Source organism: the organism of the source record quoted next, unplaced genomic scaffold (assembly GCF_019419815.1).
Source record: "Pyrus x bretschneideri cultivar Hongxiangsu unplaced genomic scaffold, Pyrus_bretschneideri_v1 Contig28, whole genome shotgun sequence".
In the NCBI taxonomy this organism is placed as follows: domain Eukaryota; kingdom Viridiplantae; phylum Streptophyta; class Magnoliopsida; order Rosales; family Rosaceae; genus Pyrus; species Pyrus x bretschneideri.
This window is the reverse complement of record NW_025999590.1, coordinates 5,560,379-5,672,500: the sequence shown is the minus strand read 5'-3', so window position 1 is coordinate 5,672,500 and position 112,122 is coordinate 5,560,379. Positions and strand designations below refer to the sequence as shown.

The window sequence follows — 112,122 nt, the reverse complement described above, 5'->3', positions numbered from 1 at the left end:
GATATGAAAAGCAAAATACACGACTTAGTAAATGACTCTTGGTGAAGGGGTTTATTTACTCTCACTCCTAACAAGGCATTGCATTTTGAACTCTTAGGACGATTATTGAACCCGATAAGTCGTGGAGATAGCCACTAATGGGTTCGTAAAGCAATTAAAGATACGAAAAACAAAATACACGACTTAGTAGAAGACTCTTATGAAGGGGTTTATTTACTCTCACTACTAACAAGGCATTGCGTTCTCAACTCTTAGGACGATTACTGAACCTAATAAATCTATTATTCATGCACCCAATCGTTATTTACTCTCACTCCTAACAAGGCATTGCGTTTTCAACTCTTAGGATGATTACTGAACCTGATAATTACTTAGTAGAAGGCACCCGACCTGAATGAAGTAGACGAAAGATGAAGAACAACCGACGAAAGAAGAAAGACGAAAGACGAGCGACAACCCTAAACACGTGTACCGCAACCTTAAACCTAAGGCGTTGGATTTTTACGACGAGTTACAGCTTTATGCGACAGGTTAAAGCTCTACGCGACGGGTTGAAGATGTACGCAACGGGTTAAAAAAATACGCGTCGGGTTAAAGCAATTCGCAACAAGTTAGCCCAACGACATGAAAATCAATGAGGGCAAACAACATGGAAATCGAGAAGGCCCAAAAGGACTTGAAAACGATGGACGCTAGCGACACGCAAATCGAGGCAACCCTAAACCCTAAACCCCTAAACCCTTAACCCTCAACCCTGAACCTTAAACTCTAAACCCTATATTCTTTGAGATTCCTACAATTTAAGGATTGGCACACTTCTAAAAGAACACAATATCTAATCCTAGATATCCTCTTTGATTCTCACGAGTTAATACGGATTATGTCTAATCCTAAAAAGTCTATCTCTGCTAGTATAAATACCCTCGTATAGGGCATAACTCTAGCAATGCTTCCATAATGCATACATTATTCTTTTGCCCGCTGCTTGAGTCTCAATATTTCTTACTAACTTGATCATCGAAGACACTTTGGTTGGTACCCAACCAATACCAAGGTCTAACTTCGGTTGTTTGTTTTTTTACAAGTAGCCAAACTCGCACACCTTCTCCATCCGGGGCGGTGTGCAGATTTGGTTCCAACACCTAAACCCTTAACCCCTAATTCGTATAAATGGTGGCGTGTATTACCCTTGGTCAAGCAAATGATTTCTTATGTTGTGTTTGGTTAAGTGTCGCATTCTGAAACGAAAGTGATTCCTTACATTGCATTTAGTCATGCAAAGGAAAGTACTAATAATGTTTGACAATTAATGTTTGAGATGTTATTTGCTATATTGATGAGAGAAACATTAATAATTGATCACCACTTGACTTGGCAAGGGCAGCATAAGGCAAATCTGGGGTGCCGAAGGGAAAACTTGGTGTGCCGAAGGCAAAGCAAGGCACCAATTTCCAACGAAAGGCACAACTTGCCTTGCCAGAGAAAATACATGGTTCCAATTACATGACAAGCTTGGAATAAGGCAACACAAGGCACAATTTTTACTTACAAAGCTGAGGTGATGCATGACTTGCACAGAAAATGGCAATGTGAGGCACAACTTGCATGGTAAGGGTGCCTTGAATTCCCTTGGCGAGGCAAGCGGTCCCGTACATTGCCCTTGATCAGGTAGTTGGTCCTTTGCGTTGCCATTTAAAAAGGAAGTCATGCACTTCTTGCCTTTAAAACCAAGAAGTCATTCATTGTCTTCCGACGAATAGCTAGTGTCTTTCATTACCCTTGTCTCAGGAAGTTGTGTTTTGTATTGACCTTATTATCGTTGTCGCCAACATCTTATAAGACTATATTGTCATAACCATAATCAATGTTTCAAATAAATGAGAGTTTAAAAATAGCAATGTTTATTAATCCATTTAAAAGTCTATTTAAATTCATAAAATTCCATAAAAGGTCCCTAACAATCCATAAAGTTTTATTTAAATTCATGATAAAACTTTTACAAACTACATTAAAATCCATGTAAAATTCAATCAAAATCCACATAGAATTTATGAAGGTCAAAACTGACTTGAAACCCATTTTCGGACAGTTTGGTATTGTTGTACTTTTTAAACAATCGTAACACCTCTCCTCGTAAGTTTTGCAAAACTAGAAATATCAAATTTTCTCAAACTAATCTATAAGCTGGAAAATTAGAAGGCATTGAAGAATTTTGAATACGCCTAATGAGAAAAGAAAAAAAAACACCACTATTAACTACAAATTACATTGCCAAGAGTGTTGAATGAATACAAAACCTAATAAACACATTCTTTTACCTCAAAATATACATTAGTAGATAACAAAAAGAATGGCAAAAATTGACCCATTTCCCACACTCTAATGTACTTGTTAACAAGCTACCATAAGTGACGATTTGGCTTGAGCATAACAGCTTAATCTTCATGTCATTCTATTTCGCAAAAATGTATTAGCCAGTCGCACCTTCAGAAAGTCAACTCTTGCTAAGAGATGGTAAGATCATCAGACATTACTGAGGGTATTCGATGGCACTTCAAAATCCTTGAAGTTGCAACTTTTGCTAAGCGACGGTTTAACACAATAACCCTATCATCATCCAAATCAAAGCGCACACTCTCTTCGCTGCAGTTTTCGACAAGTCGGCATAAATGTTTCAAATTGTCAACTTCAACTCCGTTAACCTTCTTAACCTGCCACCACATGTTTAAAAAAAATTCACAACATAGTAAACAAGTACATGCGTACGATTGTCAAGTTCTATCCTGCCGACTTCCTATCAAATCAGTAACGTGGGGAAACAATAACCTAACATCAATGACAGCTCAAATATAAGTGATACAGATGTGTCACAGTAATAAAAGTAGGAAATTGTCACACCTGTAACTCTGCAAGACGTTCATATCCTGCATTGATATCGTCCATTAGGACCTGAACACATTAAACAATTGTCACGAAAATATTCAATGACCTGCTCAATCAAAAGAAAATTCCTAAAAGTGGCTCTCCCGGTAAAAACTAACAGAGTACCATTTTAAAGTTAAAAAAGAAATGTACGAAATTTATCAACACTGAAAGTTAAGAGCTACACATTCTTGGACGGATTCTTATAAAACAATGTGGAGGAGATAATAAATTTGGCGGGGTTGACAACATCATGACATAAATTATAAAAACTAGAAAATAACAAAACAAAACTTTTTTGTCAGTATGATTATATTAACTGATTTTGACTAACATAAAAAGGACATCATTGACAGAATTTTATCTCAACTAAATGAAATTCACAGCTTTATATTCTTTCATCATTCTACTTTGCAAAATTCTTTTCTTAGTGGCATATACAACGAACAACAAACTAATGCAGATATATGACTTATGTCACTTAAATAATGTATCAATACCTGAGAAAGGATGACAAGCTGTTGACCAGGCCGTTTTGGTGGTTCCCTCATTGCGCTTTCACACAATCGTCGAGGTGAAGTATTGTACCAGTCTTCTCCATACTCGTGAAGGTATGGCTGAGTGAGTGGAACAAAGACCAAACCAGCAAAAATGTAATAACTAGGAAGCTTATCGAACTGATGAACTGGAACTAATGGCTGTAACTGCATAATTGAACAACTAATGAATCAATTGAATAAAGAAAACAAAAGTATATATTGCACGGCAAAGCAAATCGTACATCACTGATTAAACCATCCTATGAATTTCAATTCACATCTTACTATGGAAGTTAAAATTTGCAGTTAAGACGTAGAACCAATCTAATTATCACTGCAATAGGTTTCCTAGTGTCAGCTACCAAAATTCTTCCTATGCCAATCTACGAGGTGAATATCACAAAGGTCACAAATATCTTAAAAAGATAGTAAAAGAATAGTGATATAAGTAACATCATTTGGTTCTGCCAAAAAAATCCCCACAACCTTACACCAGACTTCCCTTCCTTGTATATCTCTCCCAACCATCACAAAGTTCAACCGGAACCCCATAGCGTATAACATGCCCACAAACATCTTCAATATCCGTTCTAACCATGTGCAGTCTAACCTTAGCCAAAGCCGAGCCAGATCTTAATAAACTCAATGGAACCTAATCAAAAAATTATAAGACAACCAAAAAATGATATTCTACATAAATTTCTTAACTTTTTTTTCCTTTCAAAAGAATGTTCCAAGAAACCAGCTATTTTTTCCACTTTGAATTACTCGAAACAAAAAGAGAAATAAAAGTTTGTGAGTTTAAGAGACATCTTATCTTATGCTTGTGATTCTTCTATGGAGAAACCACTAAACTAAACAGACATACAAAATAGTACCATACTTACAGGTTGAAGGGCGATACTGAATTCATACTCTTCACCGTCCCTCAGAACTCTAACTATGGCTGTTTCATTGGGTTTCTTCATAGAAACCAAATGGTCAAATGTTATCCGCTCTCTGTTTCGAAAATGAACTGCATCGTGCATCGTGCTAAAAATAAGAAAGCATGGGGAAAACAAATATGTGCAAAGTAAAAAAACCTTCCATTCTGCCTAAAGATCTTCACTGTTACCCAAGCCAACTGTCAGCTTCTAGTTACACTACGAATACATGCATGTGAAGCAATTGGAATGTATGATAGGGCTATTGCAACAAAATTTTCGCTTGCTCCCAACTCCATGAACCACAACCGCATTGGTGTTATTAAAGTTAGGGAATAACGAATGACTACCTGTTCCATCATTCGCTACAGACACTCCATCAAAAACAAGGATAATATCATCTTTCTTCAAGACTTTATAGGCATCCGAGAGAGGGTTAATTTTGCTCACTAGTACCCCCGTCATTTCAGGGCGCATCCGAAAGTGGTTCCTCAGTTGAACATTTTCAATGGGTTGGCATGACAAACCCAGAGAGCAGAATCCAACATACTTGCCACTTTCTTCCACTCCAGCAATAAAATGCTTTATTACTGGGACAGGAATTATATAACTGAAAATTCCAACAGACGAAGAAAACAAAATTTAGCAAAAGAACAACAATGCTCTCAGACGCCATTAAGGGTTAAGGAAGTAGTTTCTCAAACTCAACCAAGAGACTCTTGGTGACTTTGTCTGCCTGTAGACTGGACTTGCACTATTGAGTGTCAAATCACACCTTTGTTCCTTTACAACATGTCCAACAAAAAGAAAATGAATACTACAGATCGTGTCTTACCGAACAAAATGAACAATGGCCATCTGAACTAAAATAAGACTCACCCAATATTCTCTGCACCAGAAAGGTTCTGGAAAGCCACACCAGCAACTTTATTGCCCATGATTGCTGGACCGCCACTATTCCCTGGATTTATTGCAGCATCAATTTGTATTGCCATGAGCTGGGTTGCCCCATGTACATATTGAGTGGGTTCAACCCTAGAAACAACACCTTTGGTAACTGAAATGTTATCACCACCTGGGACCAAAAGCATTGCATTAATTAAGTTATGCACATTCTCTGTGCACCATGCTTTCAACCTTTCACTATTAATTCATAAAGAGAAAAACAGTACAGGTAGAACACGAGTCCATTGGTATAAGTCCCTTCAGTACAAAAATAAACTAAAGAAGCTATAGGTTAAAAGAGAAAGATATCAGGGACTCATCCAAGCAAAATGAACTATGAAGAGTGAAGAAAAGCATCTTCGGGATCAATCAAAAGAAATCAATCCTCTATGTCCATTATTTTTACGCAAAAAGGAACTAAGAAGAAAGGTTTCTGCTCAAGTAGCTGCACCAAAGATTCTCATTTCATATTTCCTTAAATTTCAATCGTCAGAAATATTATACTGGTTTAATTTCTTTTCAAGTCAAAAGTATTCTAGTGATTTCAAGATTTTCTGGAATTTGCTCTTTCAGTGCTCCATGAGTCTAATTTTACATCTTGGAGACATTTTCTCTTATGCTTTAGAAGTTCATACTCAGTTCAGTTTTTTCTTTTACTGGTTTATGGGAGAACCCTAGTCCCTGTTGGAAGAGCAGGGGACATAGCAGGCCTCTATGTAACCTCTCAACAAAGCAGAGATTATGCCTTCTCTTCCTAGGTTTATTTCTTTCTTCTATTCAATGTTCATTTTTTTCAGAAATTTCTGCAACCTTAAGATTTGATTTCAGCATCACAGCATCAATTAAGATCCAATTTCCATCATGCATAACCAGGCTAGAACACCGTTGCTTTAAATGCAAAACAATGATATCAATGAACCATCATGCTAGCTAACTATAAAGCTCAAGTGTTTAGGATCCTGCATAAGATTTGGTATCGCACCCACAACAGCTCTTCATCCTATTCAGAGTAGTACTCTTTTCACAAATTACATGTGAATATAGGTATTATGCAATGAGGTATTGTTTCTGACTGATAATGATTTGGGTCTACTTACCCTAGATATTGAAAACAATTATGTGTTTTATCTTGTTTTTCTATCTTCAGCTTCAGGATGATATAATATTACTTAGATCACATTAAAGATAAAAAGTGTGGTAAAAGAGTAAAGTTGATTGTTACCTTGAGGATATCCAACAACAGCCACGGCTTGTTGCAAAAAAGGAATGTCCCCTAGATCGAGGGAAGTCATACCCTCCCAGAAGTCTTGACTTTCAACAGTCAAAATGGCTAAATCACATTCATGACCAACAGCGTTAACTTGCGCTCTGTACTTGGTAGGAGAACCATGCTTTCTTACAAGTACAAAGGTATGATCAGCCACTACATGAGCATTTGTCAGAATTTTCTTCCCACGGATTACGAACCCTATGTCATAAATTACGAACAGAATATTTTAAAGTTAGAAGGAAACTAATGCAGGCAAACGAAGTGGAATGTTAAAATCAAAGATAAATAAAATTCGAAATCAAGTAATGCAGATGGTGACAATTGGAGCTTTGAAAATGCAATAATATGGCAATGCAACCTAATTGAGCCTTTTTTATGTGTTAGTGTTCCATTACCTTGCCTTATCAAGCTGCTATTAGCCTATTTCAATTTTATTTAAAGATAAAACTCCCTCTAAGACTTGAGAAAGAATAAATGAGAGAATGTTACCGGAGCCCATGGTTTCTCGCTGGGACTTGTTCTGCCAAGGAAGGAAGTAGTTAGGGCTGCTCGTCACAGTGAAGATCTTCACCACTGAATCCAATGCTAGCTCTATTGCATCCGTATCCGTCGTGCTCCTCCTCTGGATGTTCCTCCCATCACCTAGACCTAAACGTGGTCGTGGGCGTCGTCGTTGCACGTGCGCTGCAGCTGATGAGGGGTAGGGGAAAGGCCCATTAGAGTTAAGTGGCTCGGAGGAACAAGAAGAAGACGCGGCGGCGGCGGCGGCCGCAACTTCTTCAACAGTAGCTGCGGCTTTCCTGGTAACGGTAGAAGTACAAGTACTAGTCCCTCTTGCGGTTGCGGTTGCCTTACTAGCTATTAACCTTATAGAGGAAACAGAGAGCCTGGTGAGTCTATGGACGGACGTTCCCAGCATGTCTTTTTCTATTTTACACGGCAGTCGCTCTGATTTCTGAAACAAGACTAGTTAGGGTGGTGAGATGATGAAACGGCCATGTTTGATGGCGTGTTATTTTATTTATTTAGGATAATATTATGTAATTAATTTTTTTTTTTTTTTTTTTTTTTTAACAATAAACGATGGCGTAGTATTTCATTAATCAGCACAAACAAATACAAGTGTGCCATTGGGTACATAGCTCTAGTGACCAATAAATTGATCTGAAGTGAATTTGCACAAATAAACAAATAAAAGTAAACCCCTAGTAGGCCACCACAAGCACAAACACCCAAGCACACAATTGCCACCAGTACAAACCTATCACAATAACCGATAGACGCAACAGAGAAATACAGGCAGCCACATTGGTTATCATTGAATAGCGAGGCCACATAAAGTCATCCCGTTAGAGCGAGACAACATCAAGTCATCATTGACAGACGAGATTACATAATCTTCGCCCAAAGGCGAAGACCAATCTAGCCAAAACAACAGTACCACCACGATGCACGTAAGGCGAGTGAAACACAACTACACTACTTCAAGAAGAGATCCAGTAATCAACTCATCACAGTGGGGGATGAGGCACTTAAGCCTTGGCCACCTACAAATTCACCAAACAGTGAGATACCGGCATCCACACATCGAACACCATAAAAGCTAGCCGCAACAGGCAACGGAGCTGTCAAGTTCGAGACGCACAAGTCGAACCGTCATATCTGAGTGCACATGTCAGTGTAGCCACAAAAAAAACCAGGTGAAGAATGTGACACCAGCATGAAAATGAGCTAACGAATGTGGATCTAACCCACCTGGAGCCACGAATCCAACCCCACACCAAGAAACCGAGCGCCAAATCAAAGAAGAAATCTTGAAAGGGCATGGATGGATCAGGTATACCTTAAATCCATGGAAAACTGCACACAAAAGGGTGGGAAAGAAGCACGGGATGGGAGATGAGGGAAGTAAAGACTGGGAATGAGTTGTCGGCGTGAGGTCAGTGGGGAGAGAAGGTCGTGGATGGCGAGGGAGGAGAAGGCTGAAATGGAGAAGAGAGGGAAAGAGGAAGGGAGGAAGGGCTATGAGGAGAAAGGAAGAAGTTGTCACCGACCCCCAGCCATAGCTAGAGGCTAGCGATGATGGATGTAGCGGGCTAGGATTTTGTTGAAAGAGAAGAGCTTTTGGAGAGAGAAAGGGAGTTCAATGTATTTAATTATTAGTTTCATTGTAATTATCTAAACTACCTAACAAAAAAATTTGTCAACTAAAAAAAGAGTGAAAAGACAGTTTGTCACCTAAATAAAACTATGAGCAGTAATATAAATTTGTAAAAACTAAATTTTTATGTTATTTTTCTAATTTTAAAAAAATAAAGATATAAGTTTACCAAAAAAAAAAATCACTTTTCTATCTTTCACTCCCTCTCTCTTTCACATCTCTCTAACTTTTTTCTCTCTTATATGTTTTCTAGAAAAATATAAATAAATAAAAAAACAAAAAAACTGTTTCACATACAAAATGTGTGAACTTAGGCGAATATTATGCTAATTGGCTTATTTATTTATTATTTTTATACATTAGTATTAGTTTTATTAAAAAACCTGACTTAATATTTAGTTGTGACAAGGTGATCAAGTAAACTACCTAAGTAGTGTGTACTTTATTTGAGAAACTTCAAAATGATATAGTTTTACCATTTTACCTTTTGATATTTAGAGAAGATGATTGTATTGTTGCCCCAGATCCGTGCAATACTTGTAGAGAACTCTTGTAATCCCTATATAATGCTAAAGGATCACATTTTTGTACCACATTTATGTATCATTTTATGTGGCAAATAATGTGTACTTGTCACATTAACCAAATAATATATTTTATTAGATGTTGATTATAAACATTACTTGCCACATAAGATGGTATCCTAATGTGGTAAAATATGTGGTCTCCTTAGTACTACTCGGATGGTTTCTAAAATTCTCCAAATATTGTTCAACCTGGTATCAGAGCAATATTATCTCAGTAACATGTGTTTTCTGCGTGCGCTTCATGTCCCAAACAATTTATATGTTTTGTGATTTTATGTCGTGCTCTCCACTACCCTTGTCACATCCCTCCTCGTGTCCTTGTTGTGGATGCAAATTTCCACCTTCTTCTTCTTGGACAAAATTGCACCTACAAAACAATTAACACCTTAGGTCAAGGCCAAGAGCCTCACGCGCTCACGATGAATTTGGGGGGGGGGGGCGCTTTGGCCGAAGAACCTCCGATGCCAAAGTTAGAATTTAGAGAGAAAAGTGTTTAGAGAGTTTTTGGGAGTTTTGCAAGAGTGTGGAACTAGCTTTTTAGAGAAAATAGGGTCATATATATAGGGAATGGAGGTGGCCGGCCCTTAGAGGTTTTTTGTGTGAAAATGGGTGATTTAATGGGTGATTAATGGATTAATTAGGAATTAATCCATTAATTAGCCAATTAATCTCCATTTATATGGAATAATTTGTAGGTTATGAAGTAATTACCTAAGATGAGGATGGATGAGATAATTTGGAATTTGTTACCTATTTTGGACACTCTTGGCTGATTGTCCACTACTCGTGCATAGGACAACCGGTGTGTCTCAGGGGTGACATTGTCATTTTTACCAAAAATCCACATGTCGCCTTGTGATTATTTTTGGCTCCACAAATGCCCCCACACCTGCTGGACTGCTCGTAGGAAAGGGCAGCAGGTATAGAGATATTCTTACTCTAGGAAACTTAGGATTGCTTCCTGTTTTGATGTAGATTCTCTCTTTAATATGAAATTAGATCCTTCTAGGAAAGGGAAATAAATTTCTCTCAAAGCCAATTTAAGTCCACCTTAAGTGGGTTATTAAATCAACTTTGGAGAGTAATTTATTCTACCTTACTAGAGAGAGAGAGCTTAAAGGATATTTGTTCCCCCTCCTCTAGCAATCTTTTACATCTTGCCCGTGCAAAGGACCGTCTTTCGTTGATTTCTTCATCTTTTCCATGCCGCACCAATGTAATAAAAACTTAATTTCTTCTTGTCTTCTTCTTGGATGATGTTGTAGTGGGGCAGCCGTTGAGGTGGTGCGACATATCGGCTGGCAGGGGCCAAGAGTCGGCTCGGCATAGGCCGAGGAGGTGTTATGGCAGGGACCACTGCTTTAGGCTACTCGGCTTGGCTAGAGCAAAGGGCAGCTTGTGCGGCTGTGGTCGCGGATTGTGGTGATGGGGCGCAGTGCTAGGCGAGTCGCATGGCTCATGTCCTTTGGGCTCTTAGACCTAACACAGGCCAGGCCGGCGATTGAGAGAGATGAGGAGGTCGAGGGCTTCATAGGCTGCTGAAATGTTGGGCATGCAGGCCTTATGCCTGCTGGTCGGAGAGAAAAAATAAGGAAAAAGCCAGTATGGGTTGAGTTCCCCTGCTAAGTGCCGTGAATATTGTTAGCTGCTTAGTTCTCTTCACCGAGAGAAATGTGGGTTGCTCTCGAGAGAGAGTAGGTAAAGAGGATCAAAGCGGATACTTAGGCTCGTCTGATCATCATCGTGAAGCCTACTATGAATGAAGGTGGAAAGAAGAGATATTCCCCGTCTGCTCAAGAGATGCTGGTTAACAAAAAACTGAAGACTTCCTCCGTTGCTCGTGAGGATCCACCTGCTGTTGAGAAGTCTGTGATTGACATGACTTTTTCCAATAGAAAGAAAAATGAGGCTGCTAGATCTAAGCCTGTGGCGCCTGCTATGTCGAGAATGGCTAATTCGATCGTTGATAGTATTGCTCAGTGTAGAGGTCTTGTCATGCCCCTAGTGCTGAGGTCTATGCCAAGACGTCCGTTAGGAGCTAAGTTCGGTTCTCATTCGGAAAGGCTTGCTATTATGAAGAGCAATAAGGTGGACTCTGCTGCTAAAGTGGCGCTAAGGCCCACTCCTTCTGCTGTTGAGACTGATTCACCTGCTAAGAAGGAGGAGACTGCTCACGTGGGCAACTGTGAAAAATCCACTAAGCCTGCTTCTAAGGAAGCTGCTGAGATATGCGTGCTCTTGAAACCAGATCTGCTTGAAAACATGGACACTTATGCCAAGTTTATTGATGGCGTTAGAAAGGTTTGTTTGCCTAAGTTCCTTTGTAAAGAATATGACCCAATATAGAACTGCTTTGCTTGCTATGATGCATATATAACAAAGTTACCAAGAAGGTGGTGAAGACTATGGCAGCTGAAGCTTATTCCTTGTCCGAGGAGAACAAGAGGTTGGACACTAAGTTCGTTGCTTTGCTTTGAAGGGGTCTAATATTTCTACCCCCACTTCTCTGCAGCTTAAGACTGCTCGCCAAGAGATCGTTGTCTTGAAGACTAGGCTTGATGCGATCCAAGTTAAGTATGAAATTGTAGAGAAGAAGATTGGATGTTACATACCTCAGATTCAAGATCTTGAGTTTGCAGTTTCTGAGCTTCATTTCGCTGGTTATGCAAAGGATGAAGAGTTAATTGCTGCTTATAATCAAGTGATCCACTTCAAGAGAATCGTCGATAAACTTGAACCCTAAGTGTTGGAACTTCAAGGTGTACTAAAGATAAATGAAAGTTTGAAGAAGGAAGTGGATGAGCTGCAACGCGTCCGTGTTGGTCTGCTCAAAGAGAATGAGCAGCTGAAGGGTGAGAATGATGGGCTCGAGATTTCGAGACCTTCTATATTTCTCTAGAAGACTTGTTTGCTTTTACTTTTGAGGCTTCCATTGGTGAAGTAGTTGAAGAAGTTGATGCCCAGGCTAGGGCAGCCGGGGGATGAAGCGCTGGATGATGCCACTGTTAAGAGCATCGCTGCTGTTGAAGGTATGGTGACCGAGTAGTCGTGGGATGTCCAAGCTGTTGGAGTGAAGTCTTTTAGGTAGCCTTTAGGATTTTCTTTGTTTTTCCTTTTAGCTTTTGTTTTTCTTGAACTCCTTTGGCCTTTTCAAGTTGTTTATAAACATCCTTCATTCACTTTCTTCATCTTCGCTTCTTTTGTTCATACCCTAACCTTTAGACTTTATACACCAGTGGCAAACGTGCTACTTTTCTATAAGTAGACAGGCCTGCGTAATCTATGCAGCCGTAGATGTTGGTATAGAACTTTGCAAAGTTGTTAGCCGTAGGGTTGGCAGTTGGATGCCTTACTTACAGAAACAGACAAATCCGCGTAACCACTAGGCTGTTAACCTTGGCTTTCTCCAATTCCGTAGGTTGCATAGCAAGTATCACAACACTTTAAGACTTGGTGTAAATTGTTTCATGCTTGGCAAAGGTGAAGCTTATCGACTACATAGCATGTCGGCAATGGATAAAGCTTCGTATATGCATGCTAGCTTGTTTAACTTTTCACAAAAATGTGCGGTTGTATAAGTCTAGCATGGCTTTACTGCTCAAAGGGCAAGCCGTAAGCAGCCTTTTGGAAACCGTAAGCTACCTTAGTGCATATGGTAGTAGCTTTAGGGTTCCAGGGCAGCCGTCCATCGAATGTGCTGCGTAATATGCCCCCTCTGTCTCTAGGGCCCGATTCCCCACGGATTAGGCCAAGAGACCCAAAATCATTCAGTTAGCTAAGCCTTGAAAAAGACCATTGTGGCTACTTCTAGGAATTCAGGCGCAAGCCATCGTGCATTTAGTTATACTAGGGTAACTAGGCTCAACCACGTCTGGATATTTGGAGTGTAGAGTTTATCCTCCCGTCTTCGAAAGGTAACCTATGTAAGTGTCGGGGAATTAGTTTACCCTCTCACACTAAAGAGCATGGTTGGTCCCTTGAAGGGCGCAATTCTTGCGATGAGTCCCTAAGAATGGTGCGATCTTCTTTTGAAGTGCAAGAGTGACCATTTATTGTAAGCATGCAACCGAGCCAAGTTATGATTACTTCTGAATTCCTCATTGAAAAATAAGTGAAACGAACAAGAACTTAGCTATAAGGTAGGAACTGCATAACAACTGGATAGTCTTCGGCTTGTGAGGTGGTCCTTGTCGAGCTGCTTAAGTCTTCGGGCTTTGATGTAGTGGGAGGTCACACATGGTACTTCCTCAGATTGTAGGCGTTCCATTGCTTTTCAATTTTTTTGTCGTTTCATGGTGGCGAGGGTATAATTACTCTTGCCGCCTACTCTGCTGATCTTATACGGACTTTCCTAGATGATATCCATCTTTTTGGAGCCTTCTCTGTGAGCAATGATGAAGGCTTTTCTTAGGACTAGATCTTCGGGCTGGAACTGCCGGATCTTGGCCCTTTTGTTGTAGTTGGAGAGGAGTTACTGTTGTTAGGTTGCGATGCCGGTGATGGTATGGTCGCGCTTCTCCTCTGCCAGATCTAAGCTTGTAGCCATCTCCTTACTGTTCTGCTCAATGCTTGGTAGTAGAACGGTGATACTTGACTTGATGACATTGGGATAAATGATTGCTTCTGAGCCAAATGCCAAAGAGAAAGAAGTCTTACCGGTTGCTCGTCTTTTGGTGGTGCGTTATGCCCATAGACATCCGGGGAGTTTGTCTGGCCATTTTTCCTTCTTGTTGGTGATGGATTTCTTGAGGTAGTCGAGGATCATCTTGTTGGATGCTTCGGCCCGCCTATTACCTTGAGGATATCTCAACATCGACATGTGCTGCTTGATACCATACTTTTGGAAGAACTTCGCCATACCTTTGCCCACGAATTGCCGACCGTTGCCAGTGACGATGGAATGTGGGATGCCAAATTGGCAAATGATGTTCCTCCATATGAAGTGCTCTATGTCCGTTTGAGTCGTGGTCATCCTGGGCTCTACTTCTACCCATTTGGTGAAGTAGTCGGTTGCCACGATCATCATGTCTCTGCCCCCAGAAGTAGGCGGCATAAGTCCTACTAGGTCGATGACCCACTACATGAATGGCCAAGGACTCGTATACGAGTGTAGTTCGCTGGCAAGCAGTGCTGGTATCGGCTTGTAGTGCTAGCAACAGTCGCATTTTTTGTACTAACTTCTTAACATCTTGGTGCATAGTAGGGAGTCGTGGAGTTGGGGCCATGTTACACGTAACAAAAGATGCTCAACTGTCGGTATTGGACCATTCTAGAGTTAAGTTATGGAGCAACGGTTGGCTAGGGCCGTGTGACACGTAATATGAGGTAATGCTCAACTGTCAGTACATGGTGCTCCTATGTAGAATCTTTTGGGGCGACGAGGACAAAACTTGCTTCCGAGTGTGTCCTTCCAATGTTCGTCTGCCCTTGGCGTGTCTTTTAGGTCGAGTTGTTGCATTCGTCAGAAAACTTTGCATCCGCTAGGGTCTACGCCTTTTATCGTCACGCGTTTGGATTGAGCAGAATAATGCGTCATGAAGATGACTGCGTGCGTTTAAAGGTAAAACTTAACCTTTCGGGTTGCAATAACTATCGCCAAAGTTAGCTTTGGAATTTCTGATAGCATCGAGGATAGTTTTTGAACTGTGGAATACAGGTATTCGGGCCCTCAGCTATTCTCGTATAATGGTAGAGCTTATTACTGCTTCAGATACCGTTAAACATGTGAATCAGTCATCCTCTGCTTCTAGTTTGGATAGTAGGGAGGTGATGTCGAGTACTTCTTCAAGTCTTTGAATGTGCATTAGCGTGCCTCGTCCCAAAGTGCATGCTTCTCTGCTAGAGCAAAAGAGTCTGCTAGAGTAGATCTTCTTTCATGATCAATTTTCTGAATAGAGGATGGTCTGCTAGAAGTCCTTTTTGGAAGGCTGCTCTAGCTATCAAGTCGTTGCATCCGACTATCCTTGCCTTCTCTGCTTTGAACCTCTTCACATAGTCACGAAACGACTCTTTTGGGTTCTTCTTAACGTTAAACAAATGGTCGAACTTCTTTTTGATCGAGTGATAGGATGAATATTCTTTAGTAAAAACCAAAGAAAGTTTGTTGAAACTTCGGATAGATTGTGGTGGCAGGGTGTAGAACCAATCTTGCGCCTCGCCTTGTAGAGTGATGGTGAATATCTTGTACATAAGATTGTCGTTGTTTCGATAGAAGATCATTGCGCTTTGGTAGTGCTTTAAGTGTCTTTCCAGGTCTTCATCCCCTTTGAAAGATGTGAAATGTGGCATGCTGAACTCATGTGAAGGCTCGATCTCGTCCGTGAAGGGTGACATGTTTATGTTAGTCATGTCCAGTCGTAGAGCCTCGTCGGCCACTTCGTTGCATTGAAAATCACGTGATCGCTTATTTATGAGCCTCTCTACTTCTTCCTGAATTTGCCTTTGTTGCTGTAGTGGAGCTCTCGGCTGCCCCCAGTCTTGACCTGTTGGTTTAGGCTGCTCTTCTACGTGCTCGGCTTGTCTATGCCGTGACAGCAGTGCATGTAGTGGATTCTTAGCAGGCGAGGGATTTCGCAGGCTGCTGGTTGAACTTGAGCCAGATTGAGTGACTGCTTCTCTCCGTCCGTCATGTTGCCTACTCCGATGTGATTTGGAGGATGCTTCTTGCGGGCCTAGCAGCGAATGAACACTTCGCTTGGAAGGCTGCTCATGTTGATTATCAGAGTGTGGCCTCAACCATGAGTGTATGCTCATCTGTGGCCCTAGTCGAGAGTGCACGATCCTCCACGCACTAAGACAAGAGTATACGCTATCTCGGAGGCCCAATCGGGAGTGTACTCTGCCCAAATGCTACGTTCGTGGCTGGTCGAGTGGCTGCTTGTCGGGACATTATTAGAAAGGTTCTTTGTCTGCCCTTGTCCTTCTTCAAGACACCTTGTTTGGAACACGTTGCATCTTAGTGCGCTGCAAGAGCTGGTTCACCAAGATCGTCTACTATGCTAGAGCGCTCGTTAACTCTATGACTTTGTCGAGACAAGTGTTGTTCACCATTTGGATTAGAAGAGCTTGGAAAGAATGTTTCTCCTTGAGCAGTGGAAGTGTGGTAGACTCCGAGCGCAAGATTTGAGCTAGGAAATGTCAAATCCGCAGAAAAATATGGTGAAAATGCTCCCGGTTTGATCATCGATCCGAAAATTTAGAGCTGGGACGGTTGAACTAGTCTTAGACCGATTTGGGCTGCTTGGAAGGCCATGAGAGCAGGCTGGGCCACAAGAGTAGGCTGTTCGGTGGGGAGCAGGCTGGACCACGGAAGTAGGCTGGGCCACAAGAGCAGATTGCTTAACAGAAGCAGGTTGGGCCACGAGAGCAGGCTGCTCGGTGGAAGCAGGTTGGGCCAGGGAGTGGGCTGCTCGGCGTGTGACACACGTGGATGCGAGGCTAGGGCTCGGCTTAGCAACACGTTGGGCTTGGATTGCACGACTCGAGCTGTGGTAGTGATGCCATGAACCTCGCCGCGGGTGGCCACCGCGATGGTTCCCATGGTGGAACCTTGTGATGGTGGTGCCGCTCCTCCTAGGATCACATTTAGTCTCGTGGATCGTTGCGGTCACATTTCTTGAATATTGGAATTTTCACTCATAGAGTTTTCTAAATTTCTAGCCATTGTATTTCTCTTTTTCGTTTTATCAAAGAATCTTTGCAAATAAAAAATTCTAATAATAAGAACGTACGAAAAATACAAGTGGACTAGAAAATAGAGAAAAAAACCTTTTTATGCGAGAGTCTTCTACGAGTTGAATTTCAACTCTCAATGAAAGCACCAATTTGTGGCTGCAAATTTCCGCTTTCTTCTTCTTGGACAAAATTGCACCTACAAAACACTTAACACCTTAGGTCAAAGCCAAGAACCTCCCGCGCCCACGTTGAATGGGGGGCTTTGGCCGAAGAACCTCCGATGCCAAAGTTAAAATTTAGAGAGAAAAGTGTTTGGAGAGTTTTTGGGAGTTTTGCAAGAGTGTGGAACTAGCTTTTTAGAGAAAATAGGGTCATATATATAGGGAATGGAGGTGGCTGGCCCTTAGAGGTTTTTTGTGTGAAAATGAGTGATTTAATTGGTGATTAATAGATTAATTAGGAATTAATCCATTAATTAGCCAATTAATCTCCATTTATATGGAATAATTTGTAGGTTATGAAGTAATTATCTAAGATGAGATAATTTGGAATTTGTTACCTATTTTGAACACTCTTGACTAATTGTCCATTGCTCGTGCATAGGACAACCGGTGTGTCTCAGGGTTGACTTTGTCCTTTTAACTAAAAATCCACGTGTCGCCTTGTGATTATTTTTGGCTCCACACTTGTCATGCTATAATTTTTCCCTTAAGCTACATATGTGGCTCGTTTAAGTAACTGTAATCAAAATAAGAGGAATTGAATTGTATAAATATACTACAATTAAATGCAATTAGAAAGTAAATTATTATAGGTATGTGATTGTATAAGATAGACGCACAGTCCTATAGGATCTAGAAGATCATTTTCTTGTATGGTTTGTATTACTTGGAGGGCAAATAAACTTCATCATGATTAGTGTGAGTAAAAGCATAGTATCAAGATAAATTAATCAAGCTAGATAGCTGAGCCCATTTCCTCCATCTCTTTGTCGTCCATTTCCTCTCTCTCTCTCTTAAATATTATTTACTATACAGTAGCTTTCAGCTTTTGGATTTCAACTTTCAATTTCTAAAAACTAAAAACAAGAAGTAGTTATCAAACAAGTTTTTAGTTTTCAAAAAGACTGAAAATTTAAAACAAAATGGTTTATCAAACATCTCCTAACTTAAATGACGACTGGTCTTGTTGTATTTTGTTCACTTGTAAACGTTTTAAACGTTGTGAAGTGAAGGGTCTTTAAGTTAAAATTTTGTAAATGTTGAAATTTGGTATCAATTTATTTTGTCATCATTTAATGTTAATATATTGTTGTGTTAAAGAAAACAAATTGAATTTGGAGACACAAATAAATTTTAAGGATGAAAATGCAAAAAATAGACTATTGAGGACAAAAGTAAGACCTCTATGTAAATAACAACAATTGGGGAAAAAGAAGTATTGGTTTCTGGTTTGTGTTTGGATCTGAACAACCGGGAGACCGCTCCACATAGAAAAGCGAAAATAGAGAGGAGAAGGAGAAGGAGAAGATGAAGGTCTCCTTTTTCTGAGTGGCGTGTTAACCAAAAAATTCGAGCGTTTTATTATAAAAATGACGTGTTTTCGTTGTCCTGGCGGTCGTCCTCCTCTTCCTCTTCCTGATTTGATTACATTAAGTTGTCCGTCCCGACTCCCAACCCAATTATGGTAATTAACCGCGCCCTGCTCCTTGCTCGTTTTCTTCGTATGATATGGGCATTTGGATGGTGTTTTATTTCTTCAGCGTATTGTGGATTATGTGCTCTTAGGGTTAGTACCCAACTATAGTATAGTAGTGTCACTCCGGATCTAGACTTGGATGTCAACTTTAACTCTAATTCCAACTTGTTCTTACATTTGCATTTGTTATTTGTTATTTCGTGTTTGGTTGATTGATGTTGCTGGGTATGTTAAGTTGATTGATTGATATAGCTTGGTATGTTAGGTTGAAATTTCTCTGCAACTGTTCGAATTAGCCCAATACGCATTAGAAAATGGTGTTTAGTCGAATTGCCAACATCATTTCTTCTGCATCAAGTCGTTGGTCTAACCCTCAGGGGGGTTCCAATCTATCTCCCCCCAAAATTGCCTTTGCCAACCCTGCACGGAGCAAGAACTATCTGCGTCTGTCATCATCTCTCCAGGATTTCTCGGCCTATCGCCAGATTGACCCTGAAGATCCCCATCCCAGCCTTGTCACTCATTCCAAACCCACTGATTCCTTACAGAGAGAAACTGCCACCTCCAGCTTCTCAAAGGAGAAAGCACTGCCAGGAGGAGGAACCCCATCTGCGTGCAACAAGTGGGTTCGAGCCCTCATGCTTCTGTGTTGTATCTTGTTGTTGGGTTTTCTAATTTATTTGGTTTCCATGTTCACTTATTCTTATTGGTCTAGAGGAGAGCCCAAGTTCTATATTGTGCTTGATTGTGGAAGTACTGGAACTCGTGTTTATGTATATCAAGCATCCTATGATACTGAGAAAGATGGCACTTTTCCTATTGTCATGAAGCCGTTAACACAAGGTCTTCAAAGAACATCTAATACACACAGAGGCCGTGCTTATGATCGCATGGAAACTGAGCCCGGGCTTGACAAGTTGGTGCACAATGTTTCCGGCTTGAAGGCTGCAATAAAACCACTTATTCGATGGGCAGAGAAGCAAATCCCACAAAAGGCACATAAGACAACCTCGGTTTTCCTTTATGCTACTGCCGGGGTTCGCAGACTTCCCACTGTTGATTCAACGTGGCTTCTGGACAATGCATGGTCTATACTCAAGAATTCACCTTTTTTGTGCCAAAGAGACTGGGTTAAGATTATCAGTGGCTTGGAAGAAGCTTATTTTGGCTGGATAGCCCTTAACCATCACACGGGTATTCTGGGGGCCAAACCAAGAAAGCCAACATATGGTGCACTTGACTTGGGTGGTTCATCACTGCAGGTTACATTTGAGAGTAATGAACAAGTGCATAAAGAGACCAGTTTAAACCTTAGAATTGGGGCCGTGAACCATCATCTCACTGCATATTCTCTCCCAAGCTATGGTTTAAATGACGCATTTGATAAGTCTGTAGTTCATCTTTTTGAGAGGCTTCCAGAAGCCAGTAAGGCAGAACTAGTAAATGGGAAGGGAAAACTTCAGCATCCCTGCTTGCAGTCCGGTTACAAGGAGCAATACGTTTGCTCTCAATGTGTTTCTAAATTCCAAGAAGGTGGAAGCCCTGTGATTGCTAAAAAGTGGTTGGATAAAGGAGGCAGGTCAGGGATTTTGTTGCGGCTTATTGGTGCTCCAAATTGGGATGAGTGCAGTAAACTTGCCAGAGTTGCCGTCAATTTGTCGGAATGGTCCAATATAAATCCAGGAATTGACTGTGACTTGCAACCTTGTTCTCTTCCCAATGGTGTACCCCGTCCTTATGGAAGATTCTTTGCGATTTCTGGATTTTTTGTGGTTTATCGGTTTTTCAATTTGACGTCAGAGGCATCACTTGATGATGTGTTGGAAAAGGGTCGGGAGTTTTGTGAAAGAACTTGGGAAGTTGCGAAGAACAGTGTCGCTCCTCAGCCCTTCATTGAACAGTACTGCTTTAGGGCACCATATATTGTATTCTTGTTGAGAGAGGGATTGCACATCATAGATAATCAAGTTATAATTGGGTCTGGAAGTATTACATGGACACTTGGGGTTGCTTTGTTGGAAGCTGGGAAGGCACTTTCAACCAGAATGGGGCTTCACAGTTACGAAATACTCCAGTTCAAGATTAACCCAATATTTCTTATTGCAGTTTTGTTTATCTCTTTAATTTTCCTCCTTTGTGCATTATCATGTGTTGGCAATTGGATGCCAAAATTTTTCTGGAGGCCATGTCTCCCACTGTTTAGGACTAATGGTGCATCTTCTGGATCTGTTCTGAGTATTCCGTCTCCTTTTCGGTTCCAGCGCTGGAGTCCTATTAGCTCTGGTAAGCTCTTCCACAAAACTTCTAAAACATGTGTAGTTCTGAAATGGTCCTCAGAGTTGTAGTTATTATAATTTTAACTTTATTTTTTCGAACCATCTGTCTATGATTATTCCTATTGAGGGATTTTCTTGTACAAGACTTAACTCATCATATTCATTGCCAGTGTCCATGGATTGTGAAGTCAATCCCTGAGTGTGATTGTTAGGTTAAGCCTAACATCTAGATAAAAGAGAGTACAGATTGATCAAGTCTTAAGAATCCTTGTCCGTATCTGTAGGTTGAATGCAGCACATGGTTATACAAACAATTAGGAGCAACTTATCCTTCATCAGTTCATATTTTCTTCTTTGTGTACAGTTATGTCATGGAAAATTAGGAGCAATTTATCTTGTGTAAAAGTATACTATGGATAAGTTGATGTTCTGAATGTAGAAGAGGGAATCAAATGGGGTTTAAGACCTCAACTGTTTTCCTGTTGAGTTGATATGATTCCATATATTAGTGTTAATGATATGTACAAGCAGTTCCGCAATAATAGTCAACGTCCAGTTCCAAGTTATTTATCAAAATGATCCAGGCTAGTAAAACTCCAAGAGAAAATGGTGATATTAGGCTATGACTCACACTATCAGTTTCTAAAAAGGGTAGTTAGGATATGTTTACCACATGTGGGGGTACTTAATTGAAAAGGAAAGGCAAATTTTGAAGAAGTTGAGATATTTGACTCCAACAGGAGGGAACAAAAGTTTAGAGCCTCCACAGTATTGTACTATTGATTGATTGAAGTTTATATCGACTATGGGTTTTCAGGGGATGGAAGAGCAAAGATGCCTCTGAGTCCAACAATTGCTGGTGATGCCCAAAGGAGACCATTTGGCTTAAGGCATAGTCTCAACAGCAGCAGTGACATCCAGTTAATGGAGTCTTCCTTATACCCATCAACTAGCAGTATGTCCCATAGTTATTCCTCTAATAATCTGGGCCAGATGCAACTTGACAACATTAGCATGGGTTCCTTCTGGTCTCCTCACAGATCTCAGATGCGTCTTCAAAGCAGGCGATCACAATCTCGGGAAGACCTGAATTCTTCGCTGGCTGAGGCACACATGGTGAAAATTTAAGGGATGTTCGTCTACATATTTCGGTATGCTCATTTGTTTCTTGTTCAAATTACATTTTCTTATTATAAAAAAAAGAAGATATAAAAATTGCCATGGAAGTTTAAGATAATTTTTATGAAACATGTAGCCCAGTAAAACTAAGGAATTTAGTGATGCATTCCCAAAATAAAATAGAAAATCATTGAGTTGCCAAACTAAAGTAATGACTCTGCACCTATTTCTCTCTTGAATGTAAAGCTTAAGTGCGAAGACATCTCTCTTTGCTTGGGTATTGCCTGTAAAAGTGATATTCAAATTCCAAATGAAATCACTTTCCAGTGAGAACAAGATTCCTATTTCAACTCTCGTCAGGGTTTGTGCCTTGTCCAATTTTTTGTTTGAATCCATTGCTACCATTGTATATTTGTTTGTTTATAATCCCAGGTGCCCAGAGCGATCAGTTTTAGTCAGTTGAAACTGTATTTTCTTTCACATGTTACTTGATCCTTAAATTGTGTTCTGTTGAATTCACCTCTTCGTTCATAAATCTTAAAGCTCTTTGGCGTGATAATTTCATTTCAACAAATGGTTTTGCAGGCACCATGTAACGATCTTGCATTTCTGTGTGGTCTCTCCTGTGATTGTGAAATTACTCCTTGTGCCTGGGTTGGTGAGATCCCCTGAGCATTATCACACGAGGCGTCTGCCTGATATGATCAGACATCCAACAATCATAAGTTTTCAACCCCACACATATAAAGTATCGGAGTCTCTTGTTGAATTTTGCGGCCAATTAACACAGAATTTTCCTCCTGCATGGGTTAGTAAATGTTGACATCAAATTGATGAAAGATGATTTACAATTTAGAGGCAGCAATTATAGTAACATATTCAGCCGTCTCTTATACATGCACTTGCTGCTTTTTTTTTCTCTCTTTTGCCTTATGGACTGTAGAAATGGGAAATGGAGTTATAGTGCACCGCACCAATAGCCAGTTAGTTACATCCATTTACTGTTTAAATATTTTCAAACCTAATTTTTGTTGGACCAAATTTCACATTGAAATGAAAGAGATGAACATATCCGCCACGGTAAGGTGTCTCGTACCCTACACGTTTTTCTTTCAATATTTTGAAGAGTTAAAATGATCTTGTCACTAAATTCATGTATATAGGTATTTTTAGAAGAGATAGGATCAAAAAATAAAGATTTTGACAAATGTTTTTACGCTTCTTTGTAGCCTTTAGATCTTTGTAGACATAGTCAATCATTAATTCCCAACTGGTTTTGATTAAGAATATTATGGAGACTTTCAAACATTGAATAACCTGGACGATGATGTGAATTATCAACACTAATTATTAGTAAAACTGTTTGTTTGCCAAAACTTTAGAAAATTATCTTTCTAATCCTTGCACCAAAATTGAACCAAAAAAAAAAAAAATATATATATATATATATATATGGACAATTTAGCGATTACATGTAACATATATTTTGTTGCTTTTACACCTGCACAGCCATGTGTTAAAAATTAAACAAAAAAAATTGAGGTCTTTTTAAACCCACGTCTCCCACTTCAACTCCCTCCCCAATTTCCACTCCTAATTTTTTTTTTTTTTTTTCAATAAAAAGTTTTCTTTTCCACCAAAAAAATAAAAAAATAAAAAAGTGGAAATATTTTTGTAACAAATAATATACAAATTTAGTTACATACGCATAGTTTGTGGGCATATGAGTATGACTTGTAACTACTAAGGAAAACAATAATTTAAATTAAAACGAAATATATATTATAATAAACTTGAAAAGAAAAATTAACCAAAGGTTGAACTGATAAAAAGACAAAAAATCCCTGGTGAAGAATGTCCAAAAAAGGCGAGGAGGCAGATCGTTGTTCTCGCGTCTTCAATACTCTATTACGGTTGATACGAAATTTTGATGCACACTACAATGAATCAAGCTATTAGTTTCCTGAATCTTCTCTGAACAAAACCCTAAGTCCTAAATTTTCATTGTTGACTTTTGGTTTTCATTTTTTTTAAACACGGTGCAAAATGAATGGTTGATGAATTTGTAGCTGTATACTCCTAAATCATGCTTGGCTCGATAGGGTTTTACTATGAGGTGACTAGGGGATTGAGTTGCTAGCCTAGAACTAGCGCGCTTAAACTCAAAACAAAGCCCCAAATTATTCTCAAAGCAAAACTCTCTCTACCTGGTATCATGTTTTTCTTTTTGTTATGAGAGGTTTCATTGTTTGATAAAAAGAAAGGAGTTTTCATCCAAGGCATTGAAGTTGCAGACCTCATTGGCAAAGGGAGATTGAGTTTTCATGTTTTTGTTTTTCTATTTTTCTATTTTTTACGTTGGATATTTCAAATTTTGATTTTGATTTTCAATTTTATTATTATGTGATTTTCTTTTTAATTTAAATTAGTTTTTCCCTATTAGTTATAATATAATCTACATCATCATTCAAGTTATTTATTGTACAAAAGTTTCCAAATCACTCTTAAAATCTTAATCAAGATCGTTGGATGTTATAAAATTTACTGGCTACAAAGGAGGATAAAAATGTTTGTCAAAATGTTTGTCCGTTGATCTTATCCCTTTTCTAAAAATAATTATGTCCTTTTTACGTTATACATGTAAATTAAATAATATATATTATGTAACTTTTAACATATTATTTAGTTGATTGCTTGGACCTTGGTGTGAACCAAATTTTTGGTTTCTGTCTAAGGATATGCAATCTAGTATGCAACTATATTGTTGCGCATGAGGCCTATCACCACCCAACATGTTACGTTATAGCTTCTTACAAGGTACAACCTGCAATTTTCGTACTTACGCATTTTGGTGTGCAGTTTATGTGCCAATTGCACCACAACATACCAATGTGGGTCCTCATAGAAGGATAAGAATCTTTATCGATTATGATTCTCCTTCCAACTAGCTCTTTAGAGCCCTTGCAAGCAATATCTTTATAGCTTATTGCAAAATTGTCACTTCCGTGAGACACTCTTCCTATCATTAGGGAGAGATAAAAATGTCAACGTTTCTAAAGAACAACATGAATTAGCGTGAACGTTACCCAATGTCTCATCTCAACTCCGTACCGCACAAAGTGATAAGCAAGAGTTATATACTCTAGCTTTCAGAAGGTTACCACAGACACAATTTTATGATCTAGTTAAAGTGACAGGATCATATATATCAGTTGTAAACATGCCTGTAAGGATAAACATACCTAATAGACACCGAGTTAACATCTCTACATGGATGTACCGCCCCTAAAGGATGGTTTGCCATCCCTGATAAGGCATGCCACCCCCTGTATGGATGACATAGTACAAGTGGAGACTAGCCAATCATTTGTCCTCAGCTAGAAGTGTGATAGGTCACTTGGTCGTAAAATTCACTTCCTTAGAAAAGGAAAGACATGTCACAAAACGAATACTTACTCGTTTGTTGTCTCAACCATTCCATCTCATGAGATTAATCTAGATTATCTCAAGACCTAAAATTCTTGGTCCAGTATACTAATTTAGGTGAGATATGGAGTTGGAATGAGATTATCATCGATGATGTTTCTTTTATATGTTAGCTACTGACATAAATTAAAAGCGACCATATACCGTGTTCCGTTAATTAGTGATAATGTAGCAATGGTTGGTCGAATTCCAATTTAGGTTGTATTTCTATCCTTATCAAAGTGTTTTTTAACATGTCGTTCCTATAGTGGTTAAGGTAACCATGTCGCGTTACAAGTAAGAAAGAAAGCGTTATAAGATGAATGAAATGGTGCAAAATAATGCATCCGTTGTTGTGGAAGACTTCTCTCTAAGGCCATATGATTAATTGAATGTAGTTATAATGTATCTCCATGAGGATCTTGATACAAATATTTACATGTAAGTTCTCAAAGAATTACATGCATTGGTTCAAATAGTTCTAAACCATAGAACACCCTCTTAATCCAAATGAGGCATTCACTTTACAAATTGAAACAATCCAGACGAATGTGGTATACCCGTCTAAGTGATTATTTGGTCAATTAAGGATATATGAATAAACTATGCCTCTTGCATGTTAATTAAGAAGTATTGCAGATTTGCTAGAGTTGCAGTTTAAGTTGATGAGATTACTCTCAGTAAGACTCTAGAAGAGCATAGGAAAACTGTCTCGTACCTCAGTCGGAATTTGAAATAAAGGATCTTGGGAAAACTTGTCCATGTCTCGGCATGAGTTCGGGCATTGTTTTGACAAGATTCTAATCGCCAGTTAAACTACTTATGATCATCCATACGCTATCCACAATTATGCCCTTTAAAAGGTTTTGGAACCTGAAGTTCCATATTTAAGTTCAACTTGCGTTTTATTGTACTTAACTCATTGCACAAGGTAGGACATCTTCTTTGTTGTTGATCTGTTGGTAAATATACAGTATTGCACCTACAAGTCGCCACTGAATTGGCATTAAAGACGTTTTCTCCTACCCTTAGAAGTACTACAGATTTGGGGTTATCACTACGCATCCAAAGCGAATCTAACCCCTTAATCTTCGGAATGATGTTTATCTTGTTTGCTATATTGATGTTGGTTACATATCAAACCCGCACAAAGACATGCTCCCAAATGGTTATGTCTTTAACGTTAGGAATACCACAGTATTTTGAAGTCCAAATAATAGACCTTAATTGCGATGTCTTTGAACCATGATTAGTTCATCTCCCTACACGACGCCACACGTGTATATGAGAGCCATTCAAAGCACTATCCCACATGTACCATTCATCGTTGATTTTCAGCAACTATTTATGAAGACTTGTCGCTTGTATCTGTTTGACTATCTAAGAAGTCAATACCAAAAGTATTGCGCTACCAAGTTCTACCTCACAACAACAAAGCATCAGAAATTTAAAGTCAAACAAATTTGATCCCAAGACTACCTCAACGAATCTTTACATGAAGTTGTTGTCGATGTCTACCTTCCAAAAGCATACCAAGGTATTAGATTGTGTGACCCATCTCATATGCAACGCTTGTAGTTTTTAGGGGGAGTTTTGTCGAACTTAGGGAGGATATATAAAGTATACTCACTTAACCTTAATGTACTCTTTTTTCCTTATATCGTAAGCATTTTTTCCATTGGGTTTTTGCTAACCTGACAAGGTTTTGATGATGTGTTTTCTACTACTTGATGCATATTAAAGATGTCAAGTATCGACATTAAATTAACTCACATTTTTCTCTTTAGACTACGGATTTGTTCCAATGGGTTTACTATAGTCAGGGTTGGGTGAGACTACCTCCTTATATGACCCCTTTAGTGACTCTTATATCCATTGCCTGTGCCAAATGAGAACTGATGATACAACCGCGATCTCCTAATCATGAAGACCTGATATGACTACTTCTTAAATTCTACACATTCAATGGGAAGTGTTGTAAATAGTGTTTTATAACTAGTGTGATTATGTAAACTTAATAGGAATCCTATAGGATATGTTGTACAACTTGCATTACTTGTAGGGTAGTATAAATAAAAGCACTAGACACAAAGAATTAGACACAAAATTCTCAAGCCTTTCTCTTTGCTGCACCTTTCTCTACATTCTCCCAAAGTATCAAGTTCACAACAAAATATATATTATAAACATATTTTATTGGTATATTTTACAAATGCTCTTTATCTAAGGGGATCCTATTTTTTGGTAAAAATGGGACAAGTTTTGGTGCCCACTCTACATCGAACTTCAGCGATCTGAACCTTTTTTTTTTTTTTTTTTCAAGTTGCAAGTTATAGATCATCATTGCAAAATATTAGCTTAATCAAAAATATTTGAGGCATCTAATTGAGTTTAAAGAAATTGACGAATATTATATTCTAAGAAACATTGAAATTTCATCATGACAATCAAATGAGTAAATGGTTTCGAATTAAATTGATTTTTGGCAAAGATAATCTATGAATGAAGACCTAAAAAATAAATTGTTCGGATCGTAGAAGTTCGATGTATAATGGACCTCACAACTAATCCTCGTTTAAAAAAAAAAAGAAAAAAAAAGAAAAAAAAAAGAAAAAAAAAGATACCTTCAGATAAAGTGACACACCCCGACTCGGAATATCCACTAGGACTTCGAATTGAGTTGTGCTGGGCGACACCTGGAAGGTGACAAAGCCATAAAGTATAGTGATGTGGAAAATGTGAATAAATTTAAACCTAAAAGTGCCTAAAGACAAGAGTGCGCTATGAGCGGGGATGAGCCCATTTCACACGCGACGTCAGAGCATAAGTAAAGTATAGTAGTGTGGGTAAGGATCATACCCTCGGAGGTAGCCACCTATATTGAGATTTGCCACGAATCCTCGTTGATACGAACTTTCAGCAGCTAAAACCTGGAATGGCGCAAAAACAAAGGTGAATGGGCCTGAAAATAAAGTTTTTAATAAAAACCTTTTGAAAACGTTATAACCCCTTGCCGTAAAACCCGTATAATTAAGCCAGGTGAAAATAATAATACATATTTATATAGAAATCATGCTCGAGAGTAGTGAAAACCGAGTATATGCCATGTCACTATCTCAGCAATAAAATAAGTAAGCCAAGTGAAATAAATCAATGTAAAATAATATGCCAGCCGGAGTCACCTAACGTGACTTGTACGGCTGAACCTATAACTCATTAACTAATTCCTGCACACGAGTTGGAACCACCTAATATGGTCTGTACGACAGGGCTAGGTATAAATAAATACGCTCAAGTGCTACGATCACGTGAAGGCTGTGCGAATAATCGCGGGTCACCCACGAGTTGGAACCACCTATTGTGGTCTATACAACAGGGCTGTGCACCAAACTTGGATCCAAGGTGAGTGTGCGGTGCGGGGGGGTTGAACATTACGTGAAGGACTGTGCCCTGGCTACGTGGGGGAGCACTAACACAGGGGTGCAGGATAATGAGCTCTACATGCCTCTACGTATAACCATAACCAATGCAACCACTAACATCATACAGTACTCACCTGAAACTTACCTAGGCGTCCGCAGCGTCATGCAATAATATGCATATCTATACTAATGCATATACTAAAATATAATGCAATTGACATGGCATTTAAAAACGTAATTCCATTTAAAACAATTTCTGGGAAAATGGAAAACATATATACGTATATATAGAAAACCAAAAAGCCTACCCACCTGGACTCCGCGCTATAAACATCAAGGAGTCACGAACGATCGGCGCCTAGAACGATTATCAAATCATGACTTAGAATTATTATCAATAGAACATATAACTTACATATCCTATTCGGGAAGATCCGTACGTCGGATTCCCGATCCGTAAGTTTCTAATATCCTCAAATATTACATATTATAATGTATCAAAGTTTAGTGACGATCCAACAGTCGGATCGTCGATTGCTATAATAATCAAGTGGCGGACCTTAATGGAACTAAGTTCAAATGACAGAAATTCACCAATGGAATCAGGGTATTCAAATTTAGCCTAGGAAGGTCAGGGGACGTCTCGGCCCATGCGCCGCCGTAGGTAGCGATTAGCCGCCCCGACTTGCCGGAAAATTCAACCATTTCTAAAAATTCTCAAACTTCATAGAAATGAAGATCTCAGTGAGTAGAACAACTTTCATACCTGTGACCAAGGTCAATTCGGTCGGGAAACATCTCAAATTCTCTTCGATCAATCGAAAACCCCATAAAGGGTGAACTCCGATTCATTGAATTAGCAACTCTGTCTCTCCCAACCTTGTTTGGGATTTGATCCAGACCTCAAGGGGAGTTAATTGATGGTGGTGGTCGATGGTGGTGCTTGCAGAAACGGCGAATTTCCGCAGATCTTCCCATGATGTCATCGATGTTATACCCACGAAACCAAGACTAAATTTCATCGATTAATGTATGAAAATAGAAGAGGTGAGGTCGTTAATTGGTTTACAGGGGGTGGAAGGAAGACATTCATCAGAAAATCGATGGAAAACTGTCGGAAACTAGTGGAAATCCGACTAAACCGGGTCAGGTTGCGCGGGTCAATGGAGGGTTCGGGTTTTCCCCTCCTTCTCTCTTCCCTCATTTCCCTCCTTTCTTCTCACCCCCATTCGTCACTCTCTTCTCTCTCCTCTCCCCACTGGTCCAGTTTCCCCCTCATTTCTCTCCTTTATCTTCCATCTGCACCGCCCATTTCTTCTTTCTTTAAATCTGGGCCACACACGTGGCTTTCTAAATTAAGCTCCAAAATTCTGGAGCTTTCTAGGAATTAATTAATTTACTAAAATGCCCCCAACTTTAAACGTTAATATCTCATTTGTTATAACTCCAAATTGCGTTCCATTTGCGCCCACGCGTTCGTAGCGACGATTACTAAGAGGATACGCCAAGAAAATGAATCTTACATAACTCGACAAGGAGGTCAACAAAAGTCAATGCATTTGCCTCGAATGCATTTTTGAAATTTCACATTTAAAAATCATAATAATTGGGGACGGGTCGTTACATAAAGGCTATGGTTTTTTTACTTATTATTAAAAAAATGAAAATAAAATAAATTTTTTAAATTAAAAATTAAAATTTTATTTAAATGTTTTAATGTATTTCTTGAGTTCTGCGATCTACATATTGGCTTTTACTTTCCACACACACCTCTTAATTTTTTTATTGTCGAATCAAATATATTGAAGAGAATAAAAAAAAACATAAATTAACAGAGTGTGTGGAAGGTTAAAATTGTGTGTAAAAAGCACAATCCTTTTTTTTTTTTAAGAAACTTGATAGACGTACATATGTTTCACTATTATACTTGTCTTGTATTTTGCTAACTATGATAATAACAAAATACCATAAAGTCAACATATTTATGATTTCTAATACACCTCCATACACATGTTGAGAGTTGAATATGTGTGGACAGTCTGTCCCACATCGACGAGGGACTAGGCTAGTTAAGAGCTTATATGGTCTTGGGTTACTCTTTATATTGCCAATTAGTTTCATGGTGGAACCCCAATTTCATCATGGTATAAGAGCATGTTGTCCCTCATGTGTAGGCCTGATAAATAGGTCATGTCTGTCGTGTTTGTGTCGTTTTCATGTAACACATGTTATCTTAACGGGTCGTGTCGTGTCACACCCGTTATCTTAACGGGTAAAGTGACCCAACCCGTTAAGAAAAATATATTTTTTTTCTTAAATTTGCACATACCACTCATTGCCACATAAATATTACTTCAAAACATTAAAACATATTTGTCGTTTAAGTACTACATTTACACTTGAAAATAAGAGCCTAATAAAAAAAATCCATACACTACTAGTCTATTACAAAATATTAAATGTGCAAGGATATGCAAAATGAAAGAGTTTTTGTTTTCAAAGTTGTGAAGCCTTAGTTTTAATTTTAACGAAAACCCCAAATCACTAGTTTTTGAAAAAAATACAAAATACCCAAAAATACAAAATTCATACCTTTAGTGTGTGCATGCCTGTGTGTGGTTTCTTGTGGCTGTTGGAGTCGAGTTGAAGGAAGTGAACAAAGGAGGATGTGAGAGAGATGCGGATTAAAGAGACGTCGCAGGAGTAAGTCTAGATTGGAGAGATCAGAGTGAATGAGAGAGATGAGAGGGATAGCCTCCAACCTAATGCACAATGGACGGCTGAGATTAAATCTCAGCCGATCCAATGGTCACCAATTTTTTAAATTTAATTTAATATATATAATTATTATAGTTTTTAGGGGTATAAAAATTGTTAAATTAATATATATAATTATTATAGTATTTTTTAGGGTTATAAAATTATAAAATTAATATTTTGCTTACCGTGTATTGTGTTACCCACGTGTATACCCAAATCAACCCATTATCTTAACAGGTGCTTATCAGGTTACCTGATAACGACTCGATTCGCTGTCGTGTCGACCCAAACACCTGTTAATTTTGTGTCGTGTCGTGTCAGGTTCTCGAGTCGTGTCAGAAATTGTCAGACCTACTCATGTAAAAGCCAAAAAGGCCACATGTGCTAACGCGTCACCCACTTGTTATCCAGATTGTAAGCTTGAAAATCTACCACATGTGAAGACGTGTTGAGAGTTGAATATGTGTGGACAGTCTTCCCTCACAACCATGGGCTTGACTAATGACCCTGCGTAAGCATGCTCCCATGCCAACACGAAGGCAAGCAATAGAAAACAAACATGCAAACGAGATGCCAACATAGTGGTCTCTCGATCTTATACGCAATGTCGTGTAAACAAGTCAAAACACAATGCGGTGCAGGACATGATATGCTTGGGATATGGCCACTTTGGATCCTGATGGCATGTAAATTTCTCCTGAAACTACGAGCCAACAAGAGGAGAAATTACTTTCCTCTTTGTAATTTGGTAGATAAGGAGTTATTGCCCCTTGTAGGAAAGGATGTCTAAAACTTGTCACTCCCTAAAAGCGCACAAAGCAACGCAAGGCCCTTTGATAAAAACAAGACTGAGAATTTAACATAGAGTAAAATCTAAGCAACGAAAGTTAACTTAAGTCGAATTTTCATGGTCAATAAATTGCAATGGTTTTATCAAAAGTGGCCATTCAGCCAAATTTCCGAAGAAAAAAAAAAAAAAAAAAGAGCAGAAGAAAATTGCTAGAAAATGAAAAAGGGAGAAAAGAAATAAAGAGAAAAAGGAAGGCGGGTCAAGGTGGGGAAGGGAAGGCAAGAGAGGAGATGACGGGTTGCGTTTGCAAGTCCTTTTTCATCCAAGGTAGCAGTACCCCACCTCTACCGCCTATTTACTTCCGTCATAGCAATTCTGGCGCGCCGCCGTCGTCTGCTCTAAATTTTACTTCACTTGGTCTCAAGGCATCACAATCTCACGCTCATGGGCTGCCTTGGAAACGATTCAATGCGCATAGTCTTCTGCCGGACAATGGCGGCTGGGACTCGGGAAACAAAAACGGCGGCGGCGGCGGCGGCGGCTGCCCATTTGAGTCATCCTCATGGTGGTGGCATGAGGATGGTGATAGTTCCTTGTCAGGTCCCTTGTTTTTCTCCTCCGTGTTGTTGTGCTCGGCGGTGTGTTGTTTCTGCCACCTCCGACTGGCCTGTGCGCTGGCATCATCATCGGAGGAGTGCGAGGCTGTGTGGGAAGTGAGGGGAGGCAAGTGGACCAAGCTTGTTCCTGATTTTGTCCAGGATGCCTTTGTTATCGCTCATCAAGTTGGTTCTGGTTCACTGAGCGCGGGGAATCTGTGGTTGCAATCGAAACATGTCTGTATGCGATTGATGCTCCCAGAAGGCTATCCCGACTCCGTTACCAGCGATTATTTGGAGTACTCTCTTTGGAGAGGAGTTCAGGGCGTCGCCAGCCAAATTAGCGGTGTCCTTGCCACTCAGGTACTTGCTTGCCTCTCCCCTCCTACCTACCTAAGTCCTCCTGACCAGCAACCATTATATTTTCACAGATTATGCTCTCTAACCTTTGCATTTGTAGGCCTTGCTCTACGCTGTTGGATTGGGAAAAGGAGCTATTCCTACTGCCGCCGCTGTCAATTGGGTCCTCAAGGATGGAATTGGATACCTCAGCAAAATCATGCTCTCTAAATATGGAAGGCATTTTGATGTCAATCCAAAAGGGTGGAGGTTGTTTGCTGATCTTCTCGAAAATGCCGCCTTTGGAATGGAAATGCTCACCCCTGCATTTCCTCATCTATTTCTTTTAATTGGTGCTGCTGCCGGTGCAGGGCGTTCAGCTGCTGCACTCATTCAGGTTATAGAATGTGACAACTTGCTTTCAACGTTTTCTCTGCCTTGTAAACTTTTTTATAAAAGTAGATGTTACGATGAATGAACCCAGTCTTATTAAAAATGTGAAAGTTGAAACCCATCATTTCACAGGCTGCTACCAGGAGCTGTTTCTATGCTGGTTTTGCTGCTCAAAGGAACTTTGCTGAGGTATTGCATTTGGAAATGTGGATCCACTTTAGCAAGCATGAAAGCCTTTTACTTCCGCGCATTTGGGTACAGTGTGCTTCAACCTTTGCGTACTACTGTTCATCACTAAAAGGAATACTTCAATGCAGGTGATTGCTAAGGGGGAAGCTCAAGGAATGGTGAGCAAGTCTTTCGGTATCATGCTTGGCATAGCATTGGCTAACCATATCGGCTCTTCTACGGCTCTTGGCCTTGCTTCTTTTAGCATGGTTACTTGGATCCACATGTTCTGCAACCTGAAATCCTATCAATCCATTCAAATAAGGACCTTAAATCCTTATCGTGCAAGTAACTCCTTCTCTTGAAACTTTTCTTAGTTGGAATGATGTTTGTGTGATATCCTTATTGCTTCTTATTTAAATTAAGTTTTATCTGCATGGAATAAGAGAGGTTTTTTTTTCATCATTGACCTTCCAATGAGAAAAGAGAAGGATTCACAATGATTCATCAGGCTGCATAAAGTTTTCTTTTGGATATTATGAAAGGAAGTTAACTTAGCCCCCCTTTTTACTATCTTAACTTATTTGATGAAGAGGTAATCATTACGTTGTGCATTGGAGCTGCAGAGCATGAAGCAGCACAAATATGGGAGTATTGTTCAAAATCTAAACATATGAAAATCAAAATTCTAAAAATATTGTCTCCCAACTCCATCAATCTTTTAGGCCTTTGCTCAATGTTTCTTTGGTTCTTCCCACTGAACATGGCAATCTCGCAGATGCTTGCTAGCTTATGTTTGACAATCTAGGATCAACATTAGTATGTTATCACTCGAAAGATTCTTTAAAGTCGTTTAGAAAAAATTGACGATGTGACTGAATAGCAGGCAGTAGTTAAACTGGTGATATTTTGGCTTTAATTACCTTACAGATCTTTATCTCCAGCATTAACATCATAAGTCACGAGAAAATTAAGTAATAACTACTTCTTGGAAATCCATTTTATAATAAGTCCAAACTTGGTTCTTGTTACTTCAACAGGCTTGGTTTTTAGCGAATATCTTCTTAGCGGTCAAGCATCTCCTTTAAAAGATGTCAATGAGGAGGAACCGCTTTTTCCAGCTGTACCATTTCTTAACTCAAAGTCTGCAAACAAAGTGAGTCATTTCTCCTTCTTCATTTGGCTTATTATTCATTTACCTCGGTGATGTGGACAGCCTTAATATTTCCTTTCCTTTTTATTTTTGAACATTCAACCTTAGGCACATTCAGTAGGATTATCTTCAAACGCAAAGGAAGCTGCTGCTGAAATTGAGCGTAGGCTGCAATTGGGATCCAAGCTCAGTGATCTAGTCAACAACAAGGAGGATGTGCTTGCACTGCTCAGTCTATATAACGAAGAAGGCTATATTTTGTCGGAGCACAAGGGAAGATACTGCGTGAGTAATTTATCATTTTGGTAACAATCTCTGTATCATCCCATAATGTCAGTTTTCTTGATCTGAATCCTTCCTATAAGAATCTTTAAGTCAAGTTAATGACCTTATTGGGGATTTACCTCTCTTAAAGAATATACACGCATTTGACATTTGAGTTGTAATTATACTGGCATGAATCAGGTAGTGCTTAAAGAAACGTCTTCTCTACAAGACATGCTGAGAGCATTGTTTCAAGTCAATTATCTATATTGGCTGGAGAAAAATGCAGGATATGAAGCAAGAGGCACTTCTGTTGACTGCAAACCAGGGGGATGGCTGCACCTTTCTCTAGAGTATGTGCGAAGGGAATTCAACCATGTTAAAAATGATGCGGAATCAGCTGGTTGGGTTACAGATGGGCTTATTGCGAGACCTTTGCCGAATAGAATTCGTCCGGTTTATGTGGCCTAATCCGTTGCTTTTATGACATGATCTATGGATGTTAGATGATGTTTTGTAGTAAGCACATGAGGAAACTATTCTTGAGATCGTTTTGTGATCCTTCCATGCTCGTACTGTCTATTCATTGTTTGATGCAAAGCTTTAAATATCGTTTCTCAAAGATGGGGCAAGAGAATCCTTGAGGACACGTGATTTGACAAGCGAAGGCACCACTTTATTCACCCCTCTTCTTTCACCAGTAAGATTAAAGATGATTATGCGGTATGCAAATGACTAATCAATTGGTGGGCTTGGCAATTTGTACAGAGAGGCCCCTTCCTTCCTACTATGTTTTGAGGACTTGCGTGGCCGGGACATCATGGTGGCGGTAGACTTATTCCACCTGCTCTCCTAGGTTTCAGGTCACCGATGACTCTTGTTGCAGATTTTCATTATATTCAGTAAATACTGTTGGACATTCGATTGCACCGTGTAGCTGTGTAAGCATGAATCAAATGGATGGCCTTATTAGTGAATGAGAAATTTTATTTGAACCCATATGACCTCACTTTACACCTAACTTAAATTTTAAATGTGAATTGTCTTTTTGATCCTATTGAATAATTACCGTCAAGTACAAGATGAAATTAATAATAAAACTAAAATTTATCAATAAATCCACACTCGATAATCAAACTCTATCATCACTCAATCTTTACATACGTTCATTCTGATCGACGGATGATGATTTTGAAGTTCCAAATCCTCCTACTAAGTTATAAATCGATTATGTAAGGTTTTTTATCTTTTGATTTTAATTTTTTTAGAGTTTAAAAGTATAATGCTTGCAAAGAAGGTCTTTATTAGCCCATGAGTAAATTTCTCTATAGGACTCATAACTCTTCCAAAAGGCATTGGGAATTCAATACTGCCACCAACTGAAACATAAAAATAATGAAGCTGAAACACTAATAAATAGCTTGGCATATACATAACAAAAACAGAGAAGGTAAAAACAACTGAAGTGAAGAAATGTTTTTGAAGTTCTTGAAAGCAGCAGTGTCATCCATCAACCAATGAGAAAGGATTCGCCTCCAGAAAAGTGAAGTCCAAATTGTTCTTACTTTTAACAACTTGAAATACAGCAAATACGGCTTTGATAAAGTCCTCAATTTCTGCTTTGATATATATTCAAGAATAATAATTGTCAATGATTTCCAATTTAAACCAATGAACATGAACTCAACAAATAGCATATCATAGACGCATTAAGAAAATATGGTTTTTTTTGAGGCACTAAAACAAAAGAAGATTGGGAAATTGGTGATAATGAATATCATCCATCCTATATAGATGAGAACAATGTATATCATTGTGACTATATTTTCGACTCTAGCGACAAAAAGGAGGAGCATCACCATCCTGCATAGGCACTCTCTCTTCATGAGAAATATTGGAGTAGCAAGTTCGCACATTTAAGAATCAAATATGAAAATAGCTTCAGAAACAGAGTTGTCTCCAACTGATTTTGGGTTTATTTTTTATATGGGTGTAAAGATAAATTCACATATTGAATTGAGTTTGTGAGGGTAGTTTAGATAATAAATTTGGGTTTAAAGAGATATTGATAGTTTAATTGAAAATAATATGAGTGTAGAGAATAAGTTGGGTGTGGAAAAAGGTTATATGAGTTCAAATAAAATTTCCCTTAATGAATCACCTTCAGTTTGGATTTTTCTCTATAATTTTTCTTCTTCTTTTTTTCGTTTCTGATTTTCTTTTTCTGTTTTTATTTAATGCTTATGCGGCAAATTCTTATTGGCTCACCAAACAAGCTGAAACAGGCCGAAGGTTTACCTGCTTAATCTTTTTCCCCAAAATTGGTGCGGTAACTATCAAGAAACATTGAATTGACAATTTTTTTTACAAAAGAAACATTGAAAATTTGATTTTTCGGAAACTCATCTTCCAACGAAAGGAAAACAAGAAATTAATGTAAATAGAAAACAAAAAAGTTGTACATCATTAAGTGACATGTAACAACCCATTCTAAAAATAGGTCCAAATTACGATTATGCCCTTATGTTGGGCTTTGTCATTCCGGTCCAAATCTTTGGGCTATGTGACTCACCAAACTACAACCCGCCCCACAGTTTTCTTTTGTTTTTCCCTCACACGTGACAACTCACTCTCCTTCCTCATTTCTGCAAACTTCCCTCTCTCTAACTCTCAAATTCTCTCATTCTCTCTCTAAGCTTCGAGACCTTCACTCTTGCTCTCACTTTGATTCTCTCACAAACCCAGCCCCAAAATCACATATTTGGAATCCCTGAGACTCAAGGAACTTGAATATATCCTTGCATGCATCATCGAAGCACCATTGAGTGATCCATCGTTGGAGTCGAGAGCTTCAAGCTTCGAAACTCAAAACCTAGGTGAGATTTCTCGTTTAACCTTTGGATTCATGGGTTAAATCCTATCTGGTGTTGATTTGATGTCGAATTTTTGGACTATTTGTTCATGCACGCACTCTGTTTTCCATTTCCAAATTTCCAGCGTGGTTCCGGCTAGTTGCAAACCCTTTCTAGCCACTAATCGACTTTGTCTTGTTATATCTTTGGTATAATCTTGTTCCTCATTCGTTTAGCTTCGCTTTGATGTTTAAATAATGAATTTTGGTCTAGTTTTGACACAAATCAGAGCTCGGGAGTTTCCTGACCATCTTTTTCCAAATTCCAATGACCCGCGAGCCCAATCGAGTCGACCAGATCCGTAATCCAAAACCAGGCCCAAAACCGATTTGAAATCCGACCCAAATCCACTAACCCGACCCGCAACTTGTACCGGCCCAAAATCCAATATGAAACATTTGGGCCATATGACCCACTAACCCAAGCCCAATTCTAACCTTGGCCCAAATCTGTTAAACCTTAACCCAAGCCAAATCCTATAACCATGCCCAATGCCTTGGCCCAATAACTCTAACCTGGTCCACCCCTTCAAGCCCAGAACCCAGATCTAAATTGGATCTAACCCGACCCAACCCAGCATTTCGGTCTAACTCGACAACCTAAGCCCAAATCTGACTCGTTGACCGTTGACTTAACCTGCTGATTTTTCAGTCAACGTTGACTTTTTCGGGTTTCGGCCGGGACCCTTCCTAGACTAATTTTGACATCCTGATTCCAAATTCGCACTTCATTTTCCCAAATTCAATCGTTTTAGTAGCATGTTATTAAATAGTCTATTTTTGTTTATAGGTGCATTGGTTGGAAGTGATCTAGTTCGAGCGGCTTTTCAAGAATAGAATATTTGTGAGTAGACCCCTTCTCAAATCGACTATTTTAGAACTATCAATCTCACATGCATTTCATATTTCATGTTTTGAATATGTCTTATATTATGCTTTTGCTTTATGAATTTCTATATTTATAATTTATCGAGTTTATGTTTTATGAAACGTTATGAATTGTTGAATTCACACTTTATGAAAGGTTTACGACTATTGCTTTTATGCTTTATGAGATCTTATGGATTTACGAATATGGTTTTTGATGATGATTTGAGCTAGAAAGTTTCTATGAATTTATGAGTTGATGCTTTGAGAATTTAAGCTTCAGAGTTTGATACGAGTTTTGAGATATGTTTTCATTGATCATCTAATGGGTTATCATATGGCACATACACACAACACGAGTATTAGTCTATGGTCAAAGTGTTAGTGTGAATGAATTCACCGGGTTGAGATCTAGAAAAGAGAGCTGAACAGAAAAACAAGGATGAACAAATTGGAAACTGAATGGTTTTTCACTCTCACAAAAATTGCAGAGAGGAATATTTTCTCTGTATATCAAAAAGAGCACTAACTCATGCTTTTACATAATCGTTGGCCTTAACTAGGGACCACACACACACTGCATTTTATCTCAGCCACTCATATATCTAATTACATGGATCAACCAACACATGGCACTCATGGCCTTTTACAAAACAGAACTTTACACTTGGCATTACTTTGCACAAGTGAATACACCAATTTAAGAAATCTTATTCTAAACTTTTCAGCTCAACATTTATAATTCAACACTCCCCTTTAAGTTTTGAGCTGATTTCACACCAAGCATATCCTTGAGATAGTTGAACCGATCCTTTGTTAAAGCCTTAGTGAATATGTCTACCACCTGCTCATTTGTTGGACAGTACACTAAATCAATTATCCTTTCCTGGAGTGCACTCTTGATGAAATGATACCTTCTGTCAATGTGCTTGGTTTTCTGATGAAAAATTAGATTTTTAGTGATTGCAATTGCAGCTGTATTGTCACAGTGCACTGGAGTTGCTTCAGTTTGCATCTCACCAAAATCTTCAAGTACAAATCTAAGCCAAATGGCTTGAGCAGTTGCTTCAGAGGCACTGATGTACTCTGCTTCTACAGTAGAGAGTGCTACACAATTCTGCTTCACAGAGGCCCATGAGAACACTCCACTGCCAAAAAAAAATGCATAACCAGAAGTGCTTTTGCTGTCATCAACAGATCATCCCCAATCACTATCACAGAATCCGATTAACATTGCATTCTTTCCTTTTACATACTCCAGACCATAATCTAATGTTCCCTTGATGTATCTAAGCACTCTTTTGGCTGTTCCAAAGTGTTTGTTTGTAGGACAGTGCATGAATCGGGCTAGAAGGCTTGCAGCATACATTATATCTGGTCGAGTAGCTATGAGATATAACAAACTTCCCACAATTCTTCGATATTGTTCCTCACTTGCTGAACCACTGCCATCATCTTTGCATAGCTTCTGTGATGAAACAAGAGGTGTGAACACAGATTTACACTCATTCAAACCAAACTTATCCAACAAGGAAGTTGCATACTTTCTTTGATGGATAAATATGCTTGTGTGAGTTTGAATGACTATCATACCAAGAAAATGGTGAAGAAGTCCCAAATCTATCATCTCATATTTTATCATCATGTCTTCCTTGAACTCATTAAACATCTCATTGCTATTTCCAGTATACACTATGTCATCCACATAAATTGAAACAATTAGAATTTCTCTTTCCCTTGCTTTGATGTAAAGAGTAGCTTCACTTTGACTTTTCACAAATCCACAGTGAGCAAAGGAGGTATCAATTTCACTATACCAGGCCCTTGGTGCCTGTTTTAGACCATACAAAGCTTTATGAAGCTTGTATACCTTGTCTTCACTCCCCTTGATCACAAACCCATCTGGTTGTTCTACATAAACCTCTTCTTCGAGTACTCCATTCAGAAAAGCAGATTTCACATCTAATTGGTATAGTTTCCAACTTTTCTGAGCTGCCAAAGCAATTAGAGTCCGAATTGCATCAAGTCTAGCTACAGGTGCAAACGTTTCATTGTAATCAACACCTGGTTTCTGAGCATATCCCTTGGCTACCAACCTTGCCTTATGCTTTTGCACTGTCCCATCAAGATTAAGCTTGGTCTTAAACACCCACTTAACCCCAATTATAGGTTTATCACTTGGTCTGTTCACTAGATCCCATGTTGCATTATTCTCAATCATTGACAATTCATCTTTCATAGCCTTCATCCATGATTCATCTTTAGCTGCCTCTTCAAAGTTTTCAGGTTCCATAATGCAAAGATTGCATTGTGCTAAAACATCATCCAGATTCCTCCATCTCAATGGAGTGTGACTAAAGGCTTGAGTCTTTCTCATGCTGCTGTTCACATCACTTACGGATTCATGAGAAGATACCAGACTTGGTGACAAAGCATAGTCATTACCTTCTGTAGTTGTCCCTGATGAAGTACATTTAGGCATCTCAGATAACTCATTATGATTCAACATAGTTACATAATTCTCAGAAGCTTTCTTCCATTCCCAGGCTGCATTTTCATCAAACACTACATCTCTTGAAAGTATAAGCTTTTTACTAAGAGGGTCATACACTTTGTACCCCTTTTCACAGGTTGCATAACCTACAAATATGCCCTTGACACTCTTTGCATCTAGTTTCTGTCTCAACTCACTTGGTGTGTGTACATAACACAAACAACCAAAGATTCTAAGATGTGCAATTCCAGGTTTTCGACCACTGAATGCTTCAAATGGAGTTACTTCTCTAAGAGTTCTTGTAGGACACCTATTCAGTATGTAGACAGTTGTGAATACAGATTCTGCCCATAAATAGTAAGGTAATCCTTTGTCATAAAGCATAGCTTTTTCCATTTCAACTACAACTCTATTCTTCCTCTCTACCACTCCATTCTATTGTGGAGTATAAGCCATAGAAAGCTGTCTTTGAATCCCTGCATCTTCACACATTTTGTTGAATTCACCCCCTCTGTCACTTCTCAGACATTTTACTTTAAAAACACTTTGTAACTCTACCATGGATTTGAATTTTCTAAAATAGATCAATGCATCTGACTTGTATTTCAGAAAATAAACCCACATCATTCTTGTATAGTCATCTACAAGAAGCATAAAATATTTATTACCCACAAGAGAGTCATTTTGCATAGGACCACAAAGATCTACATGTACCAGCTCTAGAGGTTTGCTTGCTCTCTATACCTGATTCTTTGGAAACCACTCTCTATGTTGTTTTCCAAACTGACAACCTTCACAAACTTCATCCACTTCTTCTAAAACTGGAAGACCATGCACCATTTCTTTGTTCATAAGCTGTTGAAAACCTCTAAAATGCAGATGGCCTAGTCTCTTGTGCCATATCCAAGTAGACTTAGAAATACTTACTCTTAGTACAACCTGATCATTTGGTATCAGTGTCAAAGGATAACACCTGTTTTTTTTCATTTCAACTTTGAGTACTAGACAATCCAATGAAGGACCATCAAAGATGCTACACATCTTTCCCCCAAATACCAGGTAGTAACCGTGTTCATCCATCTGATCCACACTTAGCAAGTTTTCCTTCAACCCAGGTAAGTACATTACTTCTTTGACATATTTTCTACCTTTGCTTATGTCTATCACAAGTGTACCAAAACCTGCCACATTCATGAGTTCTCTTGTGGGCATTTGAACTTTGCCAACCACATTTGTCTTCATGTCTATCAACAACTTTGAATCCCCTGTTATATGGTTGCTACAACCACTGTCAACATACCATTCTTCATTCACTTTTGATTCAGTGATTGTGCTATTTGCATAAAACAGGTTCCCTATCACCTCTACTTGATTAGCACTGTTTGCCTTTTGCACTGATTTGCCTAATGTGCACTCTCTAGCCCAGTGTCCTAACTTTTCACAGTTGTAGCATTTAGGTTTCTCTTTATATCTACATTCTCCAAAGTGAAACTTAGAGCATACCCTGCACTGTGGTTTTGTAACTATCTGACCCATTAACTGTGCATTATGTGCAGAATTAGCAGGAAATTTCTGCTGAAACTTGGGTTTTGAACCCCATTTCTTGCGCTTATTATTCCAATTCTTCTGGAACTAAGATGAACCAGATTGAACTTCGCCCCTATTTTGCTCCTTTGGACTCACTAAGAAAGATGAGAATGCTTTCCCAGTAGTATCAACAGTATGCAGATCAAATCGTTGTTCTTAACTCTTTAAGATTGCAACTACCTCCTACAATTCTACAGTCTCTAGACACTTTGTATTTTCTATAACCAAACAGATAGAATCATAAGGTTTACTGAGGCTAATCAGAACCTTCTGCACAAGTCTCTCATTTGAAAGAGATTCACCAAATGTTCTCATCTGATTAATTAGTTCATTCAACCGTGTAAGATAGCTAGATAAAGACTCATTATCTCGCATCCTAGCATATTCGTATTCTCTTCTAAGATTCTGCAATTTCACATATCGTACCTGATCACCACCATGATATTCTCCGTATAGCAAATCCCATGCCATTTTAGCTGACTCGGTATTGGTGATTCGTGGGAAGATTTGATCCGAGACTGCATTCTGAATGATTCCCAAAGCCTTTGCGTCTTTCATCAAAATAGCTACCATTTCTTCATCATCATCCGATGATTCTCCAGCTTCTTTCTTCTTCGGATTGAGGGTTGTAATCCCCTTCTCTACCAGATTCCATAACCCAAGAGATTTGAATATTGTTGCCATTTCAATTCTCCAGAACTCGTAGTTCTCACCGGAGAAAATTGGAGTCCTCACTTCCAAGCCTCCAGATCCAGACATGTTTTTGATCTGAATCGACAACCTTCAAGGAGCTTCAAGGGAGCTTCGATTGAGCTCGATAACTTCACAAATTTACGCCCAGATTTTTAAATCCAACCTGGCTCTAAGGCCATGTTAGTGTGAATGAATTCACCGGGTTGAGATCTAGAAGAGAGAGCTGAATAGAAAAACAAGGATGAACAAATTGGAAACTGAATGGTTTTTCACTCTCGCAAAAATTGCAGAGAGGAATATTTTCTCTGTATATCAAAAAGAGCACTAACTCATGCTTTTACATAACCGTTGGCCTTAACTAGGGACCACACACACACTGCATTTTATCTCAGCCACTCATCTATCTAATTACATGGATCAACCAACACATGGTACTCATGGCCTTTTACAAAACAGAACTTTACACTTGGCATTACTTTGCACAAGTGAATACACCAATTTAAGAAATCTTATTCTAAACTTTTCAGCTCAACACTTATAATTCAACACATAGGACACAGTTGATGATACATATGTTATACCCCCAGATTCACTGGCGAAACCAGTGTCGGACAACTTCACTAGCCACAACTAGTGTCGATATGTTATGCTATATATAGATATATTCCTTCTCTAGCGTAACCTAGAGTCGTACAGCTTCACTTTCGGGTGATGGGGCCTACCATGTTTCTTCACTAACGTAACCCAGTGTCGTATAGCTTCGCCTTCAGGCGATGGACAAGTACTGCCTTTGGGTGACTATGATACCTTTAGAGAGGACAATTTTGATGGGATTTATGGATTTGCCTTCGAGTGTTTCGATATTATTTTTAGAGATGATTTTACGGTTTCAAACATTTCCTGCATGCTAGAGTTTTAGAAAAGCCTATATGTAGTATTATATATGAGTTTTCAAAACAGAGGGCTAATATGTTCATAAGGAAATCGGTTTTATTAATATTAGTATTAGTATAAATTATGGTCCACTAACCATTTTGTTTTTGCGCCCCCTCAGGAAATAATGATGAGGAGTACGACCCAAGCATCGAGGCATTTCCCTACCAGTGACTTTGTGACCTTCCATTTGTGTATGATTTCTTGATGATAATTGTAATTTAATTTCTTATCTTCACTCGTACTTTCGTGTAGTAGTGTGCTCTGTACATATTTGCACATCTTTTGTTTTTGGATTTGTGATCGTTGGTTCTTCCATTGCACTCATGTTTAATTCGGGATCTTATTATTGTCTTCTAGCATTTGTATATTTTTAGAATCGTCGTTTTTGTCATATGACTTTTGAATTACAAGTTTTCCAATATTCTTGCGTATTTATATATTTATGGCTTTCGTCACTCTCGAATGTCGGTCAGCACATGCCATCCAAGTATCATTAGGATATCTAGGTTGAAGCGTGTCAGACAAGAAACATAAAATACGAAATTAGCAAAGACAACACTTTGCTTCTCACATTTTTATTACTATTAATTCATATTAATTCAATGTGTTTAAAAAATTAAGTTTTTTCATTGTTTTTTTTTATCTTTAATAAATATAATAAATGCAAATTTGTTTTAATAATTTCGGGTCCATTCTTTATCTTTACCCTATAGAGACATTGAATACAACGAACAACTTTTTTTTGCCACTAAGTTTGAAAATAAACATTTAATTGTTGGAAATATGCCCTGAAAGTCAATCTTTGGAAGAAACCTTTCAGGACAATGAATTGATGTATATATGACTCTTATACATCGGAAGGCAAAGATACTAATTGGGACTATCTCAATGAACGAAATATGTCCTAAATAGTGAATCCATGGACAATGGATCGATGGAAGAAGTAACCTAATGATGTTAGATTACAGAGACCTTCTTCTCATAACCATCATGTCCAAAAAGGTTCCTGGTCATAAGGATTGTCGGAGGGATACTGACAATCCATAGACTGGTACATACTATGTCCGCTTCAATTGGAAGGATGGAAAGTCTCATCCCATTCGTGTAGCGACACTAAGACAAGCATGTAGGTGCTCATTAAGGGAATGAGTTCACTGAACACAATCGAACGAGAGTACTTGCATGGAGGTCTACTCACATGTCAAGCAAGTAACTCTAATGGTTGGAATAATGTAAGTAATCCTTTGACCTGAGGCATCTCGTTGTCTTGTGGTTAAGTACTTAATCTTTGATTATGTTAAAGTCATTCCATTCGAGAGTGTCCAAGGCATCGTTGGGGTTAAGCCACTTAGCCATGAAGGCAAGTGAATGCGCAACAAGGAATCTCTAATCTTCGATAAGAGAGGATGAATACTCTAAGATATGATTCGGGAATCTTCGGCCGAAGTATCGAGCGTAATAAAGGAAAGCGTTCCTATACGTCTCAAATGAATCGTATAAGAAGGAATAATCACATTAGGGGTTTGACATTATAAATCCATACCCTAGTAATGTGATTGAGAGTATTGTTTTAGAGAAGGATCGAATTACATTGTAATTCCAACTGAATAGGTTCTCCGAATAACTTCTACATTAGCTTGGGTAGCCATGATATATGATTAGATGTCACTCATGGCTTGTGAGTTCTTCTAGATGATTAAATGTAGTCATTAAAAGGAAGGTGAATTAAAAGTAAGTTTTAAATCACTAAGTGATTGGATAATCAATTGGATTGGTGCCAATCACCTCACTGCCTTGCTAATTAGAACCTAAAAGATTGTTCACCGATACACTCTTGTAGTGAGTAACTAATGGATGAAGGAAATAATTAATTGGATTAATTAAGTGTTTTGATTAATTTAGAAAGTCTAAAGAAATCATAAAAGCGATAAAGATCGTTTTGGGCTTAAAGAAACGTTCGGGTTTAATCGGGCCCATTGGGCCAAAACCCATTGGGCTTTTATTCAAGCATTGGATGACTTGAAATAATTAAAAGCCCAAAGCCCAAATTAAACACAATAGGCCGGCCATATGAGAAGGGAGAGAAAGTAAGTCAATTGTTGATTTGTTTCTTTAAGAAATAAAAGGAACATAATATAATGAAAGTGTGTGTGAGTGTGTTAGGTGGTTCATAATACACAAAAGAAAATAAAATCATTCTCTCTCAAACTTAAAAAGGGCCGGCCACCAAAGGGAATTCTAGCTAATCATCTTATCACCCTTTGGTTAATTCCTTCATCTTTCTCATTACAAAGTGGGTGAGGATCTTTAGAGGTTTTCATATCTTTGGAAACTTGAAGAGGACCTAGGAGCACTCATTCTCAACAAAGTGGAGGAGGCAAGGAGGGAGGCTAGGCTCAAGGAGTTCAAGGAGCAAAGAGCTTGGAGGTGGTCAATCCTTGGTCTTAGATCTAGATCAAGAGGTACAAAACTACTCCTAAACTTTGTTCTTCAATAAATTGTTTTTGATGCATCTTATATAAACCTATGCATCTTGAAGGGGATTTGCATGACTATAGCTTTGATAAAATGTATGACATGCTTCCGTTGCTTTCGTATATAAATTTTGAATTGTATATGCATGCTAGTCACTAGAAATCCCACATAAATCTCATATTTTCCCTTCAAGTGGTATCAGAGCCAAAGGTTTATGTATGATGTGTCCTTTTAGATTTTATGCATATGGGTTTTAATTTTATGTATGTCATATTATTGCTTCATTCAAAATATGTTTATCTTTTGTTTTTTCAAATTGTTGAAAAATTGTAAATCAAAAGTTGAAAAAGGATATGCAAGAAAAGTGTTTTTGATGCATGAATGAAGTTTGAGTTTAAATTGTTTTTCATTCAAAATATGTTTATCTTTTGTCTTTTTCAAATGTTGAAAAGGTGTATCAATAGTTGAGAAAGATATGTATGCAAAAATGTTTTGGATGCATGAATGAAAAGAGGGTTTAGAAACAAAAATTTTGGGGTTTTGTTCTTCAAAGGGGGTTCGGCTAAATGGGGATTTTTTGTTAGTGTTTGTGTTTTGTTTTGAACCTCACACACACACTTTGAAGCTAGAAAGTAGTGATCTTGTCACTTTTGTTTTTTGGGTTTGAAAAATCACCAAGAACATACAAATCTTGAAAATATGTTCATGGTTTTGTTCTTGGTGTTCATGGTTTGGTTTTTGGTGAAAATGGTTTTACATGCATTGTTTTGTGGTTATGGATGATGTACATACCATCCATAGCCTACACCAAAATTTAAATTAATACCTAGAATTGTCTAGATATATATTTCAATCATTCTTTTTCTTAAAGTCCTTAAAACAAAACTAAGTGGCAAACAAGATTTTTTCTTCTTTAAGTTGAAATAATGCAAGGTGGGTGAGACCTACCCACCTTCCCCTTAATATGGCCGGCCATCCTCAATGGTTTACCCACTTGAGGGTCCTTTTGTAATCATGAAAAGTTTGGTATTACTTTTAGTATTTATGGTTTGACCCCTAACTTTTTCATATTTGCATTTAGACCCCTACTATTTAAAAATTGAAATGTTTGATTTTAATTTTATTTAATGTTTAAACTCATCATTGAATTATGCCCATATGCACTAAATCTAATTGTTTATATGTTGCATTCCATTTGATTATTTAATATGATTGAGTAATTAGTAAATGGGTGACTATGGACTTATGCCTTAAACGATAATTGAGCTATGAGATAAGGCGCTAAAATCAAATTGTTTGAACCTTGGGAATGTGTTTTAATTACTGTTTCAATTGGACCTTGTCACGTTTCGACATTAATCTATCTCTCCCTCTTAGTATATGTAATTTGTAGGAATTTGTACAAATCGGTTTGTAATTCTTATTACTTCTTAATCTCTTTTAGTTAGTTGATTCCCTCTAGTGCTAGACTAGAGTTTCTTTAACTATTGGTAAGGAGACATAACTAAAAGAGGGTTTTGACATGAGATTCAAGATTAAATGGGTCCAACGCCCTAATAAGCAATGAATGATTGTCTTTCATTTCTAATGGCTCAATGAAAATGTTTTAATTGGATTGAAAAGCACGTAATTAAATTGACACAACCTCCCCGAGATCTTATTCAACAATGTTGGCTCGTTGTTGCAATAACCCAATAAGTCCATGGTCATCCAAGAGCCTAAGATAACTATAAAGTCCAATTTCAAAGGATTGCAAAACCCGTAGTAGTAGTAGTTACTTCCAATATTTGAAAAATTCGTTTTTGATATTGATTTGTTTTTCTCAAAACAAACAGTGGGAGTATCATACGCTACTAAACTATAATGATTTCAATTAGTAGTTATATATATCTCCAATATTTTGAAAAATGTTTTGATATTGATTTGTTTTATGAAAACGAATAGTGGGGATATCATATGCTACTAATTTCATTAACTTTGGACTAGTAGTTGTAATAGGACAATTTATTTGAATATGTTTAAATAAATAAAATTGATGAGACCTTAAAATCCCTCAACAAACGAATATTAAGTTGATAAACGAGAGATGTTTTTGAACATTTCTTCGTAGGCCTTCCACCGTGGTGGGCTCCAATCGTTTGTGACTTGTACACCGGCTTCACCCTATCATGGGGGAGTACAAAGTGCATGCTTACACTCAGGAGGAGTCCATGAACATATGATGAGGTAAGTGTAGGCAACGAGGATAGCCAACATCGTATCATCGTGAGGTTATTCTTGAACCCCTACATGAACTAAGCATGGTGGGAATAACTTAACTAAGTGCAATAATGCCAACATCGTATCATCGTGAGGCAACATTCTCTAGAGGCCAAACTAGATGGGTAATTACAAGAGTTGTAAATGGGTAAGTGTACCCTCTCATTATTATTTTTGCTAGCCAACATCGTATCATCGTGAGGTGGGCTTGGTAATAGTGAGCCTCCTATAACCTGCTAGGAGCTTTCTTTGAAATCTCCCGGATTCCATCTTGAGGGATATGGAATTTGCCAAAAATGGTGGGTGGTGTCATTCGGTTTAAAGACCCGAATCGTGTGACTTAATCAACAATCAAACTAATTTATTTTATTGTTTATGTATTTAGATATGGTTGGAAGCACATTCGCGAAAATACTCGACAAACATTGCCTAGAGGGGCACAATTTCCCATCATGGTATCGTAATGTCAAGATTCTCCTAACGTTGGAGAAGATTATTTACGTACTTGATAAGCCTCTTCCTGACATACCTCTTGGCCCTGAGGCCACAGAGGATGAACGTGCTAAGTATGACAAGCACGTTGAGGATGATACACAAGCCAAGTGCTATCTGTTGGCCTCCATGAATGAGGAGCTACAGAGACAGCACGAGGGCATGGACAGTGCATTTTCCATAATACTCCATCTTACGGAGTTATATGGTGAAGGGACGCGCAACCGTCGCTTTAACACTGTTTGTGAACTTGTGAAGACCAAGATGGTCAAAGGGGCTCCAGTGCATCTACATGCACTGAAGATGATAGGATTCATTGAACAACTGGAGAACCTAGGTACTCCACTTGACGGGGAATTGGCCCAGGACTTTATATTGGCTTCTCTTTCTGATTCATTCTCACAGTTCGTAATGAACTACAATATGAATAAAATAGATAGTACTCTCTCTGAGTTACTAAACATGTTAGTAACTGCTGAGAAGACTATGAAAGAGAACGTTGTAGGGACTGTTGCAGTAGCCTACAACAAGCCATCCTCTTCCAATCCTAAGCCGTATGGCAAAGGAAAGGGGAAGGAGATAAAGTCTCCCACTCCTAAGCCAAAAGGAGGAGTGAAGAAAAAGAAAAAGGAAATGGAGCCCAAGGGGACTTGCCACCACTGTGGAAAGGAGGGGCATTGGAGGAGGAATTGCAAGTTTTACCTTGCAACTCTTAAGGACAAGCCACAAGGTATGGTTTATGTTCTCATCTTCAATTCTAATTGTTAGATCTTCTAAATATTTATATTTGATATAAAGTGCTAATCACTTGTATAAATGTATATAGGTGGAGGAGCTAAGTAGAAGAGGAACAAGCAAATAAAAGAGTGAAGAAGGGTTCGGTCACCATGATTTTGCTTACTACTTGGGAAGTTTGTTTAGGCATTTAAAGATTGTCTTTAAACTTTCTTATTATGTTAAGAACTTATTATGTGGCTTCATATGATGGAAGACCACTATTAATGCCTAAATGTTTGAAGGTACTTAAATAAGTCTCTAAATGTTTAGAGCTAATTCCTTTTAAGTTAAACATTGTGAATGTTTGTGTTATCATATTAATGTAATGTGATGAATGCCTTCTAATATATTATTTCCTTAAAGTAGTGTTATGAATTGAATATTGTCTTGTTGTATCCTAGTTGAGATACAAGATTTATATCACATTATAATGATATAAGTAATAAGAAAAACGTTTTCTAGGGTTATCACTTAAAACACAATAATCAAGGTCACTCTTGATTCAATTAGTAGTTTTGAACAACTAATTGGGCATTCTTAAAATTGTTTTAAAATGTTAAGTGTGTTAGTGATTAAAACCAAGAAAGAAGTGTCTAAATCTATAAAAGGTTTAAAGATTTTAATCACTTAATAACAAGGCATCAACTTAATGAAGGTTGAAACAGATGAGCTTGAAAGGTTTTAAAGCTACTACACAATGTCCTCTACTCGTACATTCCACGTTTATACATTTTTGAATGTATGAAATCATTTCTCATTAAAGTCATAAGAAATAGTGGGAGGTGTTAAAATGAATATAAACTTGAATATGATTGGTTTATAGTTGTCTAAATAATAATAGTATTTGACTATTATTAAGAGTTTGAAATTTTAAATTGTTAAAAGACTCAAGCTCTTCAAAACGTTAAAAATCTATGTTGTGTAACATTCTAAAGAATAGTCTTTGAATGTTGGTTTCGTCAACCTAGCATAAAATGGTTATATGTTGGAAGTTGTCCATCATTCTCTTTTATGAGAACAAGCTAATAACAAAGCATATGGACAAGTTGATGAAACAAAAGGGAATAGTTTCAAAATGAGTCACAACATATAGTTTAACAACAAGACAATTCAAATCCGTCACCTCATGGTTCAAATCATAAAATTTTCTTATATGATAGAAAATCATTTTCATATGTGTCATAAAATCACAAAAGGGACACATGTATGGACTTGTGAGTAGATATCCAAAAGTGAAAGACCATGGGTTATCACTTTAAGATATTACTATATCCCAGGATCAGAACCAAAGCAACTGATAGAGTATTATTGCCTTTTAGAAAGGAACATCAAAGTGGGACTTTGGAAGCGTGCATTCACTTAGGTTACGAACCAAAGTGAAAATAACCCATTTTAACAAATGGAACTTCATAATGGATGAAGTACTAATCATATGAATGTATTGTTAGTATCGTACTACAATGGTCTCAAGGTTGGAGCAAAGTTTGTATAAAGTATACAAACGAAATATATATATCGATATATTGTTTTAGAAACTGCTTCAAAAGGTGTTTTGAATGGAAGGGGTTCTTTTAGAACCAATGATTGAATCCAAACCATAAGGTCGTTAGTAGGATACTACGACGTAATGGGGCGATAGCTCAAGCCATGGAATCAAGGTCTCATCAAAGTATTCGAACACAAGAAAGAGACATCATCAAAATGTTTTAGAAACATTTGATAAGTAAATCCCTTTTAAATTAAAAGGCGATTAAATACATAACCAAGTTAACCTACGAGCATAAGAGAAGGAGATTGTTGGATGTATAAGATACACTAGTGATTGACTTTAGTGCAAGTGGGAGATTGTTGGAAATATGCCCTGAAAGTCAATCTTTGGAAGAAACCTTTCAGGACAATGAATTGATGTATATGACTCTTATACATCGGAAGGCAAAGATACTAATTGGGACTATCTCAATGAACGAAATATGTCCTAAATAGTGAATCCATGGACAATGGATCGATGGAAGAAGTAACCTAATGATGTTAGATTACAGAGACCTTCTTCTCATAACCATCATGTCCAAAAAGGTTCCTGGTCATAAGGATTGTCGGAGGGATACTGACAATCCATAGACTGGTACATACTATGTCCGCTTCAATTGGAAGGATGGAAAGTCTCATCCCATTCGTGTAGCGACACTAAGACAAGCATGTAGGTGCTCATTAAGGGAATGAGTTCACTGAACACAATCGAACGAGAGTACTTGCATGGAGGTCTACTCACATGTCAAGCAAGTAACTCTAATGGTTGGAATAATGTAAGTAATCCTTTGACCTGAGGCATCTCGTTGTCTTGTGGTTAAGTACTTAATCTTTGATTATGTTAAAGTCATTCCATTCGAGAGTGTCCAAGGCATCGTTGGGGTTAAGCCACTTAGCCATGAAGGCAAGTGAATGCGCAACAAGGAATCTCTAATCTTCGATAAGAGAGGATGAATACTCTAAGATATGATTCGGGAATCTTCGGCCGAAGTATCGAGCGTAATAAAGGAAAGCGTTCCTATACGTCTCAAATGAATCGTATAAGAAGGAATAATCACATTAGGGGTTTGACATTATAAATCCATACCCTAGTAATGTGATTGAGAGTATTGTTTTAGAGAAGGATCGAATTACATTGTAATTCCAACTGAATAGGTTCTCCGAATAACTTCTACATTAGCTTGGGTAGCCATGATATATGATTAGATGTCACTCATGGCTTGTGAGTTCTTCTAGATGATTAAATGTAGTCATTAAAAGGAAGGTGAATTAAAAGTAAGTTTTAAATCACTAAGTGATTGGATAATCAATTGGATTGGTGCCAATCACCTCACTGCCTTGCTAATTAGAACCTAAAAGATTGTTCACCGATACACTCTTGTAGTGAGTAACTAATGGATGAAGGAAATAATTAATTGGATTAATTAAGTGTTTTGATTAATTTAGAAAGTCTAAAGAAATCATAAAAGCGATAAAGATCGTTTTGGGCTTAAAGAAACGTTCGGGTTTAATCGGGCCCATTGGGCCAAAACCCATTGGGCTTTTATTCAAGCATTGGATGACTTGAAATAATTAAAAGCCCAAAGCCCAAATTAAACACAATAGGCCGGCCATATGAGAAGGGAGAGAAAGTAAGTCAATTGTTGATTTGTTTCTTTAAGAAATAAAAGGAACATAATATAATGAAAGTGTGTGTGAGTGTGTTAGGTGGTTCATAATACACAAAAGAAAATAAAATCATTCTCTCTCAAACTTAAAAAGGGCCGGCCACCAAAGGGAATTCTAGCTAATCATCTTATCACCCTTTGGTTAATTCCTTCATCTTTCTCATTACAAAGTGGGTGAGGATCTTTAGAGGTTTTCATATCTTTGGAAACTTGAAGAGGACCTAGGAGCACTCATTCTCAACAAAGTGGAGGAGGCAAGGAGGGAGGCTAGGCTCAAGGAGTTCAAGGAGCAAAGAGCTTGGAGGTGGTCAATCCTTGGTCTTAGATCTAGATCAAGAGGTACAAAACTACTCCTAAACTTTGTTCTTCAATAAATTGTTTTTGATGCATCTTATATAAACCTATGCATCTTGAAGGGGATTTGCATGACTATAGCTTTGATAAAATGTATGACATGCTTCCGTTGCTTTCGTATATAAATTTTGAATTGTATATGCATGCTAGTCACTAGAAATCCCACATAAATCTCATATTTTCCCTTCATTAATGTCCTTTCATTTTTTTTACTAATCTTGTACATCAGTGAAGGATAAGAAAAATAAAGGGCTTTTTGAATTTTAATCCTTCAAGAAGATTAAAATTAAAAAAAAACCTGGTGTTAGATTGATTATTGATTTTAGACCCTTAATGTGTACTTAATTCAAATTCATATTATATTTTTGTTTTTATATTTAATAGAATTTTTTTTTGTCAAAGTTTTTATATTTAATAGATAACTTATTTAATGTTATTACATTAAATTTTAAATTTATTATTATACAATTTTATTTAACTTTCTCCAATTAGTGTACCTAAACATCCATATCATAATATATTTTATTAAATTAGTGTACCGAAATGTCCATACCTAAATATATTATAGTGAATTAGTGACAGATAAGAAAATATGTAAAAATATAAGTGTACCAAAATTCCGTACCTAACTATATGATACTAAACTAGTGTACCGAAATGTCGGTACCTAAATATATTATACTAAACTAGTGTACCGAAATGTCCGTACCTAAACATATTATACTAACCCATTGTACCGAAATGTTTGTACCTAAATATATTTTTATGAATTAGTGGCAGATAAGAAAATATGCAAAAACATAAGTGTACCGAAAAATCTCTACGAAAATATTTTCTTATATAAGATGTCTACCATAACGAGAATTAAAATTTATAATATTTTCATAAAATTTAAATTCATAAAATTATAAATAAAAAAAGAAACATTGAATACATTTGCTGGCATTAAATAGAGTCTAGGGACTAAAATTAATTTTTAATCTTGTATAAGACATTTTTCTAAACTTCATCTTATTTAGGGATCAAAATCTAGTTTTCTAAAAAATAAAATACGCAAATTAGCCAGTGCTGCAAGATAGATCTCCAGAAATTGCACTTCCATTTAAAGCTGATCTAGTCTGTGAAGCGATACCGCGACCTTCTGGATCTGCCGTATCTTAAAGGCATCTCTTGGGAGCGAGTGACTCTGGACCGTCATTTTGTCATCCTCTTGCCCTATCAATCACAAGAAAATTTGTTACCACGAAATATCAACTTGACCAAAAGCCTGACTTAGACTTATACAATGTCTTTTTGGAATCGTATACTAATGCGCACACCTATCTCAACAAAGAAAAGAAATACATATTATCTAAATGTTTCATTTTTCCCCTGGTTGGCTTGAAAGATAACCCACTTAGGATGGAATGAGACTTGCTTAAAACAGAAAGGTCATTTGTAGAATGGGCGAGTATAGATGTCAATGGCATTGGAGCAGTCCCTGACTTCGCAGGTTGTGGTGTTCATACATCATAAGTTGTGGTGTTCGTACATCATTTTGTAAACAAATCGATAACATTGTTGGAGCAATATTAGAAAATATGAAAATAAGACAAGAATTCCACTAAACAATAATCATAAAGAAATTCACAACATCAATTGCATACAAATTAATATAAAAAAACATAGAGAAAAAGTAAAAAAGACTAACAAAGTTGGAGATTGAAGCCTGCATAAATGCAATGTCCTAAAGACAAACCCAGATGGGTGTTGGGGAATTAATTTATCCTCTCACGCTAGATAACAGACCTAGATGAATGCCAAGGAATTAGTTTATCCTTTTGCACTAGAGAGCAAACCCAGATGGGTGTCAAGAAATTAGTTTATCCTCTCGCATTGGAAAGCAGACCCAGATGGGTGTTGGGGAATTAGTTTATCTTCTTGAACTGGAGAGCAGACCCATATGAGTGTCGGGAAATTAGTTTACCCTCTCGTGTTGGGGGACAGACCTAAATGGGTATCAGGGAATTAGTTTACCCTCTCGCAGTGAAGAGCAAACCCAGATAGGTGTTGGGAATTAGTTTATCTCTCGCATTGAAAAGCTTACCCAGATAGGTGTCTGGATTAGTTAACCCCTTCGTATTAGAGAACATCAAAGTTGTTGTTGTAAGTGCAGCGTAGGTGCAGCTAAGGAAAGTTGGACTGCTGGACAACTGAAATAATCCTCAGCATGTGAGGTCTTGTTCGACAATTTGCTTAAGACTTCAAATTGCTTATGGAACCCACGTAAATGTGTAAGTGGGGGGCGTAGTGAGCTACTCCCGGACCTTCTCCAAGTATTGCGATATCCTTAGATGTTTCATCGCGTGGGCTTGGTTGGTAGTCAGCTGAGAATCTTAATGGATTGCAAGTTTCTTCACCGCTAAGTCTTTCGCTAGCAATGGCTGCTAGTAAAGCCTTGTATTCTAATCCATTATTTGATGCTTTAAAGTTTGGAGTGCCGTGGGGCGGTTGTGAGCCGTGGAGCATAAGTCGGCCGAATGGGGGAGCCACATTACAAGATCAGCACATCCAGGAGCTGTGGTGCAAGATAGACTCAGTTGTGAACACGAAGCCAAGATCACTGATACTACCCCAACTGTTGGAGTACCTTATAGGACAGAAAAATGATTTTCTTTTGATCTCAAGACTGATATCGATTCCTTACCAATTGAACATTAGCCAGATTGAGTTGACTTCTTCTCTCCATTCGTTGTGAAGCCTACTCTAATGTAAGGTGGACGATGCTCCTTGCGAGCCTAGTGGCAAATAGACATTTTGCCTAGTTGGTTGTCAATGTTGCTCATTAGAGTGTGGCCCCAACCATGAATATACGTCTGCCGGTGGGCCTAGTCAGGAGTGCACGCTCTTCCATGCACTTAGACAAGAGAATACGTTATCCGGATGGTCCAGGCAGGAATGTACACTTCCCGAACGCTCGGTTTATGGCTGGTCAAGGGGCTGCTTTCCAGGGCACTATTAAAGATGAATGTCGTATGCCCTTGTCTTACCTCAGGACACTCGGTCTAGGGCACACTGCACCTTAGCGCGTTGTAGGAGCCGATTAACCAAGGTTGTATATTGCGCGATGACACTTGTTAATTCTACAACATGTCAAGTGTTGATTGCCATTTGGGGTGAAAAAGCTTGGACAGTATGCGTTTCCATGAGTGGCGGAAGTGTAATGGACTCCGAGTGCTAGATTCAAGAGGGAATGATCAAATCTACAGAAAGTCGAGGTGAAAATACCCCCGGTTCAGTCATCGATCCATAAATCATCATGGTGAGGCTACGTCACAATCTCCATCGTCCAGCCCAAATCCTTAAATGTTAGAAGTTCAGTTCGTCATAGTTTGAGAATTTCCCATCATTGTATTTCTTCCCCAGGATATTCAAATAATTTATATAAAAATTCTAGGAGCATGAACGTGTGGGAAAATTTACGAATGAATGAAGAAAAATAGAAACATTGAATGCGAGAGTCTTCTTCGAGCATTTGAATCAAACTTTCATTGAAAAGACCAATTTGTGGATGCAAATTTTCACGGTTTGTTGCTTTGACGAAAATGCACCTGCAAAATAATAACACCTCCGATGCCAAAGTTAGTATTCTGAAAAGAATGTATTTTTAGGAGTTTGTGGGTGGTAAATGACTTAGCATTTTAGTGGGAGAAGTGAGGTGTTTATAGGAGGGTGGCCAAGCATTACGGTTGGGAGTGGCCAGCCGTATATGTTGAATTTGGGTGGAGTAATTCAAGATATTATGTGAAATAATATCTTGAAATTACTATGGAAAATATTCTAAATTGAATAAGGGATGTTAGGAGTTACCTTATTGAATGAAATCAATAAGGGAATGATGAGTGGAATTTGAATAAATTCCATAATAATCACCTTTGACTCTTCCATGTATGGAGGGAATCTTGAGCCGTTATTGTCTGTTGCATGCACGTGGGAATTTGGGTGTGTCTCATCCATTTAATGAGATATTTATAGGAGGGTCGCCTCCAGGATTTTTTGGATTATTTTTGGCTCCACAATAGTGGTGCCAATAATATGGTGTAGTGGTTAAGGTGTAAAGGTAGTGGTGGTAGGGATTGTGGTGGTGGCAACGATATTGGCTGAAACGGTTGTAAGAATGGATGGTGACGATGATGGCAGTGAGTATAGGTGATGGTGATGGCAGCGACAATCTTGAGGGTATGGTGGTGGCACCAATAGTGGGGTGTGGTGGTTAGGGTGAAGAGGTAACAATGGTGGTAGGGCGGCAGCTGCAGTCGTGGTGGCAATTGTGGTTGTAGTGGTGGTAGTAGTGGTGGAGGTGGTGGAGGTGACGGAGATGGCAGTGGTGGCAATGGTTGTGTAAGGTTAGTGGTTGTAATGGTAGGTGGTGGCGGTCACCTTGTTCTCCAAGAGAATAAATGTGCATAGAAGAATAGATAATGTCAATTTTAAAAGCTAATAAGGGTATTACAGGAATCAAAAATATTTATTAAAGACTCAACATAACTTTTTATAAAGTTGTTGTTTAAAAGTCATTGCTTTTAAAATAAGTAGAAAATTTTATTTTTACTAAACATTTTTAAATTGCTTAACTTTAAAGTGAAATTGTTTTTGGTGAAAAAAAATACCAAGGGAGGCCTTAATGAAACACAATAATTTCTAACTTCTTATCAATTAGAATATTTCAATAAAAAAATATTCTAATTGATAAGAAGTGACTAAATGAGGCCTAAACTCGTTTTAATGTATCACCATGTCATAATAGTCATATTATTTTGTCATATATACTAAATTCGTATCAATTCGAATATTTCAATAATAAAAATTACCATTTTCAAAAGCTTAGCACCCTTTCTCCAAAAATAAAAAATAAAAAAGCTTAGCACCCATCTCCTCATGTTTAAAACCACGCCGTTCAAACGGAAACCTTGTCATTCAAGGGAACTTCATTTTTGTTCTACATTTTTCGTCTAGCAGAGGCTTGTGGGTGGCTGTGCATATTTTGATTCAATTTAACGTTATCCTTCAAACATTACTAACTTAAAAGTAATGTTCTAAAAAATGGTCTAGGCGATCACCATCCGAGGCGTTTTCTTGCAAATCAGCTGGATTCTAAGCGGGCTAGGCGGAGCTGGGCGTTTTTTTTTTTTTTTTTTTTAACTTCTAAGTTCTCGTGCCCTGCAACTACCCTAATTTCAGAAACCAAGTCTCGTCGTCAACCACTTCGTCTCTTCTTCCTCAACTGCAGTGCACTCACCCACTACGACTTCGAGAGGTTTTCTAGGTCATCGTCGTCGATCGTCTCTTCCTGTTTCCACGGTCTCCACTTTCCACCTACTCTCACATCTCGATTCTCCATAGCTTGGCTGCGACTTCAAGGAGCTCGTCAATTACGAAGAAGATGATGATAAGGCATCTGACTTTACAGCTAAAGTCAACGGCGAAGCCCCCAAAAAGTGAGTTTTTGTTCTACAGATTTGCTTACTTATTTTTTTTCAGTTCGTTGTTTGGTCGATCAGAATTAAAAATTCAACCTTTTCATTATTCTAATTGCTTATTATATGTTGCTTGCATATGATTGTTGTAATTCAAAATCCGATCGTAATGTAGAAGTATTCTGATTGCAATTGAATATTAATTAGGTCTAATTTGGTTATGTTTGTCATTGCTTTTTTGCATGGGATAACTTGGAATTCACAGTTCAGGGTTCAGAGATTTCCTTTTGAAGACTGAGCTTCTTCGGTCTATTGTCGACTTTGGATTTGATCATCCTTCTGAAGGTAAACTCTTGAACTTAGACTTTTTTATTGTTATTTGTTGACGTGCATACATGGGCTTTGCCATTTTCTTTATTGCACTTAAATATTATTTAACTTAAAACATTTACAAAGTATATGGGATACCCAAATAAGATTGGAAATCACATTTCAGTGGTTGCAAGCACTGCCTTGTTCTCAAGTATACTATAGGATTATGAATTACTTCATTTGTTGAAAGAAATATTTCTTTTGTACATTTTCTACCTGTTTTACATAAGGGTATATGAGCTGGTTGACTTGTTGGTAAAGCAATTCACTTTTGATATTGTAAAGCACACCTGGTAATGAATTACCATTTACAGTTTGCGTTGGAATCGTTTTCAGAAACTTTCTTGTGTTTGAGTTACGTAACATATAAATACTTGTTTCATTTCTCTGAAATCAGCTTGTAAATTTTTATGCCTTATCTTGATTTACAGATAAAAGGAGAATGAAAATTGTGGAGATGGGTGATGCTCAAGAGCTTGTGAATATGTTGGGGTCCACTAAAGATGACAGCACAAGGAATGAGGCTTTGAAAGCTCTTACCGCTCTATCACCCTCAGGTTCAGACATTTTCATTCACAGTTGGTACTACATGCGCCTATGTTTATAGCTTGAAATTTTGTTAATTTTATAGAATAGGTGTGTATCAACTTAAATTCCGGGATGCTAAAAATAACTATCTTACATTACTATATTTTCTTATTTTCCTCCTATTTTGCATTTTAAGTGGCTTTACATTGTGAACTTGTTGTACATGTGTCATCCTACAATACTCCTCACTATGGTTATATGGCATATATGCTTAATGTGTTTTTAAATTTTGGACTTGTTGGATTCTCTTTTTGCATTTTATCATTCTTTTTCTATCTTATCCATGGATTTCATAAAAGTATAAATTTTTATAAGTGTCAATATGCACTTATTTACAAGATATATAAGAAATTTACCTAAATCCGCCTAGATCCCGCCTAGCCACCTAGATGCTAGGCACCAGCCCGCCGCCCGACTAGCGCTTTTTAGAACCTTGCTTAAAAGTCCCTTTATCTCTCATCATATAGCATATCAAGATAAAAATAAATAAAAAATAAAAAAACTTCAATAATATTTCCTTTACCAACGAATGAGAGATAATGTACTTTCATACTCATACATATAAACCCGAATATCACACTATTGGGCCCTTCAATTTCATTGAAGGCTTTAAGGTGAAATTAAAGTTCATATTACAACCAAAAGCTTCGTAACGTTTGACAAGTGGTAAGTAGCCATACTTTTAAACTTCATGAACAGTAGTGTTTAGTGAATTTTGACCAACAAACAAGCATCTGTATATATATCAAACTACTACATTACATTACATTGTTTTATGTTCTCTTATAATCCACATCAAATATATATCAGACAACCACAATGGGCGTAACCCACTTTTAGGGGTGAACTACTTAAATTGTTTTGTTCACATACATATTATTCTTTCTCTCATCTCTCTGGCGTCTCCCTCTTCAAGCTCTCTCCACTGTTGAAATGGTTGGATAAAAAACCATTTATTCGGATCCGAAGCCACACCATTATTTTCCATCTCTATTTACAATTACACGTGGTGTACCACACTCTGTGTTCTGACACACTGAAAAATCTTTCGCATAATAGAAAAGATAGAGAACAAACTCCTACTTCATTAAAATATTGGGGGTTTTTGGGTTTTTTATTTTTTTTAAATAAAAAGGGTACCAGTTTATGACTAATAGGTGATCCTTATGGATGCGTTTATTGTACCAGATTATTTCAGACTGGATTAGTTTTAGAAACTAAACTGGACTGATTTAGCTTGGACTAAGCAGAATAAAAATAGTAATAGTGTCGGACTAAATTATTTTTGAGATCTAAATATTTATTTTGCCATTTTTTAAACTCTCTCTCCCCCACCCTCTTTATTTTCCCTTTTCTTTTCTATTTCTTTTCCTTTCCAGATGCTTCTCGTTTCTTTCATTGGTTTAATTCTCTCCCCCATCTTTCTTTTCCCTTTCCTTTTCTCTTTCTTTTTCTGAATCTCTTTTTTTTTTCTTTTATTTTTTTTTTCGCAGCAAGAGATAAGCACATTGACAAGAGTATAGAAGAAGAACTTGGGGATTCAGAAACTTCAAAATTTCAGAAATAAGAAGAATAGACGAGACGCAAACGTACACTGATCAGAACGCAAAAACCTTGGGCAACGACGCGATGAACCCAACCATATGAAAGATTTGCCAATCGATGCAGGCGTTGGAGTTGCAGATGGTGTGGCCGAGCGCGAACGCGCAAATCGGCGTCGGCATCGAGCTTTGGGTGAACGGAAATCTAAATTTGCTCACCCAATGAGCCATCGTCGTAGTCGAGTAGCAGACGAGAAGAAAGAGAGAGTGTGTGGTGGTCTGGTGGTGTGATTTGGCTGGAGTGAGGACAGAAAGCAAGCAACGCAAGGAGGATAGCAGAGGGAGGTCGCAGTCCCATGTTTTTGGGGTCTCGCTAGCACCTCTTAGCAAAGGGTTTTGTCCATGCAAGTCTTTTTAGTTTCATTAATGTTAATCTCAGAACGGAATTAAATTAACAACTAGTCGTCCAATCTACTCCCATTTAGTAAGGGCAAACAAACGCTTTCTATGTGTATAAAGAGAGAGGTCAGATTTGATGATTCATTCATGAATCATAATATATATTAAAATGCCCTTTTCTTATTACTTTTTCTCAGTAAACTGAAAAATAATAGAATATGAAAATGATTAAATATAACCAGCTGAAAAGGACTTGAACTTTTGACACTACCCGTTGAGATGGATCTAATAGAAATGTGCAGTTGGTCAGATGCTGCAGAAAAGTATTTTAACACTGTTTGTTAAAGCATGCAATAAACTAGCCCACGGTGATTTGATGCCTTGTGGCATGTTGATACTATTTTCTCCTTTCTGTTCGAAATATCCAAGAAAAATTGGTTGCACACACCATCGCTCATTCTAAAAATTTTATCCTGAATATTTTGGTAACAAAAAGAATATAAAATACCATATGAAACGAATCCTAATTGCAAAAGAATAAAAAAAAGTTGAAATGCAAATGTTACACATGCTTAACTTGTCAAACGAGTTGAAAACCCCTTCATTGAAGAGTGCCTTTGTTTGGAAGTGGAAAATATACAATAATCTCATCATCTAATCATTAAATTAAATAGAAAGGTGATCCAACCAGGGTAAAAGTCTTTCGTGAACTAACTCGGGCCTGTCATCATGGGGGCAATGTCCAACCCCTGGCAGAACAAAGAAGCTTACATTCGCATTCGCATTGGGGGGGAGTTGAGAAGGCAGGGAAGCGAAGTATTTGCCAAGAGGTCCATCAAGCGGGGTGAAGGGGTCTTGATCCCCCCATAATACTAGAAGAGGGATATGGGAAATTCTTGATATCAACTGCATCGGGTTTGGTCCTGGGGGGCCAGTCACGATAGAAACAAACGCATCAAGTGCCCCTGGGTCGCACGTTGGTTCCATGATTATCTGCATAAGACGAAGATACGTAACATTACGAGATCAGAGACAAAGAAAACTATAAATTAAGGGTGGTGTTATTCACACACATCTTTTTTACTTAACACACGTTCCTTGTTAATTTCTGTCATTTGATCTTCTTCAATTCATTTGATTCGAATACCAGAAATTGAGATGAATGTGTAGAAGATAAAAGAATTTGTGCAAATAACACTACTCTTTAATTAATTGCACATAATCAGTTCCTTTTTTGCATACGAGATTTGGATTTCCTTTCCTCTCATGGCTAGATATATGACATATATCGGTTCCTCAATCGCATACGATATCCGGAGTTTCTCTCCTCTCCTAGCTAGATGTACGTACCTCTACCAATTCTTTATCGACGGATTCCTTGTTCCCATAAACAGCCAATAAAGCCTTCCTTATAGTATCTCTGCATGCATGTGAATCATTTGAGTATTTCATCATATATATATCACATGCGTACGTACAGTACTACGTACTCACGACATCCATGCACGAGTGATTGATTGAGTTAGCTAGAATTGATCAATAGATACCTTTGTTTGACACGCTCAAAAATGGCCGAAGCAATTCGTCGTTGTTTGAGTAGAAAGTCAAAAAACCAAAGCAAAGGTAACAAAAGCTTGATCCTCCAATCATCAACAATTGCTTTATTATTCATACCACCAGCACAATTTAAAAGCACTAACCCTCCAACAAGTGCTTTATCATTAGATTCTAGTCACACAAAACAACGTACGTCGATCATTGAAAATAATTAATTAAGTTAAGCCCACCGACCACAAGATATATAGAAAATAAATTATTTTTATTATAACTTATACCTAGCTAAGTTAAACATATATACAAGATGAGTCTAGTTTAGAATTTTAAACACAACACACCTGAGGCAGCAATTACACAAGCAAGGCTTCCAACAGAGTTCCCTATCAACACAGTTGGCTTTTGAACTATTTCGCCCAGAAAATCCAAGATTAACTGTGTAATTACAACGACACTTGAGTTACAATTAAACATAAGTTGGCAACGTCAAAAGACTGGTTTTAGGAATATAATTAGAGACCACATATTTATACTATATTGGTGTTACAGTATATCATGATATAACAAGTGATGTGTACATGCCATATCAATTATTGAATTTATTTCATTGGAGAGTAAAGTAGGAAGACTATATATTTATACCACATTGGTGTACTACATGATGTGGCAAATGATTCTTCGAGTCATTAGCCAATGAGATAAATTCATCAATTGACGTGTTAAATACACAACACCTTCCACAACAGATGGTATACCAATGTGGTACAAAAATGTGATCTCCTTAGCAGTTTCCTTCATTGGATGTTAATTGTACACAACATTTGCCACATCATATGTACACTAATACAGTATAAGAAATTAGACTGTCATTTTCAATTGCTAAGGTGATTTATTTCTATTTTGAATATCAGTTTATTGAGAATAAATCTTACATTGATTAGAGTATGTACCTTAAATGAATTTATAAGTAAGTTGGCCTACTCTCCTTATAATAAATTAGTTTTGTGATGGAACCGCAACTTTCTTTACAACATTTTATTGAATTTTCATTTTGGTATTATGTTTGAGTAAGGACGAGTTAAAAACTTCTCATCTTTGCAGTTTCATGTACTCCTGTATATAACATTACATTAAGCATAAGAAGGTTGTGACTAGTCATATATAGCCTAAATATTATTCACATAACCTTATTTGAGGAGGCCAAAATATTGGCCAAACCTTAAATACTTTTAATAAAGAGTAATGTTAGGTAGACCAATTTTTCAAGTCAAATTTGTAAATTATGTCATCAATAAAAAAGAAATACGTTAATTATCACTTAAGCAATAATTCAATCATTAACAATCACGTCATATGATTTAAAATTTTGATCTAAAGACCTCCGTAGCATTACCCTTTAATGAAACAACAATAATCTTATCATGCATATCCCGTAAAATGAATCTCTCTCTCTCTCTCTCTCTCTCTCTCTCTCTATATATATATATATATATATATATTTTTTTTTTTTTTTTTTTTTTTTTTTGGGCAAAAATGTATCTATGTATAACAAAGGGCATCTGACTCAGAGATACCTTAGCCCATTTTTCCATGGTATATGAGAATCCAGTAGGCTTTTCCGAGGCGCCAAAGCCAAGGAGATCAATAGCATAAACGGTATAATTCTGGGACAACGTCCTAATGTTTCTGAGACAGACATGCAAGTATAAGTGTAATCACATTAAAGAACAGTCAGAGTAAGTGCGATGATGGAATATTGGAATTATATTGTACGCGCGCGTGCGTTTGTGCACTCGTGTCATGTGCGGCCTAAAATAGATATGGTTATGGATAATGGATATGTAAAGACAAATTAACCTTCGCCAGTGAGGAATGGAGGCTCCGAAACCGTGGACAAGCAGTAGAGAAGGCTTGGGTTTTGGATTTGAAGATGATGGTGGTGGATCAGAAAGAGAAACAAAGTAATTGATGGCGTATCTACCCTTCCACTTCCACTGTCTGCACTTGTCTTTTATCTCTCTCAACTCCTCCACTTCCAACGAAGTCGTCGTATCTTCGCCACCAGCTGCTGCACCTGTGGCCGCTGCTGTAATACTAGACGACGTTGCCTTTGCTGCAGAAACACAAGAGCTGAATTTCATGTTCAAGCTGCGAGGAAGAATATTTTGACCACCATATCTAAAAAGCAAGCTCCTTATTCCTATGTGCTTGCTTGGGAATCGCCGCAACTGCAAATAGAGCGGCGGCCCAAACGAAACTGGACGGGGAGCCCTTACCGTGAACCACATCATTTCTTCCCTCTCCCTCTTACTTTCGCTTTCTTGTTCGTTTCCTTTGTTATTGATGTTTAATCTCCAAAGCGGATGGCAACTGTAAAACATAAAAAGTGATATTTAATTATTTATGTGACAATTTAACATATTGCATAATTTTTTGCTATGTTAAATAAAATATCATTTTATATTTTTTTTCATCTCTTTGTGGAGTTTAATTATTGAGACAATCAATCAAGGATAATACTAGAGAGATTAAATTTGAAAACTAAATTATATGTTATCAATAAGAGCGTGCACGTTTATCAACGCTTAAATAATAAATCAATCATCAACTTACATATCGTTTAGTTTTCAAAACTTTGTCTTCAAATTTAGTCTCCCTCGCATTACCCATCAATCAAATGCTTGGAACACATAGCAACGTTTACTATGTATGGCTAATGGCATCACATCTATTAAAATGTTATTTAATCAATTTTACAGCAGCTATAAAAATGACAACAAAGGCTTTTCTTTAATTGACTAAGGTCCAAGTAAGAAACTAAAGGCTCAGTTACAGAGAACTTTTCTATCATTTTTCACTGTTGTGTCCATATAGCAATTTTGATATCTTCTTTGAAGACGGGCTTAACAAACTAAAAAAGACATGGACCAAAATATCAAATAAATCATTATTATTTAAAACTATTAATTAATGATAAATTTAAAGACAAAAAAGAGAGTAAAAATGTATATCATTTTAATTTTAGTTAGTAAGATCACAAATAGGGAAATGGAATGAAGGACCTCACGTGAATGATGGGCATTGTCATGAAGAAACTTTTTCATGCCAACACCAAATTGTCACAATTGTGAATAAATTCTTTAACGGTTGTTTGCTTGCACATACAGAGGTGCGTAAGTGGAATTTTAGTTTCAACAATGTTTGTATATGAGCTTTTAAATTTTTTTTCTCAGCGTAAGTTGTAGAATTAATTGTATTAAGATAATTAAAATTCAAATAGTGTTGTAGGCATAATTTATTAAACAATTATGGAGGTTATAGAGAAAGGATACAGCAATAATAGAGAGAAAGAGAGAGAAATGTAATTGTGGGGTATGTTCTATTTCACCCCATTATGCTTTATATATAGTAGTAGGGAAGGTTATTTCCTTACCATTTTAGAATTACAACTCTAATAGGAATTAGACTACTAAAGGGAATATAAAAGATATCCCTAGATACACTAGGATTTACACAATCACATTCCTAATCTAATAAGACTACAACACTCCCTCTTGAGTGTGTAAATACCCAAGTAAATTGCGCATCAGGTCTTCAGCGATGAAGCGAGTACAGTTAATGAAGTCGTCGGCATAATGAGCGAATGCGAGTCTCAAATCAATGGAAGAATGCATAAAAAGGTAAAACTCACAAAACCTCGCTATGGTAAAACCCAAGGTGGGAGAGAAACCCATAGACTAAGGAGAAAAGTGAGAAGTTGCATTAAGTCAAAACTATACGTCTTCTGGATGCAAGCAGAAAAGCTCATAAGGGTATGATCAGCTCAGGATGAGTGCCTCGTTAAAACCTAGTTAGGTAGCACAAACCTAATGCGAAAAATGCTCCTAATCGTAGGGAAAAAGAGTACATTAAGATCAAGTGAGTATACTTCTGAATACTCTCCTGAGTTTGACATAACTTCCAAATGAAAACTACAAGCATTGCATATGAATAGTTAGGCATACCAATTTCTCGGACAAGCTTCTGGAAGGTTGACTTTGGCAGTGACATCGTGTAGAGGTCAGCAAGGTTGTTTGGGATCAGCTTGCATGACTTCAATATCCTGATGCTTTGCTAATGTAATGTAGATGCAATATGTCTTGGCATTGACTTCGTTGATGTATCATGTCTTGGTCAGGTGGATACATGCGGCATAATCTTCATGGATCGTTGTTGGGACTCAACAATGGATGAAAACACAGCAAGTACTTCGAATATGCTCAACAAGAATTCCTAACCATGTCCCACTTGTGCGTAATGAAGTGAGATGAGTCTTGGAATGATTCGAAGATTTCGCAACTAAGGTCATATCGTGGACCTCCAAGATATTGCGATATCCCTAACGGTAAAGACATAACCATTTGGGGATTTTGTCTTGTGTGGGTTTGATAAGCAACATGCGTCAGAATAACAACAAGACAAACATCATTTCAAGGATCAGGGGGTTAGATCCACTCAAGATGCGTTGGGATCTACCCTCATAACACCTTCAGGGTACGTCTTTAATATCAATTCAGTGGATGCGTGTAGGTGCGGTGTTGCATCTTTACCAATAGATCAACAACGAATGAGGCATGTCTAAATACAATGAGCTAAGTAAAACAAAGCGCAAAGTTGAACTCATATATGGAATTTTGGATTCCATAACCTCTTCAAGGGTCTCATTTGCATGTAACGTATGGACGATCAAAGGTATACTCAAAGGTGACACCTTTAGGGTGTAGTTTGACTGGTAGACCAAAATATCGTCAGAACAATACTTCATGTCACATCCCGGCCCGGGGGGACCACTTCCCGGGCCCGCTCCACCACCGTAGCACGATATTGTCCGCTTTGGGCCCCGACCACGCCCTCACGGTTTTGTTTCTGGGAACTCTGAAGTTAAGCGAGTAGCGCGCGAGAGCAATCCCAGGATGGGTCACCCATCCTGGGAATGCTCTCGTGCGCGTTCCCAGAAACAAAACCGTGAGGGCGTGGTCGGGGCCCAAAGCGGACAATATCGTGCTATGGTGGTGGAGCGGGCCCGGGAAGTGATCTGCCCCGGGCCAGGATGTGACACTTCAACTTCAGGTCAAGGCATAAACGAGTTTTCCCAATATCCTTCATCTCAAATTCCATCTTTAGGTGCGAGGCAGTTTTCTCAAGCTCTTTCAGAGTTTTAGTGAGATTCGACATAAACTGTAACTCTAGCAATTCAGAATAAGACTTTATAGTTTAACACACAAGGGCATAATCCGTCCCTGATTGATCAAATAATCACTTAGATGGGTATACCACATCTGTCGGATTGTAAGTGAACGCCTCAAACAAGTTAAGAGGGTGTTCCGTGGTTTGGAACTATTTGAACCAGTCCATGTAATTCTTCGGCAACTTTCATGTCAATCTCTGTATCTATATCCCTATGGAGAAAACACTAACCACATTTTCATAATGCTACTATTAATCACATGACGTTTTAAGAGAAACCTTGTGCCGTAAGGTGTCATCTTGAATATCCTTAAAAACTCAATGACAGGGAGAATTTAAGGTCCCTTAAATGGTAATTCAGTACCATTCATACAATGAGGAGTATGCCAATGCTCTTAATCAGGTTGGATAGACCTGAAGTCGTAGTTAGAGATGTGATTTAGGTGTAAAGTTAGTGTGTGTAGTATCGCATTCATCCAGACAACTAACTTTCACACATTCTTACCTAATCACGTGTTTAATTGAATTGGGTCACATGTATTAAGAAGCATGATTCAATTAACTCATATTCGAGGACAATATCAATAAGATTATCCATGAGTAAAACAATCACCAAATGTGAATCCAAGAAAATGGAAAAATGTTCACAAAGTAAACCAAAATTACTAGGGTGGATTCGGCCAACAAGGTCATTCATGTCAAAATTATGCTCTTCCAACGATGTTTGGTGGAGCAAAACCAATCTCACATATTAACTATGAGAATGGTACTTCCCAACAACATTGATAGGGGCACGAACAGGTGCATAACCAATGATTTATTCCATCAAGACGAAGTAGATTCTGCAGGGTTGAGATGCGGAACAACATCCCTTATTCTTGAAGTTTTAGGTCTTAGGTGCCAATGATCACGCTTCAGGCATGATGCCACACCTTGGTAGACCCTGATTCTACCATATGTTTGTGGTAGTAATCAGATCCAAGAATTTGGTAAACTTCCGCTTTCTACACTTGTTTCTTTAGGAGCGAGTTAGAAACAATGAAGGACGAGAAAAGTATTCTCTAATCAAAATTCGATCGGATTTATAAACTTTGGAATTGTACTCGTTCATGGACGTAATCATGGTGTGCTTTGGGCAATATCTTTCATGATTAGACTGTCAATAAGAGAGAGCCAAAGAGCCATGGAATCCTCGTTCATGAGGTACTTCCGTTGGTAATGCTTCAGGCATAAGTCTTCGAATGAAGATCATGGCAGAGGCTTATTCAGCTCTTCCATGCCATTATTAGCTACAATGGTTTCTCAGCTTCTTGATAATCAAGTGGAGATTCACGTCTTGTACCCCACATAAAGTGGTTTATATTAGAAGCATCCAAATCAGGAAAATCAAACTTGTGACGGTTCGACAATCCACTAAATTGGTGGGAACAAGATTGTTATTGGTGCTATGAGAATGAATCATCCATAAGCATCAAAGTTAGAACATTCGGGTTCTAAGACATGGTTTTCATGAAAAACGTCAGGTTTTCATAGGTGTATTGTTTTATGAAAACTTCGGGTTTCAAAGGCACTAAATTTGAAATTACAGGTTCAATTTAGTTTATGAACATCTAGTTCATAAAAGAGAGGTTCCTGGAAGAACAAAGAATGCAATATGCTGATTTAAGTGTAGTGGATTTGAGTTGCTTCGGGAACTCAAGTGTGAGCGCTTTGGGACCAAGAAAGTGAGTCAACTGTTCAAAGAAGAGAAATAAAATATTTAATCGTTAATGTCCAAAAGTGATCTTCAGGTCAATAATTTTGGATTCATTATCATATTAATGGACTGTATGTCACTTTTAATTAATTCAATAAATCGGGATCATTCGAGGTTGATTGTAGACGCAAAATAATACAAAGTTTCAGGCCATATTTTGGGCTAGATGGATGCGGGCCATTCGAAAGAAGAAAAAAAAAACCCAAAAAAATGATTAGGGCTGTGAAATTGGGTACCAAAAATAAAAATTTATGGGTCTGGGCTAAAAAAAAAAAGCCAAAAATTGGCTTTGGTCCGAGAAACAAGGGTAGCCTAGCATTGAAATTGGGCTTGAGTTCCATGCACAAAAAAAGCCCAAAAAAAAGGGCCGATGTCTTGGCTTGGCTTCAAGCCAACTGGGGGCGACTTGGCTTACAGTTTTGGCGCGGCTCACCGAGTTTTCCTTTTTTTTTTTTTTTTTTTTCAAATTTTTAGGGTTTTCAGAACCCAAAAAAAAAATTTCATGCTTCTATTTTCTTTCGATTTTTTTTACTCACAAATTCCACATAGCATAATTGCGTATTGCATGAACAAATATATATGTTGACAAATATATGAACATAAACAATATATATATTGGAAGGAAAATATAAACATAGGGGGGTTCATGCATCATGGGGAATGTTTTCATGCTTCAAGATCGTTTCAAATATCTTACTTTATTTTAAGCGTAACTGATTGACAGAAAACAACAAAAGCCTTTGAATTTGTAGAAGATCCTTCTTGGAAAGCCGGAATTGCATCTCCAATGCGTTGTATCACGTTCAACAAATAAAATTAAATTGAATCAATAGCATGCAGATCAATTCAATAAAATAATAAATTAATCATAAGAAGAATGATTAAAACATAATACTCCCCTAATTGAAGATCAAACTCCCTTTAGTGTAGCGTCAAGAGCGTGCTGATAACGTGTTGTAGGCAAAATTTAATGAACAATTATGGAGGTTATAGGGAGAAGGTGCGGCAATAGTAGAAAGAAAGAGAGAGATGTGTAATTGTGGGATGTGTTCTATTCCACCCCATTGTGCCTTAATTTATAGTAGTATGAGAAGGTTAATTCCTTACCCTTTTAGAATTACAACTCTAATAGGAATTAGACTAATCTAATAGGATTGCAACAAATGGTAAATTATGAATAAATAAAAGATTTATATATATGTATATCTGGCCTTCTATGACTGGATTCGGTTTCAATCGGTTTGGTTTTTTCTAAAATCGACAACCAAACTAAAACTACTGTTTAATTCATTTTTTACAGGGTTTTTTCTTTAGTTCCTTTTTAGTTTGGTTTTTTTTTCGGTCTTAGTTTGCTTTTTTTTTTTTTTTTAACCTAATATTCGAAATTGGAAGAAGTTAAAAAAAATTTCCTGCGAGATTGACATTAATATTCGATATATAGATATATAGATATTGAAGTTGAAAAAAATTTCTCTGCAAAATTTTTCTAGAGATCAATTTTCATCGGACGATCTGCTCATCCACATATTAGAAGATAATTAAAGTAAAATCTTTATTCTAAAGTCCTAAAAATTGCAAAATGGACAAATGTTTTTACAGTCGCAAGAAGTAATAAAAAAATATACAAGAGAAATGAACCAAGCATTCCAGTTGGTGCAGAGGAAGAAGTTGGGAGAGGAGAGAGAGAGAGATAAAAACAGTGTTAGGCGGCAGGGGGATAAAAAGAGAACATGGAAAGATAGGTTAGGGTTTCTCTAGGCTTTGACTGTTTAAGAAGTTTGGACCTGAAGTTTTGAGTTTATGAAGGCTTTTTCAATTTCCATTTTGGTTTTTTTTTTTTTTTGTTCAATTCTTTTGTAGTTTCGGTTTGGTGCACGGTTCTCTTTTTCTTTATTTTTGGTTTTTCGAGCCCACTTCTATGAGTATTCTAGATTCCTTTCCCCAAATTAATATAACATTTTCCAATCTCCCTCTCCTTTTTAATAATATTTTAAGTTTTTTTTATTGACATCCCACATTTTGGTGAAATTTTTCTAGGTGCCCAGTGCACCTAACAACTGGTGTTCCCTACAAATGAACACCTAACACTTTGCTTGGGTTCCATCTTTTTGACATGTTGCCGTTTGCTGTTTGAGTTATCATCTTCCCGTTTAATTCGTAAAATTTTTGGAAAATAAATTCAAATAAAAACCAAAAAAAGTTAATTAAAAAAATTGAACCCAGATTTTCTTTTGGAGTCTCCGACTTCCGGCCCTACCCCAACCCATCTCTACCTTTCCCTCAATCCTTTCTCTTTCTATCTCATTCTCCCTCCCTATTTTTCGTTCTTACCCTCCCTTATGTAGGAGAAGGACACTATAAATTGTCGTCGACCACCCAGGGGCTTTGATCGGAGTCAACGACAGTAGATTTGAAAGTTGGAGTTGTCATCGATCATCTTCGAGCTCCATTATGAAGTAAGAAGGGAAGAAGAGAAAGTGAAGAGTATGAGGGAGATAATTAATGGGGTGTCACCAGTGAAATTATCACTGTCGATAGAGGTGGGTCGTTGCCGAAAGTTCATGGTGGTGCTTAGTGGGTGTTTGTCGTGAGTTATTGGCAGGGGTGGATGATATTTCAGAGTTTCTGTTTCACTTTCGGGCATTGTAATCGACAAATTGGGTTTAGTTCTTGTTTAATTAATTTTCTTAAAAACTAAATCAGATAGATTCTTTAATGGGAAACGTGGCACCTTCTGATTGGATGGGTACACCAACTGTCCATGGGATTCCCGTCACCCCCAAAAAATATCTCCACATTTTGTTGACTACATCCCACATAAAATTTAAAATTAAATAACTCATATATCTTGATACAAAATGACTATTTAAGCTGTGACATCCCACATCGCCCAGAGGAGTGATCCTTAAATGTATATTCTCATCCTTACCTAGCACGAGGCCTTTTGGGAACTCACTGGCTTCCGGTTCCGTAGGAACTCCGAAGTTAAGCGAGAAGGAGGCTTGAGCAATCCCATGATGGGTGACCCACTGGGAAGTTGCTCGTGAGTTCCCAAAACAAAACCGTGAGGGAATGGTAAGCCCAAAGCGGACAATATCGTGCTACGGTAGTGGAGCAGGACCGGGAAGTGGTCCGCCCTGGGCCGGGATGTGACATATTGGTATTAGAGCCTAACCCTGGTCGCGTGTGTGCCGACGAGGACGTCGGGCCCCCAAGGGGGTGGATTGTGACATCCCACATCGCCTAGGGGAGTGATCCTTATATGTATATTCTCATCTCTACCTAGCACGAGGCCTTTTGGGAGCTCACTGGCTTCGGGTTCCATGGGAACTCCGAAGTTAAGCGAGAAGGGGGCTAGAGCAATCCCAAGATGGGTGACCCACTGGGAAGTTGCTCGTGAGTTCCCAAAAACAAAACCGTGAGGGAATGGTAAGCCCAAAGCGGACAATATCGTGCTACGGTGGTGGAGCGGGCCCCGAAAGTGATCCGCCCTGGGCCGGGATATGACATAAGCCCTAAATGGTACACTCCCTAAGTTCTTTTAACAGCAAAACCTAATAATAATTCAAGAACATGTTGAAATTTTTTTTGTTTTCGAGTTGCAGTCTAAGAGTTCAAATTTGAAAACATTTTTTGTAAATTCTGATATCACTAGTTTAAAGAAAATTTTCATAAGCTGGGGATGTAATTGCGATTGCGATCGCAATCGCTAATGTTGCAAGGAACCATGAGATTTTCCGTAAAGGAAATATATTGATGTTGATACATGCATAATCATTAATTATGAATCAGAAACTGATTCCATTAGGCAATTAATAATGTCTAGAAGAGAAAGTTGCATTTCTCTTTCTTTTTTTTATTTCGGTTGAAAGAAGAGACTTCAAGAAGAGAAAAGTTAGTTGAAGTTTGAAATCCCAAAGCAAAATAGGATAACAATGTAAGAGGTCAAGCAATAACCAAATAAAAACAGCTAAATTATACAAATAGCAGTACACTAGAAGCCACGTATTTTATTTCCTGGAATTCGACAAACAGAAGCAATTTTTTCTAAGACTGGAAAAATCTCTCATCAAGGCAGCAACGACTTTTATTTCCTTATGTGGGGTGTAAGGAGGAAATTAAGTGGGATGTATTAAGATAATTTTTAATTTAAAAAATAAATGTGGGATGTTTTCAATACATGAGGTCCAGTCAACAAAATATGATATGTTAATAAAACAACCCTAATATTTTTTGGGGTTTTTTGAAATGGGTCCAAAGTAACTAAAAATTGGACCTATTTCAAAAGTCAAAAGTCACTAAAAATTGAACCTATTTCAAAAGGTAGTCTATAAAATTGGACCTATTTCAAATTTTCCCATATTTTTTTCTTTTGAAAAAACGAGGCTAAATCTGAAAAACAACTTTAACTTTAAGGTTCAGCTATAACTACCTTAACAATAAAATCATTCAACAACTAACCAATTCATTTGTCCCACCCACTATTTTAAAAAACTCCTCCTAGGTGCTAGATGGCTGGCACCATCTCCATTAATCTCTAGGCATTTGAAAATTATGAAGAGCTATACAAGCTTAGGCGCTCGCCTAGCCCGTCTAGACCCAACTAGGCACTCGACTACGTCACGTATCTCACTTAGACAACAAATAAATAACTTTCATTTACTTTTTTTTTTAATAAATTGTAAAAAACTTGTTAAATACTTAGATGAACACACATTATATGTTTGTTCCCCCATGTTTTCATTACCTTCTAATACTTTATAATCTATAAGTCATTTTATTTAGCGATTTATTTATCTCAATGAAATTATGTATTTTTTAAGTATATGCAGACACTTATTTATACGATTATATAATGAATTTATTTAAATCCACTTAGTCCGCTTAGGCGCTAACCCCAAATTGCCGTATGACTAGCGTCTAACGTCTTTTAGAACTTTGGCCCCACCCCACCCCCACCACCACCACCACCTATCACCAACAACAGTTTCAACGCCAAATCGATGCCCACTCCAAGTCCACGCGGCACCATCGATCATCGACCATCGACCATCCCCTAATTATATTTAATTATCTTCGTTCTTCATCTATCTCTTCCTCATTGTGGAGCCAAACATAATCACAAGGCGACACGTGGATTTTTGGATAAAAGAAGACAAAAATACCCTTGAGGCATACCGGGATTCCTACGCACGAGTAGCGGGCAATCATCCCTCAACCAAGTCAAAAGTGCCCAAAATAGGTAACAAATTCAAAACTATTTCATCCACTCTCATCCTATATTCTCCACAAGGTAATTATTCCATAACCCCCAAAACATTTCTTTTAAATTATGTTAACTAGTCAATTAATAGATTTATTACCTAATTAATCTATTAGTGACTAACTAACTACAAATTACACCCAAAAAATACCACAATGGCCGGTCCCTATTCTCCTAATAGGGCCGGCAATATCCCTATAAATAGCTCTCTATTCTCTCCAAAAATGATGTCCAAGTCTCTTGCAAAACTCTACAAAATTCTCCAAACAATCTTCCCTCAAAATTCTAACTTTGGCATCAGAGGTTTTTCGGCCAAAGCACCCCCCCCACCCCCAATTCATCATGGGCGCTGAGGCTTTTTGGCCTTGACCAAAGGTGTGATTTGTTTTGTAGGTGCAATTTTGTCCAAGAAGGAGAAGGCGGAAATTTGCATCCATAAATTGGTGCTTTCATTAAGAGTTGAGTCCCACACTCGTAAAAGACTCTCGCATCCAAGGTTTTCTATTTTCTTGTCCATTTGTAGATTTCTCGTACGTTCTTATTATTAGAATTTTTATTTGCAAAAATTCTTTGATAAAACGTAAAAGAGAAGTACAATGGTTAGAAATTTAGAAAATTCAACAAATGAAAATTTCAACACACAAGAGGTAGGACCACGGTGATCCATGAGGCTAAATGTGACAATAGGTGGAGCGACACCACCACCCTGAGTTTCCACCACGATAACCACTGCGGTGGCTACCACGATAGCCACATGTGGCGAGGTCCATAATGTCACTACCACGGCCCGAGCCGTGCCATCCAAGGCGTTTCACAGCACTAAGGCCACGGCCTAAGCCATGTCACTCTACGCCCAACGCGTTGCCAAGCCGAGCCCAACCCTCGCACCCGTGTGAATTATACGCCGAACGGCCCACTCCCCGTGGCTTAACCTGCATAAGCCGAGCAGCCCACTATCGTGGCCCAACCTGCTTCCGTTGAGCAGCCTGCTCTTGTGGCCCAGCCTTCTCCCGCCGAGCAGCCCACTCTCGTGGCCTAGCCTGCTCCCTCCGAGGGCCCACTCTCATGGCCCAGCCTGCTCCTGCGACATTCTAAACAAGCCCAAATCGGCCCAAGACTATCTCAACCATCTGGACCAACCATCAAGCCGGGGGCATTTTCACCACGTTTCTCCGCAGATTTAACATTTCCCAATTCAAATCTCATGCCCAGAACCTACCACACTTCCACTGCTTAAGGAGGCATATTCCTTCCAAGCTCTTCCAATCCAAATGGCGAACAACACTTGTCTCGACAAGTCATAAAGTTGATGAACGCCCTTACACAGCAGACAACCTTGGTGAATCAACTTTTGCAATGCACGGAGATCCAATATGCCCCAGACGAGGTGTCCTAAAGAAGGACAAAGGCAGAGGAACTTCTCCACTAGCGTCTCGGCAAGCAGCCATTTGACCAGTCGCAAACTGAGCGTTCTAACATAATACACTCCTGACTGGACCCCGAGATAGCGTATACTTCCGTCTTAGTGCGTAGAGGAGCGTGCACTCTTAGTTAGGCCTACGGACAAACATACACTCACAGTTGGGGCCATACTCCGATACTCAACATGAGCAACCTTCCAGGCGAAGTGTTCATTCGCGGCAAGGCCCGCAAGGAACATCTTCCACCTCACATCGGAGTAAGCAGCACAGCGGACGGAGAAAAAGCAATCACTCAATCTGGCTGAAGTTCAACCAGCAGCCTGTTAGTTACTCACTCACCTGTTGGGAACATACCACACCCACTGCGGCAATGGCATAGATGAGCCGAACACATGGAAGAGTAGCCTAGACCAGTAGGTCACGACCAGGGGTAACCGAGAGTTATGCCACCGCCAACAAAGGAAAATTCAGGAAGAAGTAGAAAGGTTCCTGACTGAGCGATTGTGCAATTTTCAGCGCAACGAAGCTATTGAGAAGACGCTCCGATGAGACATAACCAATATAAGCAAGTCATCTTTCAATGACAAGATCAAGCAGATGCGACTACCCCATATAGATTGTTGGATATAAAAACTACTTATGTTCCGACAAATATAGTAGCTCAACCTAATGGCACACCGGGGGCAGACGAGTACTAGAAGGACACACCAGCCCAACTACCAAGAACCAGTGGCAGGCTAAGGATTATTTCGATTGTCCAAGCAATCCAGCTTTCCTCAGCTGCACTCTAACAATGATTTATATGCTCTCCAGTGCGAGAGGATCAACTAATTGCTCTCCAGGGTAAGCTCTCCAGTGCGAGAATGCCACATAGCTCAAAAGATCAATGCTGGAAGATCAACTAGGCAATAAATGGTTAGGGGGCAGCAACCACTTTTACACTTAACAGTTCGCTCATTCGACACTTCATCTTCAGCAACTCCGATCTTGGTAGCTCCATCCTTGACTGTTCCATCTACGATGGCTGAGAAATCAAACTCAAGTAGTTTCCTCATTTTTTGCAAGCAGCCCAGACGTGGCAGCCCAAACCGTAGCTTATGCCACGCCACTTCCTCGGCCCATGCCAAGCCAATCCTTAGCTTCAATCAAGCCAAGCAGCACAAGCAATGGCCCTTGCTAAACCACCTCTTTGGCCCATGCCAAGCTGTCTCCTGGCCCCTGCCAACCGTCGCGTCACACCACCCTGACGGCTGCCCCGCGACAGCACTATCGACGAAGAAACCAAGAAAAATGAAATTTTTCTTACATCAATGTGGCATGGAGAAAATGAAGAAAGCAACGAAAGACGGTCCTTTGCACGGGCAAGATGTAGAAGATTGCTAGAGGAGGGGGAACAAATATCCTTTAAGCTCTCTCTCTTGTAGGGTAGAATAAATCGCTCTTCAAAGTTGATTTAATCACCCACTTAAGGTGGACTTAAATAGGCTTTGAGAGAAATTTAAATCTCTTTCCTAGAATGATCTAATTTCCTATTAAAGAGATAATCTACATCGAAATAGGAAGCGGTCCAAAGTTTCTTACAGCAAGAAAATCTCTACACCTGTTGCCCTTTTCTGCGAGCAACCAAACAGATGTGGGGGCATTTGTGGAGCCAAAAATAATCATAAGGCGACACGTCGATTTTTGGATAGAAAATGACAAAAATACCCTTGAGACATACCGAGATTCCTACGTGCAAGCAGCGGACAATCATCCCTTAACCAAGTCAAAAGTATCCAAAATAGGTAACAAATTCAAAACTATTTCCTCCACCCTCATCGTATATTCTCCACAAGGTAATTATTCCATAACCCCCAAAACATTTCTTTTAAATTATGTTAATTAGTCAATTAATGGATTTATCACCTAATTAATCTATTAATGACTAATTAACTACAAATTACACCCAAAAAATACCACAAATGGCCGGTCCCCATTCTCCTAATAAGGCCGGCCATATCCCTATAAATAGCTCTCCATTCTCTCCAAAAACGACGTCCAAGTCTCTTGCAAAACTCTACAAAATTCTCCAAACACTCTTCCCTCAAAATTCTAACTTTGGCATCTGAGGTTCTTCGACCAAAGCCCCCCACCCCAATTCATCATGGGTGCGTGAGGCTTTTTGGCCTTGACCAAAGGTGTGATTTGTTTTGTAGATGCAATTTTGTCCAAGAAGGAGAAGCCGGAAATTTGCATCCACACTCATCATCTTTCGCCTCTATCTATTTTTAAATCTTTATGGTCCGATGTTGATGACACTTGCATGTAATTATATCTTGTTGTAGGCAAATGTGGCCAGCGTCAAAATGATAACCAACATAAAAATTCAAAGATTGAAAAAAGAGATGAGAGACAAGTGGCCATCGCTAGTGTCATAAGTAAACAACAGTGTGATCATCGCCAGAGTTGGGCCTCGACGCCAATGAATGTGGAAATGGGTTTGTGGATTTGTCGTTTGGGGTAGAGTGGGATGTTCATATTGGTTTTCTTTTTGGGGGGTGATATAGACACACGCCTTTTTACTTCTTACACATTCTTTTAATTTTCGGCCGTCGGATTGGATGAATTGAAGAAGATCAAATGAAAGAAATTAACAAATATATGTAAGAAATAAAAAGGGGTGCATAGATAACACACCTCTTCTATTTTAGTCCATGTTGCGACTGGAATTGGCTTGTGTCATCAATCACCTTGCGAATTTGGTATGCTAAGTGGTGTATCGATTACTAAAGAGAATCTCTCTACCCCACAAGTAGCCTGATAGCATCCATGACCATGTGTGTCAATTGAAGAAAGACATGTTGGTAAGTATATGAGTAATTCAAAGTCCTTCTAATGTTTTTCAACTTTTGCAACGAACGTATGTGCGTGTGCTTACTGATTGTACAATAATACTAGTTGAACACACATAACTAATTGGGTTAGATAACTAGTTGTTCCGGGGGGGGGGGGGGAAAGAATGGTGAGGATTGAACAAACATCAGGTGCATAAACATGATTGTTTTCTGCTATTGCGGTAAAGCACCATATGCATATAATAAATAAAAGGGTTACACCATACATCTACTTTTTAAATTAAAATTTATCTTAATACACTCACGTACTTTCCAATAATGTCCTCAGACCCCACACTCTACATTTTTTTCTCCATTTTTTTTAATTTATTATTATTAAGGAGAGAGGAAGATTCAAAACTATTACAATAATTTAGAAAATGAAGAGTTTCAAATATGTGACGCGTGATAGAAACCCAACATCTTATCCATTAGAATATTGGATCATGTCAAACTCTTCATATGATTTTCTCATATACTCTATTCAACTTTATGCACATCTAATTTTATGTCCATTTGAGGGTTTAGTAAGTTGAAAATAAAGGGTTTAGGATAAATTTACATAATGAGGTACTTATAAGATTACAAATGAGCAATACTAGGAAATAATACAATTCTTTGTCTACAAGACAAGAAAACCTAGACCAAATCAAATCATATTAAAATTCTAATTAAATCATATCAAATCACTAATTAAATCAAATCTCTAAAACACTTTCCTTTTATTTTCTAACACCCTCTCAAACTCATGATGTGAAATCGTATGTTTGTCAAGAAGAAAATAAGATCTAATTTGAAACTTTGTCAACACCATTTTCACGTTGGACCACACATAAAGTAAGCCAAACGTGAACTAATGTTTTTTTTTTTTTTTAATTCCTATAAATAAATCTCTCGACAAATTCTATCAATTTTTTAGATTTTTGTCATTAGAGATTTTAGATTTCGTATGTATACAATGGCAGAGCCACCTAAAACCTGGCCACTTTGCACTTTTGCATGGTTTTGAACTTTTGAATCAGTATTCCTTGTATATGGTTTTATATTTTAGCACAAAAATAATTATTAGCAGAAATCTAGATGTCTTCAGATGTATGCCAGCGTCAAACTTAATTGAATCAACTGCAGTTCAAATGCTTTCTCCTATTTAAAAACCAAGTTAATTTTTGCATATCGTATTCTCATACTTCCTCACTTTCTTTTTTAAAATTTTGTGAGGCTAAATAGTCTTTTAGTATATAAGTAATTTAACAATAAGTTTTTTGTGTGTATTCAATAATAATATTTAGGGTGTTAATGAAAAAATGTAAATAAAATGTAGTATAATAAATTTGAAAACATAGGAAATAGAGTTGAATGGCCAAAGTGGGAAAAAACACATAATTTAGGGGTAAAGTTAAATTGATTCATTGAACCTAACTTTTGGGAATTTGGAGAGGGTAGCAGGTCAGTCGTGACTTGTTTCTTGACGTGAAATTGGTTTGAAGGCGGAAGATGAATTCCAATTAAAATTAAATGAAGAAAAAATACAAATATAAATGTCGTTGTTTTCACTGTATGGAAAGGGAATCTCGAAAACCAGCATACAGCCTTGAAGACTAAGGATAAGGGCTTGTCTGTCCACAATCCACACACCGATTGAGTTTGATTCACACAAAACAAAATCCAACCACTTGTATCTCTCTTAACCCCAACCAATTAACCCAATCTCTCCCCCACTCCCCCTCTCCTCCACTGGCTTAGGGAGAGAGAGAGAGAAAGATGGCAGCGGCGGCAGGGGTTGGAGTTGGTGGAGGTGATGTTTGGAGGGCACATGCGGCCATGGCAGCGGTTCAGCTCTTCAACGGAGGGTATCATGTAATTACCAAAGTAGCCCTCAATGTTGGCGTCAACCAGCTTGTATTCTGCGTATACCGGGACCTCCTTGCACTCGCCATCCTCGCTCCCATCGCCTATGTCCGTGAAAAGTAGGCGTTTCTCTTTCATCTAATCTATCTAATTTTATCAATTTCCTCACATTTGCATCATTCATTTCATACTCATATGCTCATATACGCATGGTGTGGTGTGGGTTGGTGTATTGGATGCTCAGACCATGACCATGAGCGCGACCATGATTTGATTATACTCCAAGACTGTTATTTAGCTTGATTTTGTCTAATAATCTATTATCTATATCGACTGTAGTTCTTGTTTCTTGCTTAGAGTTAATCTGTCATCTTGGAAATTAATTATGCAATTGAATTAATCTTCTCCATCCCTCCCCTGTCCTGTGCACATGGATCATGATGTTCACAATATCCTCTAACATTTCTCTTCTCTTGTATGCATTGCATTGCAGAAGGATACGACAACCAATGAATAGACGCATCTTCATGTCCTTCTTCTTTCTTGGGTTAACTGGGTAACATAAGATACTACTTATGGCCACATTCTGATTACTTATAATCTACTGCTACAATTGATGCATCACCCCCTTGACATTTGCTGCTTCTTTATATGAAATAGGATCTTTGGCAACCAGCTTTTGTTTCTTATTGGTCTTGGCTACACAAATCCAACATATGCTGCTGCCATACAGCCTGCTATCCCAGTTTTCACGTTTATCCTCGCTGTTTTAATGGGGTCAGTTTGAATTTTTTCAACTTAATCTACTTAGGTTGGTTCTATGTGCCTGTATATTTCTCTACACTTAGGGATACACGCATTTGCATGTTTAACTTGTACAAGATATTACTTGTTCAATATCATATGTGAACTTGTTCATGCAGTACAGAAAGAGTTAACTTGCTTAGAACTGAAGGGCAGGCCAAGGTTGGTGGTACACTTTTATGTGTTTCTGGGGCCATATTAATGGTCTTATTTCGTGGACCTCCTTTGATTGGATATACAGAACCAGACTTTGCAGCACATAGCGAAATAAGTGCCAAAGGTCAACCAGAGCCAGCTGGATGGTTGATGTCCAGTTTTCTAGAGTTTGGGCTAGATCACTTTCATCTTGGAGTTTTATGCTTATTAGGGAACTGTATGTGCATGGCCGCTTTTTTAGCCATTCAGGTGCATCACTATATACTTTTAACTTTATTTGTCGAATATAATTATGTCATTTATTTGTGAAGTGTGTTTTTTCTTCTTTTGAAGCGCTACTGGAGCTTGTTTGGTGCTATTGTCTTTAGTTTAGTGAGGGAGTTATGTATGTAACTTTGTCATTATGCGTTTCTCATTCTTGTGTCTCCCTCTCCCATTTTATTCTTCTTCTCCCTTTGTCTGTCGATAGAAAATCCTTCTCCCATTTTATTCTTCTTCTCCCTTTGTCTGTTGATAGAAAACAAGAAATTTAATTTATGAAAAAAAGTTAGAAATGATGGACAAGAATCCCATGAAAACTAACCTGAGGAGTACCGAAAGTTATCTTAACAGAAAGACAGTCCAACGAAGCCAAAACTGCACATTGCCAGAGTAGTAGCTTCTTAGCGCCAACTCCCTAAAATTACACCGACAAGAGAAACTGTTTCTCAGACAAACCCACTGCGAAGAGAATGAAGCATAAACTCTCTTTTGAAGCATAAATTATCTTTTGAAGCATACCGCAACTGAGCAAGAAATTGTAGAATTATATTTGGACTTTAGTGGTACAACTTGTCTTGTACCAACTATATTTCTTATAGACATAGGAAAAAGTTTGTTACAACAACAACAACAAAAAGCTTTATCCACTAAGTGGGGTCGATGTATGAATCCTAGAACGCCACTACGCTCGGTTTTGCACCAAGTCTTTTGTTAGCTCCAAGTACTCCATGTGGAGTCTTTTCAAGTCTTCCTAGGTCTTCCTCTACCTCTTTGTGCCTTGAACCTTTGTCTCATAATCGCATCTTCTAATCAGAGCATGTCTTTAGTTCACATGTAAAAACCACCTTAACCGATTTTCTCTCATCTTATTTTCCATTGCGGCCACTCCTATTGTACCCGGACATCCTCGTTCTTTATCTTGTGCTTTGCCCACGTATCCAACGAAGCATTCTCATCTCTGATACACTTATTTTTTGCATATGTTGATGTTTGATCGCCCTACATTTTGTGCCATAAAGCATTGCTGACCTTGTTGCCATCCTATGAAAAATTTCCTTGAGCTTTAGTGGCATATGTCGGTCACACAACATACTCGATGCACTCTTCCATTTTATCCATCCAACTTGTATTTTATGGTTGAGATCTCCATCAAATTCTCTATTCTTTTGCAAGATAAATCCAAGATAACGAAAGAGCTTGCTCTTTGGTACTTTCTGATCTCCAATCCTCACCTTTATCTCATCATCTGGAACCCCATTCCTACTGAACTTGCACTCCATATACTCTGTCTTTGACCTACTTAGACGAAGACCTTTAGATTCTAACACTTTTAGCCAAAGGTTAAGCTTTATATTTACTCCCTCCTCCGTTTCATCTATCAACACTATGTCATTCGCGAAAAAAAAACACCAAGGGATATCATCTTGGATGTCCCGTTAACTCATCCATTACCAATGCAAAAAGGTAAGGACTTAAAATCATATGGATATGGGAAAAAATTTAGTTTGTCCTTAATGAGTTCTTACTGTAGTCCTTGCCCCATCATACATATCCTTTATTGCTTGGATGTATGCTGTTTGTACTCCTTTGTTCTCTAGAATCCTTTAAAGAATTTCTCTTGGGACCATATCATATGTTTTTTCCAAATATATGAAGACCATGTGCAAATCCTGTTGCATATTTCTATATCGTTCCATCGATCTCTTTAATAAATAGATTGCCCCCATAGTCGAGCACCCCAGCATGAACCCGGATTGATTGTCTAAGACCCGTGTCTCTTGTAGATAAGCACCAAAGTGCTTTTTCGCCACTCATTTGGCATTTTCGTTTTTCGAAATCTTATTGAAAAGGTTTTTGAGCCATGCTATACCCGTTTCTCTCAAGACCTTCCACATTTCGATTCGTATATCGTCAGGACCCACTGCTTTTCTATGATTCATCTTTTTCAAAGTTATAACAACTTCCTCTTTCCTGATTCAATGGTAGAAGGAGCAATTTCTACACTCTTCCGAGTTACTCAACTCTCCCAAAGAAGTACTCTTTTCGTGTCCTTTATTGAAAATATTATGAAAATTAGCTCTCCATCTGTCTTTATTTGCGTTCTTCATAGCTAGAACATTTTCATTCTCATCCTAGATGCACCTTACTTGCCTTTTTTTCCCTTACTTTAGCCAATTTATAGATATCCAACTCTCCTTTGGTATCTATCTTCGCTTCTCTCACGGCTTTCTTCGCCTCCTTCGTAATTTTATACCTCTCACGATTTATATCGGTGCTATCCTTGTATAAGGATTTACATCATTCCTTCTTAGCCTTAACTTTTTCCAGTACCTCATCCTTCCACCACCAAGGTTCCTTTTGATGTGGAGCAAAACCACTTTATAGATACAACTAGCAATCGAATCCCACATTTGACTAATGTTCCCTCTGTATCCCAAACGCATTGGACACTTCAGGTCTTGTTCTTTTTTCTCTCTTTTGATATATACATCTATCACCAACAAGCGATGTTGGTTAGCCATGCTTTCTTCTTGTATAACTTTGCAATCCTTACAAATTATATGATCCCCCTTCCTCATTTTTGATGACCCACTCTTGTAGGTGATCACATGGTCTTCTCTGTTTGTAAAGAAGGTATTGGATAGAAAGAGATCCATTGCAAAATCCACAATGGTTTCCCCTTCCTCGTTTCTCTCCAAAACCATGGCCATCATGGAAACCTCTGTAGTTGCTTGTCTCTTTGCCCATAATGTTCATTGATTAATTTTTTCATCTGAGAGATTCCTTGAACCAATTCTCCTAAGATCTTCCCAAAATTTATCCTTTCAGACTCTTATCCAACCTAAGTTGAGGTGCATGCACACTAATCACATTGATATGCTCTAGTCCCTTCACAATCTTGATTGCTATAATTCTATCCCCGACCATCCTAACATCTACAATATATTTTGTTAAAGTCCTATCCACGATGATGCCAACATTGTTTCTTGATTTGTTTGTGCTTGAATACCAAAGATTAAAACTTGAGTTTTCGAGATCGTTTACCCTAAGACCAACCCCTTAGTTTCCTACATAATACTTATCTTTCTCATCAACTTAACTTTTACTCTCTTGAACCCCGCTCTCATGTCCTCGCTTCTTTGACCTCACCCGACCTCACCCATCCAGTAAGGTCAATATACTTCTTTTGCATCTGTTGACCCAAACAACTTTGAGTGGAGTTGTTCAAAAAGAAGTTTCTACAGCACCATTGCTCGTTTAACACTGCATAGGCAAAAGTTTGTTAAACTATGTAAATCTCATGCAGACAATTCCTTGTGAATTGTTGCATGGTGTGTTTTTTCTTATGACAGTAAGATTTCAGTTTGCACCTGCAAAACATTACCCATCACTGTGTACTCTACTTAAAATGATAGAGCGCCATAGTAAGTCCAGCTCTTGAGGGTAACTCCACAAGCATTTTCCTAACGAGGCCTTGGTTCTTTTTTCACGACTTTGCAATAGCAAACTCTCGTCTGTACACAACTACTTTCCTGATGAGTCCTATTCGTTTTGATGAATTTCCAATAGCTAACCCAAATCTATCTTTTGATCTCTATGCAACATCTCAGCTCAATAAAAGATCCTTCTTCCACAGTTGCTCCTTTCTCAGAGGAAATCCCTGCTCAACTTTCTAACCTTCACCATCTTACTTGATAATTTTGAAATAGAAATGAAGGAAGGAGGGCTACTCAAGATAAACTTATTCCAGTTTATGTGTGCATATGTAGTGTGCTTGGAAGTGTGCTTTGATAATCTCTATATCTTATCATATTTGGGCAAATTAGGATCAGGGTTGCAGAAATTGGGAGTTTGTGAAGTTAGGGTTCTAGAATTAAGGGAAAGGTTAAATCAAATTTCATTGTTAGGTCGGATCAGGGTTACATTGACTACCAGCTCTGCACCAATAGGTAGGATCGGATTTAACTGTGTATTAAGTACTTGCTTCTTTGACATGCCTACTCATTTGCTGATTTTTTGTTGGAATTTTGGGACGCCTTCGTGTTATGTGTATTTTACATGTCTGTTCTCTCCAATTCCTTAAGCCATCATTTGAATTAGCCATTGCTCAAAGTTGGTGCATACTATTGTACTCTGAGGGTTTGACCTTCAATTCAGTTTGTTGAAAATGGTTGTCGAACTTGTGTTTGCTTTCATTTTTTTGAATTATTACATTAGTTGAGGGGGAGGGGATTCTTAACATTATTTGAAGGGAAATTCTTCCATTGACATATGACAATTCAAATACATATTGTAGCAACTCTGGCAATCGATGTAATATGAACTTTCGGTTTATTTTATTGAGAGGGGGCGGTGTAAATTTGAATCACATTGAGAGGGTGGTAGATGACCTTTTATTAGTGCATTAATTTTTACTCAACCGCTAGGATACATACATACATAATTATAATAACATGCCTTTCAATTTCTGATAACATGTCATAACTTTCAGGCTCCACTTTTGAAAAGATATACTGCCAACCTGTCAGTTACAGCATATTCATACTTCTTCGGTGCGCTATTGATGGTGGTTACTGCATTATTTATGACAAACGAGTCAACAGACTGGAGCTTGACACACTCGGAGCTTTTTGCAGTTATTTACGCTGTAAGTTACAAATTATTGATATATATAGCCCAATCTTTTGTTATCTATGCAAAATTTCATCATCTCTCTTAATTCGTTCTGCCTACAAAGAAGGTTGACTGACTATATGTAACATGGTTTCATACTTGATGTACTAGTGATTTAAAAGATTAGATACCATACATTTTGATAACAATCCTATGCGTCATATTCAACAGATAAGATGGTGTGCTTCTCATAAAATTCTAGAAAGATCATGTCATCTTGATGATAATGATGTGGAGTGGGCCCTACAAGGGTGTCCCTCGATAAGCTTATTTGAGGGATCCTGCTCCTTCTCTTAAAGAATATATACTCTAAAGTGGTTTTCTTTTCTTCTGTAGCATTAGACTTTGAAGCTCTGTTAAGTTTTTTCTTATTCTAAATAAGCAAACTAACATTGCTTTGGTTGGATTATTTTCCTGGTATAAGATAGAGGGGAAGATGTTGGGAAAGGGAGGAATGGAGCTGAGAGAAGAAAAAGATGGAGAAATGATGGAGAATACTTGAAGCTAAAATTTAAATAAAAATTATGTAGAAGTTGTAATTGGTTTTTACTAAGAACCATATTATATATTTTCTCATCTCTCTCTCTCATTTAGCATCACTCTCTTGACTCTGCCTTTTCTCTCTAAGTTATTTTGTTTGATTTTTAACCCTAAAAAAATGCGTCAAACCTTTCTACCCTTTTCCCTCTCTTCTTTCTGTTACACACACCAGAACCCCTGCAAGACCATTTTTCATCTTCAACATCAATGACTCAAATTAGTTCAACCAGAGAGGCCTAGGTATGTTGCATACTCCACCTTAACTTCCATTTCACTGAAAACTGCCACAACCAGCCATGTAAATCACATAGGATAATCAGCCACATATTCTTTTGACTCTGATTATATGAGTGTATTTTTGGTTAATCACTCATTAACTCTGATTGCATAACTAGGTCTCGTATCTGAGGTTCCAGAAAACTTTTATAACTCATGGTGATTCTATCTATTGGCTCTTTGTGCTCCAGAAAATCCTCTACGTACAAGTTACATATCATGTAAATTTGCTGAAATTATTGTATCAGACAGTCGATAATAATGCTATTAACATTTCCTTTGAGTTCTCTGTGATATGATTTTACTAGTATATCTAATGTGAATAAATATGAAGATGGGCACATTTAATATGGCCAGTTCAAAGCGGTTTCAATTGTTAGAATTTGTTAAATTATAACCCTTTGGTTTTCAGGGAACTGTTGCATCTGCCCTTAATTATGGACTGCTGACGTGGAGCAATAAGATTTTGGGGCCTGCTATGGTTGCTCTTTACAATCCACTTCAACCTGCAGCTTCGGCGTTTTTGTCAAGAATTTTCCTTGGAAGCCCTATTTATTTGGGAAGGTTTGCTCACATCAAATACTTGTGTGGAAAAATCCTTTTGGTCGTTGGCCATATATGTACTGTTATGCATTATGTTTAGTCAGCTATGATGTTTATTTTCTGTGGTATTATTCACTTGATTAATTATGGCCGAGCTGGCGTTTTGTCCGAGTGCTGCTTATTTGGTCTCCTTTTTACATGTGAAAACAGTGTCTTAGGAGGAATACTAATTATTGCTGGTCTGTATGTGGTAACTTGGGCGTCTTTGAGAGAAAGACAAGCAGCTTTGGATGCTGTTATACCTCACGTTGCTCGGAGCTCGGAACCTCTCATCCAGAAAGATGCAACGCTTAACAAGATACCATTCCAGAGAGGACTCATTTTCTCAGTGCCTTCCAGTTCAATACCAAAGTCGTCAGATTAAGAAAACATGTGATGGGTATTGACCAAAAAAAAAAAAAAAACGTTTCCAGTTCAATACCAAAGTCGTCAGATTAAGAAAACATGTGATGGGTATTGTCCAAAAAGAAAACGTGTGATGGGTTGTGATGGGAATTTGGAGAGTAAACCAATTGAGGAGAATTGCTCAAATATCCATGTTTCTTTTATTTGTGGTCCGAATTTTTTTTCCCTTATGAATGCGTATGATTTAGCCGTGTTCTTTTATTATTTTTTTTTTTTTTTTATTACGTATTTTTATGAATAGGGAAAGACCGAAAGAGAGACGAGGAATAACACGAGCAATAGATACCAGAAGATAGATGGTGGAGGGTGGAGGGTGGAGGGTGGAGGGAATCGTGTTCTGGTGGTTCAGTTGTTAGTAAAGTGGTCATGCTTACGTAGTACTATGCAATGCGCGTGCTCTCATCCCATCCCATGCTTATGAAGTTATGATTCCCATGCTTATGAAGTTATGATAAATAATACTAATGCGAATATGTTTGGATTGGACTGGTTTGATTTTCAGGTCTCACAATGATTCATTCCAATTATCAGATAAAATCCCACTTACAACTGCGATCTTCTATTCCTATACCTATAAATAATAGAGGTATTTGCAGATTTTTCTTCTGATTTTGTAAATAACTGTCAATTTTTTCTTGAAATTTAATTTTAGTCGATTAGCCTCATGAGCTTTCATAATTGGCCAATTTACCCTCTAAACTTTAATTTTAGTCAATTATTCCTTCTGAACGTTTATAATTCGTTAGTTTTCAATAATGAATTTGTTGGATTGAGCAATTACTTTTCTTATTAGAATTTACTCGTGGATCAAGTCATTAGAAAGGCTATTGAAATAGCATTACAACTCCAACATGTTGAAAAAGTGGACCATGGGGAAGATTCATAGTTGGCCACATTAGGGATATAATTCAAACAAAAAATGTATGAAGTAAACTAGCGGAGAAGAAGAAAAAAAAAATGTTGTCCACATTAGGAGTAAATTACCTTTTTGTCTTCAAACAATTGCCAAGTATTGCACACGTGACTAAGATGGATGAAAATTTTCAAAATCTAATGTCGATGGGGAAATTAGCAAATTATAAAAGTTCAGGAGGGTAATCAGCTAAAATTAAAATCCAAGGAGAAAATTGGGCAATTATAAAAGTTTAGACCGTAATTGGTTAAAATTAAAGTTCAGGAGGAAACTGACAGTTCATTACAAGTTCGGGGAGAAAATTAACAAATACCTCTAAATATTAACATCATCTGCATATTTTTTTTTTCTCAAAATTTATTCGTATATACAGAGTCTTTAAGAGAAGGATTCCCATTTTTACCAAAAACTGGGGTTAGTTGTGGGGTCCTTCCCATTTTTTTAAAAGCTAGGGATTAGTTGTGGGATCCGAACAGACTATTTTTCAAGTTGCATCCCATAGATCATCCTTGCAATATATTAGCCAATTAGGAAACACTTGAAGCATCTAATTAAGTTCAAAGAAATTGACGAACATTATGTTCTAAGAAACGTTGAAATCTTATCGTGACAATTAAATGGGCAAATGGTTTCGGATTGAATTGAATTTTTACATAGATGATCTATGAATCGAGACTTATAAAATAGACGATTCGGATCGTTGAAGTTCAATGCAGACTAAGTCTCACAACTAATTCTCATTTTTTGAAAATAAAAATTAAGGAAAATTAATGAAAATAACTTGAAAACTTTGAGTTTTAATCAAAAGGACAAAAAGGTGTTGTAAGTAAATAGTATCAGGAGTGACTTTTTAGAGTAAAAATATCATTTTCGTTAAAAGTGAACGATACCTAAAATGTTTTGTTAAAACTCCCAAGAAAATAAGATTCCTTCCCTCACTTGTATGCGTAGCAGCCTAGTCATTATGCCCCATTAGCTCGTTCTACATAATTATACACGTAGCAACCTAGAACATATGAGTTGAAGTGGGTGTACTCAGCTAAAGCCAAAAGAAATAATCAAATATGAATCAAGTAACCACGAGTGAGAGAGGGACGTACACGCGTGGTTCTCTGCTGTCTACGTGTATAAAACATATATAGCTACCCTTTCCTTTGGCCCTCACATAACTTTGCTTACGTGTCAACCTCCTGCTAAATGATTCTATCTCTCTGATTTGGACCCTTGGTTTGGTAGCCTGCGAGCAATTTTGAACGGTTCCGGTTAACTTTTTATCCAAAATGAGAACTAGAATAGTGTCGATGAAACTAAATAAAGGTTCTCTAATTTTGTGAGTTGCATACTTATGCATGGACATGTGCAACATGTATTATATATGTTGATTTTATGTCGTGCAATGCATGTACATAGAGTAACTCTCGATATAGCACTAAAAGCAAGATATATAGACATATTGACTCATCCAATTTTCATTGAAAGGAGATCCACACAAAATCGAAATTAAGTTGTGGTTTAGTAGAACAGACATGTGGAATGATGCCCATGAACTTTCAACTTGCGCATTACATAGCCCAGCATCTAGCTCCTTCCGATAACGTGAAGGTATTCCATTCTACGCGCACATTAGCAAAGAGTAATTGTGTAAAGTAATTTGTACAACACCAAAATCAAAAGGGCACTGAAAAAAAAAAGAAGAAACACCCACAAGTATCCTACCCTACTGGTCCCTACCCATACATAAATCAAAAGGGCCAAGTACCCAATCCCAATCGCTGCTTTTTAAGTTTTGGCAGATCATCAGATCTCTCTTGCATTCTTTTTCACCGGACACCAATAATGTTGTCGTCCTCATGTGATCATTAAGATTTAAGATAATGGTAGTGTTATTTACACGTTATTTATTTATTTTATACACTTTTTTTTTTATTTTTAATCATTAGATCGAATAAATTAAAAAATATCAAAGAATACAAATTCACTTAGAATGTGTAGAATTTAAAAGTAGATACGTAAAAGATAAAAAGAATATGCAAATATCATTATTCTTATAGCAATACCTCACTCTCTCTTGTGCTTTAAATGACATCGTATATTCTAATCATAAAATCAACTAAATCAAATAGTGACTAGCTAACTCAAAAAAATCATTTCCATTTATTGGACTAATTATGTACCAGTCAACATTCAGGAGTGCTTAAGGGTTTAACATTTTGCAAAATAATTTTTCATTCTACATGATATATGAAAACGGTGAAAATTTTGTTTAACAAATTATTTTATAAAGATAACTCATAAAATGGAAAACGCATAAAACAATATTTAGTATAAGCTATGTAGAACATCAAATTGATGTTTTCTTAGTTTTTCAAGAATAAATTTTTAAATATGGCATAAATGATAAATTGTAAATAGTCAAAAATCTTAAGAAAAAATAAAATCAGGTATGCTACCACCATCACTTTTTTCATCACCACCACAACATTCTCAACGCCATCACTCGTACAACCTCCACCATCTCACATTCTCACTCTCAAGTCCACCACCACCACCACCACCACCACCACCTCCCACCATCGCCACAGCCACACATCTTCCACTGTCGTTATCCATGCAACCATGGCTACTATTACCGACATAGTCTCACCATAAACACCATCACATGCACCTCTGTCGCCACCACCATTAACACCATCACTATCATCATATTATCTATTGTCTTGCATTCTCACCATTACTACCATCATCCAGCCACTATTGCTACTAACAGCACTCTCGTTGCAACCACCACCACTTCTACTGGACACATTTTCAAATCATAAAATTACAAAATTCTATTTATCATTTTCGTGGTACAAAAAAAGTCACTTCAAAATATGTTTGCAAAGCGTTACTGGACGAATCCTAATTAAAGCAAGACATTATTTTTGTATTGTATAGTAACTCTCTATATGTAGCACGCGAAGCATATAATGATAAGATAATCATCACAATTAAGAATATCACCCAAATAACAATACAAAACAAAACAAACAAAAATAATCATCACAATTCACAAGAATTACCTAATTAATAATTACATCGATCATATGATAATCACCCCCATAAGCTACTGGACAATATAATAATGATGCATACATATGTACATAATAATGTAATTAAAGATAACATAAAATATGTGAGTTACCAAGGCCGCAATCAGTTGGCCGGTCATGTCCATCAAAGTCTTCCACACCACTGAGCTGATTCCCACGACACGCATCCCATCATACATACATATATGTGATATCTATGTATATACATGTATGATGGGATACAAGCTAACACTTTCTCTACGCGTGTGTTAAACAAAGTATATATGGACGCGCACTGCAAAATACTTGTATATGTGCCAATATCCAACCACCATTTTCTGCGTTTATTTTATGTCCAGTGCTGCTCTTAGGGCAAATCCTTTTGATTCTTCACGGTTGGTTAACAAGTGGGCGATTTTAAAATTATCGACAATCCACGTAAAGTTTATATATATATATTTTTTTTAAATTACAAACTACATTTACTACTTCAATTTATATTAAAGAGAGGAGAATAGTTTAAACTTTAAAAGCAGTGAAACGTCTTTAAGCACTAAAGTAATTCATCACTAGGGATAATTTTACATTGTGAAAAATAAAAAATATATATAGGTGAATAAAATATTTATATTTTCAGCCAAAGTTTTCATTTGTACTATGGGATAATGGGTAGAACTAGAATGATTCTTAAAAATAAAGGAAGAAGGAGCACTGAGCATATATATAATCTGGCGGGGGCACCCCCACGAGTCCTCCACCAAATGATTTGCATTATGTATGTCATAGCTGCTAGGTAGGATCACATTGACACATTCGCATGTGTAAGCATTATACAAGCTTAAAGCTTTCCACTTCCACTTTCCACTTTCCCACCCAAAAACAAACAAATTAAGACTATTATAAAAATGAATCCCCACTTCATTATCATAATAAACTGGGTTGCATGACACGTGTGGTTTTCCGAACTTCATTGCCCGAGCACACCTGACGAACAATATTGTTCCAAAACAAAACCCAGTCTAATAATTTATGAGAACTTGAGAAGGGGAGGGTAGTAGTGTACATTATCATTTTGGACACTTGCATGCACATCTTTCTCTTTTACTTTTCTTATTGTGATATTTGGATCAGAAATATTGAGATAAAGATACGTGCAAAAGAAAGTTGTTAAAAGTGAAACTGTGTAAGTATATATATTATCGAAAACGAAAAGAATCCTTTCTGTCATCCACAAGATATAAATTTTCAATTAATTGCATGCTTTATGTAAAGTCAATAATAGTTTACAAGTTTAAGGCAATGTCATAATTAATTCATAAGCAACGAATACAGTTACCTAAAACTTTTATCTCTCCCACAACTTGTCAACTAAACTTGCGTCCGTCCTTTGCACCCGATCATGTCTCTATATATATATTTTTTTCCAAAACAATTAGTTCTATTATTTCATTACTAGCTAGAGGCTAGAGCATCGCAAATACTTTGGCAAAATGGAGCTCTTCATGTTATATTAGTAACTCCCTCACATGCTATTCATGTGGTTGATAAAGTTATTGCAGTGGAAGTTACTATTTTTTTTAACACACGATATTATCTACATTAAGAGGGTTAAGGGGGTGAAGGAGTAGGCTAAGCCTCACAATGGGCTAGTAATAATGTGATTCAAATTCGCCTTTGGTGAGAATCAAACCTGAAACCTCTCATTTACACGTGAAGAAGAATACCACCAAACCGTAATAAGTGGCACTATTTCATTTTATTTATGAAAATTAATATAAACTCACTTAAGTAAAAAGGATCATGATCATATTACCCTCCTTTAAAAAGGATAAAATGACCATCATGTCCCTTTTGGTTTAGAAATTATCACATGATGGTCATTTTATCCAATTTGTTCATATTTTTCGACAAGTATCTACTGAATTTAAAAAGGTAAAATGACTGAATTTGTTCATATTTTTCGACAGGTAGAAATCGGTATGCCTTTGCTAAAAATTTACGTGGTCTCTGTTGGAATTGATTTTGGTGTGGAATGTGTGTGGTGTGAGGGTGATTTAGTAAGTAAGTAGAGTGTATTAAGAGATTTTAAAAGTTAAAAAGTAGGTGCGAGGTATTTTTAGTGTGTGAGTGTGTGGAACAATACGTGGGATGCTAATAAAACAATCCTATATAGGTATAAGTATACAATACTAGCAAGGGAGACGTGAGTTGTTAATAATCATTTTGTTTGGGTTTATTTGCATCATTTTTATTAAAAATAAGAAAATTGTTTATTAGTAACCGTTTTGATTTAAAAAAAAAAATGAAAAGTGAAAAGTACATTTTTTTAATTTCTAAAACTTGCGTTGTTTTTGGATAACTAAACTACAAGTCCAAAAGATAAAAGAGAAAAATTTATATACAATTTCATAACACGGGGGCATTGTCGTATATTCTGTGCCATACAATTTTTTTTATTTTTAAATATGGAATATATAGGGAAGGTATATATATATATCAAAACGCAAGGGCATACTCGAGTGGAAGAAAAACTCGATGTCATTGTCATGGACAAATATATGAAATTTATATTCATACTCATGCACAGGTTGGGAGAGAAAGACAATGCTCTAAAATATGATGCTCGCGCCACCCAGCGTCAAATAGCCAATACTTTTGCAAATCTCTGAAATGAGAAAGGGCAGGCTAGGCTCCACCACGCAACCGGATCCCATTTACTCTTATCTCTCAGACTAATCTGATCAGTAGTGCTCTCTCAAAAGAAACTTCATTATTTTATTTTTATGGACACAAATTGGAATCTGATTGATGGCTTCTTCCTTTAATCATTCTTCGATTGATCTCTTCAGCTGATTATATTGGAGAGATTAAATTTGTACACTAAATGACATGAAAGTTGATAATTGAATTATAAGCGTTATTAAACGTAATCATTCTTATTGGTCATACATCATTTAATTTGTAATTTTGTCTACAAATTTAATCTTCCTAACATTAAGCGAAGTTTACAATCAAGTAAAAAGCAAAACAAAAGTGCGTACGTAAGTGCGTGCGAGAGGAGATAAATTATCTCTTGTAACTTAAAACATCATATTATAATATTTATTAAGCTAACGGTATACTGTTTAAACACGGGAATGATTATTTAATAACCGGTGATATTATCAAGCCTAATTCTTTCTTGCGTGAAAATTTGTTTTGTGTGTATGAGAGGGAGAGAGGACTTTGTTTAGCATCTAACTTGAAAACTTTTCCCACCTTTTAAAATGAATATTATTGATATAAGATACCATGCAACCATAAAATACATCAGTCATAGCGAATTTCAGAGATACGAATGTTGAAAACTACAGACCCAAATCAATTACTATTTATTTAAAAAAATGGGGAAGGGAATATAAGAATATATTGATTAATTATTTACAAGGAAAAGCTGCATTACTGTGTCTCTTTAGTTTACTTAGAAATTCTTTTAGGGCAATTCAGTTCACCATAGCTTTCTCTCGTAATCCCACAACTCTTCTTTTCCCTCCCAGCTTTTTCTTTTCAACTTATTCTTGCTGTTGAGAAAAAGTAAATTCTACAAATAGAGGCATGAATTTCTTATGCTTTATACGCTGACAAATAGAGGCTAATGATTTTCCAAAAACACAAAAAGAAAAATTAAAATGAACCGTCTTGACATGTTGATAAGCCTAAAAAAAAGGATGCCGGAATGAAGAGGAATGTGCTTTAGCTACTATGCATGAACGAGGTGATAGTCCCAAACCCCGGATCATTTCTTTGGCATTATCCCCCAATGAACTTGTTTAACAAAATCTAACATGACCGCACGGCCATACTGATTTTGTTAAACAAGATCACCATACTGTACCCAAATTAGTTGTTTGAATAAAAGGATAGACTAAGTTCAACTTGTGACAAGCTAGTTAAACCCAGTACCTAATTAGTCTAAACAACTTTAATGACGTGACAAACGGGGCCTTATTGATAATAATAATAATTGCATTCCCCTCTTCGAGTATGAGGTTGTTCATCCACTTGCAAATAACGTATTTTCAACGTAGAAATTTTATAATCGGAATCACTCAATCTCTTAATCTTCATTTGAAGATCATCTCTATAAAAATTATTTGAATGGGTGATTGTTTAGTCATCTAAATGTATTGGATAAATCAATGGAGAAGATACCAAGTAACATAATCATAATGAACCGCTGATTTACATGATACATTTGGATGCCTAAATGATTCACTGATTTAAATAATTTTTTGTGGGGTTGATCTTCAAATGAAGATTAAGAGATTGAAAGATTCCAATTAAGAAATTTTTATAGTGAAAATATGTTATTTGCAAGTAATTAAGGGAATAAACTCATCCCCAAGGGGAAAATGTAAAGCATTCCTAAACAAAATTTTGCCACTCAAAAAAAAGATTTTCAGCACCCCTCATTAGCGTATTATTGTTTCCAAATATAGAAAATTCTTAAGATGCAGATGTAATCGATAATTTTAACTATTTGAGTTATAAACTGCTTGCTTTTCAAATAAACTTACATATATATTTGATTTCTACGTACATCCACGATGACCATAATACTAATCAAGAATAGACAGAAAAGATGCCAATAAAGGGGACTAGCTTAGCTATATATAGGATGAGATTAGTACTAAGATTAATGGCTAATAGTTAGTGTTCGAATAAATTAATAGAAAAGGTACGATTCCCACCATCGCCACATGGAATGGAGGTCTACATGACCATGGATGCGAGCACACAAGAGGACATCTTCCATCCTTCGTGTGTGACTCTGTGTGTGTGTGTGTGTATATATATATGCATATCGAAAAGCTATATATTTATGTGCTCCCAGGCTCGTTCGCTTTGGGACGCCAACTTAAATCAAGCCAACTCAAGTACGCCAACGTACTTGTGCCCTTCCCCATCCATCGCACGCAACAAAATTATCGAAAAAAAGGATAAAATACAAACATTCAACTTCGCAATGTCTCTCAGCAGCATAGTGCCAAAACCAGCAGAATATGGCGGCAGCGACAGTACTTGTGCTACTGCTGTTGAAGGTTCGCCGGAGATGCCTGCTGGAACCCAGAACAAGGCAGCGCCCGCCACCCAAGTTAATTCGCAAGCTTTCCTACAACTGACGTTGTACCCTATAACTTTAAAGGTCTCTCATCATCATCTCTCTCTCTCTCTCTCTCTCTCTCTCTCTCTCTCTCTCTCTCTCTCTCTCTCCCATCGACGTATGTAAAAGTGACAATCCTGCTAAAATTAAGTAATTAATTTATTAGTAACTGAATTGCAGTTTGAGGAGGTGTTTTACAAAGTGAAAGTGGACCAGAAAGGGAGTAGGGATAGCAGCAGATCTAGAGAAAAAAGTATACTGAGTGGGATAACAGGTACGGTATGTCCGGGAGAGATACTAGCCATGTTAGGGCCATCTGGAAGTGGGAAGACGACCCTCCTTACTGCCCTGGGAGGGCGCCTCAATCATCAGAATAACAGCAAGTTCATGTCAGGCAAGATCAGCTACAACGGCCAGTCATTCTGCGGCGCCATCAAACGACGAACGGGATTCGTTGCCCAAGACGACGTTCTGTACCCGCATCTCACCGTGACTGAGACTCTTGTGTTCACGGCTATGCTGAGGCTGCCCAACAGCCTAAGCCGGGACGAGAAAGTGCAGCACGTGGAGCACGTTATCAGCGAGCTGGGCTTGACTCGGTGCCGGAGCAGCATGATAGGGGGCCCACTGTTTAGAGGGATATCAGGGGGTGAGAAGAAGAGGGTGAGTATAGGTCAAGAGATGCTGATTAACCCGAGCTTACTTTTGCTGGATGAGCCCACCTCAGGGTTGGACTCCACTACAGCTCAGCGGATCCTGACCACACTCAAAAGGCTTGCTAGTGGGGGCCGAACCCTTGTCACCACCATCCACCAGCCCTCCAGCCGCATCTACCACATGTTTGATAAGCTCGTCCTGCTTTCCGAGGGCTCACCCATTTATTATGGCCCTGCTTCTGCGGCCCTAGATTATTTTTCCTCCATCGGTTTCTCCACGTCCTTGCCTAGTGTTAATCCTGCTGATCTTTTGCTGGATCTTGCTAACGGTATGTATGCATGTATGAACTAATTATTATATGCATGCATGCGTATATATGAGTATGTTAAAATGGTCAATCGATCCACCATCTCCATCTGATTGTTTATTCAAACTAATTACGTACGTTACGTCCAGGAATCGCCCCTGATTCCAAACATGCATGTGAGCAGCGCGAGAATACGAACACGGAACAGGAGCAAAAGATGGTGAGAAAAGCTCTCATTTCTGCCTACGATAAGAACATTTATGCAAAGTTGAAAGATGAGCTCTGTGCTGGTTTGGAGGTCAACAACTACAACAATTACATGAAAGAAGCTGCTTCTGCAAGTAATTCCTTAAGCATATCCTCTCTCGCTCTCATTTTCCTAGCCCCTGGTTCGTTTAATTTTTATTTTCAATTAATAATAGTGGCTTTTGTAGTGCATTAGCTGATCATGCGATACCTGCAGAGCAATATTGGTGTACAAGCTGGTGGCACCAGTTCAAGGTGCTGCTTCAGAGGGGGTTAAGGGAGCGAAGGTACGAAGCCTTCAACAGGCTAAGGATTTTCCAAGTAATAAGTGTGGCCACGCTTGGTGGACTCCTCTGGTGGCGCACACCCACTTCTCACATTGAAGACCGTGTAAGCTACAATTCCTTTCTTTAATTTATAATGCATAACTTCATATAGGGTTTAGTGTGGCCACGTATTAATAATTTTTTAGTGTGTATATGGTTGGTTGGTTGCAGATCGCTTTGCTCTTCTTCTTCTCAGTGTTCTGGGGGTTCTACCCACTGTACAATGCAGTGTTCACATTTCCCCAGGAGAGAAGGATGCTGATAAAAGAACGATCATCGGGAATGTACCGGCTTTCATCGTACTTCCTTGCAAGAACAGTTGGAGACCTGCCGCTGGAGCTGGCACTGCCAACGGCATTTGTCTTGATAATCTATTGGATGGGAGGGCTTAAACCGGACCCCTTTACATTCATCCTGTCCCTGCTCGTGGTTCTGTACAACGTGCTGGTCTCCCAAAGCCTAGGGTTAGCCATTGGTGCCATTCTGATGGACATAAAGCAAGCCACCACTTTGGCCTCGGTTACAACACTTGTCTTCCTCATCGCCGGGGGTTACTACATTCAACAGATTCCCCCCTTCATCGTGTGGCTCAAGTACTTGAGCTATAGCTACTACTGTTACAAGCTTCTTCTTGGGGTCCAATACGATGAGGACGACTTTTATGAGTGCTCCAAGGGTGTCTTGTGCCGAGTCGGAGATTTGCCCGCCATCAAATCCATGGGTGGTCTCGAACACTTGTGGCTCGATGTCTCCATTCTCGCCTTAATGTTACTAGGTTACCGCCTTCTTGCTTATCTTGCACTCCATCGAGTGCGCTTGAGGAGATAATTAATCATTAACTTCATCGATCAATCATCCGAAGATTTTTCTCCTTCTTCAACTGATCGATCGTGCATCGAGGAGGAGCGTAGCTGAAAATCATCAAATTATGTGATGGAAATTTGAGTTGGAATTAATTAAAATCCTATATGCTGTAGCCAGCTTAATTTAATCGGCTTGATCGATATTAGTTACTGACTTGTAGAAGATCATTCTAATTTCAAAATAAGACATTGATTATGCTCAATCAGTTATAATAAAGAGAAAGAGAACATATGCTCTTCAATTTCTAGGTGGAAGCACACCCAACTGCCGGATCATTCAAAGAATGGTCGTCCTTGTAGTATAATATTATTGTCAATCAAATCTGAACAATATCCTCCTTTGTTAATTAGTGTAATAAAGATAATGTTAGGGATGTCAAATTTTTAAATCAAATTTGCAAATCAAATGATGTGCCACCAATAGAAAATAAGCATATTAAACAAAGTAATAATCCAATCATTAACATCTACATCATTTGATTTAAAAATTAATCTTCCTAGCATTACATATGTTTACTTTTAAAAATAATAAAAACATATGTTAAATTATCATTGGGCCAAAAAACACAAGGTACTCACTGTGAGACCTAAGTATTATGCTAATAATTATAGGGTTGGGCTATCCACACACCCTATCTACATGAGTATTTTTGTTCGCCACCATAAACTTTGATGTATGCTCACTATATACCTAATCATCTTTCACGTATCCATTCACTTAACTTTGGTTAATTTTTTATAAAATTAAAAAAAAGTAACATTTAATGTGAAAGTTAACTAAAGTTAGTTGAAATGACACAAGACAAATAATTAGGTGTATGGTGAGCATACACCATAGTTATGTTGGTGAGCAAAAAATGCTCCCCCTATTTACCTCCCAAATGACACACCCTTCTCAATTTACAGCAGTCAGATTGAATGAATTGAAGAATATCAAATGATATAAATTAACAAGGGGTATGTAAGAGGTAAAAATGGTATGTGAATAGTACAGTCCTAATTATAAGATAAGATGACTACTTATACTCAAGATGTATACAAGCGGATTATATATATAACTAATAAAAAGGGTTTCAAAACTTTAAATCTTAACCAAAACCATTCAAACAACTTTATTTAATATTTATGTAAAAAATAATAAGATATATATATATATATATATATATATATAATTAGTCTGTCGCGTATCCCCCACTTTAGGCATGGGTGTAGAGCGGATTAATCAACTTGGACCATATTTGTTAATCTGACAACTATTTAATACATAAGACTACAAATGCTCGATTCATATTAAATACTCCTATCCGATGTCTTATACAAGATGCCAAACGAGGCATGAATGACTAAATAGTCTTCAATTTGATTTATATTTTGTAAAGGTTTATAGGTAGGTTAAATTTGCAAACTAAATGATGTGTCACTAATAAGAAATAAGCATGTTAACCAACACTTAAGTAATAATTCAATCATCAACTTCTATATAATTTAGTTTACAAAATTTAATCTCCCTCGCATTATCTTTTTGTAAATATAATATTTAAAAGGATTATTGACACTTCAAAAAATTAAGTTTTTTTAATTATAAAAAATTTAGAGCGCACAATTATATTATTTGGGTGCCAATAACAATTTTTCTATTTGAAGAGAAATTGATAAAATAAACGGTAAGTAACCGTATAAGGGCTCGTTTGAATGTGCTTTTAAAATAACTGAAAGCGCTTTTGGTGAAAATGTTTTTAAAACTAATTCTTAGTAAAAATCCAAGTGAATCCTAGAAAGCACTAAGTGCTTCCTGGAAGAAGCACGTATTTGGTGCTTCTTCCAAAAAACATTAAATGCTTTTGGAACACAAAATCAATTTCATCAAAAACGTTTCTAATCATTTTAAAATCAGTTCCAAACGAGTCCTAAATCTATTAATCAAGAAGCACTAAAGCCCAATAAGCTAAATCCGTATTTTAGGGCGCAGAGAATGGGCCTAGCCTATAGAATGCCGAAATTATTTGAGTTTCAATCGACCGATAGCGATTGGGGATCGGGCATCGAGATCGCGTACCAAAAGCATCAACAATCTAAAGGAAGAATACCCAGATTCTAATTCTATTAGGGGAAGAAATACAGAGAGTGAGAACTGACAAGAGGAAGGAGGGATGGAAGGTGAAGAGGAAGGAGGGATAAGGCTGAGTAAGAGATTTGCGGACAAAGGAGGAGGAGGAGGAGGAGGTGGGGAGGTTGATTACAAGAATAAGTCAGGCACGGCGTGGAGCCACTCGTACCTGAATCAGAAGCCATGGCACCCTCTCTCTTACCCCAATCAGCGCCGTAAGTGGATCGCAGAGCAGATCCAGGCCCAGCGTCAGCGTCGTACCGAGGAGGTCTCCCGCGAGGCACGGATTGCACTACCAAGTTCCAACCTTTTTTATTTCTTTATTTACTTTTGATTGTTTGTTGACTAAATTCAATTCTCTCTCTCTTATCTAATACCAATTACCAATTCTGTCATTCATTGGTGCAGTATGCCCAAGAGCAGGAATTCTTTCGGCAGGCTGCTCTCGTCTCCAAGAAAGACAAGGAAAAGGTTCTCTTTTCTTCTCTTATCTTTGTGTTTTCTCTTTTAATTTAACAACCGAATAAAATTCATACCTTCCCAATGCAAGGCAAAAGCAACATTTTTTAAGTTGATGGATGTATTGCATTGGTGTAGATTGAGACTATGAAAGCTGTTAGCTTTATGTATGTTCGACCGCCTGGTTACAATGCCGAAAGTGCAAAAGCTGCAGAGATTGCTGATGAGAGTGCAAGAGAGCACCCACAAACACAAGCTCTAACAGATGCTACTGCTACTTCCACTTCAAGGTACCATTTGCATTATATTCTGCCTTCCTATTTGATTGCAATATGTATTTTCTTTCAATTCATCTTTGTTAGGCCTAATTGTCTATTCTCTCGTTAGCCAACGCCCACCCGAGTCTTTGCCTCCCACTGCTGAACATGCCAAGAAATCAAGGCCTAAAGATGTGTTTGGCCGTCCTTTACCAACAGAACAAGAATTTGAAGTTTTGAAAAATGCTCCAAGGTGTGCCTGTTGCTGCCTTTTCAGTAAGATGCAATGTTTTTATCTTACTTTATAGTTTCTTAATTGACGTGCATTAAGATAATAACATGTTTTATAACTTGATAACGAGATTCATAGATTGTTTCTTCAGTGCAGCAGACATTTTCATGGTTTTACACACTTCCTTTCTGGACAGTTTAAACTATAAAGTCAATGGGTTGTTATTCCAGAAATGCATAAAAGAAGCTGTTACATCGCATTTGTCAGAATATGCAACTTTTTGAGTCAAGCATATCTATGACTGATACAATTTACAATTAAAATGGTGCTGAGGTATCGAACTGAGATTTCTGTTTCCTCACTGTTTAATGATGTTGAGGTACACCACATGAAATTGCTTTCACACAGCTAAAGATGTCAATGCCCCTCGCTTTAAATCATGTTTGAGTTTTTCTTGTTCGTCTTTTGCTATTCAAAGTGACTGAGGTTCACAGTTGGTGCATGTAAGGGTACTACTCTATTGTTTTCCTGATGATAACAAGGATAATGATAATAATAATAGTAATATTCATAATAATTCCCTTTAAGGCTGGAGACTGGTGTTCCTACGAGGGCAAAACCATTTGGAGTTGAAGTGCGCAATGTAAAGTGCGTAAGGTGTGGAACTTTTGGTCACCAAAGTGGCGACCGTGAATGTCCGTTGAAGGATGTCATAATGCCCAACGAAGAGAGCCGTTTGAAAAGGGACGACCCTTTGACTGCTATTCTTGCCCACACAGATCCTAGCGAGGTTAGTCTTTCGATAGCTATCTTGAAACCTACTAGGAAGGCTGCTATTATCCCTTGCTTACAAAATTATTTTCTCTCTTTCAAATGGGTGAATCTTTGAGGTAAGGTGCTGACGCCTTGCATGGCTAGGCTGGCATAAGCCTCAAAGCATGGGGCATCGCCTTTTAATTGTTTCATTTTATTTTGTTTGAATGAAGAAGCGCATATTGTATTTCCTACCAAATAAAATGAAGCATGAATTGTATTGCCGTCCAAGGTTGTTTAGATCCTCTGAAAAAGAAATAAGCTCACTAAGATTATTCTGTGAGAACTCTTCTACTACCTACCTTAGCATCTTTGGCCAAGTGAGTTGGGAATTCCAATAGGGATTTCTACATGGATGGAAGGTTAAGTTTATGAATTGGGATAAATAGATATGTTTGTTTTCACTTTGGTCCAGATTAAAAGGATATGTTTGTAAGTAAAATATCTAGATTAAACCATCCAAAACGGTAAAAGTCTGCATCACACCTCGTAAGTCAAGTTGTAATAGGTTCAACTGGCAAGAGTCAAACATTTGTTTTAATAGTTAACTTGCTTGAAATTAAACCTCTGTTGCTCAGCATGCAGTTTATTATGGCTTGAGAACTGGAAACTTGGTATACTACCGTCAGGTAGAATATAAATACAACTAATGTTGATTCCTAAGTTAGGAGCGTCTAGTGACTCTCAAATATTTCAACTATAACCAACTTCAATTTTATCCTTGACACTGCTGATGACAGATGCATTCTCAAATCATATATCATGCTAAAAACTGGGATCCTATGTTACTTGTATATAATTTTTATTTGCTTATTTTGCAGCCTTTAAAGTGGGAACTCAAGCAAAAACCAGGAATTAGTCCTCCACGTGGAGGGTTTAAACCAGATGATCCCAACCAACAAATAGTTGCTGAGGACACCATATTTGATGAATATGGAGGTATTTAGTTTTTGATTCCAGAATATGCATGACAACTTTTATCTTTTATCTGTGTTGCCTGTGAGATAACTGCAACTATGTACATTTTGTAGGGTTTCTCAGCGGGAATGCCATCCCTGAGTTGCTGACCAACTTCTCAAGCAAACCCAGGTTCAAGTCCACAAAGAAGAACAAGCACAAAAAAAAGCAGTCATCACCAGTTAGTGGGGAAGATGGGTTTTCATCTTCTTATGAGGATGATAAGAAGTCAAAGAAGAGGATGAGCAAGGTAAATAAGAAGAAGCACAGCCATTCTGAATCATGCTCATCAGAGATTCTGGAATTTGATAGGCATAAAGTAAAGCGTAGAGTCAAGCATTGTTATTCATGTGAGAAATCAAATCATGAAAAGCATCACAAAAGTATAAAGAACAGAAAGAAGCATTCTGATTCATCTGAAAATTCCGAGATTTACAGGCATTGCAGCAGAAGGGACAACAGCAGTGTCAGGTGTACTGTTTCATCTGAAGATTCTGAGGCTCTGAAGCACCATAGAGATGTCCAGCGCAGACGCAAGCACTCTTTTTCATTTGAGGAATCGGATCATGAAAAACATCGTAGAAGTAGAATGATCAGACTGAAGCATTCTCATTCATATGAAGATTCCAAGATTGATAGGCATTGCGGAAGGGACGTGAGCAGGGACAGGTTAAATAATTCATCTAAAGGCTCTGAGTCTGATAGACCCCTTAAAAGTGTCAAAAGCAGACGCCGGCATTCTAATTCATCTGAAGATTCTGACACAGAGAAGGAAAATAGACATAGAAAGAGCAGGGATAGGTACTCTTACTCATATGGTGAAACCGAAAATGAGAAGCATCATAAAAGTACTAACAGAAAACACAAGCGCTTTTGTACTTGAAGTTTTGGCTATAGAAGGATGGTAGAAAGGGAGTACAGTAGACACCCATATTGTTGTCGTCATCTTCACCGTCACCTCAATGCTTAGCAAGTGTAACAGCCATATTGTCGTTGTCATCTACACCATCACCTCTATGCTTAGCAAGTGTCCGGTGGAAATGAGCTACTAATTACAAGTCAAATGATCTATCAGTCTCACGCTCCCGGTTCTGCCTCAGCTATGATGTTGCCGAAAAACAGGTTTCTTGAAACCTCGAACAAGTGGACATTTCATATCGTTGTATTCATAGACATGGCTGTGATTCTCTTCTAAAGGATATGCATTTTGGATAATATGTTGATGTGATTTCAACTTGAGAGATGAGTGTTTCTTTTTCCTAAAAAACTTGAACGTAAGCGACAGTATGCAATCATGTACGGTTTCTTTTACTTTTGATATTTTCCTTGTTATGAGCAATATTGGTCCCTGTTCTTTAAAATGATAAAATTGGAGTATTGGTTTTTCTTTTTCAATTGGAGTTTCGGCCAGAGAACACGTATTAGGCCCCGTTTGGCATTTTATTTAATAAAAAAATGGTTTACTTTATGATTAAACAATAAAAAGCGATTGATAAAAATTAGATATTCCATTTATTTCTAAAGCAATGACAGCAACTCTTAAAGCCAACATATATGTTTTTAAAAGCTGGTTTTATAAAAAAACAGAATTGAGTTTTTAATGAATATTTTTAATTTCTGTATCACCTTTATTATCTTTTAAAATCATATTATTTATTCTTCCATAAACATTTTCTCTTTTAGAGAATAAATTGGCCACCACCTCATACCATTACAACAATTAATCTTACATGATACATCAGTACCGTCATTATCACTACCGTTGTCCCCACTGCTGCCACCACAATCATCGTCGCCGTTGCCTCCACCACTACCACAATAACAACTGCCACTGACTCTAGCACCACTGATAACTCTAGACCCCAACCACCACACCCTATTATTGGCACCAACACCATACTCTCACTATTGCAATAGCCATCACCACCACTGCCCCAACAACGTTGTCGTCGTCACCAGCCATTAGTATGTCCATTTTTTCATTATATATAAATATAATTACTTTTGTATTCATATTTACCAAACGGTTTTACACTTCTTTTCACACTCACAATATTCTAAAAATCCAGTTTGTTTATCAAACTCTCAACTACTTTATTATACATCTAATTATCGCAAACTGGCACATAGTCTATGAATTCATTACAATGTACACGACTTAGGGCCCATCTAGCGGGCAAGGCATACCACAAACTTCTATGAGGACTTACAATGGGGGTTTTAGCTCTTTTTTTGTTTTTACAGATTTCCCGTCAAGAAGGATTGCCGACAGCGAGATTCGAATCTAGACCTTGGTCTAGCAAAGAGAACTATCCTTACTAACTCAACCAACCCTCGTTGGCATACGGTTAGAATTTTCGTTTAAATAAAAGAAAGGAAAAAGATAAGGAGATACTCATCTATTATACCATATATATGTAAATTACATGATGTGACAACTGATGACTGAATACCATTATTAATGGTTTAAAGAAAGAATTCAATTATTGACTGCTACATCATGATTCATGTGGCATATAGGAGATATTATTTCACATTAAGACAAATTTAAGAATAGTACTCGATTTTTTGTTTAAAAAGTTGTGACTTCAACACACTATTTTTTATTTGTGCACATTTTCTGTTAAAGTTGACATTTAATTTTCTAGAGGGATGTGTGAAATGAAAGATGTTATTTGTGCAAAATTTTTGTAAATGTTGACATTTAATTTTGGGTAAATTACATTTTATCCCCTTAAGTTTGGGCGAAATTACAACCTCATACAAAATTTTAAAAACATTTCAATTCCATACATTTACTACCATTTAATTTCAATATCATACGTTCCATTAAAAAATCTGTTAACTTAACCGTTAAGTGATGATGTGGCACATATGAATTCACATTTATGCTTATGTGGCTAAACAAACAAATAAAAAACAATTAATTAATAATAAACATAGTTGGCTCACCACCTAAATTAAAAAACAGATTATAAATATATAAAATACATCTCTCTTTCCCGTCAACCTACCACCGCCATTCATGCCAACTTATGTTGCATCCCACCTCCGACACCAATGCCGCCGCCATCCACGTTCCATCCATCCTAGCTATTCCAACTCTTGCTCTGCGAGTCCAATGACTCTTCCCCATATCCGAACCGAACCACCCTTTAAACCCATCAGTGCTCAGTTTAACCCGACCCACAAACCCCCTTTGCGACAAGGCTCCAATCCACTCCCATATCTTATTGCCTTCAGCATCGCGAAGCACTCAAGCCTGATGACCGAGCTGCCCATGTTGCTCAGTACGAGAATGGAAGAGTGATTACTACAATTTGGGTTTTTACAATCTTAAATCGCATAGAGAGAATATTAGGGTTTTTACAAGCTTGAATCGCAGAGAGAAAGGAAAGCTTCGGGTTGGGGAAGTTGAAATTAGGGTTTTTACAAGCTTGAATCGCAGAGAGAGAAGATTGAATTGCATAGAATTGGGTGTGATTTTGGGGTTTTGGATTAGAGGACAAGGGTGCATATGTGGTTTTGGGGGTGAAGGCTGAAGGACGGATGGAAGAGGAAGGAATTAGGGTACAGATGTGGTTTTGGTGGTGAAGGGAGGGGATGAACGGGAGGGGAACAAATAGAGGGGGAAGTTGAGGTTTTGGTGGTGAAGGGAGGGGACAAACGGAGGGGACGAACAGAGGGGAATGATTCAAGGTGTGGATGGATGAGTGGTGGGGCCCACTATGTTTTTTTATTAATTATTATTATTATTATTTTAGCCACATATGCACAAATGTGAATCCATATGTGACACGTCATCACTTAACGGTAAGTTAACAGATTTTTTAACATAACATATGATATTGAAATTAAATGATAGTAAATGTACGGAATTGAAATGTTTTAAAGATGTTGTATGAGGTTGTAATTTCGTTCAAACTTGAGAATGTAAAATATAATTTACCTTTAATTTTCTAGAAAAGCATGTGAAATGAAAGATGACGTTTGAAAAAGCACTACCCAAGTCGTAATTAGTAGATCAAAATTTAGTATCAATCAATGCGCCATTTTCTCTAAAATTTCAACCTAAGGCTGGCCAGAGGGCTCGTTTTAGCCCTCTAGCCCTCCAAGAAATTAATATTTTAATGAACAGTACATGGCCATATTTCTTACCATCTCCAACCGAGGACCAAAGGGTTCGTTTTAGCCCTATCACAAAAAATTATCTCCAACCGAAGGCCAAACATAATTTATTATTTAAAAACTACAACTTAAATTTAAATCCAACGGCTAAGTGACGTAAACATGATGTCAACTAGTCATTGCACGCTGAGATCATGTTGACATCAACTAGCCGTTGAATTTGTATTTTTTTGAGCTATAAATAGGGTGGATATTGGGTTATAATTCGCACACCTTTGAATTCAATCTATTTCAATTCACTTTTTCAATTCAAGTTTGCAATGAATTCCAACTTTGGATCATTTTCGGATTCCAACTGGGGGTCTTCATCCAATTTTAAATTGGAAGAAAAATGGGCGCAGATGAGACGAGAAGATGAGGAGCCTGATGAAGAAGATGAAGCATGGCGCAACACACAATATGTGGCAGCCATGGTGTGTTAGCCAACTGAGGAACAAACCTTAATAGGGTGGCTCTGTTGCTGGTCGATCTTACAAACCATGAAACAAAGTGATGACGCATGTCAATCTAATGAACAACTACTTCAACCTTAACTCGGTGTACACAAAAGAGGATTTTAGACGTCGTTTCCGAATGAAGGGTCATGTCTTCGAGTATTTACTTCGTGATGTCCAGCAGATCAATCCATACTTTCGACAAAAGCGGGATAGAGCAAGGCGCCCTGGTTTTTCACCTCATCAGAAGTTTACTGTTGCACTACGAATGATGGCATATGCCTCCTTAGCTGATTCACTGGATGAAACACATGGTATATCTAAGTTTACATGCCTTGATACTCTTACTGAATTCTGTAACACAATTGTTTAGCTTTACAAGGAGGAATACCTCTGTGAGCCAAATTAAGAAAATCTGAATTGGCTCCTTCGCAAAGCTGAAGACCGTAGGTTTCCGGGCATGATAGGATCATTAGACTACATGCATTGGGATTGGAAGACCTGTCCCACCAGATGGCAAGGAGGCTTCAGTGGAAAGTTGAGAAAGCCAACTGTTGTGTTAGAAGCGGTTGCCTCATATGACACGTGGATCTGACATGTTTTCTTTGGAGTCCTTGGATCCCAAAATGA

General features: G+C 37.7%; 7 protein-coding genes across 10 annotated transcripts; 5 read left to right on the top strand and 2 right to left on the bottom strand.

The window, feature by feature from the left end:
• Nucleotides 1-2,226: 2,226 nt before the first annotated feature.
• Nucleotides 2,227-7,799, bottom strand: LOC125479317 (protease Do-like 10, mitochondrial). Its single transcript, XM_048588509.1, has 8 exons — nucleotides 7,089-7,799; nucleotides 6,552-6,797; nucleotides 5,264-5,459; nucleotides 4,735-4,994; nucleotides 4,349-4,476; nucleotides 3,423-3,626; nucleotides 2,899-2,949; nucleotides 2,227-2,711 (listed from the first exon to the last, which is right to left on the bottom strand). The coding sequence occupies exons 1-8, from the start codon at nucleotides 7,516-7,518 to the stop codon at nucleotides 2,505-2,507; spliced, it is 1,722 nt and encodes a 573-aa protein (XP_048444466.1). The 5' UTR covers nucleotides 7,519-7,799; the 3' UTR covers nucleotides 2,227-2,504.
• Nucleotides 7,800-18,449: 10,650 nt separating this feature from the next.
• LOC125479214 (probable apyrase 7) lies at nucleotides 18,450-23,111 on the top strand. Of its 2 annotated transcripts, XM_048588304.1 has the most exons (4): nucleotides 18,450-18,707; nucleotides 18,985-21,002; nucleotides 21,813-22,146; nucleotides 22,700-23,111. In XM_048588304.1, exons 2-3 carry the CDS (start codon nucleotides 19,034-19,036, stop codon nucleotides 22,121-22,123), a joined length of 2,280 nt encoding a protein of 759 aa, XP_048444261.1. In that variant the 5' UTR covers nucleotides 18,450-18,707; nucleotides 18,985-19,033; the 3' UTR covers nucleotides 22,124-22,146; nucleotides 22,700-23,111. The 2 variants fall into 2 exon arrangements, with proteins under 2 accessions (XP_048444261.1, XP_048444262.1); XM_048588305.1 differs by lacking the exon at nucleotides 18,450-18,707 and having other exon boundaries at nucleotides 18,755-21,002.
• A 9,489-nt stretch (nucleotides 23,112-32,600) lies between these two features.
• LOC125479254 (protein root UVB sensitive 1, chloroplastic) lies at nucleotides 32,601-36,463 on the top strand. 2 transcript variants are annotated; one of them, XM_048588410.1, is made up of 7 exons: nucleotides 32,601-33,510; nucleotides 33,608-33,883; nucleotides 34,012-34,068; nucleotides 34,197-34,395; nucleotides 35,088-35,203; nucleotides 35,309-35,485; nucleotides 35,670-35,848. In XM_048588410.1, the coding sequence occupies exons 1-7, from the start codon at nucleotides 32,686-32,688 to the stop codon at nucleotides 35,703-35,705; spliced, it is 1,686 nt and encodes a 561-aa protein (XP_048444367.1). In that variant the 5' UTR covers nucleotides 32,601-32,685; the 3' UTR covers nucleotides 35,706-35,848. The 2 variants fall into 2 exon arrangements, with proteins under 2 accessions (XP_048444367.1, XP_048444366.1); XM_048588409.1 differs by having other exon boundaries at nucleotides 32,611-33,510; nucleotides 35,666-36,463.
• A 26,944-nt stretch (nucleotides 36,464-63,407) lies between these two features.
• Nucleotides 63,408-66,804, bottom strand: LOC125479143 (uncharacterized hydrolase YugF). Its single transcript, XM_048588177.1, has 6 exons — nucleotides 66,271-66,804; nucleotides 65,988-66,099; nucleotides 64,755-64,848; nucleotides 64,407-64,587; nucleotides 64,210-64,279; nucleotides 63,408-63,852 (listed from the first exon to the last, which is right to left on the bottom strand). The coding sequence occupies exons 1-6, from the start codon at nucleotides 66,792-66,794 to the stop codon at nucleotides 63,526-63,528; spliced, it is 1,308 nt and encodes a 435-aa protein (XP_048444134.1). The 5' UTR covers nucleotides 66,795-66,804; the 3' UTR covers nucleotides 63,408-63,525.
• A 15,645-nt stretch (nucleotides 66,805-82,449) lies between these two features.
• Nucleotides 82,450-90,720, top strand: LOC125479240 (WAT1-related protein At4g19185). Its single transcript, XM_048588380.1, has 7 exons — nucleotides 82,450-82,919; nucleotides 83,294-83,356; nucleotides 83,461-83,577; nucleotides 83,724-84,009; nucleotides 88,514-88,669; nucleotides 89,924-90,075; nucleotides 90,265-90,720. Exons 1-7 carry the CDS (start codon nucleotides 82,714-82,716, stop codon nucleotides 90,476-90,478), a joined length of 1,194 nt encoding a protein of 397 aa, XP_048444337.1. The 5' UTR covers nucleotides 82,450-82,713; the 3' UTR covers nucleotides 90,479-90,720.
• An 8,530-nt stretch (nucleotides 90,721-99,250) lies between these two features.
• LOC125479153 (ABC transporter G family member 14) lies at nucleotides 99,251-102,287 on the top strand. Of its 2 annotated transcripts, none has more exons than XM_048588202.1 (5): nucleotides 99,251-99,688; nucleotides 99,827-100,631; nucleotides 100,760-100,999; nucleotides 101,074-101,246; nucleotides 101,354-102,287. In XM_048588202.1, the coding sequence occupies exons 1-5, from the start codon at nucleotides 99,260-99,262 to the stop codon at nucleotides 102,008-102,010; spliced, it is 2,304 nt and encodes a 767-aa protein (XP_048444159.1). In that variant the 5' UTR covers nucleotides 99,251-99,259; the 3' UTR covers nucleotides 102,011-102,287. The 2 variants fall into 2 exon arrangements, with proteins under 2 accessions (XP_048444159.1, XP_048444160.1); XM_048588203.1 differs by having other exon boundaries at nucleotides 99,307-99,688; nucleotides 100,760-100,951.
• A 1,778-nt stretch (nucleotides 102,288-104,065) lies between these two features.
• Nucleotides 104,066-108,209, top strand: LOC125479246 (uncharacterized zinc finger CCHC domain-containing protein At4g19190). The gene is made up of 7 exons (XM_048588394.1): nucleotides 104,066-104,432; nucleotides 104,561-104,623; nucleotides 104,750-104,901; nucleotides 104,999-105,121; nucleotides 105,689-105,890; nucleotides 106,735-106,852; nucleotides 106,945-108,209. Exons 1-7 carry the CDS (start codon nucleotides 104,196-104,198, stop codon nucleotides 107,751-107,753), a joined length of 1,704 nt encoding a protein of 567 aa, XP_048444351.1. The 5' UTR covers nucleotides 104,066-104,195; the 3' UTR covers nucleotides 107,754-108,209.
• The last annotated feature ends 3,913 nt before the right edge of the window (nucleotides 108,210-112,122 follow it).

What these genes read in the sequence shown, in the direction of transcription:
- LOC125479317 (XM_048588509.1), bottom strand. Translation starts at nt 7,518, where the DNA reads ATGCTGGGAACGTCCGTCCATAGACTCACCAGGCTCTCTGTTTCCTCT. An exon ending in TGTAGCGAATGATGGAACAG is followed by an intron (nt 4,477 to 4,734) that starts GTAGTCATTCGT and finishes TGCACGATGCAG; the next exon opens with TTCATTTTCGAAACAGAGAG. An exon ending in AACGTCTTGCAGAGTTACAG is followed by an intron (nt 2,712 to 2,898) that starts GTGTGACAATTT and finishes ATGTGGTGGCAG; the next exon opens with GTTAAGAAGGTTAACGGAGT.
- LOC125479214 (XM_048588304.1), top strand. Translation starts at nt 19,034, where the DNA reads ATGGTGTTTAGTCGAATTGCCAACATCATTTCTTCTGCATCAAGTCGT. An exon ending in CTGGAGTCCTATTAGCTCTG is followed by an intron (nt 21,003 to 21,812) that starts GTAAGCTCTTCC and finishes ATGGGTTTTCAG; the next exon opens with GGGATGGAAGAGCAAAGATG.
- LOC125479254 (XM_048588409.1), top strand. Translation starts at nt 32,686, where the DNA reads ATGGTTTTATCAAAAGTGGCCATTCAGCCAAATTTCCGAAGAAAAAAA. An exon ending in GCGGTGTCCTTGCCACTCAG is followed by an intron (nt 33,511 to 33,607) that starts GTACTTGCTTGC and finishes TTGCATTTGTAG; the next exon opens with GCCTTGCTCTACGCTGTTGG. An exon ending in CTCAAAGGAACTTTGCTGAG is followed by an intron (nt 34,069 to 34,196) that starts GTATTGCATTTG and finishes ACTTCAATGCAG; the next exon opens with GTGATTGCTAAGGGGGAAGC.
- LOC125479143 (XM_048588177.1), bottom strand. Translation starts at nt 66,794, where the DNA reads ATGTTTTACAGTTGCCATCCGCTTTGGAGATTAAACATCAATAACAAA. An exon ending in TCCATTCCTCACTGGCGAAG is followed by an intron (nt 66,100 to 66,270) that starts GTTAATTTGTCT and finishes TGTCTGTCTCAG; the next exon opens with AAACATTAGGACGTTGTCCC. An exon ending in CCATGGAAAAATGGGCTAAG is followed by an intron (nt 64,849 to 65,987) that starts GTATCTCTGAGT and finishes GTAATTACACAG; the next exon opens with TTAATCTTGGATTTTCTGGG.
- LOC125479240 (XM_048588380.1), top strand. Translation starts at nt 82,714, where the DNA reads ATGGCAGCGGCGGCAGGGGTTGGAGTTGGTGGAGGTGATGTTTGGAGG. An exon ending in CCGCTTTTTTAGCCATTCAG is followed by an intron (nt 84,010 to 88,513) that starts GTGCATCACTAT and finishes CATAACTTTCAG; the next exon opens with GCTCCACTTTTGAAAAGATA. An exon ending in AGCCCTATTTATTTGGGAAG is followed by an intron (nt 90,076 to 90,264) that starts GTTTGCTCACAT and finishes ATGTGAAAACAG; the next exon opens with TGTCTTAGGAGGAATACTAA.
- LOC125479153 (XM_048588202.1), top strand. Translation starts at nt 99,260, where the DNA reads ATGACCATGGATGCGAGCACACAAGAGGACATCTTCCATCCTTCGTGT. An exon ending in TGTACCCTATAACTTTAAAG is followed by an intron (nt 99,689 to 99,826) that starts GTCTCTCATCAT and finishes ACTGAATTGCAG; the next exon opens with TTTGAGGAGGTGTTTTACAA. An exon ending in TCTCATTTTCCTAGCCCCTG is followed by an intron (nt 101,000 to 101,073) that starts GTTCGTTTAATT and finishes CGATACCTGCAG; the next exon opens with AGCAATATTGGTGTACAAGC.
- LOC125479246 (XM_048588394.1), top strand. Translation starts at nt 104,196, where the DNA reads ATGGAAGGTGAAGAGGAAGGAGGGATAAGGCTGAGTAAGAGATTTGCG. An exon ending in CCCACACAGATCCTAGCGAG is followed by an intron (nt 105,891 to 106,734) that starts GTTAGTCTTTCG and finishes CTTATTTTGCAG; the next exon opens with CCTTTAAAGTGGGAACTCAA. An exon ending in CATATTTGATGAATATGGAG is followed by an intron (nt 106,853 to 106,944) that starts GTATTTAGTTTT and finishes TACATTTTGTAG; the next exon opens with GGTTTCTCAGCGGGAATGCC.